The 144179-nt window shown below is 42.1% G+C and overlaps 2 protein-coding genes and 1 pseudogene across 4 annotated transcripts; all 3 read right to left on the reverse strand.

Moving 5' to 3' along the window:
- Positions 1–17487: 17487 nt before the first annotated feature.
- COG3 (component of oligomeric golgi complex 3) lies at positions 17488–86032 on the reverse strand (the record flags this gene model as incomplete). 2 transcript variants are annotated; one of them, XM_080688979.1, is made up of 23 exons in its annotated part: positions 17488–17517; positions 18729–18827; positions 19600–19727; positions 25175–25250; positions 31724–31858; positions 31967–32055; positions 35640–35760; positions 39128–39217; positions 41588–41709; positions 46373–46478; positions 49002–49162; positions 52043–52182; positions 53874–53965; positions 55246–55372; positions 58771–58814; positions 61862–61942; positions 64002–64127; positions 65385–65477; positions 67909–67983; positions 68836–69001; positions 69961–70022; positions 71635–71781; positions 85859–86032. In XM_080688979.1, 23 exons carry the CDS (start codon positions 86030–86032, stop codon positions 17488–17490), a joined length of 2484 nt encoding a protein of 827 aa, XP_080545105.1. The 2 variants fall into 2 exon arrangements, with proteins under 2 accessions (XP_080545105.1, XP_080545106.1); XM_080688980.1 differs by lacking the exon at positions 65385–65477.
- On the reverse strand, positions 56545–58495 carry LOC308258359 (RNA-binding protein EWS-like; annotated as a pseudogene). Its single transcript has one exon. The product of its transcript is annotated as an RNA-binding protein EWS-like (transcript).
- Positions 86033–92781: 6749 nt separating the features above from the next.
- On the reverse strand, positions 92782–110780 carry SLC25A30 (solute carrier family 25 member 30; the record flags this gene model as incomplete). Its single annotated transcript, XM_080689520.1, has 9 exons — positions 92782–92823; positions 94096–94176; positions 94409–94547; positions 97774–97898; positions 98726–98821; positions 101081–101166; positions 105489–105583; positions 108130–108277; positions 110717–110780. The coding sequence occupies 9 exons, from the start codon at positions 110778–110780 to the stop codon at positions 92782–92784; spliced, it is 876 nt and encodes a 291-aa protein (XP_080545646.1).
- Positions 110781–144179: the final 33399 nt, after the last annotated feature.

The raw sequence follows: 144179 nt of genomic DNA on the forward strand, positions 1-144179 counted from the left end.
CAGAAAAAAATGGTCTAAGCCTTTGAGGTGCCAGTATAGCTCAGTTGCCTATTCTGAGAAGGGATAAAGGGCTTGATCATTCTGAAAGGGCATGCCTCAGTGTGGCTTTCAGGTTTAGTCATCCTGAGTGAGCCTACTCAAAGGTTTCCTGATAAATACAAAGTGATTTCAAATGGCTCTGCCCAGTTCACAGCCAATGCCATTTTTCTTTTTTTAATTTTTAATTTTTTTGTGTGTGTGGTACTGGAGATGGAACCCAGGGGCATTCTATCTGAGTGACATCCCCGGCCCTATTTTTTATTCTTTATTTAGAAACAAAGTCTCACTGAGTTGCAAATGGCCTCACTAAGTAGCTGAGGCTGTCTGTGAATCATGATCCTCCTGTGTCAGCCTCCCAAATGCTGGGATTACAAGTGTGCGCCACCACGTCCAGCTGGCAATGCCATTATTCTAAGCCACATCCAGATGTATGCCTTCCTGGGATCTGGACAAGCCACGGAAAATCGAGGTGCATGAGCTTAACTCATGGAGTTACACTTGCCCTTGGGCCTCCCTTCCTGTCCCTTACCCCCAAGGTGATAGCCACTAAATTTGCTTTGAAGGATCTGGGGGTCAGACCACGTACCCAGGCTGCAGATCAGTTAGTGACCGGCAGAAGTACCTGAGCAATGTCACATGCCATCTCTCTATTCCTGAGCACTCAATGGAAAAAAAGGCTGGGTCAGTAAACAGAGCCATGGCCCAACTTTCCCCGTGTGAAAAGCTGCACAGGCTCTGGCCTGGCCAGCACTGTGCAGTATGACATGTAAGCATAGCTTTGGTTTGGGCTTTTAAAGATGATTCCCATTTCTTTTAGGTTTAAGTCAAATTTTGAAACTTTCAAAGAGACTATGCTCTGGATTATGAAGAAGCATGAAAGTAAGTATGGCTCTGTGGTTTCCACTCATGTCTGGTCTCCCGTCTGTATCTAGATGCCAGGTTCTGTAAAAGAGGCAGAAAGGCTTATTCACTGGAGTTCCTGCTGGGATAGTGAAGTCTTAGCTGTGAGGGACAGAATATCAAGCAAGACAGACACAGTCCAGAACCTCAGTGGACTTCGCCATTGGTAGGACAGGACAGACAAAAAAAGGGGGGATTACACATAGAATTTTGTAATTCTTTCTGGGCACATTCTTGTAATCCTAATACTAAGCAGGCTGAGATGGGACGATCATAGGTTTGAGACCAAGGTACAATAACTTAGTGAAACCCAGTTTCAAAGGAGAAAAATAAAAAGGGCTCAGAGTATAACTCAGTGCTAGAGTGCCCCTAGGCTTTATCCCTAGTATTACAGACAGAGAGCCAGAATTTCAGCCCCTCTCTTCCTTGCTTCAAAGGGTTTGATGTCCCCGCAAGCTGGCCGACTTCTCTGATCCCCCCAAACCATCAAGTTCCCTTGGGTACCTCGAAAGAAAATTTCAGTTTTCTTTCTCTCTCTCTCACCAAAAGTATGCAGTCGACTCACTGGACTAAACGTAATATTGTCCAACCATTGAATGGCAGGTCTGAAGCTGACGGAGACTTTGACATTTCGTCCACTGTCTCAGCCGCCAGAAAAGAAGCAAGAGGCAGACGTCAAAAAAAGACACGTTCATCAAAAGAAGAAACTGGAACTAGATACAGAATGGATACAGAAGAAGATGAAGGTACCAATGGCCCTGTGTTGCTGCTCTCGCTTCGCACAGTTTTTATTTTTTTGGTGGGGGGGCTTAGGTGAGGCCCACGTGCCATCAGCTAGCAGGAGTACCGACACACAACAAGAACACAAACAAAGCCCGGCGTGGTGGCGCACGCCTGTGATCCCAGCATTCGGGAGGCTGAGGCCAGAGGATGGCGGATTGCGGACAGCCTCAGCTACTTAGTGAGGCCCTCTGCAACTCAGTGAGACCCTGTTTCAAAATAAAGAATATAAAATAGGGCAGAGGGTGTAGCTCGGAGGTCGAATGCCCCTGGGTTCCATCCCCAGACCCGCAAAAAAAAAAGAAAAAGAAAAAGAAAAAAGAACACAAACAAGAAAAATGTCCCAATATATGGAGGTACACCACAGCATGGGGGTATGGGCAAAGTGAGTAGGGCTTTTGCTAGGATTTAATGAGATTCTTCTGCCTGCAGGACTTGTAATGGGCAATTGGATGTAGGGGAGTGTAACAAAGGACATATATATTGTAATATAGGTCCCTCCCCTAATATATTAGAGTCCATATAAAAGTCATTCCACAAATTGGACAAATAAACTGTAGTATGTCCAAGAAATGGAACACTACTCATCACTGAAAAGCAAAGCGCTCTCAAGCTATGAAAAACATGGAGGAAACTTAAATGCGTATGACTAAGTGATAGAAGCCAATCTGAGCAGGCCGCACACTCTATGATCCCAACTATAGGACATTCGGGAAAAGGCAAAAATCTATGAAGATGATCAGAAAGTCAGTAGTTGCTCTGGGGTGAGATGGAAGAAGTGAGGAGCAGGCAGAACGGAGGGGATTTTTAGGATGATGAAACTATTTTGAATGAGACCACAGTGGTGGATACATATCATTATAGGTTTTCAAAATGCACAGAAGGTACAAGGTAAAACACAAGAGCACAGCCTGATGCCAGCTATGGGCCTGGGTGACTATCAACGAAGGCTTATCAAGTGTAACAAATGTACCCCTCTGGAGGGGTGTTAACAGTGGGGAAAGCTGGGGGTGGGCAGTGGGGACATACGGGAATATCCGTATTTCCACTCAGTTTTGCTATCACCTGCTCAAAACTTGAAGTTTGTTTTTAAAAAAATCAAAGCTGGTCATGATGGCACACGCTTGTAATCCCAGTACTTGCGAGACTAAACCAGGAGGATCTGGATTTGAGGCCAGCCTCAGCTACTTAGTGAGACTCTCCACAACTTAGTGAGACCCTGTTTCAAAATAAAGAATAAAAAAAAAAAATCTATCTGGGGGTGTAGCTTAGAGGTAGAATGCCCCTAGGTTCAATCCCTAACACCACACACACAAAAAAATCAATCACCTGGTGTATTTCTATAAAGTAAAAACTAGTGTCAAAATGTTAGAATCAAGCTGGGCGTGGTAGCGCACGATTGTAATCCCAGGTTCGTGGACAGCCTCAGCTACTTAGTGAGGCCCTTTGCAACTCAGTGAGACCCTTTTTCAGATAAAGAATAAAAAAATAGGGCTGGGGATGTAGTTCCGAGGTAAAATGCCCCTGGGTTCCATCCCCAGTACCGGAAAAAAAAAAAATGTTAGAATCACTGAGTATGAGCTAATAATTACATCTGAAACTCAAAAGGGAGGCATTAGAGTGGGAATTCAAAAGGTGTGATAGCCTTTATGCCTTCAATAAACATGTGCTGAGAACATACTAGGTGCTGGAGATACAACAAAGCCCCTGCTCCCAAAAGCTTATATTCTAGTCAAAGAGAAAGCCAGGAAACAAAAAACGAATGGGAAGAGAATTTGTGGAAGAGAATAGGAAAATTGCACTGGTTACTAAGGAGTGAACTCTTTAAACCTTTGAATAAAGAGTGTGACGCTCAGTATCCCTTCATCCCGTGGGCCTGCACGCAGAAGGAAAGTCCATGGAACCAGTGTAAATTCTATGGGCAGAGGACAGGTGCTCTCCAGGATGAGGTGAACCATGGTAAGGATGGAGGAACCTTCACATAAAGTCTTCCGCTTCCTTATCCCACTGGTCTCATTTTCAAAGAGTCAAAACAAGAACAAAATCCTTAACTTGACTTCTTACACCAATTAGCCTGACTAACTCCATGTTCTTCCCACACTCTGGTGGGGACCTCACACACAAGGCCACAAAACAAGCCTCAGCAAACACAAGGAGTCGAGATCACATAGGCTGTGTCCTCATGGCCCAGTGCACTTTAATTAGTGAGGATAAGACCAGAACCAAAGGCACTGAATACATTGGCAATGGTAATAACACTTGTAAATAACTGTGTATCAAAGAACAAGTTGCATCCGGAATGTGAAAATATGAAGAATGGAATAAAAATGAAAGGTAAATATCTTTACTCCTGGAAAATTCTTACAACAGTATTTCGAGAGAAACCTTATAGTTTCACCTGCTTATATAGAGGAGGAGAAGGAAGATTATGAAGAAGAAAAGGAATAGAAATCAATGAGCTCAGCATCCAATTTAAGAAATTAGAAAAATAAAACAAAACATAAAAGACCCACAGAAAGCAGAATGATATCATTTGTACTAGTATGAGCAGAAATTGACATGATAGAACACAAAGACATAATAGAACAAATGAGCCATGAACTGGTTCTTTGAAAAGACTAGTTAGTAAAATGGGCAAAGTTCCTGGCAAGGTTGATTTAGAAAAAGTGTAAAAAATTTGCCGGGCGTGGTGGCGCACGCTTGTAATCCCCGCGCTTGGGAGGCAGAAACAGGAGGATCGCGCAGGTTCAAAGCCAGCCGCGCGCGCTGGCTTAGGAGACCCTGTTTCCAAATAAAAATATAAAAATAGGTCTGGGAGTGTAGCCCGGAGGTAGAAGGGCTTCCAGGAACCCCAGTACCACCAAAAAAAAAAAAAAAAGTGTAAAAAATTTAAAGAATGAAGACAAGGTTATAACTACAGAAGCAGCTGGGATATTTTTAAAATAGAGTATGACAAAATTTGTATGACAATAAATCTGAAACAAAAAGAAAAATTTTCTAGAAAAATATAATTTACTAAGACTAACCTAAGAAGAAAAGTTAAAAACCCGAGTGCATCAATACTGTGGATTGAGTTGTATTTCCATCCCCAAAAATGTATATTGCAGCCATAACCCCCAGTGCCTCAGACTATTGCCCTTATCTGGAAGTAGAATCTTTGCAGATATAATCGATTAAGATGACGTCATACTGGAGTAGGGACGCAGCCTACTCCAGGGAAGCGTCCCTACTCAAATACAGTTGGCATGCTCTCGAGAAGACAGGCCCACATGAAGATGGAGGCAGAAACTGGGACCATCACAGATCAGCCAAGAAACATCAAGGATCCAGTCTGTCGCCATGAGCTGGGAAGGACGGGGAACAGGGGCTTCCTCACAGACTCCAGGAGGACCCAGCCCTGCACAAGTTTCAATTCCACACTTCTGGCCTCCACTATGGCGAAAAAAAGTATTTCTGTGGTAATAAGTGGCTGGCTTGCTGTACTTTGTTATCACAATGCAGGAAATTAAAATAGGCAATAAGCATTGGGGTATGGAAATGATAGGTTTAAAACCTATGCATGGCTGGGTGTGGTGGTGCACGCTTGTAATCCCCGCGCTTGGGAGGCTGAGTTCGAAGCCAGCCTCAGCTACTTAGTGAGGCTCTCAGCAATTTAGTGAGACCCTGTTTCTAAATAAAATATAAAATAGGTCTGGGAGTACAGCCTGGAGGTAGAAAGCCTCTGGGTTCTACCCCTAGTACCACGAAAAATAAATAAATAAATAAAAATAAAACCTATGCATGTCCCCATATGTGAGTGTTGGGACACCACACACACACACACACACACACACACACACACACACACACACACACCCCACAGGTTCACTTGGCCTTCTCATCAGAGCGAGAAGTAACTTGAGGCCCCCAGAGTTCCCCAGCAAGCTGGTGGGTACCACAGCAGGGCAGCACGTGTGCACTCCAAGTGTCCAAGCACTAGTGACCACGCCATGCTCAGAAGTAGAAAGACTGGTACCTGTGTACTTCTCACAGGTGTGTTTGTTCTTCCCCAGGTGCCTCAAGGTGATGCAGAATTAACTCTCTATCCCAACAAGAACATCTTCCAAATTCTCTTTTCCAATGGGACAGGCCAGATATAGTATCCACTGGAGCAGAGAAGGGTTCTCCTACAGACACACACTGACCCCTCATGTGCCCATGGTTCAGGCTGGGGTGTGGGGCTTGACTGAGGACTGTCCTCTGCAGGACCATCCCTTTTCCAGGGGGTCCCAAGGGACGGCTTGTGCCTTAACTATCTCCCAGCTATCCGTCAGGAAGGCTGGCTATGCTCATCTCCTGCACAGAGGGTGCAAAGTTCACGTACATCATTCTGGAAGACCATGCACAGCCGGAGGTCCGGGCGCTCATCAACAACTATGGTCATGCAACCTTCTATGCTGAAAACAGAGATGTCTGGTAAGCTGAGTTCTGAGTTCTCCACACCCGCCTGTGGGGAAGCAGTGAGGCCAAACTGATTTCCAGTCTACACCTCTCTCCTCCCTCCCTGTCTCTGGACTCACATGTGTTGGGAACAGGAGAAAGAGTGCCATGAGGGACCAGGATGGCAGGCCTGCCCACAGAGAAGGCGTAAGGTCCCCTGGCACCATGGCTGCCCCTGGCGTAAAAGATCAATGGTAGACTCACTCCTCTGTCTTCCTCTCCTGAGCACATCTTAAAGAGTCAAACCTTAAGCTGGGTGTGGTGGTGCATGTTTGTAATCCTAGTACCTGGGAAGTTGAGACCAGAGAATTGCAGGTTTGCGATAAGCTTCGGGAATTCAGCAAGGCCTTCAGCAGCTTAGTAAGACCCTGTTCCAAAAAAAAAAAAATAGGACTGAGGGTGTACTCAGGGGTAGAACAACCCTGGGTTCCGTCTCCAGTACCACACACAAAACAGAGTCAAACCTTGTGAGAATTACCTCTAACACCAGATTTCTCTGTTCCAAGCACCTCAGGGGAGTACCAGTGAGGCTTTGGGAGACACATTCATTGTGTACAGAATCCACAGTCAGAAAGGCAACTTTTAGCAAGAGCAATGGTACACACTTATAATCTCAGTACTTGGGAAGTTGAGACAGGAGGATCATGGGTTCAAGGAAAGCCTCAGAAAATTAGCAAGGCCTGTTTCAAAATAAAAATAACTTAAAAGTAGGGCTAGGGGTCTAGCTGAGAGATAGAATGTCCCTGGGTTCAATCCCTAGTACAAAAAATAAAAGCAACGTCTAAGGATTTCATTATAACTGAACTAGTTCTGGGAATGGTGAAAAACCTCATCCTCCCACTTCAAGGTCACAGGGTCCCTCCAAACTGTCTCTCCACCTCCCTGAGGGAAGCAGCACGTCTCCATCAAGACTCCTCCTTCCCTTTCTGTCCTAAAGGGGTCGTGGTATGGAGTCATATATTATCTTGGATCAACTTACATCTTCTTCTTGATAGTCAAAGTCAAGCTTTTCTCCTTTTCTTATTCTAAAAGTGTATTTTCACCCTCCAACCCTTGGTTTTTAAGTGCATATTCTCTGTATGGTTTGCAAGAGTTCCACAGACACGCGAGATCGGCCATGCAGGCGGCATAAGTCTTTATTAGATCAGCCCATTAGTCCCAGGCAGCTCCCTCCCCCACCCCCGTGTCGCGGGTGCGGGGTGGGGGTGAGGGGGGATGTGTGGAAGAGAGCCTTCCACGAGTGCAGAAATCTCTCTGTCCCACACGCTTCTTCATCGAGCTCGCTGCGTTCCCCTTTTTATCAAAGGGGAGTGGCTTTCCGTGGGAACATCCTGGGTCTCGCAGGATAGGCGGGTCAGCCCCGCCCCTGTCCAATATGGGGAGGGTCCAGAACCTAACATTCTCCACGGTGAGTCTTTTAAACACCATTTCCTGATGACTCTGTTCTGGGACACATCGGCCCTCCTCTGAGGGCTGTTTGTATACAGCATGCTCCTTGAAAAGCCAGGTGCTGGGTCCACGAAGCCCAGGGGAACGGGGCAAGAAACCCAGTTATTCTTCTCAAGTCCTACCTGGCAAGGTACAGTAGATCCTCTTCTGTCTGGTAACACTCATTTTTAGGACAAGAAGAAAATTTGGAGAAATCTAGGAACTACTTTAATTGTATGGAGGAAGAAACTTGGGTTCAGAGAATGATAAACCATTTACTTATCCCAAGGCACACACAAAACTGTAGGCAGTTAGTTCTGTGGCTTAGCCTTGGTGGGACCCTCTCCCACGGGCAGGGTCCTGCCTGGCCTTCCGCAGTTGCACTGCCCAACACACCTTCTCGTCTAGGTTGAGCCTGAGCAGCAACCTGGGCTACTACTTCCCCAAGGGCAAGCCCCAGAAGGCCTGGAACTGGTGGAATCCACACATCCACGTCCACATGCCCCCTTTCCAGCCCATCTCCTTGAAAATCAACCGGTACATCCACGTCGAAATAAGAAGCCAGGACAAGATCATCTTCTACTTCACTCACAAACAGAAGCGGGCTTGTTTAAATCTGGGTACCAGGTACAAGGTGAGGTCTCCACGGCCTGCCCTCTGCTGGGTGAGATGTCCCCCTGCACACACAGCTTGAGGCGTGGCCATGCCATAGGCTTCGGGCCATGCTCTGTATCAACACATCGACCCATAGAAAGACAAGACCCCCTGCAATGACCTGATGCTTAGCCGTACAGATGTGCATCCCTATTACCTCCCAGCACCTCTAGAAGGCCGGGCACGAGAGCTGGTTCCTCTCTGGTTTGAGATCAGACTCGAATGTGGTTTTAGCCCACATCACCATAGTCCACACGGCCACAGGCACAGGCCGAGTGGGAGTGTTTGGGGACACTCAGGAGGGCCTCGGGTGGCGATGCTGGGAGATGATCTGCCCTCAAGGGTGGAGGGTCGAGCGGAGGCCCATCGTGGCCACGGGGGCCCCATCCCGCGGCAGGGGTGAAGCTCCTGCAGTGTTGCTTCTCACCGGCTTTTTATGACCCCACAGTTCATAAACTCAGAGATGCTGGGTGAAATGAAGATGAGAAAACTCCTGGAGGTGGAGCCCAGCACCACGGCCCGCAAGATCCAGACCCTCCTGGGAAAGATGAGTCGGCTCCTGAAAATCCTGACCATCCCCGAATTGGAAAACTTCACAGACATCATCCAGATGTCACTAGTGGAAAACATACATCCAGTGAAGTCTCAAATCTTTTTTTAGGGTAGTCACCAAATTGCCCCACTCGATGTCTTGGGAAGAGGGAGCCCACGGGACCTTCAGGGGAAACCCTAGACCTGTTTATAGACATCTTTCGAGCGTAGGTTTGTCATTTGGGACCTGTCACAGCTCTTTGGGTGAAAGGGGGGAAGAAGAAAGGTTTTCCAAGTCAGATGGGATATGTGGCTGGCACAGAGAAGGCCTCGTGATCAGCCCTGAGCTCCTAGCCCTGGAAGCACGTTGTCATTTCTGTAATACATGTCCACCCTGTCCTGCCAGCTCTTGTGGTCACTGAGATGCAGGGGATCTTTTGTGGCTGTCAGTACTTGTCTAGACTCAGGAGACAGACTCCAGCTCTGCCCCTTGTTGCCTGGGGGCGGTCGGCCAAGCAGCTCTATGCCTCAGTCTCTGCATCTATAAAATGGGCCTAAAAATCATTCCTATTACCAGAGTGGGGAGTACTGAATGAGTTGATACATGCAGCAGCTTGAAAGCTGTCTGGCCACTAGCAACCACTCAGTGAGTTACTCCGACGACTATTACTTGTCCCATCCCTGCACACCTGGGCAGCTCCAGGAGGTGTTGTCAACTGTGCACCTCCTAGGTAAGGCTGGGGTCTCCATCTCCCCTGGCCTACAGAGATAGCTCCCCTCGACTTGCTCAGGCTTCCCTCACAAGGATCCCCACTATGTTGACTAAGCGCCTACCATGGACTGGGAGGGCCCAGCACTGAGCACCACGCAGGCACAAATCCTTCCTCACACAGCTCTGTGACACAGTGCTTTCTGGATGACCCTGGGGCTTGGACACTTACCCAGGTTCATGCACTGGTAGGTGGCAGTGAAGACTGGTATTCTAATCCACCTGGCTACAAAGAGACATCACACAGGTGACAACGTGGGTTTCTTCAAGACTATCCCCACCCAGGTCACTTCAGAGGCCCCAGACCACTCCCAACACAAGTGCCCCTATTCTATTTCATTGTAAGGCCCCCGCCTGTGCCGCCACCCCAGGGGGCTCTGGAGGCCTATCCTGGCCACCATGCTGCCGCTGCCTCTGCCCAAGTCACACAGCAGCCTCCCGACTTTGGAGCATCCAGCGCCTGGACCAAGCTGAGTGTGTGGTGGGTAGACGCAGCTCAACTTCTGGGTCTCCCGTGCTTCCACTTACTCCAGAGGCTCTTGCTGATCTGACCTCATCACAGACACCCCCTTGTCCACGCACCCATGACAGCAAAGGGGAAACAAACACCAGCTCCTGGTGCCCCCAAAGTAGGAGCAACACACAGCCCAAGAGGACCCACACACCAACTCATTCCAATAGCAGAGACCCTTGTGGCCACTGGTAACAGCCATCAGATCAGTAGCTAAAGCAAAGTGAAAACTGTGTGACTGGCTAGGAGAACACTGGTCCAAAGAGAAGAAGTGATGGACCTCAGGAAGGGCTGGAGACCAGGAGGCCACAAGGGCCTTCTGACCTGTGACACCCAGCTTGTCCGGAGATGGGTTTACTGTCATCTCAGTTCACACACCTTTGACTGCTAATCACCCCCCAAAGTCTCTAGTGGTCTCTGGTTAATCCCACTCAAATCAAGGCACCCAGATCCAGTCAAGTATAGTAAGGAGCCAGGCATGGTGGCACATACCTGTAATCCCAGTACTTGTGAGGCCGAGACAGGAAGACCACAGGTTCAAAGCCAGCCTCAGCAACATAGTGAGGCTCTCAGCAAATTAATGAATGAGACCCTGTTTCCAAATAAAGGGGGGGGGGGCCTAGGAGTATAGCTCTGAGGTAGAATGTCCCTGGGTTCAATCCCTAGTACTGCAACAAAAAACAAAAGTACGGTGAGGAAAAGCAGGATTCTGTCTTGTAAACAAGCTCCAGCTGACATCTGGGTAGATGGTGCAGTAATTTCCAGAAAATGGGACTAGAGTGGGGCAACCCTCACAGGGCACCTTTTATACATCCCCAGGGTGCTTCCCAGGATGACCTGAGCCCCAGCCTTAACCAATACTATATAAGAAACCCCTCCTTCCCAGCACAGTCTGGCAATTAGCCGTTCCCTGATGTGAGCGGTGACGTCCCAGTGCCATCTTCACGGCTTCATTAAGGGGCACCCGCCACCTACCACTGACTGTCCAAATGTCACCACCCCAAACCATTCCCTGAGCAGCTGAGGTGGGGCTGGCGCAGGTCGGCTGGCGGAGTTGCCACACGGTCACTTCCACTGTGGGACTGCCATGCTTTCTTGGTGAATGGTGCCACCGGCTAAAACATACTTTGTTGCAAGGTAACAAATGGTAAACAGCATCTGTGACTACTGTGGCCATGTCCCTTTCCACACCAGCATCACTGCCGGGTTGGTTCTGCACCTACACTGCATGTGCACAGAACCCCTTTCCCTCGCTGTGATGGTTTGAATCTTGCATGTGGCCCTGATGCTACATGCTGAGGGCCTGGTCCCCGCCTGTGGAGCTCTCCGGGGTGGGGCCTAGTGGGCGGAAGTTAGGTCACTGGGAGCACCCTTAAAGGAGATACTGGGACCCCAGCCCTTCCTTTCTCTTTTCTTCCTAGCCACCATGAGGTGAGCAGTTTTGCTCCATCACACCCTCCCAGCCATGACGTTCCCCGTTGCTGCATGTCCAAAGACTGAGCCCAACTGACCACAGACTGAAACCCCTGCAACCATGAGCCCAAACGAACCTTTCTGCCTTGTGAAGTTGATTATATCGTGTTTTGTCACAGTGACAAAAAGCTGATACTTATGATGCTTCAAAGACAGAAGCTCCTCAGTGGGTCTCAGCAAGTCATCCCAACCCTGCAGCCATCTCCCAGACCCAGCCCTGATGGTCTCCACCAGCCTCCCCTCTGCCCTTGGCCACAAAGCCATGGAGTCAAAGGCATGTGTGCCCTGGAATCAAACAACCCTGGGTTTGGGTCTCGCCACTACCAAGGTTGTCAGCTCTCTATGACTCGGTTTTTTTCATCTGTAATATGAGAACAGTCTTAGGACAAACTAAGATTGCACAGGAGTGCAACCAGAAACAAGAAGAGGCTGTGTGTGGTGGTGCACGCTTGTAATCCTTGTACTTGGGAGGCTGCAACAGGAGGATCACAAATTCACAGCCAGCCTCAGGTACTTGTCCCTCATCAACTTAATGAGACCGTTTCAAAATAAATAAGCGCCCGGCGTGGTGGCGCACGCTTGTAATCCCCACGCTTGGGAGGTGGAGACAGGAGTATCATGCAGGTTCAAAGCCAGCCGTGCTGGCTTAAGAGACCCTGTTTCCAAATAAAAATATTAAAAAATAGGTCTGGGAGTATAGCCTGAAGGTAGAAGGGTTTCCAGGAACTCCAGTACCACAGACAGACAGACAGACAGACAGACAGAAAGGAGGGAGGGAGGGAGGGAGGGAGGGAGGGAGGGAGGGAGGGAGGGAGGAAAGGGAAGGGGAGGGAGGGAGGGAGGGAGGAAAGGAAGGAAGGAAGGAAGGAAGGAATAAATAGGGGTGGGGTGTAGCTTCAAGGTAGAAATGTCCCTGGGTTCAATACCTGGTACAGCAAAAGAAAACACACACACACACACACACACACACACACACACACACACACACAGGATAAGCCGGGCATGGTGGTACATGCTTATAATCCCAGTACTTGGGAGGCTAAGGCAGGAAGACTGCAGGTTCCAGAAGCCTCAGCAAGTAGTGAGACTGTCATCAACCTAATGAGACCGTTTCAAAAGAATGGAAGGATAGGAGAGGAAGAAGGCTGAGGTTGATCAATGGAGGAACTACATCCGAGCATGTGTAAAAGTATGAATGTAGCATGGCTAACCTGGACACTCATTGTTGGGAGGGGGGGGAGGAGAAGTGGGGGAAAGAGGGCACCAAGCACAGTCTAAATGTATGCCATTTTCAATATGTCCCACATAAAAATAAAAATTAAAAAAATTTAAAATGTCTTTAAAAAAGAATGTTTTGTTTTCTGATTGTATACTCAGTTCAAATACAAGCTGAATGAGAAAAGGGTCCATCTTTTGTAAAAAAAAAAATAAATAAACAAACAGGATAAGCATTCAGAATGGTGCTTAATAAGCACCAGGCACTGTATTATCAGCCAATTCCTCCTCCTGACATTTCTCATTCGCTAATACTTTTTTTTTTTTTTTTTTTTTTTTTAGTGCTATGGATTGGGCACATTATTTTGAAACAGGTTTTGAATTGTTGAGACTGGCCTTAAACTTGGGATCTTCTGGTCTCAGCCTTCCAAGTACCTGGAATTATAGATTTGTATCCCCGTGCCGTTTTCCCAATACCTCTAGAAAACATCACTATCAATGCAGAGGATGTAAGCAAGTGGCCTTGCAGAGGCATTTTTTTGGTCAGCACCCAGTTTTAAGCTATTTTGTCCCCAGTATTTAGAAGGCAGAGGTTTCACAAGAAATAGATTTCTAGCAACTGTGCGTGAAGGGAGGGGTAGGGGATGCTGGGGATTTAACCCAGGGGCATTCTGCTTCTGATCTGCACCTCAAACCCCTCTTCCCCTTTTCCAAGCAGGGTTTAAGTTGCTGAGGGCTTTGCTAAATTTGCTGAGGCTGGCCTTGAACCAGCAATCCTCCTGTCTCAGCTTCCTAAATACTGGGATTACAGACGTGTGCCACCATGCCTGGTTCTAATTCTTGCTTTGAAACAAAACGTCATTTCTGATTCTTCCTGCTGCCATTCCTCTGGTTCTCTGGCCTCTGTCCCCCAAGGGACAATAAAGTCCTTTCCATCCCCCCATATAAAGTCCTTCCCTGCTCAAGCTAGACAGTGACATCTTCTGTTGCTTACACCCCAGGACCGATATAGAATAAATGGAAGGAGATGGGGCTGACTGAGTCAATGTGCCGTGAAGGCTTCAAGGCTTTATGGCCCAGGAGCACCGGGGACAGGAGGTGTTGAAGGGCTGGGCTCTTCTAGTAAAGGCATTTCAATATTCTCAGCAAGAAATACTGAGAATAGAGGAAGGACAGAATTGGCTGCTGGAGACGAAGACTGTATAGAACATGGTAGTAACGAGCTGGGTAAAGAAGGCTGTGTGTTCTGGGCAAAAGTCATTCAACAAAAGCTAACTGAGGTCCTAATGAGCAGGCACTGTTCCACAATCTCTCATCAACATCCTCCGGGTCCTTTAACCTAAGGCTGGCTATTCTTACTTATCAGATAGCAACAGAAGAGAATTAAAGGCATGGGGTTTGTTAAGGCAGGGGAAAATACAATTTGTTTTTATTGCTTTCATTTATTTTCGGTACTGGGGATAAAACCCAGGGGCATTCTACCTCCGAGCTATACCCCCAGCCCTATTTTTTATTCTTTATTTATTTATTCTTTATCAGGGTCTGAGTTGCAAAGGGCTTCACTAAGTAGCTGAGGCTGGCCACAAACCGTGACTCTCCTGTCTCAGTCTCCCAAATGCTGGGATTACAAGCGTGCACCACCACGCCCGGCTTTTACTGCTTTTAAAATACTATGAAATTTTGCTGGGCATAGTGGCACATGCTTGTAGTACTTGGGAGTCTGAGACAAGAAAATCTCAGGTTTGAGGCTAGCCTCAGCTACTTAGTGAGGCCCTCTGCAACTTAGACACTGTTTTGAAATAAAATTTAAAAAAATAGGGCTGGGGGTGTAGCTAAGAGGCAGAATGAACCTGGATTCAATTCTGAGTACTGCAAATGAATGAATGATTTTAAAAACTACTAAATTTCAATATAATTATCTGTGCTGACAGTGCTCAGGAAATTGGCGTTTTGCAAAGAAAACAAAATTGTCTTTTCCTAAAGTTTGGATCTTGGTAACCAGCCCACAGTGCTACTGGGAGGTGGCAGGACCTTTCAGAGGTGGGCCCTCCTGAAGTCCTATGGTAACTGCAGTGTGTCCTTGAAGGGGATAGTGGGACCAGCCTCTTCCTCTTCCTTTCCTTTTTTTTTTTTTTTTTTTGCTTTCCAGCCATAAAGTGAGCAGCTTTGTTCTGCTATGTGCTCTGTTATGATGTGCAGCCTCCACACAGCCCCAAGATCAATGAGGCCAACTGATCAGGGGCTAGAGTCTCCAAAACTGTGAGCCAAAATAAACCTTGCCTCTTTCCAAGTTGATTTATCACAGGTATGTGTTATAATAATTAATGAAGCATTAAGATGCTTCACATATATCTTTTCAAAATAATTATCTTGCCAAAGGAATTCACAAAAGTAACACTGGGAAAATCTGAGCTGGGCATTGTGGCATACACCTGTAATCCCAGTATTTGGGAGGCTGAGGCAGAAGAAGCACAAGTTCATAGGCAGCCTCGGCAACCTAGTGAGACCCTGTTCCAAATAAAAAATGAAATAAGGCTGGTGGTATAGCTTGAAGGTAAAATTCCCCTGAGTTCAATCCCCAGCACCATACACAAAAAATATCTGAGTAAGATAGGCAGAGTGTATTAATGTCAATATACTATACTTCAGTTTGCAAGATATTACCACTGGGGAAGACCAAATGAAGGGTACATGGGTCTCTCCGTATCGTTTCTTATAACTGCTTATGAAGCTATAAGGTATCTCAATAAAAACTTCAAACAAAAAATTTCAAACAAAAAATTTTAAAGAATCCACATATTTCAGACACAAAGTAGAAAGCAAAAAATCTTTATTTTTTAGAAATTTCATTTATTAAAAACAGCAATTTCTAGCCAAATAATATAAAGCATTTTAAATTAATTATTTGAAAGTATGTACACTCTTTATATAAGTAAACCCTTGAAACTGTACAGATCTAAACAAATATTCATTTAGCTATCACCAACTCAGCACTCTGTAAGATGGTTGAGTGTTTTGGAACAAGAGATCAAAACACAAGTGCCGTTCAATACTCTCATCCTGAAGAACACACTCAGCTCTGTACATCACACCGTATCAGTAACAGCACTGTACAATAATCATGTCCTCATTTCTTTGGAAAGGCTATTTAAAAACCAAATGTACATATCATACACAAAACTGAGTATTTTACAGATTATTTCATTAAACACATATTTAAAAGAGTAAATGGAAGTAAATACAATCTTCCTAATTCATTCAGTTTATGGCAAAGAAAGAATATGGACCTCTTATCTTCTACCTTCCCACACAGAGTAATGAGCTCTGACAAGCAATGTCCACCACCAATTTAAACAGGGTTGAAACAAGTGGCCTGTTACAAATGACAGGTATCAGGACAGGCGACCCCCCCACATACGGGCAGGGGCCTGTGCTGAGCACACGAGGTGCCGCTACACTCGCACCCCCGGTCCCTGACCCACCCCAGAGCCCTTGGCAGTGTCCTAGCTCCAGACCAGGGTGTGAACAACTCTGGATTCTTTCTGAACCAAGACGCAGGCTACATTTACTATAATATCAGAAGCAAAACAATTTCAAATTCAAAGAGGAATCTGTTGGAAAATTCACAGATGTGTTTAAGATGTGATCCCTGACGTGGTGTGGTGTGGTGTGGTGTGGTGTGGTGTGGTGGGTTAGGTGTGGGCAGTGTTGGTCATCCTGTGTGTATTGGTGAAACAAATTCTGCTGTAGCAGGACTAGGGATTCACAAGGCCAGGGCTCCAGCACAGGCAGCCAGACAGACACAGAGGAAAGTGTTTGCTTTTGGAAGAACAACTGAAACCCAGCGCAGCGAGCAGAAGGTGGGTAGCCCTCAGCTTCATTCATGAGACACGCTATTCCTCAGATTTTCTTCTTGCCTTTATGTGCCACATGTAAGGCACTTGAACTGGCCATTTCCACTCACACACACTGACTACCGTTCCATGAAGATGGGCATTAAAGCCAGCACGCCTCTCTACGTGAGGAGCTGTGGACCGCGCTTCGTAGTGCTCCTCACCTGAGCAATTCAAGGAGCACCGATGCTGGGGCCTTATTCCAGGTCCCTGCACCTTTCAACTACCTGACCCCCAACAAATGCACTCTGCATTCCCAAGAAAGCAAGACGCACCCTAAGAAGCAACCAATCTACTCCCAACAGCTAAACCTCAAAATGATAGGAGAAATATTGCATTTAGAGCACAGAAATAAGATTTCTGAAGTAAAAAAAAAAAAAATTATCGCTGTGGAATGCTCAGTGGTTAAAAGTGCCGCAGTGTTTCACCGTTGGCAAACCTGGCCCTCAGCAGCTTCCTCATCAGCTGATTTCTATAAAGTTCGTCTTGCACTACTTACTGTACCCTACTTGTATTGCACAGCTTTTGTTAAGAAACATTCCTCTGCGACCCCCCGCAAGGCTACCTCTTAAAAACTAACATTTCTTGTGGCCATCTAATGAGGCAGTTATTACTGCTCATCTATTCATCTTTGGCATTTTGATGTTTTTAAAGGGAAACACCGATCTTTTAACACTTTGCTTATGCTTGCGCTGCAGTCAGCACTGAGCAGCCGGCAGCTGGTTCTTGGGGATGTCCCCACGTAGGATCCCTCGGCGTCCTAGCAGGCTGTGAGCCTTCTCGGCGTCCCACCAGACAGACCACTGACATGCTGCTTACTTAGAAACGGACAGCAGGAGGTTCAGCTGAAAAGTAAGATGCAGGGCTATGATAGTTCTGTTGTGCAACACCACCCTCAAGAGATGCTCGTACAGAGCCTCAAAAACAAAGTGAGAGGAAGATCAACCAAAATTTTACAGCTAGTGGGCACAAAGAAGCCTAAGGGAGCTACCCTCCAACACCAAATCCAGGCTCGCAAGTCACGGTAGAAGTAATGTGACAATGATGGAAACAGCAGTACGTAAACACTGACAAATGACAGAAACAGACCTACATAATCACAGGCACCTTTTCCTAGGCCCTCCAGCTTCCTCCCCCCATTACAGTAAAGCTCAAAAGGTCCATCTGGACTTACTGTCCCAAGTCCCCATCTCCAGCCTCTACTCACTTCAGTCAGGCTCTTCCCAGCTGTACCTCTCTACCTAAAGTGCTCGGGTTCTCAGCACTGACACTTCTCTAACACTTAAGACCAGAAATAAAATATTCTCCAAAGCACCAGGCTACTCCTCATACATAATAGAAGAAACTCAGTAAAAATTTGCTGACTAAATTAAATAAATGAATGAGAGATCACTAACACAAACTGAGTTCTATGTTGTTTTTCTGATTTAGGAAGAAGAGGAAAATCAGAAACATCTGTATCTTCTATTTTATTATTTTTATTTATTTATTATTATTATTTTTTTTGGGGGGGGGGTGGTACTGGGGTTCCTGGAAGCCCTTCTACCTCCGGGCTACACTCCCAGACCTATTTTATATTTTTGAAACAGGGTCTCTTACGCCAGCGCGGCTGGCTTCGAACCTGCGCGATCCTCCTGTCTCCACCTCCCAAGCGCAGGGATTACAAGCGTGCGCCACCACACCCGGCAAGTATCTTCTATTTTAATCCCTAAAATAACTTCCTTTTTTAACTTGAAATTTGTACATTATTATTGATACTTCAAACAAAATGATTCAGCAAGCTAAATGCCAGCAACTGAGCATTCACAAACAGGTCATTTGTCTTAAACACAATAATTTTCACCCTCAGAAAGGACTAAATGCAACTGAAAACTCTAAAACTGCCCACAAAAGTTAGAAAGAGCAATTCAAAATCTGAATTATTGCTCATCAGAATAAAATAACATACAGTTTTTAAATGAAAATGAATAATAAGTTTGCTCAAATATATAACTTACTCAAGTAAAATAACCACAGGGGCATAAAAAGTACCAAGACTCTTCAGGCTATGGATTACCTGCTCCATGGACGGACAAGCAATGATCTGGATGTCTTCTGGGCTGAACTCTTCCTTTAACAGAGCATGGAACTTCTGGAAGACCTGCTGAATGTTATTCTTAGAAAGAAGAGGAGATCATTATCAAACATACAGCTTACACACAAAGCACTAAGTATACTAAATCCTCAGGATGTTTGCCAAAACAAGTGGAAGAAATGTATCCATCTTTCATGTGATTTACCAAAGACATATAAATTTGCCCTTAATATTTTACATGCCAGCACAACCTGATAAAGACTTATCAGATAATATTTCCTGGAAAAACTAAATTCTGGCAACCCCTATTCCCCCCCCAGAGTATAATAAAAGTCATCAGCAATTTCTTACACAAAAGATAATAAAGTTCTAAGACACACAAAATGTACTTTAAAAATTAATCAATGCCTTCGGCAAAGATGGGAGCTCAACACAGAACTGGAAGTTATGAGCTTTAAATTTGCTCTGACACATAATCCCTTGGTGGCTGCCGAAAACATTTATCTCCACTACTCCAAGCAAAATGGGCATAGTTCCTGAAATGTTGCTCCCCGAGTGCTGGGCCACATGCAGTGTGAGGGGCTGATATTTTTGTTTACTTGCTAATTTCTACTTTTTTACATAAAAAAAACTTAAGACACAGTGAGAGTGAGAAGATGTATAATTAGACAGATGCAGACTCAGAAAGCCTTTCAAAAATCACAGTGATTATTCATCAACTCAGTAGAACTGTATACCAACATTTTTAAATGTGTGCAGGAAAGAAAGAATGGCAGATTAAAAAAAAAAAAAAAGAAAGAAAGAACGCTTGAAGTCACTGGCCAATGTTCAAATAAGGGATCGTGCTACTCACCCTAACAGGTTTAAACAAGATGAACTCGGTATCTTTATTGGACAGGTATAAAGACATGCTCCTCGAGGTCAGAGGCAGCTTTGCTTTTATTGTTTTATAGGCAGTTGCCACAAGGTCATTGACCTTTGCTGCAAAGAAATTAGCCTTGTTAGGGTCACAAAGAAAAAGAGACGCAACATTTCCATGTTTAATTCAGAAGGGAATAAAGAGAAAACAGAAAAAGAACACTCTTATTTCCCCAAGGAATTTACTTCATTTTTTTATTTATCAAGTTTAATTACAATTACCTACTATATACAAAACTCTAATCCCAAGGGCTATGAGCTACAGCAACAAAGAACTCTCCCATGCATGCTTCAGGACATCGCAGGGGAATTTGGAGGTAAGAGATAAGGTTTAAAACAAAAACATTTTCAGATATTTCTAAGAATTGCTCCTTAATAAATAAGTATAAGCTTAATAAATAAGCATGAGCGTATCCATTTGCAGAACTGACTTGTGGTCAGAGGTACTCAGTTGTCTCGCTCAGGTCAGAAGATATGCACACATATTTAAGGGGCACTACGTACCATCTGTTACATTTGTGTACTGCATTATCAGAGAAGGAATAAAATTCCAATTTTTTGTCTAAAATCACTATGTAACTCAGATATATTTGAAGGAGCCATGTGGAAAAGAGTAGACATCTGTGAGAAAACTATCTAGATAGCTACACAGAAAAAAATGATTAATAATTTCAAAGATGTTTAACATCATTCAAAAGTAAAGAAATGCAAATTAACACTGTGAGGTATTTATAGATTGAAAAAATGGCAAAAAGATTGTGGTTATCCATGTTTGACAAAGGTGTGAGGAAACAGGTAGTTAGCGGATACTCCTAGGTGCAGATTCTACATGCATGGAATTCAACCAAAAATAGAAAAGCCAGGCATGGTGGCACATGCCTGTAGTCCACACGCTTGGGAGGCGGAGACAGGATTGTGCAGGTTCCAAGCCAGTCTCGCTGGCTTAGGAGACCGTTTCCAAGTAAAAATATAAAATAGGTCTGGGAGTGTAGCCCGGAGGTAGAAGGATTTCAAGGAACCCCAGTACCATCAAAAAAAAAAAAAAAAGTCAGAAAAAATTGCTGCAGAAAATATTCAGAAAATAAAAGTACATCTGTACTAAATACGTACAGATTTTTCATTATAAGCTAAACAATACAGTATTAATAACTTTTTTTGGTTTTGGTGGTGGTACTGGGGTTCCTGGAAACCCTGCTACCTCCGGACTACACTCCCAGATCTGTTTTATATATATTTTTTTATTTGGAAACAGGGTCTCCTAAGCCAGCGAGGCTGGCTTGGATCCTGTGCAATCCTCCTGTCTCCGCCTCTCAACCGCGGGGATTACAAGCGTGCGCCACCACGCCCGGCCAAGTATTAATAACTATTTACATAACATTTATATTGTATTAGGTGTTATAAGTGATCTAGAGATGACTTACAAGAATACAGGAGAATGTCCATAGGTTTTTTGCAAACATGCCATTTTTATACATACTGAAGCAGAATTTAATAAGTAATCTGTTTTCTTACTCTCTAACAGAATAATTTTGTAGAGAAATTACCTTTTGGTTTTCCCTTTAAAAGCTACTTATGAATTATTTAATTCCTTTAGTAGTTAAATTATAATTCCAGACCAAATTACTTCTCAAATTATTGCCTATTATTTTACACTCAAAACAAAGCCCCTGCAAAACATCTTAATTTTCTACTTCTCTTGGTTTTAATATTTATTATATTTAAACATTCATAGCTTCAGGGTATCATATGGTAGCAAATACTACATATAATTGAAAATTAAGGTATTTTAAATCATTGATAAATTTGTAAGTTACTAAGCAGAACGTTACTTAACACAGTGGATTTTATATAAATAAGCAAAGCCATTCTTACAGATTTATTTTGGAGGGAAAATGCACCTCATACATATGCAAAACTCTTTCAATTAAATTACGATGTCTACCAAAATAAAGAAAAAACACTGGCTTTTCCGTATCTCTGGTACTGTGACATTTTGAATCCCAGGAACAGCTTAAAGTTTTGCTCTGGGTTTGCTTAGTCACTGTTTAAGTTGTATAGGATAGTATCTACTGCCTTCAAAGCTTAGTTCTATATCTTTATAGTGAAGAAACACCATATTTAAACAGCCCCTAAATCAATAATTATTTTCTCTTTGTCTATATACACTATCTTGCTTCTTCATCCATACTCCTCAATCTGTTCTGTTTCAGTTACCATAATTTGCAAATACACCATTTTATATAAGTCTGGGGCACCATACATTTCGGTATCTGTGGGGAGAAGGATCCTAGAACCAATCACCAACAGATCCTGAGGGACAACTGTATCTTCACTAGCTGCTGAAGGGAGGAGAAAATGGACCAATTTCTGTGATGGGCTATTAGGCAATATTTAGCAAAACACATACTCTTTCACTTAGCATTTCTACTACTAAAAGTTTGTCCTATTTATAAGGTATATACAGTTATATTTATATTATATATGTACTTATCCTATTTATAAGATACCATGACATGTGTGTACTAAGATATTTGTTAAATAGTGTATGATCCCAGCACTTAGGAGGCTGATATAGGAAGCTCGCAAGTTCCCAGGCTTAGAAATTTAGCAAGACTCTCAGCAACCTAGTACAGCCCTGTTTCAAAAGGGGGGAGAGGATCAAGGTGTAGCTCAGAGGTAGAACACCCCTGGGTTCAATCCTCTGTGTGTGTGTGTGTGTGTGTGTGTGTGTGTGTGTGTGTGTGTAGAGGTAGAACACCCCTGGGTTCAATCCTCTGTGTGTGTGTGTGTGTGTGTGTGTGTGTGTGTGTGTGTGTGTAGAGGTAGAACACCCCTGGGTTCAATCCTCTGTGTGTGTGTGTGTGTGTGTGTGTGTGCGTGTGTGTGTAGAGGTAGAACACCCCTGGGTTCAATCCTCTGTGTGTGTGTGTGTGTGTGTGTGTCACACACACACACACACAAGCACACAAAGAAATATATGGAGAAATAACTAAAAATAACTCAAAATATTAGTAGAATTACTAAAGAAATCATCTATGTGATGCAGTCTATGCAGCCTTTAAACATAATGAACAGAGCTCAATCTGCTGACACAGAAAGGGCTGCAAGATACACAGTAAATGGAAAGCAAAAGGTATGGCAAGAGGTATGAGTAACATTTTAAACTTCATGTATACTGCCATATGTATTTTGAGAAAGAAATATAATAGTGGTTACCTTTGAAAGAAAAGCTAGTTTGCAGATGGAGAATAATTTTGGGGGGAGGGTGGTACTGGGGATTAAACCCAGGGGCATTCTACCTCTGAGCTACATCTCCAGCCTTACCTATTTATTTATTTTTGTTTTGTTTTGTTTTGTTTGCAGTATCTGGGATAGAACCTAGGGTCATTGTAGCTCCAAGCAACACACCCAGCACTAGCTTTTGTTTTTTTGAGTTTTATTAGTCTTATTTATTTATTTATTTATTTATTTATTTATTTATTTATTTTGGTGGTACTGGGGTTCCTGGAAACCCTTCTACTTCCATGCTACACTCCCAGACCTACTTTTTATATTTTATTTGGAAACAGGGTCTCCTAAGCCAGCGCGGCTGGCTTCGAACCTGTGTGATCCTCCTGTCTCTGCCTCCCAAGCGCGGGGATTACAAGCGTGCGCCACCACACCTGGCTAGTCTTTTTATTTTTGAAACAGGGTCTTACTGAATTGTGAAGTGCCTCACTAAGTCTGCTTGAAGAGTCTGTCCTCAAACTGCGATCCTCTGGTCTCTGCCTCCCAAATGCTGGTATTACAAGTGTGCACCACCACACCCAGCTATTGGCCAGGAGCCTGCAATCCTCCTGTCTCAGTCTCCCAAGTATGAGGACTACAAGCATGTACTACCTACCACACCCAGCTTAATTTTTTTTTTATTTTAATTGTTGAAACAAGATAAGAAAGTGCACTGGTTCTCAGGAATTTCTTTCTTTTTTTTTTTTTTGGTGGTACTGGGGTTCCTGGAAGCCCTTCTTCCTCTGGGCTACACTCCCAGACCTATTTTTACATTTTTATTTGGAAACAGGGTCTCCTAAGCCAGCACGCGCGGCTGGCTTCGAACCTGCGCGATCCTCCTGTCTCTGCCTCCCAAGCGCGGGGATTACAAGCGTGCGCCACCACGCCCGGCTCTCAAGAATTTCAAAAATGCTTAGTTTTCATAAAATAAATGAAAGCTCCTTCAAGACACTCATCCCACAAACTCTGGTTCTATCATACTAATACAATTCAAGGATCACTAAATCCTAGAAATATCTAGTCCCATGAGTAAATTGACAAACTGGCATTCTTTTTTTTTTTGGGGGGGTGGGGGTGGTACTGGGGATGGAATCCAGGGACTTTATACCTCCACGCTACACTCCCAGACCTATTTTATATTTTATTTGGAAACAAGGTCTCACTAAGTTGCTGACAACCTAAGTAGCTGAGGCTAAGGCTGGCTTTGAACCTGCGTGATCCTCTTGTCTCAGGCTCCCAAGTGCAGGGATTACCAAGCGTGTGCCATAATGCCTGGCTTCACACAATGTAATTCTATTCAACAATAAAGAACAAAATGCCAGAAAATGTACCCAAAAAATCCACAAAATGGCCAGTGGTAAAGAATCCTCTCACCAGAATGAGGGTGTAGCTCAGTAGTAGAGCATTTGGCTAGCATTCACAATGGCCTGGGTTCAATCCCCAGCACCTCAAAAAAAAAAAAAAAAAAAAAAAAAACAGAGAGGGAACAGGGAGGGAACAGACTAGTGTGGGGAAAAAGAGAGAGAGTCATAGGGAGGGTGAATATGATCAAAGCATGATATATATTTCTAAGTGAAACCCATTAATTTTACAATTAATATGAGTTAGTAATTATAAAAAAAAAATGAAAACAACCCACTGCCCCCAAAACCCTCTAGCACAAAAAGAAAATTCACTCAAAAAAGAAAATTTACATTTAGTAAACGCAAGATTAGAAACATCTCAAATATGTCTTCAAATCAAGCAATGGTATTGTCTGCCGATTCCCAGCTGACACTTCAGTTTTTACTTTTTTTCCCCAAACACTAAAACATCAACACAGGATTTATATTGGAGAAAATGTGGAACAAAATAGTGGCCCAGTTTTTCTAATACTTGAAGATATGCGTCCTCTCTCCATAATTTCATTCTGTCAAATATAGTATTTTCATCAAAGCTCTAACTAAGCCACTGAATGACAGGTATACAGAAATCAGCAGACTCACAGTGTTTCCATCTATACCACATTTTTCTTTGAACTATGTAAATTTATTTCTAATTCCTCGTTCCTTGAAATGCTTGTAGAGATGCAAGTATTGCTGGCCAATTAAGGCCTGTCAGCTCCAAATTGAATCTTGCATTAACTCAGATGTAGTACCCTAGAGCAGGTAGGAAACCAACTCTGAGCTGTCATGACAAGGACTATATATATGCAAATTAATAATACCCTAAAAAAGAATTCCAAAACAGTAAAATCTGATTACCTGGTTGTGCCCATGGCTGCTGTGAGAGGGTATACTTGGGGCCTCCCTGATTGGCCATTGTTTTTAATGCTGAAACCTAGCAGAGGAGACAAAAAGAAAAGCTTCATTTCACTGATGACAAATTAAACTGGTACTGCTCTCAAAAGATATACATCATCATCTCAGCCTATTAAAGCATCCAGATGATAATCAAATGTGCAACTCTAACAAAAAAACATCATGTCTCCTATTCCTTCACAGCTAATCAAATGTTTCAGGAAAACTTCTTTTGTGATTTCAAAGCATATGTTATCTTGCAAAATATATATATACATATATATTTATACATATACATATATACGAAAGTCCTAGATGGCATTTCGCCTAGGTCCTTTCAGGATAAAAACAAACTGAAGACCTAGAAAAATGCCAACACAAAACTGGTCTAAGTGGAATGTTACGGTAATATTAAGTTATTGTCATATGAGGTGGTATTAGAAAAATATCATCCAGCTGGAAAAAAATCTCTTTTACATACCAAGAGGATCTTTTTTTCTTATATCATAGGTAGAGAAGATGTCATTAAAACAAATAGTACTTCTTTGGGTTTTCTTGCAGTAGTGGGGATTGAACCCAGGTGCATTCAATCTTTAAGCTACAGCCTCAGTCCTATTTTTTATTCTCAATTTTGAAACAGGGTCTCACTGAGTTGCAGAGGGCCTAAGTACCTCTCAAGTACTGAAATTACAAGTGTACGCCACCACATCTATCTCAAATAGTACTTTCAAATATCATCAAAAGGCACACTTGACCAGAAAGAACTAAAAATACAAACTTGAAAGTCCATCTTCTATGTCTTTTCATTTCATAAGGCAGCAAGGGAACTGAACACAAAATGTGTTTAGCTGCTTGGACATGACAGTTGCTGAAATGGTACACTGAGGTGGAAAAGGAGGTGGCAGAGGAGGGGAGAGAGACAGAAGCTGCAGACAACATACTTCACATGGACCATCACAAGCTGCCACAGGCCCAGGCCATGGTGTTGTCCCCACTGGAAAGTCACAAGGAAAAATCCAAGTTCCAATCCTAGCGTTCTCATGAAAAGGACCAAATATTCATACGGAGGCTGGGTAGAGACAGGTACAATGCTCACTCAGATCTCTCCAGCTTCCCTTACCCTAGTCCTTCATTTCTAGCCTGCTGGGCTTTGCTCATGCTGCCCACCTGCATAAACCACCCCATTCCTCTCCTCACCATTTCTCTCCATGTCTGTATTTGTCACTGTGAGATGGAGTGTTTAAAAACAAATTACACAAGGACTATATATTAGACAATGCTAAAAAACATTCACGCTTCAGCATATACTATCCCAAATATTTCCCAGTGTAAAAATATAAGCCGGGCGTGGTGGCACATGCTTGTAATCCCAGCACTCAGGAGGCTGAGAGAGGCAGAAAGCCTCAGCTACTGAGTGAGGCCCTCTACAACTTAGTGAGCCCCTGTATCAAAATAAAGAATACAGAATAAGGCAGGGGGTGTAGCTCGGATGTCGAATGCCCGTGGGTTCCATTCCCAGTACCACAAAATAAATAAATAAAAATAAACATACTTATATGTATACATTTATAAAAATGGGAACACTGGTTCTACAAACTTTTTTCTCATGTAAATCTGTATTTTGGACATTTTTCTGGGTATAATACTTTTGTTTTAATGATAATGACTACCTACTAGCCTACTGATTGCTCCAGAATTTAACCAATTTCATAATAACGTATCTTAGGCAGATATTTTCCTGTCTTGATTTCCCATTAGGTTATAACTCCTTTAGAGCAGGAATTAAATTTATAGGTCAAATTCTATTACATGGCCTACCTCAAGAAAAATTTATAGTATTACTGTGGAAATTAGTAACACTTCATAGGGAATATTGAGAGTAAACTTGCAGTACATTATCAAACTGCTTGAAAGGAAAATGAGTATTTTCCACATATAATTCTAAGCTTTTGGCATAAACTGGTCCCACCAGAAATACTTTTAGCTTAGCTACAAACCTAAAATTAAACTTCCTTTAAAATGCCTTTAGACTTTTTGCCAAAAGCAAAATCTTCACCTCAAATGTGCTTGTTTTACTATAGAATAACATATTTGCAGCACTTTACAATTGCAAAGTGCTTTACACACACACTCTTATTTGGTCTTCATAGTAACCTTAGGTAGGGAGGACAGGTGACGCCATTTCAAATCCTGCTTAGAAGTTTCAACCAATATCCACTACAAAAGAATTCTAAAACAGTAAAAATGCATCAACATAGCAACAGTTTTTGAAGTATGAAAGAGCGGACTCAAATGCTTATTATGTATCTCTACCCCAGTATTCAGAACAGTGTTACATTCCCGGAGGCCATTCAAATGCTTAGTGAAAAGCTATTTATCCAGCATTTATTTTCTTCTTGTACTTTTTCTCAGGAAAAGCTACTGGTTATACCAAAAGTCAGAAAGGAACCAGATAAAAAATATGTAGACAGTTTCTCACAAATACTTCATTCTGCAAAACTTTAGTTAATCTATGAAAATAAAGATGCTCCTCGACTCCATGTGCCAGGGATGTGGAAAGAATTAAAAGAAAAAAGCATGGTGGCACACGCTTGTAATCCCAGCGCTTAGGAGGCTGAGACAGGAGGATGGCGCAGGTTCAAAGCCAGCCTCAGCTGGCTTAAGAGACCCTGTTTCCAAATAAAATATAAAATAGGTCTGGGAGTGTAGCCCAGAGGTAGAAGGCCCCTGGGTGCCATCCCCAGTACCACCAAAAAAAAAAAAAAAGAGCTGTCTAAACAATAAGCTAATTTACAGCTGGTATGGGGAAGTCAGAATCACACTTGTGATTCTGACTTCCCCATACCAGCTGTAAATCTCAAAATACAATCTTGTGACAATCTAGAAATGTTCTTTATGCACAAATATGGTTTACTTTGTTGTACCAATCCATATACATATCTTTAAAAATCAGTCCCAACTTAGAAACAAGCTGAGGACATACTATTAGTGAGGCTTACATCCAAATGCTAAGTACTGAGATCTACATCTAAATGAAAGAAGAAATCCTGTCTCCTTTCTGTACCTATGGACACTGGAACCACTTATCAAGGTACAAGCTCCAGTTCTGCATTTGCAGAGCACGATGCTGAGGTATGTCTTTAGAGAAAGCCTTTCTGAAGTGTTAAAATCTTGTTCTCTATTCAAAATGCTAGTAATGGTCACCTGTTGAAAAGTGAAAAATGTTTGACCAAGAATTCCTAAGGTGCAGTTCTTAAGTGATCACATATATCTGTGAGAACCTAGTACTTGGCGCGCGCGTGTGTGTGTGTACGCACATGCACAAGCATCTGTCTCTGACTCACTTTCCACCAACAGGATAGGAAGCACCCTGATTTGAAATGAGACAACGTAAAAGAGATGCTCAGTCCTCTGGGCTGCAGTAGCCACTAAACACTGTGACTAGAAACTCGTGAGCAGCAGCAGGGAGGAGACTGGAAGAGGAAAAGCGAGGTGACTGCTGTGATGTGAGCAAGGGTGCCAGACTGATCAGGTGGGCCTCTCTGTGACGGGAGGAGGTGAGGCCACTCCCCCCTTCCCAAGAGTGAAGGAGGACTAAGAGGTGGCCCAGGAGCCAGGCACAGTGGTGCACACCTGCAATCCCAGGAACTGGGAGCCTGAGGCAGTTGGAATACAGACTTTCAGCCAGCCTTAGCAACTTAGTGAGACCCTCAGCAACTAAGGCAGACTCTGTTTTAAAATTTAAAAGATAATCATAAAAAGGGCTGGGTTGTAGTGTGGAGGTAGAATGCCCCTGGGTTCAATTTAGTTTCAAACTACAAGCTGTCCATGAACAGCTGTCCAGGGATCCCCACTACACACAAGTAGCATGGCCATTGTCAATCATTATATATTCAGACTTGGAAATTCATTTTCTACATGAACTTCTATTTCTGTGTGTGTGTGTGTGTGTGTGTGTGTGTGTGTGTGTGTGTGTGTGTGTGTACGTACGTACTACTTGGGATTGAACACAGGAACTTTGTACCTTTGAGCTACACCCTCAGCTTTACTTCTTTTTTTTTACTTTGACATGTGGTCTTACCAAGTTGCTAAGGACCTAAAAGTTGGTGAGGCTCACCTCAAGCCTGTGATCTTCCAGTCTCAGCCTCCCAAGTACTGGAATTAGAGGCATGTACCACCACACCCAGCTCTCTATTTCCTTTTCAAATGTTCTTAGGTGAGAGTCTTCAAAATGCACAATTATTAGTCAAGAGTCTTCAAAATGCAAAATGAATATCACACTCATACTAAGATCACCTTGAACAACTATCAATGAATTGATTCTTGATTTCTTGAAAAACTGTGCTGTTCTAGAACCCTTTAACTAAATTTCCATGTAATCAACTTGCTGATTTAATTGCTGCTGTTATTATATAATATTTGTCTATAATATTTCCAAGCAGTATTAATGTGGATGATCTCCCAGAAACTTACAATACAATTTACAAGTTGGTTTTCCATGAGGATAATTTCAGTAACAATGATAACTTATCTGTAAATTACAAATGGTCAATACATGAACCTTTTTAAAAATTCTGATACAAAACATTTCTACCACCCTCCTTTTGAGCCAGGAATGGTGGTGCAAGCCAGTAACATGGGAGGCTAAGACAGGAAAATGGGAGCTTCAAGGACAGCCTCAGCAATTTAGCAAGACCCTCAGCAACTTAGTAAGAACCTGTTTCAAGATAAAAAAGTAAAAGCCAGGAATGGTGGCGCACGCTTGTAATCCCAGCATTTGGGAGGCTGAGACCAGAGGATCGCGGTTCACAGACAGCCCTAGCTACTTAGTGAGGCCCTCCGCAACTTAGTGAGACCCTGTTTAAAAATAAATAAAAATAAATTAAAAAAAAACAGGGCAGGGGGTATAGCTCGGAGGTCTAATGCCCCTGGGTTCCATCCCCAGACCCACCAAAAAAAAAAAAAAAAAACGTAAAAATGGGCTAGGGACATGGCTTGGAGGTAGATGTCCCTGGGTTCAATCCTGGCACAAAATAATAATAATAATAACAACAACAACAACAATAATGAATAATAGTCAAATAAGTAAATAAATTTGTGGTAGGAAAAAACATATATACATACACACAATCCAAACACCTGGTATTAGTGGACTAAAATCTATTAACACATTAAGCTAATACACACCAGTGATAAAGAAAGTAGTAGTAGTTTGTTTTAACATTTCTATATTTGCTTTCTGGTCTTATTATTTTTAACTAATATCTTCTGTCTTTATCATGGGCTTCTGGCATGTTAATGATGAAGAAGCCAGCAACATGTTACTAAACTACAATTTGCATAGGTGTTGCTTAGTCATTTTAAATATATTTTGTCTGGCCAGTTAAGACTAAACAAACAAGAGAAAAGGCCACAGTATTCTTATTCTTTGTGTGTATGTGTGTGGTACTGGGGGTGGAACCCAGAGGCTTTCTACCTCTAGGCTACACTCCCAACCTATTTTATATTTTACTTGGAAACAGGGTCTCACTAAGTTGCTGAGAGCCTCACTAAGTAGCTGAGGCTGGCTTCGAACCTGTGTGATCCTCCAGTCTTAGCCTCCCAAGCACTGGGATTACAAGCATGTGCCACCATGCCCAGCTATTTTTATTCTTTTTATAAAATCCTTCAACACAAGTCAGGAGTAAATGCTAGACACTTAATGAATGAAAGTTAAATTTCAAAACTTACATCTTTAAGGTCTTAGTAATGACACTTATTTTTTAAAATAATAAGGTTGAAACAAGGATGACAAAATGACCATGATCTGCTTTTCTCTGTACTGACATTTGCCAGTTGGTGAGTTTTAGCTTAGGAGACAGATTGTCACATCCACTTACAGTAAATTCACCTACCAGGGTGTATTCATTTCGAGTCACCCCCCCATGCCATGCCATTTTGGCATGGGGCTGTATTTCTATTTTCTGTATTTCTATCTTTCTAATAAACTTCTTTAAATCTTAAAAAAAAAAAAATCACCTACCTGGTAGTTAACAATGAAATGCTAGTAATTTTTCAATTCTTAATTATAAATGCAAAATGAAAGGGACAAACGGCATGTAAAATAACAAGAAAAATAAGAACTTCATTTTAAATAACAGAAAATCCTAAAACACAGACTGTTTGCTGCCATGCAGGTCCAGGAGGAAGGAAGAGTCCAGGAGAGAGGGAGTGTCCCGGAACACAGGCAGATCCCTCACAACACGGCTAACAGACCCCAGGTGACCAGGCTCAGCTATAACCAGCTTTGTAATATTTGTACTCTTCAAAACCAAAACCTCTGCAAGAATAGCTGAAAGTCAGCAAAACAAACGCTTCCTTAATAGTATATACAATGACTTCCTAGATAGAATCATTATAAGTTGGACTTACTATCACCTCCCATCAGAGTTTTCACAAAACGGTAATGTAAAAGAAAAGCCAAGGAAGAATGCAAAATGACTCTGCCACGTGAGGCACCATGGTCTAATATACCTTTGTCATGAACTCCTCCAGTGGTTCTACAAACAGCTTGGTCTGCTGCTGAATGAACTGCTCACAAGCCGATTTCAAATGCTGATCTACATCTTTTTTAGAGTCGAGATAATGCTCTCTTATCTCAGGAGTACCCTTAAAAAGAAAATGACAAGTTCCTCCTGTTTTTATGTGTCTAAAATCACCAGACTTATAAAAAATGTCATTAATCTCCCACCACACATGAAACAGATTCCTTCTCACCTCCAACAAGAACTCTATCAAGGCATTGTTGCTATTCAGCCTAAAAAATCTTGGAACAGTCATAGGGTTCAGGATTTTAAATGCTGCATCTGTGAAACAAAATTACTCATCCAGTGAACACGTACAGTTTCAACAGAGAAGCCCTGTGTGACAAACACTACTGCCACAAAGCCACGAGGCACTGATCGTGACCAGCTTGCCTCCCTGAATGGCTGTGGGCAAGATGCACACCAGTGAAAGCTACAGTACCCACACAGTCACTTTCCAGAAGTTAGAATTGAGATAACTAATAATTTCAATTGTCTATTTACAAGAGAAAATAAAAATGATAAATAATACTTGACACAAAAAAATTTTACTGCTTTACTTTTTAGGATATTAAATAGATCTTTTAAAAATATGCACATACTTACCATATTTTGTTAGTTCCTGGCTGGCACAGAAATTTATTCATGTGAAGCAGAGTGAATAAACTAATGTGTCAGCCAGAAGAAAACACCAAGAGGACATATTTACACCTTAACCTCCAGACGAACTAGAATCTATGTGAAGTACTGAGGTCTCATTGATGTTCAAATGCAATAAGAAAAAATATTAGTGATGAAAGAGTAAAAGCTTAGAAGTGAAGATAGCAAGTATTATTAAGTGATAGTTAAGAAAAATGCCATTTCTTTGCTTTGCTTTGTCAGATCAGAGAAAGCAAAGAGTGAAATGCTTCCAACCTTGGTTTCCAAACACACACCACAATAATACTTACTGCCTTGACCCTGATCTTAATGAAAAAGAACCTCAGTATTCAGAATAAAGCTTTAGTAAATGGCTTTGTGCCTGCTGGCTTTTTCTATAGGATACCTGAAAGATTCTGGCTGCAATAAATAGAATCAAATCACCATCTGAGAGAATGACATAAGCTTTATAAACATGCTTTAAATTCTGCCAAAATCTTAGGACATTTCATTTTCTTATACCTCAATGAATCTATACTAGAACCAAATGGCAAATAAATTATGAATTAGAAAAAAATTAAAGTAAATCAACTCTGCTCTATCCCACCACTTAAACGACTATCAGCAGTAGAAATTCTTAAAAGCAAGAGAACTATTCCCATACCCTATACCTAAAGCAAAGAAGGAAATCAATCAGAGAATTGGTAGATGGACACCTCTAATGACAATATGCTTTTTAAAAATGCATTCAGCAAGGAGTGGTGGAGCATGCCTGTAATCCCAGTACTTAGGAGGCTGAGACAAGAGGAGTACAAGTTCGAGACCAGTCTCAGCAACTTAGTGAGACTCTTAGCAACCCAAGTAAGACACTTTAAAAAAAATTAAATAAAATAGCCGGGCGTGGTGGCGCACGCTTGTAATCCCAGCATTCGGGAGGCTAAGAATGGAGGATCGCAGTTCACGGACAGCCTCAGCTATACAGTGAGGCCTTCTGTAACTTAGTGAGACCCTGTTTCAAAATAAACAATAAAAAACAGGGCAGGGAGTGTAGCTCCGAGGTCGAATGCCCCTGGGTTCCATCCTCAGACTCACAGAAAGAAAGAAAGAAAGAAAGAAAGAAAGAAAGAAAGAAAGAAAGAAAGAAAGAAAGAAAGAAAGAGAGAAAAGAATAAAGAAAGGAAAGCCGGGTGTGGTGGCGCACGCTTGTAATCCCAGCATTCGGGAGGCTGAGACCAGAGGATTGCAGTTCGCGGACAACCTCAGCTACTTAGTGAGGCCCTCTGCAACTCAGTGAGACCCGGTTTCAAAATAAAAATAGGGCAGAGGGTGTAGCTCAGAGGTAGAATGCCCCTGGGTTCCATCCCCAGACCCACAAAGAAATAAAAAAATAAAAAATAAAGAAAGGGGGCCGGGCATGGTGGCACAAACTTTATCAAACTTGTAATCCCTGCACTTGGGAGGTGGAGACAGGAGGATCGCGCAAGTTCAAAGCCAGCCTTGCTGGCTTAAGAAACCCTGTTTCCAAATAAAAATATAAAATAGGTCTGGGAGTGTAGCCCGGAGGTAGGAGGGTTTCCAGGAACCCCAGTACCGAAGGAACGAAGGAACGAAGGAACGAAGGAAGGAAGGAAGGAAGGAAGGAAGGAAGGAAGGAAGGGTTGGTTAGGGGTATATCTTGGAGGCAGAAAAACCGTGGGTTCGATTTCCAGTACTATATTCACACACACACACACAAAATGCATTCAGTAAAGGAAAAAGCCAGGAAATCTGGCTCCAATTTTTACAAAGTGACAAAGTATCTGAATGACACACACACACAAGCTTAATAGAACCAAAAATGTATTCTCTGATGAACAGAAGACAGCATTAGGGAGAAAAAGAAGCAAACTGTTTTAATATGACTCATCAGGAGCCACAGTGGACCTCAGCTAAATTTAATCAAGCCCACTCTTATATATAAGTACAGTAACAAGGGAACTAAAAACCTACTATCTTTGACATTTCTGTATTTGAGGTTGCGCTGAATCACAGAACACAGAAATCATTTAAAGATTATTTTCTTATGCCCCAATACTACGAAAGAAATTTATTCATTACATAAACAGAAGGCTTATGGCATAGGAGTGTCTGTCTCTTGGAAATGATTTAGAAAAGATAAACTTTACAAAACTTTTAAGTAATTAAGGAAAATGAGTGATAATTATGTTACACCCTTAAATAAAGCTTAAGATCAATAGCTTAGCAAGTAATTACTTTGATCTTTTTAAACCCATCTCTTGTTAATTCAGAGACAAATCATTAGGATGGATAAATTATCTTTCCCAAAAGGAGCTAATATTTGTTACCAATTCCAAGACCCTAGCTACATGATTACTTCTCAGCCATCTGGTTTCACTGTAACACCGCTCCTAAACTATACAAGCACATTAACATGCATTTTCATTCTTAGTGATCTTGCTAACCAGAGAAAGCATCATGGGGCCCATCACACTTGTTTTACACAGAGGAAAGTCGGTAGGAAGCTAAACACCAATCCAGTATCACAGAAGAGCCGGGACTGACAGAGCAGAAACAAAGCCCAGCTCTCAAATGCTTCAGAAGTATCCTTCCCATTTGCACTCTGCCTTCCTAAATTTTCATAAACTGACAAACTCAACTTAATATTTAAAATCATACTAACTAGCTGACTTGTACTTCTTACTAAGTAGCTATTATACTGATTTTTCATTTTCTTTTTTGGCCGGTCTGGGGATGGAACTCAGAGGCATTCAAGCCCCAAGCTACACTCCCTGCCCTATTTTTTATTCTTTATTTTGAAATAGCGTCTCACTAAGTTACGGAGGGCCTCACTAAGTAGCTAAGGCTGTCTGCGAACCACGATCCTCTGGTCTCAGCCTCCCAAATGCTGGGATTACAAGCCTGCACCACTACGCCCGGCCCTGATTTTTCCTCTTCTAGCTGGTTATGGTAATATGTAGCAGAGTGTAAGAGAGGTAAAAGAATATCACAAATTGAAATCCTAAGAGATAGTCCCCTTCATAAAGAAAACACAGCAAGTTAGAGGTAATTAGGACATTCACAGCTCAGTTTAGTATGAATAAGAAACATAATTAGCAAGCAAAGCATGCAAAAAATTGCAGATGAACATAAAATAAACCTAGAACCTGTGCTGACACATCTGGGTAGGTGAAACACACCCAAATGTGCCAGCCAGGACAACAAAGTACCTCTAGTTTTCTTGAGGTCCAGGGAAATTTCCTTAATGGTGAATTCAGTGTGAAATGGAGCAATTTGTTCACGAAGAATCAAAAGGTGCTTAATTAAAAAAAGCTGTCCATCAATTTGAGTCTAAATTATAAAACAGAAAAATGAATATTATCAGATTAAATCAAAATAGAAGCATATAAAACATACATGTTATTAATAAACATTTACCTACTAAATGTATAGACTTATAGTGCCAATACTCCTTTGCTATCAATGAACTATCCCCATATTACCTACATTAGAATTGTCTATAAAAATCTTGCCTCAACTATTAATTATCAATGCTCTACTTAGGAAACTCAAGAAAGTAAATTAGACAAAAGGCTGTGAAGCACCACATCTTGAAAGAGAAGTCAAACCTAGTTTAACCTGGGGCAAAGATAAAAAAAAGATGCTGTAATCTAACATGAGCTCTGAACAGTTCAACATATGAACCCAACTCTGCCCTCTTGTGGCCTTCTAGTTTCTCTTCAGGAAGACAGCTATCATTTGGTCAGGATGATTTCTATATCTGGAGCATCATAAATTTATAAAAAAGTAAAGTAGGACCCTTCAAATGTAAAACTGTTTTGGGTCATCGTTGGATCATCCTGTCACCAATGAGAACTGAGAACCAATACCTTCTCAAAGGTTTTTTTGTGTTATTTTTTGTGTGTGTGGTTCTGGGGTTCCTGGAATCCCTTACCTCCGGGCTACACTCCCAGACCTATTTTTATATTTTTATTTGGAAACAGGGTCTCTTAAGCCAGCATGGCTGTCTTCAAACCAGCGTGATCCTCCTGTCTCTGCCTCCCAAGTGCAGGGATTACAAGCGTGTACCACCATCCCCGGCCTTCTCAAAGTTTTGACCCAATCCCCAAATAATAAATAATCATAGCTCTCATTTCAGAAGTCTATGTATTAAATAAAAGCAAGGGGATATTTGCTTCTTCTTGATGCTACTCAAGATAGAGTATTATTTTTAAAATATTTCTAATAAAATATTTTATATTACATTAGGAAAAATAAAACTATCCTTCGTTAAGCATCATAAACTTTAAAGGGATAATTAGAGTGACACCTTCCTAGTCTCTCTACTTCCAATAAACATAATCAATGTAAGTATGACTTACACAATAAAAACTCTGTACACTCTGAATCACAGAGCATCAGGTAAGTGCGAAATACTACGAGTCTTTAAATATTTGCTGTATTTTTCAAAAGATGAAACAACTTTGTTGGTAAAAAAATAGTATCATAGTGATTTCATATTTTACTAAAGATGCTATAACCCAGCAAATCATATCATGTTAATTTATGATTAGGTGCTCAACTTAAGTATGTAAGAATAACTTCATGCCTTAAAAAGCTATGAAAACTCTCTAAAACAGTAAGACATTTTTACTGGTCACTTTTAAAAAGAGCTTAAAGGCAAAAGTGCACAAAGTCAGCCATGAAAATAAACAAGCTAACACTTACTAACCTGAGGGTTTATTAACATATACTTTTATCCCTTATAATGTAGGAAACAGAATTAGGGAAAAAAGGATGGCCTACAGATAAAGAGAACAGAAGACTGAATACTCAAAAGACCAAAAGAAACCAGACATAATGGCACAGGCCTGGAATCCCAGTACTTGGGAGGATAAGGCAGGAGAATCCCAAGTTCAAGACCAGCCTCAGCAACTTAGTGAGACCTCATTTCAAAATAAAAAGGGCTGGGAGTGTGCTCTGAGACAGAATGCCCTTGGGTTCAATCCCCAGCACCAAAGGAGCAGGGGGGAAGAAGCTAAGAGGACTGACGATGATATAAGGGAACAAAAGCATATGAACTTTTTCTAAAGTCATTCTTTTCCTCCTGATGATCTAAGAGAACTATGCTCACTAAAGAAAGTCTGGAGGAAATGGATAGAAAATGACTTATATTCACCCCAGAGTTTTCACTGTCTCCTATATGCTTCAATGCAGTTTTGATTCAAGGTTACAGTCAGCATCTATATACCTGACTTGTATCCTTTTTGCCTTAACATAGTTAAGCAAATTTTTAACTTAATAGCTGCATGATAGTCCACCATAGGAAATATGCCTCAATTACTCAACTATTTCCCTAATGTTAGACATGTTCCCTAAATTCACCTATTACAAGAAAATATAAGAGGTCAGGCTTATAAGTGCTATTTAAAACTTAAATCTGCCTGGGCATGTTGGTGCATGACTATAATTCCAGTACTTGGGAGGCTGAGACAGGAGGATAATAGGTTCAAGGAAAACCTCAGCAAGTAATGAGACTCTCATCAAACTATCAAGACCCTGTGTTTCCAAATAAGAAATAAAATTGTGGGATGTAGCTCAAAAGTAGAATGTCTCGGGTTCAATCCCCTGTACCACTAAATAAATAAATAAATAAATAAATAATAAAACTTAAGTCTCCCTGTCTGTAACTTTATTTTCCAACCTTTCTAGATTCTATTGAAATTTCATTCCAACTCTCCACTCCATGAGTAAGAAAACACAGTGGTTACAAATAAAGATAAAGCTCTTCTAGCAACAAGATGCCAAATTCTTTCATGGGAGACTTCTTTTTTTTAATCTAAAGCCTTGAAATTCAAAATCGAGTTTGTAAATTGGAAATCACAGATTTTGAACACTCCAAGCATCACTCAAATTTTAGCTAGAAATAGTCCCTAGAGCCCCCTCCAGTAGGTGATAGGTATTTTAAGTGGAGAGTTAAGCACAGCAATACTGCTAACCATACTCTACTTCTTCAAAAAAAAAAAAAAAATTCTAGGGGCCATGAAAGCGCATGCCAGCAGCTTCCAGCTCCAGATCCCCTCTTGATTAAAAACCGTAAGCCAAGTAGTCATAAAACTCAAGGGCTACCTAGCCTCAAAAATGACTGGGAGATTTTCTCCAGGCAAGCAATGCAGTCATTTAAAACACTGTAGGGCCGGGCCTGGTGACGCACGCTTGTAATCCCCACACTTGGGAGCCGAAGACAGGAAGATCACATAGGTTCGAAGCCAGCTGCGCTGGCTTAAGAAACCCTGTTTCCAAATAAAAAAGTATAAAAATAGGTCTGGGAGTGTATCCTGGAGGTAGAAGGGTTTCCAGGAACCCCAGTACCACCAAAAAAAGGAAAAACAAAAACACTGTAGGGATGATTGTTATATTTCTTGAAAATGTGTTCTGGTATTCCAAGGGAAACAGCAGTACCATTTTTTTAGCATTTAAAGTAATCACAAAAAGCCTTTACCCTATAGAATTAATAAACTAAGTACTATTTTTGGTATTTTGGCAAGGCTGGGCTTTCTTAGTGCATACTAGCTTCTCTCAGAGAGACTCAACATTCAATCCTATTAAACAAATATATCTTACTACCATAATGGATTTAAATTTCTGTGCCTATAAATAAATGTTGTTACATAATAATATTATAAGTAATAAAATTTCACCTAACACTTTATCAAACCTTGTTTTTGCTGATAGACTCAGATGCTGCCAGTAAGGACTGAATGCACGCAGACAATGCTTCCTGTGATAATCCCTGGAACACCGCTCTCTGGTGGAATAAAAGGGCACATCAGCCTGTGGCACTTGACAAAACAGACAAAAAAGAAAATGGCAAGCCCTGGCTGCAACAGTGCTTACCTGCCTTCATCACTTGATTAATTTATAACTGGCCAATCCTCCTCAAATTTTCTATCCTCATGTAACCTTTCTAGATCCACACACAGTTTTGTAGCACTCACTTCTGTGCTCTTCCAAAGTGTACCATCACCTACTGCCTGCTGGGTACTGCACAGATGCTGAAGCACAGTGGTCAATAGGCAGGCAGGACTCTGGCCCATGGAGCCTTTCAACAAGAGTGCATGTTGTGGGGCTGTTTTTAAAACTCTACAACTAACTGCAAAGCAAACCCTCAGTATATTCCCTTTAAAACAGTATCACATGTAATTATATTCAGTATTGTATTTTAAGATTCATACAAATGGCTCATTACAATATTATTTAAAATAGCATAAATGTTGAACATTATGGAAATGTTCAAGGACAGAAGGTTGATATACAAATACTAGGAAATTATTGTGTATAAATACAAAGAAAGCAAAAGGAAGTTGTGAAATTCTTGTAAAATATAATAAAATGGGGGAAAGTAGATTACAAAATGGTATATGAAGTATGAATCTTAATTTAAAGCTACCATCTCTGTATCTTCCCAGGCTTAGGCATATTGGTCAGGTGGGGACTCCAATCAGTCCCCTTGCTTCCCTCCCTGCCTCCATTCCTACCCGGGATGAAGTAATATGGATGGATATGTGTAAGACACTTACTATTAGGCCACAGTCTTGGCCTGGGTGTCCTGCGTGATCTTATCCTCTTTTTGTGTTGCTTCTCCCAATGGAGGATTAGAGCTGCCTCCTGCTGGGACACTGTCCCTGCCTAGGAACCTAAAGATGGGCAGCTTAGACCAATAACCTCTCCTTCCCCTAAGCCTCAATGTGATTTTATTGGATTTGCCTTTTCTCACCTTTGGTAAGAAAAACTAAGGTTAAGACTTGAGTGTAAGGCAGGTGAAAAAGAATAGGTAAACCTCAGGCATAAAACAAGAGAAAGAATGACTTCCTTTTAGGCCTACCTATTATTTGGCAAAAGTCCCTGCTCAGCATGTTCAGAGGCTTCGTTCATTAGGTCTATGATAACAACGAGTTCTATGTGGAATTTACCTCTTCCATATTTCCCTTGGGATCCTGTCTCCACTGTAAGAAGTTTCTGAATCTTATTCTAATGGGGATTACCTATTGAGGAAACTGGGAAAGAAGAGATAGAGGCCAAATCTCCAAACCTCCCTCTGTGGAACAGACCTCACAAACTATGCAATGTGATTAGGTACAGAGTAGTGTGGACTCAAATGACCCCAAGAAGCAATTCTGTGAGCTTATTCAGTTCTAGGACTCTGCAGTACAGAATACCTCTGGCATGGAGAACATACACATACTCCTAAACCATATCCTAAAGGAACAGTGTGTCACACAGTTATTATATCTCTCCATAAGCAGTTAAAGGAAGATACAGCAATCAAATTAAGAGATTAAAAAGTGAATCAAAGCCATCAAATTTTATAAACTATTTGGTTTACAAGTCACTGATAGCAAATCTGTGGTGGCAGGGAATGATAATCATATCGTCAAACCAGAGTGTTTAAAATAACCATTTCCTGAAATCAATGCACAGTCTAAACTGGTACTTAAAAAGAAAAAAAAAATGCTGCTAACTTCAGCAAATAACTAAACTCAGTCTAGGGCTAGAAACACATGCAATCTTAACACTGTTTGTTAAAGATGCTGATTCAAACTAAGTGCACAACTAAATTACAGCAGTTGTGCTTAATGCCAAATGTATATTATACTTATGTGGTATTAGTTATATGCTTTCCATACCTTTTTTTCTTCATCTATAAACAAAGGCTGACAAATTAAGTAGTTTAAACTTATTGATGGTTATGGATATTTTTGAGAATTAATAAAGGCTAAAGCTCTCCTCCTCAGAAAGGCAAAATATAAACATACATACAAAATTTATCCACAATTTCAAGGTGTTCATAGATTCTCGAAATCCAATTAGTAGATTCTAAGAGTCTATAGAATCCTCAGGTTAGGAATTCCTAATTAGACTGAACTTCAATTAATCTACACATCTAGAAGTCATAATTCTAAGAATATCAAGTCTTAAAATGAAAACATTAAGTCTCGAATCCAGGTGGTAGGTAGGGTGTTTGTTGTTCATTTTCTCTGTTTCCATATAATTTGAAATGTTTTCAATGACAAAAAATAAGTGTTTCTATGATATCCTAGTAAAAAGTTAGAGTAAATATATTTCATGTGAAAGAGTAAGCAAATTCACAGAAAAATGCAAGAATTTACACACATACATCTATGCATCTGTATAATTTGGAGAGACAGACAAGAGTTCTTCGAACTGTAGGATACCACATTCCATGAAGATCTGCTGGAGAAATTGTAGGTGGTCTAGGATTGAGGGAATCCGTTGAACCTAAAACCCAAATGGGGGGGAAAAAGTCATGCCCCTGGATGTTTGTTGTATAACAATTTACATGGCGACTATAAACTACTTGTTCTTGTTAACTTTCAATAGCTGGAGGACATCAAATTTTTCTAGCTTCATCTTTAATTAAGAGTGCCATAAGAAATTTAAACCAGTGAAAGATGAGACAACATAGTAAGAATACATGAGTACACACATATAATCCAGCTGCATATATGTTCACCCAAACTGCTTCTCTCAAATGTGATCAGTAATCTTTATGGAATAAGTGAAGAGCATACTATACTATAGCCATTAAAAAGGAGGCAAATCTATAGTCATATGGAATCAAGTAGAAGGCAAAAGAAGTGGGAAAGTGACAAGAAAACAAAGCAATTCAAAGAGACCACTCAAGCTGGTTTGCCTGGCAGTCTGCTTCAATGCCCAGTGGTATCACTCTTAGGCCTAGTTAGTATTTTCCATTACCAAGTGGCCAGAGCTAGCTGGACATATTAGAAAGGCAGCCTCCACCAAGTGTGTAGAGGAACAGATGGAGTGCGTCTGAGCAGAGGTATCTCTGTAAGGGGAGCACAATCACTTCAGCATCCAGGCTAGATTTTAAGTAAGCCACAAAAGCAAAGTGGATATAAATTTTGGGGACAAGAAGTGATACTAAAATATGGACTGGGGCCCAGCACAGTAGTGTACCCGTACTCCCAGCTAGGGACTGAAGTAGGAGGATCACTTGAGCTCAGGAGCTCTCAGACATCCTGGTTAACATAGTGGGAACTTGTCTCAAAAAACAAAAAAACAAAAAAAAAAAAAAAAAAGGAAAGGAAGAAGGGTATTCAAGGATACTAAACTTTATTAAATTTTTAGTCCAATACAGTTTGCTATGTAAGATACAGTTTGTTATGTAATACAGTTTGTTATGTAAGATAGCCTTATTTTTTGAAAAGAGGCTAAACTATTCAGAAGTGCCAATGATATCTGTAGTTTACTCTAAATTTACAAAAAATATGTCTTTGTATATATACATATACATATATATCATATATAATAAGATAAAACATTAAGTCTTGAATCCAGGTGGTAGGTAGGGTGTTTGTTATTCATTTTCTCTTTCTTTTCAACTTTCCATATATTTTGAAATGTTTTCAATGATAAAAATAAGTATTTCTATGTTATCCTAGTAATAAGTTAGAGTAAACCTAATTCCTTTTTTAAAAAATCTAGATCTGGTTGGATGTGGTGGCGCACGCTTATAATCCCCGCGCTTGAGAGGGGGAGACAGGAGGATTGCGCAGGTTCAAAGCCAGCCGCGCTGGTTTAAGAGACCCTGTTTCCAAATAAAAATATTTTAAAAAATTAAAATAGGTCTGGGAGTATAGCCTGGAGGTAGAAGGGCTTCCAGGAACCCCAGTACCACCACCACAAAAAAAAAAAAAAAAAAAAATCTAGATCTGTATATGCTTAAAAAAGAACCTTGATATTCACATGGCACAGATTTGAGGGGAGAGAAATGAGGGACATATTGAGAGTGCTTTCATTTTATGGTTCTCAGCCTCCCAACTACTGGGATTATAAGCGTGGGCCACCACACCCAGCTGGATTTTTTTTTCAAAAGCAATCAATACTTGTATAATTTTTAAATCTCTTCCATAAAGCCCCACTTTGAGGGGGGTAACTAGGGATTAAAGTCAAGGGCATTCCATCTCTGACCTACACCCCCAGCCCATTTTATTTATTTTGTTCTGAAATAGAGTCTCGCTAGGCTGTTGAGAGTCTATGTTGCTGAGGCTGGTCTTGAATCTGCAATTGTTTCAGCCTCACAAGTACTGGGATTACAGGCATGTACCATCACATCCGGCTCCTATAAGGTATCACTTTAACCTGAGGTCTAATTATATAAAGCCTCTTAAGGAAGAAGAGTCCAAAAACAAGTTATATCAGAAAAATTTTAAGAGATTAAGTATTTATGGTTTTGCTAAGGATTTTTCTGTCTATAGGACTCTTACTTCAAAATTAAGAACCAAAAAAGTATCCCCAAGTAAAGGTTTCATGAAACAAAGTCAACTTATTCATTTTTTCACTATCTTGTTGTATTAATTATAAAGAGGGTGGGAATGGGGATTGGTTTACTTCTATAGCAAGTCATCAAAAGCCAAGTGTCTCCTGGTTGCCTCTTCTGAAGAGCCAAGCCAACCCAGCAGCAGGGTTCCTCCATCCATCCTCCGGCTAGCAGGACCTCTTCCATCACTCTCAGTGCCCCCCCCCCCAACTTCTCTGTGTAGAGAAGAAAGTCCATGATTTTTCAAGGAACAATAACTGGTCTCTTCACAGATTAGTCCTGTGCTATGACACCTCATTCTACCCCGTGAACTCCTACCACTTAAAGCCCCCACTTAAAGCCCTCCTTTTGGAGCAGTCTCATTTTCTCTCTCTGACATACCTGTGTACCAGAAAAAATAATTAAAATAATTATACTCTTCTGAAGTTTACACATGGTTACAGGATCTTGACTGTGTGTGTGTGTGTGTGTGTGTGTGTGTGTGTGTGTGTGTGTGTGTGTGTGTTTGTGTGTGTGTTAATGGGAATGGAACCCAGGGAAATTCTAACTCCTGAGAGAGTGACACTCTCAGCTCTACTTTTTATCCTTTATTTTGAAACAGTGTCTCACTGAGTTGCAAAGGGCCTCACTAAGTAGCTGAGGCTATCCATAAACCGCAATCCTCCTGTCTCAGCCTCTCAAATGCTGGGATTACAAGCATGGGCCACCAAGCCCAGCTGATCTTGACCTTCTTAATTCCAAAGATTTTTACTTCCATTACACTTCCTACCCCAGAGACAAATTTTCTTACCACTTTTTTGAGAATAACATTCTTAATATTTCTATAGACTTCTTCCTCCAAATTATTCTAACTACGATGTCTGTAGGATTTCCTCTTTCTCATCTGTTTTGCCAATTCCTCCCCTGGCTTCAATCACACCCTCGTACTTGCTGGTTTCTGACCAATGGCTGATCCTTCTCAGTCAGCTCAGTTCACTCATTCAAACTTCTAGCCATATTCCTCATCTATGTACTTCTCTATCTATCAATACCCTAATTCAAATCACCTGCATCTTTCACATGAAAAAACACAACTTCCTTGCTGGGAAAGAGAAACTGCACATGGCCAGGGTTGGCAAAACAGGGATATACTCTACCCTTTCCCATAATTCTTATTAAAGAGGTTTACTGGGACCAAGGTATATTGGATTTTGAGGTGAACTGGAACATGTCTTGGGTTCTACTTAGAGGAAAAATTCCAGCCCCCCATAAGTCTCCCCTTCAATAGAGCAAGTGGAAAAAAATGTCTTGGTCAGATAAGAAATACCCAGCCTGCTTGGCAGCCTACATTTGGGGTACCAACTACTTACAGAGCTGAGCCAAAATACCTGATGTGCTCTAAAACTAGGGGTCTTGGGAGCTGGGGCTCTTTAAAGCCCATGGAGTTATAGTTCCTATTCTCCCAACCACTCCTGCTGTGAGCTGAATTTTAGTGTTGCACTTACAGCTAGAGAGGGGGCTGCCTTACTTCCCATGTAGTGTGTTACCTAGTTCAGTCAAAAGTGATCCTTCAATAATTTTACTTCATGCACAGCACACACCCTAACCCCAAGCTATCCCATATATCTGATGACATTTTATCCCAGTCCCAGACATTCAATGTTTATGACATGCAAATCTGATGGTGTGATTACTCTGACATGCTATACTAATAGCTAGAAATGTAAAGGCCATGAGACTTTCACAGCACTGACCACAATCTGGACTGCCTTACCTGCTCCTTCCCTACACGCAGCCTGTGCCCAAACACTGTAGTCACTGGGCTTTTCCAAAGCAGCCATGGTCTCCCATTCCAACATTCCTTCCAACATGCTGTTCTATCTAAATGACTTCACCTGACTCACTCCTGCTTTCAGACATCACACCTCACACCAACTCTAGCTTCCTGCACTCAGAGCACATTCCCTTCTTAATCTCCATGGCCCAAAGATGCTCCATGGCCCAAGAGCACCCTGTGCATACTGTCAGCATCTCATTCATGACTGAATTACATCTGAAGTTTATCAACCTCCCTCCATAAAGTGTGGCCTCAACAAAGGTACAAGCTATGCTTCATGCCTGGAATGTGACAAGTCTTCAACAAAGGTTTCTGAACCAAATGAACATGGGTGTGGGGAACCATTAAGGTCTTCCCATTATCTTTACTAAAAGAATACTTCTGACTGTCCTTCCGCCCAGAGTCAACAAGGTTTGGGGTCATGGAGGTTTCAAAGTAATGAAGACTCTCTCAGAACTAATGATGCTATTGTTCTGTTTGAACTAAGATTAGGTTTGTGTTGTTTGTGTTGCACCAGGGTATTGTTTGACCTGCCCCGTGTTATATGTACTTTGGACTTGTCTTTCTTGTATTCCTGGGTAACCTGAAGCTAGAAACTGTATAAATAACCACAAGAGAATAAACCCGGTCATCGGCCAGTAGAGATATCAGCCCAATAGACTGGTGACCCTTCCATGATTGAATTAAATTCTTTGAATTGAATTCTTTCACTCCTCTCTTCAGAACCTGTACTTTTGCCAGCTGGATCCGGCACAAGGGGCAGAAGTTAAAAGGTCATAACATACTAGATTTTTTAAGACTGTTAGACTCTGCTTCTTCTAGCCGAACATCTGAAAATGAAGCTTCCGAAGGTACCTTCTTCTGTTCATCTTTTAAACTCTGCGCAATTTGCTGCATAGAGAAATCAGAAAGAACATTATAGTTTTTAGGAGTGTTTGGCAGTACTAACCGGCTAAAAAGATATTGGAAACTCACATAAAATCAAAGCATCACCCAAGTGCTTTTTAATTATAAAGAGAGACAAACACTTTTATAATCACCATCGTAACCAATAGTGGAACAGCCTGCCATTACATGCCTTTGATAATAATGACGAAATACATCAGCTATCTGACATTTTTAATCCCCCACGCATACACCAAAAAAAGAAAAAAACTTAATCTGATGTGGCACATTCTATAATAAGGTTAACCTGGCCTCTTCAAAAATGTCAAAACTATAAAAACAAACTAAAAAAGAAAAAAGAAAAAAGAGGGGGCTGAGAGAGGGAAGGAGTCTTAATTTAATTGAGAGAGATTAAACAGATATAAAACCAAATGCAACACAGTAACCTTGACTGAATATCATTTTAAAAATTATTTTGGTTCTAAGACATTTGAAAGAAAAAAGAAGAAACTTGAATACAAAGTCTACATAAGTGATGTTGTTTTAATTTCCTTAAGTATAAAAACGGTATTGTGTTTTTCTTCTTCTTTTTTTTTTTTTTTTTGTGGTACTGGGGTTCCTGGAAACCCCTATATCTCCAGGTTACACTCCCAGACCTATTTTATATTTAATTTGGAAACAGGGTCTCTTAAGCCAGCAAGGCTGGCTTTGAACCTCCGCGATCCTCCTGTCTCCGCCTCCCAAGCACAGGGATTACAAGCGTGCACCACCACACCCGGCTTGTGTTTTTATTCTTAAAAAATAAAACTAAAGTATTTAGGAATGAAGTACAAAATGTCAACTTATTTCCAAATGATTCAACAACAAAGCATACACAGCTGGGCATGTGGCACATGCTTGTAATCCCAGTACTTGGGAGGCTGAGAAAGGAGGACTACAGGTTCAAGGACAGCCTCATCAAGTAATGACATTTTAGCCGGGCGTGGTGGCACATGCTTGTAATCCCCGCGCTTGGGAGGCTGAGACAAGAGGAAGCCAGCCTCAGCTACTTAGTGAGGCTCTCAGCAACTTAGTGAGACCCTGTTTCAAAAAAAAAAAAAAAAATAGGTCTGGGAGTATAGCCCAGAGGTAGAAAGCCTCTGGGTTCCACCTCCAGTACTACCAAAAAAAAAAAAAAAAAAAAAGAGTAAGAAATAGGGCTGGAGGTGCCTCTTGGAGGTAGAATGCTCCTTGGTTGCATCCACAGGACTACAAAAAAAAAAAAAAAAAAGTAATGACATTTTCATCAACATAGAGAGAACCTGTTTCAAAGTAAAAATCAAATAGGGTTGGGGTGTATCTCAGAGGGAGAATGTTCCTAGGTTCCTTCCCAGTACCACAAAAAATAAAAATAAATATATAGGTGTGATAATGATATTATGGTTGTGTTTAAAAGTGCCTTTTAGAGTTATCTATCAAAGTATTTACTTAATGAAATGTCTGAAATTTGCTCTAAAATGATTGAGAGCAGGAGGTCTAAGTAATAAACTAAATTAGCCATGTTGAGGCCACGGCAATGGTATGTAAAAGTTCACTGTGTATTGTCTATACTTTTGCTTATATTTAAAATTTTCCATTAAAAGCCGGGTGTGGTGGTGCACACTTGTAATCCCAGTACTTGGGAGACTGAGACAGGAGGATCGCAAAGATTCGAAGCTTGCCTCAGCTACTTAATGAGGCTCTCTAGTGAAAGGCAATCTAGTGAAACCCTGTTTCCAAATAAAACATAAAAATAGGTCTGAGAGTGAAGCCTGGAGGTAGAAAGCCCCTGGGTTCCATCCCCAGTACCACAAAGAAAAAAAAAAAATCCATAAAAAATTCTAGATTCGAATTCTGTTTGAACACTCATATCCTATCCATTCTCTCTCTGTGTGTGTGTGTGTGTGTGTGTGTGTGTGTGTGTGTGTGTGTGTGTGTGTTACTGGGAATGGAACCCTTCTACCTCCGGGCTATACTCCCAGACCTATTTCTATATTTTTTATTTGGAAACAGGGTCTCTTAAGCCAGTGCGCTGGCTTCGAACCTGCGCAATCCTCTTGTCTCCACCTCCCAAGCGCAGGGATTACAAGCGTGCATCATCACACCCGGCCCTATGCATTCTTTAAACTCCATCCAAAACTCAAAGAAAATGAAGGTACAATATAGAACTGAAAGCTCAGAAAGACAAGCCTAAGCCTTCAAACCATAAATTAGACACTGGTTCTGTATAATTTTGAGATGTCCTCCAGGGTTTGTTTGTTTTTCGATTTAAAGATTAAAACTTTATTTCCTGGCAAAGAGAAGAACACTAAACAGAATGTTTATAAAATCTGACTTATAAACAACAAATCTTTCCTCTAAGAGTTTTTTTAAAGTTTTATCTCCTCTGGTTTTTACAGCAAGTTTACCCTGATCCTACATTCTCAGTGAAAAAAATAATCCTATCTTAATTAGTGTAAAACATTCAAAAGCTGTGTAGGTGCAGCAAAGAGATAGAGTAAGAGATCCTACCTCCATCATGACTAACTTATCGGGATATGCCAGGTCTCCAGGAGCTGGTTTATAGCCCATAATGTCCGTTTTAATGTAGATATGGGTTCTGTACACAAGCCGCTCTTGTACATCTTCCAACATCTGCTTTACTCCTGCTGCAAATGCCCCCAGTTGTTCAGCTAATTTAAAAAAAAAAAAAAATCCATCCCTTTAGATTCTGGAAACTAAACAAGCAAAGATATTAATGAGTTGATCAGAAAGACTACAAAACACTTTTGCTTCAGAGACTGGTTACATTCTCAAGTAAAACTCAATGACATTAGAAAAGTTTAATAAATGCCTTTCAATTTCCTCAATTTTAAAACTGGAAGATAAATTGGCCCTTATAGCTCCTTCCTGAACCTCTATGAAATTATTTCAATTACTAATATGAATAATGAGTCTAAATTTTAGGTGTTATGTGTTCTTTAAAATTTACTTCATTGTAATCCCAGCATTTGGGAGGCTGAGACAGGAGGATCGCGGTTCATGGACAGCCTCAGCTACTACTTAGTGAGGCCCTTTGCAACTCAGTGAGACATTTCCAAATAAAGAATAAAAAATAGGGCTCAGGGTATAGCTCTAAGGTAGAATGTCCCTGGGTTCCATCCCCACTACTGCAAAAAGAAAAACATTTACTTCAGCCAGGTGTGGTGGCACGCTTATAGTCCCAGCATTCAGGAGGCAGAGACCAGAGGATCTTGGTTCACAGACAGCCTCAGCTACTTAGCAAGGCCCTCTGCAACTCAGTAAGATCCTGTTTCAAAAAATAAAAAGACTAAAAAAAAAAAAAAAATGACTGGGAGTGTAGCTTGGAGGTACAATGCCCCTGGGTTCTATCCCCAGTACCAAAAAAAAAAAAAAAAAAAATTACTTCATAGAGCCTCAGACCAATCTTAAGAGATAGTTAAGGCAGGCTATTAATTGGGTTATCATCATCCCATTTTACAGATATTAAATGACAACATTTCCACAAAGATAAAAAATAAAATGAAATACAAGATTATATAGTATTTCATTGCTAAGATGTCATTTTGTTAATAAACACTATTCAGTAACATCGTTCCAAAGGAGTGGGGGTTAGAAATATATAATTTCATAAAACATTCATAATCAAAATTTTGTTAAACTCAGAGCATTAATATGGTAGCAAATGTACTTCTCAGAATGAACTAAACATACAGAAAAATTCTGGAAGACTAATACACCCATGGTATCTACTAATGAAAGCCAAAGTGAAGACAATAAATTCTGCCAGTAAACTGATTACTCAAAGGGCATTTTTTACTTAAAGGTGCCTACTTATATCATTAGAAACATCATGTTCTAGGCCAAGCGTAGTGGTACTCACTTGTAATCCCAGCATTTGGGAAGCAGAGACCAGGGGATCATGGTTTGCAGACAGCTTTAGCTACTTAGGGAGACCCTTCACTACTCAGTGAGACCCTGTTTCAAAAAATAAAAAGATTAAAAAACAGGACTGGGAGTGTAGCTCAGAGGTAGAATGTCCCTGGGTTCCATTCCCAGTACCGCAAAAAAAAAAAAAGAGAGCATCATATTCTCATAACAATCAAAATATCAAAGAACTGATCATAGAGATACAGCAGAGTTGCTCTAGAAGTATTTTCTTTATAATTTCAAAAATCACTATTATAAGCCGGGTGTAGTGACCCACAATTGTAATCCCAACATTTGGGAGGCTGAGACAGGATAGCCTCAGCTACTTAGTGAGGCCCTGTTTCAAAATAAATTAAAAATAGGCCTGGGGGTATAGCTTGAAGGTAGAATGTCCCTGGGTTCCATTCTCAGTACCGCAAAAAAAAACAAACAAAAAAAAAAACAGTATTATATATGCTAAAACAATTCCTGATGTTTAATCAAAAGTATGTAACATAGGTGGATGTGGCTGCATACGCCTGTTAATCCAGTCTTTAGGAGCCTAATCCAAGAGGACTAAAGGTTCAAGGCCAACCTCAGCAACATAGTGAGACTGTTTTAAATTAAAAAATAAACTGGGCGTGGCGGCTCATGCTTGTAATCCCAGCATTTGGGAGGCTGAGACAGGAGGATCACGATTCACAGACAGCTTCAGCTACTACTTAGGCCCTTTGTAACTCAGTGAGACCCTGTTTCAAAATAGAGAATAAAAAATAGAACTGGGGGTGTAGCTCGGATGTAGAATGCCCCTGGGTTCCTTGCCCAGTACCACAAAAAAAAAAAAAAGAATTAATTAAATTAAATTAAAAATAAAATAAAAATACAGCTGAGGTGCATGCAGCTCAGAGGTAGGACACTTCTGGGTCCAATCACCAGTACTACACACACAAAGATATGTGGAATATAGTCAACTGCTTTATATACTGTTAACACTGTACTAGAAATGCCTAAGCCAAAACTAATGGTCAGTTCTCTTTAGATTCCAGCTGCTAGAATGAAAATGACTAATTGCTTTGGGAATGTAGCTCAGTGGTAGAGCGCTTGCCTAGCATACAAAAGCCCTGGATGCAATCCCTAGTGTTCCTTCCGCCCCTCCAAAAAAGGAAGCATTTATTATTATTTCAGCCTAGCTTTTACAACTCTTTCCCTACTTAATCCATACTTTTAGTCACAAAAAATAAGGTGCATCTTGATTCAAAAAGGGGAAAAGCTATTATCCAAGTTTCAAAAATATTAAACTTTTATTTAAAATTTTTTAAATTTAAAAATAAAGCCAGGTGTGGTGGCTCACACCTAAAATCCCAGTACTTTGGAGGCTGAGACAGAAAGATCACAAGTTCAGGGACTCTCATCAGCCTAGGAGATCTTGTTTCAAAATAAATAAATAAAATAGGGCTGGGAGTGTAGTTCAGAGGTAGGATGTCTCTGGGTTCAATCCCCAGTACTACCAAAATTTTTTTTAATACATAAATTAAAAATTTACATATTAGAGGTGTAGGAGGACAAATACCTCATTTTTTTCAAATTCACTGAGCTGCAGATGTAATTAAAGACCTTTCAAATGATCACTTCTACTTATTTACCATTGTTCTGTACATGATCTTCAAGTACTTCATTTTTAAGAATCCCACAAAGTTCTGATAGGGTCTCTAAATGAATAACATGAATTATCAGTGGCCTGAAGACATCATACAGTGACACACACAGTTTCTCCAAAAGCTCACTAAAATGAAAAAGTAAAATATGGTTATTAGTAGTAATCTTTTCAGGATTTCTAATACTTTAAAAATAACAAATATTTATGGAAAAATAGTATCTAGGACATTATAGAACGGAAAATGAAGGAAGAAATTAATTCTACAAACTGTTGTTGATTTAAAAAATCAGAATCAATACATAACCCAGAGTAGTTAATTCAAATTAGTTGTGTACAATTCAAAGTTAACCTATTAAAACTGTTAATTTCAGCAACAGTTTTTATGTGTCCATTCAGAAACAAAATTATTTCAGTGGACTTGATTACCTTTTATATTGCACTTCACTATTAATCAAATGGTATGTTTTCCCCCAGAAGAGAGAGATTCAAAATTCCTGAGTGTGTGTGTGTGTGTGTGTGTATGTGTGTGTGTATACACATAAACAATATTCAAAGTAATTTGGACAAATACCCAGTATTTTGAGAAATTTAAAACATTTTTTTAAAAAAGTAGGTTGTCAGCTGGGCGTGGTGGCACACGCTTGTAATCCCCGCACTTGGGAGGCTGAGACAGGAGGATCGCGCAGGTTCAAAGCCAGCCTCAGCTACTTAGTGAGGCTCTCAGCAACTTAGTGAGACCCTGTTTCCAAATAAAATATAAAATGAGTCTGGGAGTATAGCTCAGAAGTAGAAAGCCTCTGGGTTCCACACCCAGTACCACCAAAAATAAAAAATTAAAAAATTAAAATAAAAAGTAGGTTGTCTATAATCTTCATACTGCCAACAATACTTCTACGTATAACATCTCATCAAAAGTGATCACTCAGTCAGGAGTGGTGGCACACGCTTGTAATCTCAGTACTCCGGAGACTGAGACAGGAGGATCTGGGGTTCACGATCAACCTCAGCTACTTAGTGAGGCCCTCTGCAACTTAGTAAGACACCATTTCAAAAATACAAAGAATGGAAGCTGGGTGTGGTGGGACACGCTTGTAATCCCAGCATTGGGAGATGGAGACAAGAGGACTGCAGTTCTTGGACACCCTCAGCCATTAGCGAGGCCCTTCGCAACTCAGTGCGACCCTGTTTCAAAAAATAAAAAAGAGCCAGGCATGGTGGCACACACTTGTAATCCCCGCGCTTGGGAGGTAGCTCAGAGGTAGAATGCCCCTGGGTTCTATTCGCAGTACCACACAAAAAAAGTGATCACTCCAACTAAAACTATAAAATACATTTTTTTCTCTTCCTTATTTACAAGAGTCACGAACTAAGAATCTTTTTAAGAGTCAAAATAGTCAACATGAAGAAACCAAATGGAACTAATAGTGAATCAGAAAAACGTTTTTAAGAAAATGCAAAGGTTATTAAATAGTGTCTGTATATTTAAGTATCTTACATTAATTAAAACTGTAAAATATCTGAACTAGAAAGAATTATTATACTAAGTAAAGGTAGGGAATCCGTGTATGGAATTCTTACTGCCATACCAAAATGTTTCCACAACTATATGCTATAAACAATATGAAAATATATTAGTCTTTAAACTGCACATTTTAATAAAGTAACTCCTGTCCCTCCCAACAATACTCTGTTCACATACACAAAAAAGTTAAAACACAGCAGTTAATTGTAGAGTACTCCCATAATATACTACTCCACTATGCAAAATTAAGAAAACTAAGTTATCAACATGAGTTAAAATTCTATGTATCACCTACTCTAATTTTGATGTTGGTTTTGTGAAAAATTCATTGTAGAGTTGGTGCTCATCCTGGCAAATGTGAACCATAAAGGCACAGCCACTTCGAACCTGCAATAAACAAACACACCAGCAGTTAGAGGGGCACATCTCCAGCACTTAGGAAATAACTCCTGAGCTTCACTGCAAAGAAGCTATGTATACATACTTATTAAAAAATGAGAGCCAGGCGTGGTGGCTCACGCTTGTAATCCCAGCATTTGGGAGGCTGAAACTGGAGGATCGCAGTTCACGGCCAGCCTCAGCTACTTAGTGAGGCCCTCCACAACTCAGTAAGACCCTGTTTCAAATAAAGAGTAAAAAAAAAAAAAAAAAATAGGGCAGGGGGTGTAGCTCGGAGGTAGAATGCCTCTGGGTTCCATCCTCAGAACCACCAAAAAAAAAAAAAAAAAAAAAAAAAAATTGAATCAAAGAACAGAAAATGATAGCTTTCCATGGATTAATGTCTAATCGCATTACAAATAATTTTCATTTTGTCCTTTATACCTTATGTTCTCAACTTTTCATAATGAACATAAATTAAGTTCTAGTTAAAGGGGGAGGTTTTTTTTTAAAAAAAAAACAAGAATCTTCATATGCCTTTCTATATTATCAATTAAAATCACAACTAAAGTGGGGCATGATAGGGTACACCTGTAATCCCAGTAGGAGGCTAAGACAGGAGGATCACAGGTTTGAAGCCACTCAGCAATTTAGCAAGACCTTGTTTCAAAATAAAAAAGAATAAAAAGCTAGGGGTATAGTTCAGAGATAGAATGCCCCTGGGTTCAATCCCCAGTATAAATAAATAAATAATAAATCGTGTGCGCGCTCACACACACACACACACACACACACACACACACTTCTTCAACAAAAGAAAAGCTAACATTAAACTGTCAACATAAGTTGGGCTGGTGGCATAGGCCTATAATCCCAGGACTTGGGAGGCTAAGACAGAAGAATCACAGGTTCAAGGCCAGTCTCAGCACTTTAGTGAGACTCTCAGCAATACAGTAAGACCTTGTTTCAAAAAAAACCCCTAGTACCATGAAAATTTTAAGAAATTGTTTAAGACATTTGCCACATAAATCCACTAACTTTAAAGCTTCATCTTTCAATGAACAATACTTATTTGTCAATATTCACACTGCAAGCAGTAAATAAAAATGACAATATTTTGCAAAACTGAATAAAGCTAATAAACAAACTAGACTTGTGAAAACCAGGAAAAAAAAATTATTTTAGTTTGCTGGTTTGGAAACTAAAACTTTCTTACCCAAGTAAATAGAAAGAATATCAAAATGCTCAGAGGAAGGATTAAGAGTAAGCCAAAAGAAGCACACGCTTACCAAGGCACAGTGGTCTCTGTTATTCTGGCTGGTTAACTCTGTGACAGTACAGGCAATACTGGGGCCCAGGAGGAGCTCCCGCTGATCAAGATAACACTGGTGGATATCACTTAGCAGCTGCTGGTATCTGGTGGAAAGCAAGTAAGATCTATAAATGAACTTTTGATTTCGGATATATAAACTGTATCTTGTCTTAAAAACCAGAATAAGCCGGACATGGTGACGCAGCTTGTACTCCCAGCATTTGGGAGGCTGAGAATAGATGACAGCAGTTTGCAGATAGCCTCAGCTACTTAGTGAGGCCTTCTGCAACTTAGTGAGACCCTGTTTCAAAATAAAGAATAAAATATAGGACTGGGGTGTAGCTTGGGGGTAGAATGTCCCTGGGTTCCATCTCCAGTACAAAAAAAAAATTTCCAAAATAGATGCCAACCTCTAAAGCTATAATGGTCACCTCTCATGTTCCCACATTAAATGCTTAGAAATTTAAAACAAAAACCATAATGAGGTGTTGTCATAGAAGATGGAACAGAGAGGTATTCTACTTCTAAGCCACACCCACATCTCTATTATATTTTGACAAGAATTTCACCAAATTGCTGCGCACCTCATAAGGTTGCTAAGGCCAACTTTGACCTTGATCCTCTGGTCTCAGCCTCCCCAGTACTTGGATTACAGGCACAGGGCACCACACACGGCTAAGCTTTATCTTTCTTTCTTTTTTATCTTTTTATAAATATTTGGAATTTTATTTTAAAAAAAAAAACCATCACGACCATGAACACTGTTACAGTTAGAGGCCCTCTTGGTGCTCCACAATGACACTGAGCGTGCTCACAGAGAGTTCCCATTGTTAAGTCTTAAACAACCATCTTTTTTTTTACTTTTTTATTGGTGCACTGTATTCATACATCATAGTGGGATACAAACTTTTGTAGACATACATACACACATAGCCCAGTCAGCCCCCACCCGAACCCCACCACATTCCCTCCCCATCCCTCCTTCCCATGCTTGGCTTAGTGGTTGACATCTAGTATTATAGCAATTTATCCAAAATTAAAAATGATAATCTCACATAACAGATTAAACAACCATCTTTAAAAGGAAAAAAAACTCGGCACACTACCATTAAATTTGTTTTGTTTCTTCACAAATGGTGAAAAATACTAAAGTACAGACAAGGAATAATCATAATGTTGTGGCCAACATTATAAATATGAAATTATAAATTTAAAACATTTTCTGGTTTAAAAAATAAATCTGGTAGTCAACGCAGCTCTGCGGGGGTCTCAGTGTCTAGCAGGGCCAGTCTTTGGCGTTCCTGACGGTGCTCTCCTTTATCCATCTTTCCGGGTCCTCCACGTCCACCTCTTCTTCTTCCCATCTATTCCATCAAAGGCCCAGGGGGCCCTCCCAGACCACCTCGTCTTCCTCCGCCAAAGCCGCCTCAATCCATGCCACAGCCACCATGGAAGCCACCTGTCTCCACCAAGACCACCTCTGAACATTCCACTGGGTACACCACAGTCCATGAGGCCACCTCTTCCCGCATGCCACCAGGGCCACCTCTGCCATAGTCACCAACCGGGGGTGAGAAGGGCGGTGGGAGGAAGCCCTCGGGCTTCAGGGCCTTGTACTGGTTACGTTCCATTCTCCAGGCGAAGTTCTGGTTTCCACAACCCGGATTGGGACACTGCCAGTCTCCAGCTCAGTGCTGGACGTTTCCTCCTCCAGAGGGGTTCCCTAGGGAACCTCGGGGTCCTCTTGGGGAAAGCCACCTCTGTCTCCTCCACAACCTCCCATACAGCCCATGGGTCCCCCAGGACCTCCTGGGCAACCTGGACCTCCACAGAGCGGCGGCAGCATCCCTCTGCCCTCCTGCAGTGGCATGCCACCGTGCATGCTATTCATTGGGGGCTTCTTCCAAGCCAGAGAGCCTTTCAGTTTGCTCCCTTGAAATCTTTTCCATCAAACCACTCCACAGCAGCCTTTGCAGTTGGTGGGTCTTCACAGGACACGGTGGCATCACCTTTGGGTTTTCCTGTTTCCTTGTCCAGGAAGATGTGGATCATGGGCTGCCCAGTTCTCTTGTTCATCTTAACAACCCCCTACTGCTTAAAGAAGTCTGCCAGATCATCAAGAGTCACATTGTCATTTAATCCTTGCACACAAACTGCACTGTTGTCAGGATCTACAGGAGGGCCTAGATCAAGATCTGGTCCTTCGTCCATGGGTCCATCAGGCTTATTGAAGCCACCTCGCTCTATAGAGCCCATTCCACTGCCTCCTCCTCCCTGCCCACCTCTGCTCATGCCTCCACGATCAAATCCCCCACTTCCCCTGCCCTGGTTATCAGGGCCACTCATGCTCCGGTTCTCTCCTGGTCCAGAAAATCCTCCAGACTCCTGCCCATAAACACCCATGCTACTGGGGTGGTCCTGTCGGAATGAACTCTGCTGCCGGTAGCTGCTGCTCTGTTGGCTATATTGACTTGGAGACTGGCTGTAGGATCCAGTTGGGGGGGGAGGGGTAAATAGTGGGAGGCTGTTGCCCATAGCTGCTTTGTTGACCATAGCTACTCTGCTGTCCATAGCTGCTCGGCTGCCCATAGGTGTTATGCTGAGAATAACTGCTCTGATCATAACTAGTTGGCTGTGTAGAAGAATAGCTGGTAGAAGGATAGGATGGAGGCACGGTGACTGGCTGCATGGGGCAGCTCCCAGGAACCTGGAGATGACTGTATTTACTCTATCCATATCCTAGGCTGGGCTGGTTATAACCCCCTGTGCTAGATTGAGGTTGACTAGTCTCAGCATTCTTGTTACCATCCTGTGGTCTCGCGGGTGCAGTGGCTGCTGGCTGCTGCCCATAGGCTGGGTAAGCAGGATGTGTGCCATACGCAGACTGGGCTGCGTAGGCCTGGGTGGCAGTGACCGTAGCGGTGGTGGTGTCATAAGCACCAGTGCCATACCCCTAACACAGGCTGGCTGTATGCCTGTGGGGCTGCTGGAGTAGTATAGCCAGTGGGAGGCTGTCCATAGAAGGCTGCATACGCGGTCTGCCCATAGGTGGCAGTGCTCTGAGCCTGGGTATAGCTGACATCAGTCAGCTGTCCATAGGTTCCATAGCTTTGTTGCCCATATTCCTGGGTGGCCTGTGCATATCCTTGAGTTGGCTGGGTGGTGTAAGCACCGTAGCCCTGCTGGGCTGCAGCTTGGCTGTAGGTACTGTAATCCGTGGACGCCATTTTCTCTCCTTCCTCCTCCTAAGCTTTATCTTTCAAAGGATTCTCTTCCAAGAAGAGAAACCTCGTTTCTTCCCAAAGGAGCAGGAAACCCTACTGTGGAAAAACTGCTGCCACACAAACTTGCCAAGTCAGGTCCTAAACCTCATTCCCCAAATAAGCTGTGCACTACATGAACAAGCCTGGAGGCAATTGCCCAGAAGATAATAGGGACATAGATTGGGAAAAACAGTACCTTAGAGGAAGACAACCCAGAAGTCAAAGAACTGAGTACTCACTCGGGTATTTTTTCGGATCGTTGTTCTACTTGTTCAATAAGAGTCTACAAAATAAAGTACATTAAAATCTATCACTGTTAATTGTACTTTTCATTACTTCTTGACTATATTATCATATACTCACTTAAAAACTGTAAACATGCCGGGCGTGATGGCACATGCTTGTAATCCCAGCATTCGGGAGGCTGAGACAAGAGGATCGCAGTTTGGAGACAGCCTCAGCTCCTTAGTGAGGCCCTCTGCAACTCAGTGAGACCTGGTTTCAAAATAAAGAATAAAAAACAGGGCAGGGGTATAGCTTGGAGGTCAAATGCCCCTGGGTTCCATCCCCAGACGTGCAAAAAACAAAAACAAAAACAAAAAAACTGTAAACATAAAAAAGTTGAAACTCATAAAAATCACCTATAAATAGCAGAAAGCAATCACAAAATTTCAGTATTTTCTTTTAATTTTTTGTTACCAAATTACATTTTTCTTTTTAAACAAAACTGAAATTATATTACATATGTAGCTTTATAATCTGTTTTTAATTAACATTATTCCATAAATTTTTGCCTTAGCACAGTAGCTGGTACCCTTAGTAAAAACTCAATGAATCATCATTATAAATATCTTCTTTTTTTTTTTTGGTACTGAGACTGAACCCAGGGCTGTTCTACCTACAGCCCTTTTTATTTTTTTATTTTGAAACAGGGCTTCTCTAAGAGGCTAAGGGTCTCCCTAAATTGCTGAGGCTGGCCTTGGCCTCAGACCTTTGATCCTCGGGTCTCAGCCTCCCAAATACTGAGATTATAAACTTGCAGCACCACACCCAGTTTATAAATAGCATTTAAAAAAGCAGGGCGTGGTGGCCACAGTCAGAAACCCTTGTACTTGGGAGGCTAAGACAAGGAGGAATGGAGGTCTGCAGGTTAGAGGATGGCCCTTTAGCAAATAGTGAGACTCTCATCAACCTAGAGAGACCCTGTCTCAAAATAAAAATAAAATAGAGCTGGGATGTAGCTTGGAGGTAGAGTGCCCTTGGTTCAATCCCCAGTAACCACAAAAAAAAAAAAAAAAAAGTGAAGTGGCTATAATAATTTCCTATACCATCCTATTGGGTAAATATACAATAAATCAACCATTCTACTGTTAAGACATTTAAGTTGTTTCCAAAGAATCACAGCCCCCTGGTTAAAAGCCTGAAGTCTGAATGTCTGCACAGCTATTTAAGCCCAAGCAAAGCTGATTGACTTCTCTGAGAATCCACTTCCTACCAAATAAAACTGATAAATAAGAGAATCTACCTCTTAAGGTGGAATTAGTTGGAATCTACTCTTAGCAATAATTCCAATGGGATTTTTTCAGCTTTATAATCTGTGTGTGTGTGTGTGTGTGTGGTTTTTTTTTTTTTTTTTGGTGGTGGTATTGGGGTTCCTGGAAGCCCTTCTACCTCCAGACTACACTCCCAGACCTATTTTTATATTTTTATTTGGAAACAGGGTCTCTTAAGCCAGCATGGCTGGCTTCAAACAATCATGATCCTCCTGTATCCGCCTCCCAAGTGCAGGTACAAGCATGCGCCACCACGCCTGGCTATAATCTGTTTTTAATTAACAGTATTTCATAAATATTTTTCTATCATTAAATAACCAAATGGATGAAAACGTACAAAAGCCTTAGCAAAGTACTGCTATCTAGTAAACATTAAAATCCATCATTATACATTAAATATTCCCTGCACACTGGGTCAAAAAAGAGATATACTTTTAGGCTTTTGATCTATTCTGCTAACATGTTTTTTTTAGAAAGAAACCTATTTATATCCCTACCAACAGTATTACTTGACTCACTAAATCCTCAAAAGAACTACTGTAACTTAATTTGCCACTTTTTTTGGGGGGAGTGGTACTGGGGTTCCTGGAAGCCCTTCTACCTCTGGGCTACACTCCCAGGCCTATTTTATACTTTTTTATTTTTGGAAACAGGGTCTCTTAAGCCAGCATGGCTGGCTTCAAACCTGAGCAATCCTCCTGTCTATATCTCATGCCATCAATTAACCACTGGTTATCTTCTATAAACAAAACTAAGTCAAAAAAAAAATCCTTTCAACTGGCTGACTTCAAGAGGAAACAAGGAAGAGAGTGAAGTCTGAGTCAGCAAAAGTAAATTATTCTTTCTAATAACTTCACAATGAATAGAAAGAATATACATTTACCAGCTCCAATTAACTATCTCAGATATGTTATAAAACATATATATAGCCGGACATGGTGGTGCACACTTGTAAGAGACCCTGTTTCCAAATAAAAAGTATAAAAAAGTAGATCTGGGAGTGTAGCCTGGAGGTAGAAGGGTTTCCAGGAACCCCAGTACCACCAAAAAATAAAATAAAAATAAAAAATAAAAACATATACATAATTACATAGATTATTTTGCTATTTCCATTTCCAAACATTTTATCATGATAAAAAGATAAATATTTTGTTCATTCCTTTACATACACGACATTGCTATGGAAAGTAAAGGAAGACACATATCCAACCTCATGAACACATTGTCAATGCCTTCGACTCCTATTTCTCATAAGAAATCCTCCTTATTAATCAGGCCTCCCTAATGCAGATCTCTTGTCCATAATCAATTTTTATACTGCACCCTCCATCTTTGAAAATGACAAATCTGACCAAATCACTGTTTAAGGTATCATTTGTTCTCCATTTTTCATAAATTAGCCTGACATGTAATATCCCTTATTAGATGGTCTTTATCATCTTTCCTGTCTTCCCATTATACCTCACTAATGTCCTGTGTTACAATCATAATAATTATTCCTCCCCAAATGCAAATCTTTTATGTCTCTAACAACCATCGCCATTATCCAGAACCTTCCCTGTGCATCACAGGAAAAACTAGACGTGTCCTGCTCTGCAGACTTCCAGCATGCAGGATATATCTCTAAGACACAGTACTGAAATGTGGAAAAACGAGATCCATCTTTCATTCACATTCATTTCCCTGAAATAAGCAAAGGGCCTAACATACCATAGGGCTTCCCAAGGGCAGGCTAAATAAATTTCACATCAGTACCATGATATGACAATAGACTTACTCTGACTTTGGGGGCAGCAGCTCGAAATTTCACATAAAATAGTGTGAAGGCATTGTCTGCATTAGGTACAGATGAAGGATCCTAAAGAAACATGGGAAGGACAAGGAAGGAAGATAATTAGCAAACAAATAATTATTCAGAAAATGTAACACTAACCATTTCATATGACTACTGCTAGTTTTGATATCAATCAAAAGCTTAGCGAGAAAAATCTCAAAGAGAAATTATTTATTATTTTTACATATGAGAAATAATTAAGTAAAACTGTCATCTCTTTCCTCTTATTACAGTTAAATTTTACCTGAATCACTTGAATTCTGGCAAAAAACAGACCTAAATTCAGATTCATATTGTTTCTTATTGGGTGTAAGACAATGGTCAAATTACTTTTCTGTGATTCAATGCATCCATAAAATTACCACAATGCACAGAGGTTTTGTGCAACGTGGTAGGAAAGCACTAGCAGAGTAAGTGCCAGTATTTATTAGCTTCCTAAACTTTCAGAAAATTCTTTTTTTTTTTTAAATTTGGAAACAGGGTCTCACTAAGTTCCTGAAAGCCTCACTAAGTAGCTGAGGCTGGCTTTGAACCCATGCAATCCTCCTGTATCAGCCTCCCAAGCGTGGGGATTACAAGCGTGCGCCACCACGCCCAGCTAACTTTCTGAAAATTCTGCAAAATAAAAAAGTACATAGTCTGGCTGTTATGTCATCTAAGAGCGATGTAAACAGTAAAATGCAACCTCAAATCACTGGCTTAAGAAGATACTTTACATTCTTTAGAAAGAAATTTAAAAAATAAAACATAAGGCTGAGACAGGAGGATCACAGGTTTGAGATCTGCCTCAGTAATTCAGCAGCACTCTAAGCAACCTTGTGAAACCTTGTTTCAAAACAAAAAATAAAGCCAGGCATGGTGGCATACACTTGTAATCCCAGTATTTGGGAGGCTGAGACAGGACGATCTTGGTTCATGGGCAGACTCAGCTACTTAGTGAGGTCCTTTGCAACTCAGTTAGATCCTGTTTCAAAATAAAAGAATAAAAAATAGGGCTGGGGGTGTAGTTTGGAGGTAGAATGCCCCTGAGCTCCATCCTCAGTAATGCAAATAAATAAATAAATTAATTAATTAAATAAAATGGGTTAGAGGTATAGCTCAGAGGTAGAATGGCTCTGGATTCAGCCTCTAGTGACAGAAAAAAATAAAATGAATAAAAAATAAAGCATAACATTTCTGGTTTTATTTTCTTGGGAATATCCATTCTGCTACTTTATTTATTTATTTATTTATTTATTTATTTATTTATTTATTTATTTTGTACTAGAAATTGAACCCAGAGGCATTCTACCTCTCAGCCCTATTTTTTATCTTTATTTTAAAATAGGGTCTCTCCAGGTTGATAAAAGTCTCAATATTTGTTCAGGCTATCCTCAAAACTGTGATTCTCCTCTCTCAGCCTCCCAAGTACTGGGATTATAAGCAGTCATCATACCTGACTACTCTTATTTTGCAAAATAACACCCTATTAATTCTCCACTTAGTATCTACTAAAATCTGCAATTTGTTTCCTTCTTTACTAATTATTACTCATGATATAAGCTGCATAATGGCAGAGACCTCACTCTAGCTTCCTTTTGATACCATTATAGTTCCTTATACAATACTAAGAATTACGAGATGCCCAATAAAAATATGTATGCTTAAATATAGGAAAGTATAAAAAGTATAAAAAAAATGTAGGTCTGAGAATATAGTTTAGTGGTAGAGCACTTGCCTAGTATGTATGAGATGGTCTAATCCTCAGCACCACAAAAAAGACCAAAAAATTTCAATTACCCATACTATGACTAAACCACTTTCATTATCTTCCTTCCAATATTTTCATGAGAAAAAAATGTTTTAATAGTCTATATCTCATTTTATTATTTACCACATAATACTGGATACTTCTCACACTGTTAAGTATTATTTAAAAATAAGACTGTAATGGACATTTATAATATGACCACTATAAATAAATTGCAGTACATATTCTTATTTAATAAAAGGCAATTTTTTTAGAATTACAAGGTACTAATTTCAAACAAGATGTATGAAAGATAAGTGAATTAAAAATAAGAACTGAGATCAGTAAACTCACCCTTTTTAGTAACTGATTTGTGAGGGTCTGTAGTGTATTCACAGTATATGTCTTTATGAGGTGCAAAGCTTTAGAAAGACATTGTTTAAACTTCAGTAAATATACAGGGTAATCTTTAAAATTAGGCTGTAAAAGAAAGAAAGATTTACAAAGAGAAGACAAACATTGACAAAAAGCAAGGTTTTGTTTTGTTTTGTTTGCTTGCTTGTTTGTTTGGTGGTACTAAGGGTAGAATCCAGGGGCTTTTCTACCTCCAGGTTATACTCTCAGACCTATTTTATACTTTATTTGAAAACAGGGTCTTACTAAGGTGCTGAGAGCCTCACTAAGTAGCTGAGGCTGGCTTTGAACCTGTGTGATCCTCCTGTCTCAGCCTCTCAAGTGCTGGGATTACAAGCGTGCGCCACCACACTCAGCTATAAGCAAGGTTTTAAAGAAATCCAAGATGTCCCTTATGTAAAGCAATATATTAAGTTAAAAAAAAAAACTTCTACTTAGATATAAGCTCCATAAAAACAATCTCCATGACTGGCTTGGTCACAGCCAAATCCCCTGCCTCTGACACAAAGCAGCTCAATTGATATTTGTAGTTAAGAACAAAGTATATTTTTAGTACTCCACAGACTTTGAGGCTGATATATAAGCTCCAGCTAGAAAAATAGTCAGAGTTCAGAAAAATAAATGCAGCCACAAAACCTGAGTGATAGAGCAGGTGCTTAAATCAAAGGGCTGGTTCCTTTATCCTCATCCCCCCATACATGTATCAAGTAACACTTTGTTTCCATAAAAATATCCAGCACATTAAGATATCATTTACTTAAAAAACGGCTCATGCTTTATGCAGGATAAAGCTGAGTCAGCCAGGACCCTTTCCACTCCAGGGTTTACCTCAGGAGCTGAAAGTAATTTTAATATCACTATTGGCAATAATTTATTAGTTTTTCTTCAACATACTACAAATGCATGTTATTATTCTTTATATCCAAGGAGGACTGGTTTTAGGACCACCAAAACATCAAACTCCATGGATGCTTACATAAAATGGTATAGAATTTGTACATATCCTGGGCACATCCTCCTGTATAAATCATCTCTAGATTACTTAAATACATAATATTCTAATACAATTTGTATTATGTAAGTAATTGTTACATTGTATTAAAGTTTGTATATCCTCAACACAGACACAATTATTTTTTTCTGAGTTTTTCCCATTCATTCGGTTGAATCCATAGATGCAGAGCTCATGGATAGGATCCATGGGCTAAATATATCTTTCCCTTCAGAAGAAATAATTATTTTATGGCACAAAAAGTAATGTAATAGTAATGTTAAGATTTCTTTTTAACAGTAATGCTAAGATACAAAAATAGCATCACTTACATGAGATGAGATATACGTTATACAATCATCCAACTTGGCCAGCATAGGTATAAATCCTTCACTATTCACAGACAATGTAGGAGAATTCAATTTCTTCAGAGGGAAAAAAAAGTCAGTTGACAAAATAAGATATAGGCAAAAGTTGAAAATTACAAAACAAAATTAAATATTTCAACTTAAGATATGATCCAGTATACTATTATCTTTACAAGGACATTTTATTTATTTATTTTAATTTTGTGTGTGTGTGGTACTGGAGATGGAACCCAGGGGCATCATACCTCCAAGCTATACCCCCAGCCCTATTTTTTTTTTTTTTTGCAGATCTGGGGATGGAACCCAGGGGCATTCAACTACATCCCCTGATCTATTTTTTTATTCTTTATTTTGAAACAGTGTCTCACTAAGTTGCAGACGGCCTCACTAAGTAGCTGAGGCTGTCCACAAACCGCGATCCTCCAGTCGGCTGGGATTACAAGCGTGCGCCACCACGCCCAGCTCTATTTTTTATTCTTTATTTTTGAAACAGGGTCTCACTGAGGTGCAGTGGGCCTCACTAAATAGCTGAGGCTGGCCACAAACCACGATCCTCCTATCTCAGCCTCCCAAATGCTGGGATTACAAGCCACCACACCTGGCTTTTACAAGACATTTTAAAAGTCATCAAAATATCCTCAAATATTTCCAAATATAACTATAAAGTGGAAACAAATAGAAAAAAACATTAATTTAGTTCAATTTATTCCTAATAAGCTTTAATGGGGCTCTATATGAATTACACATATTTTTATTATGCCACTGCACAATGTTACACTGAAGTGATACATCAAACCTAGATTTCCAATTTTCTAGCATTTTACAAAATATATAATATTTCTACTTTTTTTTTTTTTGGTGGCACTGGGGTTCCTGGAAGCCCTTCTACCTCCGGGCTACACTCCCAGACCTATTTTTACATTTTTTATTTGGAAACAGGGTCTCCTAAGCCAGCGCGCGCGGCTGGCTTTGAACCTGCCCGATCCTCCTGTCTCTGCCTCTCAAGTGCGGGGATTATATGCGTGCACCACCACACCCGGCATAATATTTCTACTTTTAAACACTGATAATTTTTATGGTCAATACTGTATTTAAGAATCATATTATTAAAATATTACCAGCCAATTATTTCTTGACTTGATACACAAATATCTTGGCAACAAACTATCTTCCACTGTATTTTATGACTTATTGGCTATTAGTTTTGTTTTTGTTTTGTTTTGTTTTAACTAGCTATTAGTTTTTGTTTTGTTTTGTTTTTGTTTTTGTTTTTGGTGGTACTGGGGTTCCTGGAAGCCCTTCTACCTACAGGCTACACTCCCAGACCTACTTTTTTATACTTTTTATTTGGAAACAGGGTCTCTTAAGCCAGCACGGCTGGCTTCGAACCTGCGTGATCCTCCTGTCTCCGCCTCCCAAGCGCGGGGATTACAAGCGTGTGCTACCACGCCAGGCTTAACTAGCTATTAGTTTTACTTCAGTGTTTTTATTAAGCTATAATACTTATGGTAATATTAATAGTTACAGTGTGATTATACATAACTACTGATTTATGATTAAGAAATATAGAAGCATAACTTATGCAGCAGCCTTAATGGCACTATTATTTGGAATACATGCACACATGAGGATTATATATTTCTTCAAACTAAATATGAAAATTAGTTGAAAAAAGGTTTTGAGTAGTATTATAGTAACATAGCAGGACTTAAAATTGATTATTTGTTCTTAGAACCTACATAGCTTATAGGTAAGATACTATAAGTGGTAATTAACAAAGAGATCTCAATAAAAATAACACAATTTAAGAAATATAAGAAATTTAAGAAATATATATATGTATATATATATATATATATATATATATTTTTTTTTTTTTTTTTTTTTTTAAGTGGTACTGGAGCTGGAACCCAGGGGCCTTCTACCTCCTGGCTACACTCCCAGACCTATTTTATATTTTTATTTAGAAACAGGGTCTCTTAGCTGGGCGTGGTGGCGCACGCTTGTAATCCCCGCGCTTGGGAGGCGGAGACAGGAGGATCGCACAGGTTCGAAGCCAGCCGCGCGCACTGGCTTAGGAGACCCTGTTTCCAAAATGAAAATGTAAAAATAGGTATGGGAGTGTAGCCCGGAGGTAGAAGGGCTTCCAGGAACCCCAGTACCACAAAAAAAAAAAAAAAAAAAAAAAAAAACAGGGTCTCTTAAACCAGCTGAGGCTGGCTTAGAACCTGCACAATCCTGTCTCGGCCTCCCAAGCACAGGGATTACAAGTGTGCGTCACCACGCCCGGCATAAGAAATATTACTTAAATCACATTTGAAAAATTCTGAACTGGTATAGATTTTACCTACTGGCTACAAAAAAAAGTATCAGTAAGCAAACTCTAAAGTTAAAGTATCACTCAAGCCAATTTATAATTTTAATGATTATACTAAGGAAAACACAAACTAAAAATCACTAACTTTAAGAAAATGTAAACAATACTTACTGTGTTGATAGTTTCCAATTCATTAAAATAAGAAAGCTTCTGTTGAATGTTTTCAGCCAGATTGACAAGTTCTGACTTGCATTTTTAAAACAGAAAAATTAATTATTGTAAGAATATGACAATACTCTAGACTCAAATACTTTCAACAGATTTATATTAGACATTTAGGTTTATATGATATAAAATTTCAAAGTAATGCTCAAATATTTCCACAATCATGAACTGAAAGATGAAACAATTACTATAAATTGCATGATTGCCTTTTAAAAGCACTCAAAAATATACAGAGAAAAACCTAAGATTTATGTAATAACTTCAATGTTCTATCTCTAAATTATAAGTTCAAATGCAACCTTAATTAGTTGGATCTTTTCAAAAACCCCACCAATACAATACAATCATTCTGTTTAACAATGTCAATACTAAATAAATAGAGGACAGCTCAAACTGGTAAATCTATTACACTTTGAAACTGTACTGAGACCTAACACCTCAAAACTGGGAAAATCTGCCTCTGCCCCTGTTCACATAACCATATCTGGAATAAAAGCAGACTATTCTTAAAACACCCTGAAAGCTTATCATGAGGGCTCATACAGAGCAGTCTTCAATCTCTTCTTAGAAATTTTAAGAAAATTAAAATAAACTATATTCCTTTATTTAAAAATAAAATAATAGATGGGCATGGTGGCACACGCACGTAATCCCAGTATTTGGGAGGCTGAGACAGGAGGATCACAGGTTTGAGGACAGTCTCAGCAAACAGTGAGACTCCCATCAATTTAGTGAGATCCTGTTTCAAAATAAAAATAAAAAATAGGGCTGGGAGGGTAGAGGTAGAGCTCTCAAGCTCAATCCCCAGTACTCAAATAAAATAAAATAAAATATTAAATATAATCACTAACCCTCTCTCCTATTCCAAATTACCTGTTCTTTTAGGAGCTGTTCACAGGCTTCATGTAGGGTTCCTGTCTTATTGGACACAAAAAGATACTGTTTCTGCAATGACTCCAGATGTTGAAGAGCATTGTTTACATCATTCAATATAGCATCACACTGCTCCTGAAACCCAGACAAGTAATCCCTCATCTGTCTAGAAAACAGAACCAAAAGGGGATTGGCAATAATATTTTCCCCCAATAAGCATAGTCAATAAACAACAGTCTCATTTTCCCAAAACACTTGAACTTTAGGAGGAAAGTCTGACCTGCCTACTCACAAGAGTTGATTATATTAAGAAATGTAACATAGGCTATGTCATAAGCCATTTCAATACTTAACAAGGCAAATCACTGACACTACACGCAACAAGAAGAATGAGTCTTGAAGCTATAACCTGCTTTTCACAAGAAGGGCAATGAGTCACTGGCTCAACTTTCAAAGACTGGGATACCAAGCCATCCCCAGGCGGCAAGCAAGATGCTGAAAACACTGCCGCCTCTCAGGAGTGGCACGATGCTGCGGAAAGAACTCTGAATTCGCAACTAGAAGACCTGGGCCAAAGTCTAAGTTCACATGACACTGTGCAAATTACTTAATACTCCCCAGCCTCAGTTTATCAAATGGGCAAATATTTCCTCACATAGCAGCTTTTAAATATGATAGTAGGATCATATGTCAAAGAGCCAAAGTCACTGCCTAGCAATAATAGCCAACAGTAAATGTTAGCTAAATGCTTAACCCACGGTCCTAAATCAGCTAAAAAATGTACACTGTCATTTTTCCCCCATGCTAGCAGTATACAAAAACAGAACTACATAGTTATACTCAATCTAGGCAGCCATCCTTAAAGTCTACTATAGACAAAAAGGCAATAAAAACTTGCAGAATTCCTGTAAAACTCTTATTGTTCTTTCTGGAGTTTTCTTTTCTTTCTTTCTTTAATCAACAATTTCTAATGCCAATTATAAAGATACAAATACTCTGATTATTCTTAAAGAAAATGTGGTGGTTGTAGTTTTCTGTGTACCTTAATTTGTTTAAAGATACAGAATATGAAATGACTCAGCTCTAAAAATCAGGATATCCAACAAGTAAAATGGTTATACATACCTATATTTAGTTCCTTCATCCTGATCCATCTGTGTTTGCAGCCTTGCAAACCATGAAAAAAACTGGAAAAATAAAGAGTATTGTATCATGAATCAAGATAAAAGAGATAAATTGTTGAGCTTGACATGATGGTACACTCCTGTAATACTAGTACTTGGAAGGATGAGACAGGAGGATCACAGGTTTGCGATCAGCCTCAGCAACTTCATGAGACGGTTTCAAAATAAAAACTAAAACAGGGGCTGGGGGTGTAGCTCAGAGGAAGAATGACCATGGACTCAATATCTAGTACCTCGATGGGAGTGGTGGCGCACACTTGTAATCCCAGCACTTGGGAGGCTGAGAAAGGAGGATCACACAAGTTTGAAGCCAGCCTCAACTACTTAGTGAGGCTCTCAGCAACTCAGTGAGACCCTGTTTCCAAATAAAGTATAAAATAGGTCTGGAAGTCTAGCCTGGAGGTAGAAAAGCCTCTGGGTTCCACCATCAGTACCACAAAATATAGATAGATAGATAGATAGATAGATAGATAGATAGATGATAGATAGATATTACTTAGTGATGTGTGTGTACACACACACACACACACACACACACACACACACACACATACATCACTAAGTAGCTGAGGATGGCTTCGAACCTGTGCAATCCTCCTGTCTCAACCACCCAAGTACTGAGGTTACAAGCATGCGCCACCATGCCCAGCTTGATTTTTTAAACTTTTAAAGAGGCATATGCAGATACAAATTTACCCAGAGGATTTTGTTTTCAAACAGTCCAAAGAAGTTCACAGACATGGTGCAAGACTACTTTCTACCTTGTATCTTGACTTACCACAACTCTGGCTACCACTTACTGAATATTTACTATGTGCTTGCCACAAGTCCATCTGCATACATTGTCCTCTTTACTTCTTACAGCACTCTTGTTTTACAGATTAGAAAACTGACGACCCAAGAAGGTGAGTAATTTACCTCAGCTCACAAAGATGGTATGTGATGGAGATGACTTTCAGATGCAGGTTGAGTCTGGCTCAAAAGCTGGAGCTCTCAATCGTTTTTCAGCACTATCGCTAACTCTCTCACAACTTACTACACAATTCAGTACATTAGCATTGTGTTTTGCTTGGAAAATGCCTCAGCCTTAACTCTTAATGGGACAGAGATAGAAGGCAAGGGTTTGTACATCACAATGAGCAAAAAACCAAGAAATGATTTACATTTAGGTTTGGAATTAGCAACAAACAAAACAACTATAAAGCTTCATCTAAAGAGAATATTTAACAGTTTAAAAAAGGATTACCTAGCAGCAAGCAGAGAGGAGTATATGTGTGTGTGTGTTTGTGTGTGTACAAATTCGAGGACAGGTTAACACAGACATATATTAGGGGATGTCAAAAGTTCATAAAATACTAAAACCTTAATAAATGTGTAATCTATCAACATATAAACTTAGAAAATCCTACACTTATTGTCAACATAATTGAGCAATATATTCATTTAAGACACTTAAAAATAGCCACAACTAAAAGAAAATCAAGAATGTTCTAGAAGATTTGCTGTTAATTCCAGTGTCAAATGTTCACATCTTTTAATTAGAACATTTTATTAGCCTATCCTGAGACATCTAAAACAATAAAAAAAAATCCTTAGAAAAGATAATGCCATTCACCTGCTGTGCAGTCTCAATTCTTTCTTCTTCCATTCCTAAAGAGGAGAAGCCCTTGAAGAGAATGTCTTCTGTAGATTCAGGCACTACTGAAGTCAGATCAACAGGCAGGAACTGGGATGTTAAGCTGCACAAGTCTTCAATGGGGAGCTTGAAAGAAAGCCATGAGATATGTAAGTGACTTGAAAATTCTCTCAATATAAAGTTTGGGTTTCCATCTCAGTTGTTTTGAAATAGAAAGAAATATTTTCATTAATTGTAAGAGGTTGCCAGGCATGGTAGCACACATTTGTAATCTCTGTATTTGAGAGGCTGAGACAGGAGGACTACAGATTCAGAGCCTCAGCAATTTAGGCTCTCAACAACTTAGTGAGACCCTGTTTCAAAATAAAAAAGAAAATAGGGCTAGGGGTGTAACTCAGAGGTTTAACGCTCATAGGCTAAGCAAGGTGTGGTGGCTCACGCTTGTAATCCCCGTGCTTGGGAGGATGAGACAGGATTATCTCACAGGTTCGAAGCCAGCCTCAGTTACTGAGTGAAGCTCTCAGCAACTTAGTGAGACCCTATTTCCAAATAAAGTATAAAATAGGTCTGAGAGTATAGCCCAGAGGTAGAAAAACCCCTGGGTTCTACCCCCAGTACCCCCCACACACACACACACACAAATCATATGTTAATAAATGTCACACGGCTGGGCGTGGTGGCGCACACTTGTAATCCCCATACTTGGGAGGCAGAGACAGGAGGATCACGCTGGTTCGAAGTCAGTCTTGCTGGCTTAAGAGACCCTGTTTCCAAATAAAAATATAAAATATGTGGGAATGAAGCCTGGAGGTAGAAGGTTTTCAGGAACCCCAGTACCACAAAAAAAAAAAAAAAAAAAAAGCTACACAATACTAACACTTTTAACTAGGCTCTCTTATGTAAAATGATACTTTCAAAATGTATATATGAAAAGCCTGGGCATGGTGGCACAGGCTTGTAATCCCAGCATCCGGGAGGCTAAGACAAGATGATCACGGTTCACTTAGTGAGGCCCTTTGCAACTCAGTGAAACCCTGTTTCAAAATAAAGAATAAAAAACAGGGGCAGGGGTGTAGCTCAGAGGTAGAATACCTCTGGGTTCCATTCCCAGTACCGGAAAAAAAAAAAAAATGTACATATGACACTAATAGTAAAATATATGTTCTGATTTAGTTTTCTAACAATTGTCATGAATCTTTGCTAATCCTTTCACTTGAACTTCTCATGAACCCCACAAAAGTGAAAAATCTGTGTGCTATTGAAAGTAGCTTGCTCTCCAGGCTCTAACAGAAACTCCAGATCAACCAACAGAATAAACAAACCACACCCAAGAATCCATCAACAAACTACCTCCTCTTATCACTTCCATTCTCCTGTGCACCTCACCCACACTCTCTTGATGACAAATTTTGAAATTACAATGGAATAGGAAGATATTCTGAATTTCCTATCAGCTTCAGAAGAGCCCCATGGACAAAGCCCCACTTTGACGCCATTAGACCTATAGTACTTCCTTTTTCTCCCCAACTAAAAATAGTCTGGATATTAAGTTACCTATAGTCATACACAGAAACTGTTTTTAGAACTGAAAGAAAGGGGAAGCAGATGCAAGGGAAGCAAAAGGGCCAACTGTTTAGGTTCAATGCCAGTTTATAGCCCTTAGTTCATGGCATTTAGGGTTCACAAATATAAGACATGATACAAGGTGTTAGGAAATTGCTTCATCTATTTTTTGAAAAAGATATTTCACCTGAAGACATTATTATCTCTTCAAAACGAAAATAAGCTACATGCAAAATATGTCACCACTAGTTTAGAAACACAATCCTTTAATATGGAGGTTTTGGATATGAGTTCATATAGGGCTATATTTATGACATGGTAAAGTACACTATAGTTCAGTCTAGTTTGAAATCTGCGCTTGCTCACTTACAAGCTGTGTGACACTGGACAAATTATTTAACCCTTCTAGCCCTCCTGAGAGATTTCTTCTTCTCTCACCTGATTAGATACACTATTTCCACCATAAGGCTACTGTAAAGAGCAAAGAAGAGAGCCTGGGCTGGGAAACTGGCTTCTTGGGGTAATAGGAAGCTTCAGACAGAAAGTGATTGGAAAGATCATTTATCCACTTCTTCCCACATATAAGTCTGACTCAAGAACTAGAAGGGTCATAGGTGTACATAATTATGTCTTATTAGGACATCATTTGTTCATGTTAATTCTTCCTGAATGGTAACATAATCCCCAAGTATAAAAGGACTGTGGATCAACAGGATTAAGTTTCTCAAATCCTGTGAGAATCAATCTTGACTCTAAAGTGTCTAACAGAGCACACAAGTGTGGTGGTGCACGCTCGTAATCCCAGCATTCGGGAGGCTGAGACAGGAGGATCACGGTTCACCGACAGCCTCAGCTACTTAGTGAGGACCTCTGGAGCAATTTAGAGACCCTGTTTCAAAATAGAGAATAAAAATAGGGCAGGGGGTGTAGCTGAGAGGTCGAATGCCCCTGGGTTCCATTTCTAGACCCGCAAAAAAATGAAATGAAATAAAGTGTCTAACAGTGTACTGCCAGTAGAGGTTCTGAAGGACAGAAAGCTGTGCTAAGACCAGCAACACCTACAGCTGCCCTGTGTAACATCCCAATTGCCAACAAGGAGCTGTCTCCTTGGATAGGGGACCTAATCCACCAAAGGCAATGCTGCCAGGTAAGCAGTTAGCATAAGATTGCCACTTAGTGAATACTCAATAAATTTGGGCTGCTTTTATGAGGAGTACCTTTCATTATACCTTTCTATTAACAGCAACAAAGTAAAAGTTATCAAATCTAAATCAATACTGCTTCTTGGGAACAAAATAGTTACTAAGCTACTTTTACAATGTTGTGTTGGTAAAATTTAGTTCCCTATGAACAGATAACAAAATTCAATCACACATTTTATTGGCACAGCATCTAAAGAGTGAGGGGAAATCATGGACTAGGCTCAGGTTTGAAAAAGATAACAGAAAATACATAAAGCCTAGACTATAATGGACAAAGCTGAGAAGAATGTTGCCTACACATTAACAATAAGAAAAAGCCAAAGCCAGGTGTGGTGGCACACACCTGTAGTCTCAGTATTTAGAAGGCTGAAAAAGAAGGATTGCAGGTTTTGAGGCAGCCTCAGCAACTTAGCAAGACCCTGTTTCAAAATTTATAAAAATAGGCCTGAAGGTAGCTCAAAGGTATAACACCCTTGCATTCAATTCCCACTACATAAAAAGAAAAGAAAAAGAAAAGGCCAAATAGTTACAGAATTGTAACCATTCTTAAACCCATGGAGCTGAGAGTACAGAAGAACAATGGGAGAAACAGGTGTTTCCAGAAGAGCAGAGGCAGGGGAAAAGGGATAACCAAACAGTGGGTAAACAGAACTCAACTAAAGTTTCTCATCAACTGCTAAGGGCTGGACATGAAGCAGAAAGTACCTGGAAGCCACTGACAAGGAGAGCTCATCCCTGCTCACATGGTCTCCTCCACTGTACACTCCAGAGTGAGAAATTGTGATGGTGCAGGCCTGGAAGAGGACTCCGAGTGGACAAAGGCCTTAGGCCACTGTGAGAGGGCAGCAAATTCTGACAACCCAAGAACACAAAAGACACTGACTACAGATAGAAAATACAGGGAGAACAACTTCTCCCCTAGGGGATGAGCCATTAGCTAGAGGTGGAGGACTGAGTCAGTGAGATAAGCAGTGATGAAGGGCCTAGACTAAGACTAGACCTGGTTCACAGAAAATTCCCGTCGGCCACTACCAGGCTACAAAGCACCAACAGGGTCCTAAAATGGAGGGAAAAAAAGCAGATAACAGGTACACAGAGCACCAAAAGCTGCAGGTGGGGAAAACAGGACAGGACCGTGCAACAACCATTTTCCACCCTAGGCAGAGGGTTAGGTAAGAAATCTGAAGCTAGTGATAAACAAAGATAACCACAGCAACAGCAAAACCTAAAGTCAGCTCCATTCCTGACCTGACTGACACAACCTTCCACACTAACAACCTAAGCAAAATATGCCATGCCAGACATTAATGCCATGGCCCTCCTTCTCTATGGTTCTGCACACAATATCCAGGATCTAATAAACAAGAAAAAAACAATCCACTGCCAAAGACAAAGCAATGAGGAAAGTTGAGCTCAAATGACCTGGATATTGGAGCTATTCAGACAAATATTTAAAATAACTGGGATTACTATGTTAAGGGTTATGGTATAACATACAAAAAAGATGAATGAACAGATAAAAAATTTCAGCAGAAAAATGAAGTATCAAAAGTAAATGCTAGTTTTTTAGGACTTCCAGGAAGGTGGGAACCAAAAAAAGCAGTGTTTACAAGTCCTGCTAACACTCAATCTCTATTGCCACAAAATCAACGCTTTTCATAGCCAGAAAACACTATCAGCAGAGAAATAAAAAATGTAAACACAAGGAACAGAGAAAAAGAAGACTAAAAGAACAACCAGAGACCAGAAAAACAGCACCAGGCTCCAAAGAGGAAAGGTAAACAAAGGAGCTGAAGTGAGCAGCTGCGGATCATTCAGGTGTAATTCAGCAGTTCTTTCAATGCAAAAAAGGCCTAAAATTCCCAGTGGCCAAGCTCAGAACGCCTTCCAGGGACTCAGAATGGAACTCAAAGCCAGAAAAGAAATACTCCAGCCTCACAGCTGAGGGCATGGCAGTGGCGCCATATTGCCAGCAGCGGAGGCAAGTTCACCAGGCCCTCGACGGCTCCAGATCAGCACGCACAATAACTGTAAGTGAAATTGCAACCCCCTACAGGAGAAATCCCAGCAATGCACCCCCAGGGACTTGCAAAGCTTTGATAATCTCCCTGGGTCTGAGATTTTGTAGTCCAACCCAGTGAAGGAGTAGTGGTGGCAAAGATACCACACCCTAGTCACAGCTCCCCGTGGGAAAACGCCCAGCCCGGAACCCCCCACGGTCTCATGCAGCCTCAATTAACTCCCTGGGTATGTGACTTTATGATACAACCCAGTAAAGGAGTAGTGGCAGCTGAGATTACAACAAACTCGAGATCCAGAGCACCCTAGGTGAAGTCGTGGTGACCCGGGGAAGAACCCAGAGAAGGCACAAACTTCTGAAATCATGGGAAAGATGAACAACTTTAGAGCAATGAGTGCCCACAACCCCATAATATCAGAACCTGATAACAGAGAAATTCAGAGATCTCCAGAAGATCAAATCAGGAATATAACTGTAGAAATAATACAGGACTTTCCAAAAGAATTTAGAGAGAGTCTAAAAGAAATAAAGGATGCAATCACTGAAGTAAAGGCAAAAATTCAAACTATAAACAATCGATTAGACCACATGGAGAATAGAATCCCACTCCTAGAAGAGGATCACTCCAAAAACAAATGCATAATTTATAACTTAGAAAAAAAATCAGACAGCAGGAATCTGACAGTGAAGAACCATAAGCCCATTTTAAGAGAGCTAACCTAAGAATAATCAGAATAGAGAAGGGAAAAGGTGAAACCAAAGGGAGCAATAATATCTTCAAAGAAATAACAGCAGAAAAATTTCCAAACATAGAGCAAGAGGTCGATACACAGGTCCAGGAAACTTATAGAACTCCCTTTAGACAGGATCAGAGAAAAGGTTCCCCATGCCACATTAATTGTCAAAATGACCAATGTAGAAGCCAAGCAGAGAATCTTAAAGACAACAAAAACAAAAGGCCAAGTGACATTCAGAGGCAAACCAATTAGAATCACTCCAGACCTCCCAAACCAAGTCATGAAAGCCAGAAGGGTGTGAAATAACATATTCCAAACTCTGAAAGAAAACAACTTCCAGCCAAAAATTTCCTACCCAGCAAAACTATCTATCAAATTAGATGGGGAAATAAGAAGCTTCCATGACTAACAGAAACTGAAAGAATTTACGTCTTCAAAACCAGCGCTGGAGAAAATACTCAAAGAGATTAACTACAAAGAAGAAATAGGTAATACACACCAAGATTTTACACACACACACACAAAAAGGTAATACACAAACAAGATTTTCCATCCAGCAGACAACTAAGCAAAGAAAAATAAACAGTATTTCAAACAGAAATAAAATCTGAACATGTTAGGAATTAAAAGTTATCTCTCAATAATCACACTGAATGTAAATCGCCTCAATTCCCCAATAAAAAGACATAAAGTGGCAAAATGGATTAAAAACCAGAATCCATCCATCTGCTGCTTACAAGAAACACAATTTATAAGTAAAGATAGTAACAAACTCAAGGTAAAGGGCTGGAGCAAGGTAAGTCATGTTAAGTAGCCATTCTAACAAATGTGAAGTAGTATTTCACTATAGTTTTTATTTGTATTTCCTTAATGATTAGTTATATTATGATAATGATGAATGATATTCATGTGTTTATTGGTCATATAAAAATCATTGGAGATTCATTATCTATTTTAGTCTTTTACCTATTTCTAAATTGTATTGTTTGCTTTTATTGTTACTAATTTTTAGGATTTCTATTTGGAATATTAACATATCTTCAGATATAGCATTTGGAAATATTTTAACCCATTCTATCAGTAACTTTTAATTCTGTTTACATTGTCTTTGGATATACAATATTTTCTATTTTTTATGAAGTTTGTTTGTTTATTCTTTTGTTGCCTGTGCCTTTGAGATTATATCCAAGAAATCACTGCCAATTTCAATGTTGTGAAGTTTTATGACCCTGGTTTTCTTCTAAAAGTTTATAGTCTTAAGATTTACATTTAGGTCATTATCTATTTTGAGTTAATATTTGTATATGGTGTTAGGTATGGGCCCAATTTTATTCTTTTTCATGTACTTATTATTTTCAACAATATTTAGTGAAAAGACTATTATTGCCTTCACCAAATGTTCTTGGAAACATTGTCAAAAATAACTTGACTATGTATGGAAGAAAAAAAACAAACATATCAAAGTTAATCAGGAAACCAAGCATGGGAAGGAGGGGGGGGAGGGAAGGGTTAGGGATTGAGTAGGGGCTGATTGGGTGATGTGTGCGTGTATATCTCCACAAGTTTTTTTATCCCATTAAGATGTATGACTACAATGCACCAATAAAAATTTATTCAACAACAACAACAAAAAAGTAAATACTAGGGCCGGGTGTGGTGGCGCATGCATTCAGGAGGCAGAGACCAGAGTATCGCGTTCTCAGACAGCCTCAGCTACTTAGCGAGGCCCTTCGCAACTCAGTGAGACCTGTTTCAAAAGATAAAGAAGACTAAATAATAGGACCCAGGATATAGATCGGAGGTAGAATGCCCCTGGGTTCCATCCCCAGTACCATCAAAAGAAAGAAAGAGAGAGAGAGAGAAGGAGGGAGGAAGGAAGGGAAAGAAAAGGCTAACCTGAGCATGGTGGCATGTACCTGTAATCGCTATACTTGGGAGGCTGAGACAAGAGGTTCACAGGTTCAAAACCAGCCTCAGCAGCTTAGCAAAAAAACCCAGCAACCTAGCAAGACCCTGTTTCAAAAATAAAATAAAATAAAAAGGGCTGGGGGTATAGCTCATAGAATACAGCTGCATTCAATCCCTAGAGGCACTTAAAAAAAGAAAAAAGGAAATGCTAGAAATAAAAATCATGGTAACAAGATAAAGAATACCTGGAATAAGCTCATGTGTACACTCAACACAGAAAAAGGGAGAATGAGTAAACTTGAAGTTAAGCCAATAATGATCAACCAAAATGTAACAAAGAGTAAACAGAATACAGCATTTGTGTCCAGTGGTACTGAAAGGTCAGATACATGGGTAACTGTAATGCCAAAGAAAAGCCAGATCAAGAGAGATAAGGTAGAAGAAATGAGTTGAGTTTTCCAAAAATAGTGAAAGACATTAAATCACAGTTCTAAGAAGCTCACAGAATCTCAACCAAAACACACACACACACACACACACACACACACACACACACACACTTCGAGATACATTATATTAAAACTCCTGAAAAGATAAAATTTTGAAGATGGTCAAAGGGACAGAGACACTATATAGAGGAACAAAGATAAAGATAACAGCAGGCTTCTCATCAGAAATTATGCAAGCTAAACTGGGCATGGTGGCACATGCTTGTAATCCCAGCATTCAGGAGGCTGAGACCTGAGGATCACAGTTCGCGGACAGCCTCAGCTACTTAGTGAGGCCCTCTGCAACTCAGTGAGACCCGGTTTCAAAAAATAAAAAGGATAAAAAATAAATTAAAAATAAAATAAAATAAAAAATAAAGAATAAAAAAAATAGGGCAGGGAGTGTAGCTCGGAGGTCAAATGCTCCTGGGTTCCATCCCTAGAAGAAAAGAGAGTGACATCATCAAAGTGCAAAAAAAAAAAAACCCATCAACCCAAACAACCCAGATTTCCACACCCAGTAAGAGTATTTTTAGCCAGGCATGGTTGGTAAAAGCATGTACTTCCAGTACTTCAGAGACTGAGACAGGAGGATCACAGGTTTGAGGCCAGCGTTGGCAACGTAGCAAGATCATGTTAGAAAATAAAAAACAAAGAGCACTGGGGGTGTATTGCTCAGAGATAGAATGCCTCTGGGTTCAATCACCAGTACAAAAAAAAAAAGAATATCTTTATTAATTGAAGGAGAAATAAGGAGTGGTTATGCAAACATAAGCTGAGAAAACTCATCACCAGCAGAGCTATATGATACGTCGGGTCCCTCCCTTTCCCCACAGAACCCCACAGTGGGGACGAAAGGTAGAACCCCAGAAGCCAGAAGCACAGACGTGGCAAGACTCCAGACATCGCCAGACTCCAGCACTTGGGAGGCTGAAACATGAGAATCCAGGTTCGCAGCCAGCCTCAGCTACTTAGTGAGGCCCTCTGAAACTTAGTGAGACCCTGTTTCAAAATAAAGAACAAGAAAAACTTGGCTGGGGGTATAGCTTGGAGGTAGAATACCCCTGGGTTCAATCCCCAGAGCCACAAAAAAAGTTATCATTGAAAGCAGCTGAATGTTATGTACAGAGTATCTCCTTACATCTTTAATTGCTTCATTTTTTCAATTAAAAAAGTAATGTAATAATCATTTTCTCCTATTAGAGTTTAAAAAGCCTTACACCACATGATTTTGGCTCTATATCTCAAAATATTTAACAAAATCCAGACAAAAAGTAAGCCCAGTGTGGTGCCACACACTTGTAATCCCAGTACTTGAGAGGCTGAGACAGGAGGATTGCAGGTTTGAGGATAGCCTCAACAAGTAAAAAGACTTTCATCAAACAAATGAGACCTTGTTTCAAAATAAAAATAAAAGCTGGGCATGGTGGCACACACTTGTAAGCCAGTACTTAGAAAGCTGAGACAGGAGGACTATAGGTTCGAAGACAGCCTCAGCAAGTAATGAGACTCTCATTAACCTAGCGAAACCTTATTTCAAAAATAAAAATGAGGCTGGGCATGGTGGCACATGCTTGTAATCCCAGTACTTGGGAGGCTGAGACAGGAGGATCTATGTTCGCAGCCAGCCTTAGCTACTTAGTGAGGCCCTCTGCAACTTAGTGAGACCCTGTTACAAAATAAAGAATAAAACGAATCGGGCTGGGGTTATAGCTCAGAGGTAGAATGCCCCGGGGTTCCATCCCCAGCACCACAAAATTAAAAGTAAGATTTTTCTTGTTCCAGAATCATTTGTAATATAGAGAACAGTTAAGATGTATTTGGATATGTAATAACTACTTCACAGAAATAATTTTTAAAGTAGCAAAGCAAGGGTTTTTGTAAACAGATTAAGAGAAAATGCCACCATAGGTCCATTTACTCAGCTTTTCTTTCCCCCCTCAAAAAACTGGAAGAGTGTGACAGGTTATGAAGGGCTGTTTTGGTGTGCAAACTTGCCTGTTCTGACCTCTCCTTCAGATCTGAGAAGGAGGAGCTCGCTGCCTCCCTCACTCACACTGCCATGGCTTCCAGATGGAGCAGACAGACACCAGCAGAGAGCAGAGCACAGATCCCGGCAGTAAGAGAAAGCTATTGTATAACTTATGCAAACAGAGACACTGACATAATAATAACTATAATAAACTATCAAGCACTGCCTGACCAGCTCAGCAGGTACAGGACAAATAAAAAACACACCTTCCTCGGCAAAGCTTTATTTCTTGCAGAACTGTGGGGTTGGAGAAAAATCACCTTTATAATAAATCTGACCAACTGGTCCTCTAAATGAAACCTGATACTACTTTTTCTGTTTGGAGCAAATCATTAAAAAGGTACAGATGGAATCTCAGACCATTCCTCAAGGCACCTAACTTCTTCTTTTCCTACCTTTGATATGAGTGGCACCTGTAACACCTCAATCTCAGGCTTCTAATGTATTTTTTAAGTCATTAATTATTTAAAAGAGAAAGCACATGCATAATATAATACTAGCAAGTAACCTGCCATGTGTACTTTACACACGCTATATTTCATTCTCACAACCCTCCATGAGGTAAGTCTCCATTTTATAAAGAAGAAAACAGAGGCTTGGAGAAGTTAAATATCATGTCTAGGCCACACAGCCTACAACAGCTATAAGTGGGGTATGGTGACATACACCTATATCCCCAGTATTTGAGATGCTGTAACAAGAGGACTAAAGGTTCAAGGCCAGTCTCAGCAACTTAGCAAGATTCATGGGAACTTAGGGAGACCTTGTTTAAAAAAAAAATAAAAATAAAAACGGCCGGGCATCGTGGCGCTCACTTGTAATCCCCGCGTTTGGGAGGTGGAGACAGGAGGATCAGCAGGTTCAAAGCCAACCTCAGCTGACTTAAGAGACATTGTTTCCAAATAAAATATAAAATAGGTCTGGGAGTGTAGCCCAGAGGTAGAAGGCCTCTAGTTCCATCCCCAGTGCCACCGATAAAAAATAAAAAATAAAATAAAATAAAAAGGGCTGAGGGTATAGCCTGGAGGTAGGTTCAATGCCCAATACAGGACAAGAGAAGGGAAAAAGGGAAATAACAGTAAATGACAGGTAAATTATTTTAGTTCAGCAGAAAGAAAAAGGTCCTCACTAACATTAAAAAAAAAAAATGCCCTGCCTGCAAGAAACCAGTCTACAGAAATTTTTATCTAACTAATGCAAAAAGGTATAACTCCTTAAAAAAAAATAAGGCAAAAGAAGGAGAATTTTTCATAACCCAAAGAAAAAGCTATGATCTAAAGAAGTTCATAGCTTTATGATATTTACTGAGAGTTAGTTTGGACTCTTTACTATTCTACTAACCCCAGCTCCTATTACTCAGGAAGTAATTTATCTTGTGAAAATTGTGAAACACTACAGCTGGCCATGGTGGCGCACGCTTGTAATCCCAGTGCTTGGTAAGCTGAGACAGGAGGATTGCGCAGGTTCAAAGCCAGCCTCAGATACTTAGTGAGGCTCTCAGAAACTTAGTGAGACCCTATTTCCAAATAAAATATTAAATAGGTCTGGGAGTGTAGCCCAGAGGTAGAAGACCCCAAGGTTCCATCCTTAGCACTAAAAAAAAAAAAAAAAAAAAAAAAAAAAAAATCTGAAACACTACAGAAAATACCTTAGGGATAATACACTGGTTGGAAAAAAGAAAAATTGTGACACTCTTTTTCAATACTAGTGTTGAAAGGGTGGTAACAGGAATAAAAAATTAATTTCAAAGTCTTCCCATAAGACATCAACACTTTACTAAAGGAAATGAGGGCTGCAGGGAACCAAAAGCAATAAGAATGTTGCCCTTGAAGATTCCAGGATGGATATATAACAGGCTATCTCCTTTTCACAGGAATCTAATACCAAGGCTATATGTACCAGAGAACTCTTGAACTTGTAAAGCACATCCCCTACCTGTGACCTGACACTACTTTTTCATCCAATTAGAATGTTACTTTTTATTCTTTCCAAGATTGGCTTCCTTATTTCCATCATTAGTTCTCATCTTGGGCTGCCACTTTCCCCAAATGGCCTATCCTCATTGCCTAAAAGGGCATCCCTTATCCTTTCCATCATACCATCCTATTTTATTTTTCTTATATCATCAATCACTGAACTTACTTCCTTGTTTTTTTTTTTATTGCATGCATGTGATCTCCATTGTTATGTCAGCTGAATGAGGCTTGCGAGGCTAGGGATCTTGTCTTTCCTATTTATCCTTCTATCCCCAATTCCTAGCTCAGGGTAGGCATGCAATATTTGTTAAATGATTACATGTACCTAATGGTAGGTTATCTTTGCATGATATGGAAGAATGGGGTGAAAATGACAAGATTGTTTCACTCCAAACTCTCTCCCTATTCAATGAGTTAAAACTTTAAGTAGTACACAACCCATTACAATAAAAACAAAAATTTTCTTGTAGGATATGCCCTCCATCCCCCTCTGGTGCTATGAAATCCAAGCCCTTCCTGGGGGAAGAGTTGGGTGTGGCAAGGTTTCAGCCCATGGATGTCCCCACAGCCCTCCCTGGACAGCAGCAGGTGCTTGGCAGAATGACATCAGGGGGTCAAGACAAGCCTCTACCACCAGCTTAGGAGGAATATCAGATCAAATCAATTATAAATAAGGTGAAAAATGTATAGAATGTTTAGAGCAAAAACTTCCTTTTTTGGTACTGGGAACTGAATAGAGGGGCATTCTACCAGTGAGTTATACCCCCAGGCCTTTTTTATTTTTAAAAGAGGGTTTCAGAGGAACATGGTGATGTACACTTGTAATCCCAGTACTTGGGAGGCTGAGACGAGAGGCTCTTGGGTTCTAGGTAAGCCTCAGCAACTTAGACCCTGTGTCCAAATAAAAAATAAAATAGGGATGGAGGTATATCTCAAAGGTGGAATCCCCCTGGGCTCAATCTTCGGTACCACAAAAATAAAACAAGGTCTCGCTGCTGAGGATCTGCCTAAATTAACGAGGCTGCCAGAACCTACAATCATCCTGTCTCAGGCTCCCAAACACTGGGATTATAGGCATGTACCTCCACACCCAGCTAAACAACTATTATCCAGAACATAACTTTGATAACCAAGTCACAGAAATTTCCACCTGCTTCTTCAAATATTTTAGACCCATTTCCTGCACCACATCCTAGAGGCAGACAGAAAAACCAAAGAACACCTATTTTATGGCAGATCATGCAACAGAAACAATGAAGAGGTTCCATGTGTGTGCGTGTGTGTGTGTGTGTTTGTGTGTTACTGGGGATGGAACCCAGGGGTATTGTACCTCCGAGCTATACCCCCAGCCCTAGTTTTTAGTCTTTTTATTTTTGAAACAGGGTCTCACTGAATTGTGAAGGGCCTAAGTAGCTGAGGTTGTCAGCGAACCACTGCATCCTCCGGTCTCGGCCTCCCTGCCACCCTGCCTGGCCTGGTGAAAAGTTGGGGAGGGGAAGTTGAAGACACTAAACTCAATCTGTATTTGCACTCAATTACAAATCATGTAAAACAAATGCTTCCAACATCAAAAGTAACTATCACTTCTTATAAAACAATCCTATACCTGACCCTAAAAACTAAAAACTAGTCCTAAAAACTAGAAAAAGTTTGTTAAATCTGACAATCTATAACATGTCCTTCTTACCATTATACCTAACTGGCCACAATGCGCATAGTACCCCAATGGTAACTGGATTAAAAATGTCGACACTAACACTGAAAACCAGCATTATTTAGCAAGATACTAATTCGACTGTCAAAAGAAAATTCATTTTTACTACTTTGCTAGGGGTCAAATAACTCGGATCTCCCATAATCTGCCCTTGATCGAGAGCCCCCTCAATGTGCAATGAATGAAAGTGTCATTGGGATCAAGTTTTCGAGTATCCTCAAGTCCTCCCAGGAAAAAAGGCTCGATTATGCATCAGAGTGGTAAAGGAACACCAACTGGAGGGCCGTCCTGCAGCGACGCACCTCGGGTTTGGTGCTTCCTGGCCAGGCTGGCCAAGGCACACCTGGAGCGAGATGCCGGCCGGCTGCGGCCGTCGGGCCTCGCCTCCGGGGAGGGCTCGGCCGGGGCGGGCGCGGGCCGACCGTGGGGATGAGGCCCCGCACCGCGGGTCCGCCACGGCGGCCGGAGCAGCGGGCGGCCTCCCGGCTCAGGGGGTGGCGAGGCTGGGCCGCGGCGGCGCCCGAGGAGCCCGGCCGCCCAGCACGGTCCCGCCATCGCCTCACCTCGGACGGCACCGGCAGGTTCTCCGCCGCCTCCTTCAACTCCAGCACCGAGTCCGTCTGCCTGTCGGTCAGTGGCGCCGTCGTGTCCGGTCTCCGGTCCCAGAGAGCCAGCTTCTCCCGAGCGTCGCGCTCGGCCGCCGCCTCCGGCAGCAGCAGCAGCGCGGCCTCCGCCATGGCCGCCGCCCCCGCGGGCCTCCGCGCGGCGGGGTGAGGGGACCCCGAGAGGGAGGCCGGGCAACTTCCGGGAGAGCCGGGGTTCCAGCGCCCCGGCAGCGGCGGGGCGGGCCGGGCCGAATGCCCTGACCCCGGAAGTGCTTCCGCAGCGTGTGGGCGGGGTCAAGACCAGGACCGACGTGGCTTTCCACCCGGTACTAATATTTCCGGCTTGGATCTGGAAGAGCGTAGGAGGGAAAGGCGCTGACGGAAACAGAAATGCCCCTACCGGAAGTCTCTTCCTCAACATCTATAACTTTATTGTCACGTGTTGTCCAGGTTGACAAAAACACTAAGTCTCCCGGTGGCAGGAGCCAGCGTGAATTCTTGGATCTAAAGGCTCTCTCTGCTTGTAGATGGATAACTGGGTGCAGTGTATGATCTTCATATTGACAGTTTCCGCTGCTTAGATAAAAACTAAGTGCAGAGCCAGGCGTGGTGGCGTAAATTTCTAATCCCAGCATTCGGGAGGCTGAGACAGGAGGATCGCGGTTGGAGGACAGCCTCAGCTACTCAGTGAGGCCCTCTGCAACTCAATGAGACCCTGTTTGAAATGAAAAATTTAAAATGGGGCCGGGCGTGGTGGCTCACGCTTTAATCCCCACGCTTGGGAGGCAGAGACAGGAGGATTACGCAGGTTCGAAGTCAGCCACGCTGGCTTAAGAGACCCTGTTTCAAAAAAAAAAAAAAAAAACATAAAATAGGTCTGGGAGTGTAGCCCGGAGGTAGACTGCCCCTGGGTTCCATCCTCAGTACCACACACACAAAAAAGAGTTGGAGCCAGGTATAGTTGCGCACACCTGTAACTCCAATACTTGGGAGGCCAAATCAGGAGGATCACAGATTCCAGGCCAACTTCAGAACTTTAGCGTGGCCCTCAACAACTTAGTGAGACCTTGTTTCAAAATAAGAAATAAAATAGGGCTGGATATGTAACTCAGAGGTAGAATGCCCCAGGGTTCACACACGCGCATGTGCAAATTTGAAAGTTGCCCAATAGCCCATCATGAGATACTTTTTCTAACATACATCTCCACAGGTAGAAATAATATCAAGAGTACAGATCCTAGCAAATTAGAAATTGGTAAACTTTAAACATTTATTACCTTTGTCTTTAGTATAATGTATTTAGCTATAAGTTATAACATTTTAAGTTTTGTTTTGTTGTGGTACTGGGGATGGAACCCAGGGACATTCTACCTCCGAGCTACACCTCCAGCCCTTTTATTTTTTATTTTGAAACAGGGTCTCACTGACTTTCAAAGGGCCTCAGTAAGTAGTATCTGAGGCTGTCCTTGAACAGTTCTCCTGTCTCAGCCTCCCAAATACTGGGATTACAAACGTGTGCCACCACACACAGCTTCTTCCTTCCTTCCTTCCTTCCTTCCTTCCTTCCTTTCTTTCTTTCCTTCTTTCTTGCTTTCGTGTGTGTGTGTGTGTGTGTGTGTGTGTGTGTGTGTGTGTTTTGCTAGGGATTGAACCCAGGGGCATTCTACCTCTGAGCTACACTCCCTTATTTTTTTAATTTTTATTTTGAAACAGGGTCTCACTAATTTGATGAGAGTCTCACTACTTGCTGAGACGGTCCTTGAACTCGAAATTCTCCTGTCACAGCCTTCCAAGTACTGGAATTACAAGCCTGCACCATCGCACCTGGTTTGTCTTTTTTATATACATAGGCGTGTTTAGGACCTGTAGGGAGAGCTAATAGCAGTGACTAATTACTCTCTTTGGCTTTATTCCTTACCAAAGGATAAAAAAAAAAAAAGCCCAGGGAATAAGCTGGTTAGATGAAAAACATTTGCTTGGCAAAAGGAAGTATCTCTTTCTAGATTAGGAAATTGTGAGAACCTCAAGTATGAAAAATTCTAAGTATTCAGATGCAAAATTATCTTCCAGCTTGGGTCTGTAAGGGTCACAAGGATGGGTCCTGCTAAATGAATTTAGGATCAATATCTTCTTAAAAGCATTCATCTCAAAAAAGTTCTGGAGATGGGCGGTAGTGACAGTTGCATAACAATGTGAATGTACTTAATACCACTGAACTGAAAAATGATTACAACTGTGTGTGTATGTGAGTGTGTGTGTGTGTGTGTGTGTGTGTGTGTGTATGTGTGTGATTAAACCCAGGGTATTCTACCTCTGAGCTATATACCTCCAGCTCTACTTTTATTTTTTTTTATTTTGAAACAGGTTATCACTAAATTGCAGATGGCCTCATTAAGTTGCTGAGGCTGGCTGCAAACCTGTGATCCTCTTTCTTGTCTCTTATAATCCCAAGTATTATAAGTGTACAACACTATATCTGGTTTACAATGATAAATTTTAAAAAATTTTCTAAGATTAGAAAAAAAAAAAATCCAAGCTACTCTATGTTGTATAGAAAAGCAGTGCCTAGCCCTAAAGTACTCCATTTTTAAAGCAGTGGCTTACCAAAAACTACTCCATTTTTAGTACAAGCGCTAAAGCAGAATGACTGGGTAATTCATCTGGGCAGAGATTAACCACTGAATTGAGAATGGGGGGCCAGGAGGTAAATGGGAATTTCTGTACCTTTCACTCAATTTTGCTGTGAACCTAAAACTACTCTAAAAAAAATAAAGTCTACTAGCAAACTAAGTTTCCCCTTTTCCTAATTCCAATTTTCTAATAGACCATATTTAATTCAAATGTTAGGAAGATAGGTGCCTAGAAAATACTTTTAAGTTAAAAAGTGGTTGAGCATGGTGGTGCATACTTGTGATCCCAGTACTTGGGAGGCTGAGACAGGAGGATCACAGGTTCTCAGCCTCAGCAACTTAGTGATGCCGTCTGCAATTTAGTGAGATCCAAATTCAAAATAAAAAAATAAAAATAGGGATGGGGGTGTAGCTCAGAGGTAGATGCCCCTGTGTTCAATCCGCAGTACTACAAACATAAGTAAATGAGTTAAAAAGTGGATGTTAGGCCATATTCATATTAGGTCATTGATTATTTTATCCCAACCAGGTGTCCCTGCCTGGCCCATAGTTGACCAAGGGTCTCCATTCTGCTTCGAGCACCACCCAATGCTGGAAGAAGGACTGAAGGATCGTTACGGTCCCCAACACTGAGAGCATCATATTGGTGCTATCAATGTCCAGGCTGCCTCACCAAAATGGCCTCAGAATCAAGTTCACTGGCTTCTACCGAGCCACAGGTATTTCATGTAATAACAAGCGTGAGGGGCCGGGGAGGTATTCACACAGGTACCAGGTGATGAGAAGATCCCATCAACTTCTCTGCGCATGGTGTCCTCAGAAACTTTCACAAACTGTTTCTGTCTCAGCCTTCTGGACTCTTTGGACTTTACCCCTATTTAAATATTTTTATTTATTTAAAATAACCACAATTCATTTCATTATTATATGTTACTCCAATTTATTAAATAAATGAAACAAGATTTATGCCACATATCACAGCAGCGTTTAAATACAGAGCCTGAAATACAGGTGCTTATGAAAGGTGCATATACTCTTTGTATAATGTATATTCTTTCTATCTATCACATGGATGAATATGGAGAACAGGAGCTGTTTTTATGTCACATATCAACAACATTTAGCATCAGTAATTACACAAGTCCATATGCAAACAAACCAAAACATTTCTTCAACTTGGTTATAAAAATTAGAAATCCTATCGCCGCATGTAATAAATATCCAAAGTGGAAGACTGATAGCCATACCCCTGAAAAGAAGAGGACCAAGTCTTCTAATCCCTAAGTTGTTTCTTGGCTAGAAAAGCTTCAACAATTAAATTAACTCCTTAGTTAATTAAGTTAAGAAAAAGCAGATCAAGATCCTGTCCAATAAGGCACTTAATAAACCTGTACTATATGTCCTAAAATACTGTATTTTTGTCTTAAAAAAAAGCTGAAGTTTTACAGTGAGATTTGAATCTTTCCAGCCTGGTATGGAATTATACATAATTTTAACAAACTTATAATAATGAATACTGTCTAACATTCACTCTTCATATGGTCTTCACAATAAACTTGCTTCAAAGAAATTACACATATACTTTAAAAAATAAAATGGTTTCTATACTTTAAAAAAAATGGTTCAATAAAAGCAATCCTTTCAGCTCAAAGAATTCAAATGTGAAAGCCTCTACAGAAAGTCTATGATCTTAATGGAATGTTCTGCTAAGAAATAACAAAAATCCTGCATGGTGGCAAAAGCAAGATCTTTGAGTTCAGAGGTCCTCTACTGCCATCTAGTGCCAGCCAAGGAGATGTGGACTTCCATCTTAAGTCTTTAGACAATACCTACAAGCCACCAATGACCATTCTCTTTTTAATGACTTTTGTCTTGGCTCTTACTTTAGGAAATAAATTGTTTCACAAATCTTTCTAAATGAAATATTAATAAAGAAGACTAGGTGTGAGCTGGACGTGGTGGCATGTGCTTGTAATCCCAGCACTTGGGAGGCTGAGACAGGAGGATCGCAGTTTGCAGACAGCCTCAGCTACTGGGGATGTAGCTCAGAGGTAGAAAGCCATCCCCAGTACTACAAGAAGAAGAAGGAGAAGGAGAAGGAGAAGGAGAAGGAGAAGAAGAAGGAAAGGAGAAGGAGAAGGAGAAGGAGAAGGAGAAGGAGAAGGAGAAGAAGAAGAAGAAGAAGAAGAAGAAGAAGAAGAAGAAGAAGAAGAAGGAGGAGGAGGAGGAGGAGGAGGAGGAGAAGGAAGAGGAAGAGGAGGAAGAGAAAGGAAGAGGAAGGAGGAGGAGGAGGAGGAGGAGGAGGAGGAGGAGGAGGAGGAGGAGGAGAGGAGGAGGAGGAGGGCAGACTAGTTAAACATGGCTAGAAGAAAAATTGCCTGATCCTCAAGGAAAAACTGCATTCCTTCCATTGCATGGGAAGGACGACAGAGCCCTGGGGCTGGACAAACTGGATTCTGCCTGGCACATACTGTAGAAACGGCCTGCCCTGAAGTCCTAGTTAGAATGTTTGGAGTTCTAAAAAGACCAGAAGGGTCCCAAGTAAATATATATCCTCTTTCTTTGGCTATCTTCTTAAAGTAGAAAGTTCTTGGGGTTCTCAGGAATACATTTTTTGTTTGTCTGGTTGGTTGGTTGGTTGTTTTTTTTATGTGTGTGTGGGTCTAGAGATGGAACCCAGGGGCATTCAACCTCTGAGTTACACCCCCTGCCCTATTTTTTTTTATTCTATATTTTGAAACAGGGTCTCACTGAGTTGCAGAGGGCCTCACTAAGTAGCTGAGGCTGTCCATGAACTGAGATCCTCCTGTCTCAGCCTCCCAAATGCTGGGATTACAAGCGTGCGCCACCACGCCCGGCTAATACATTTTGTTTTGAAAAAGAGTATGTCGAAGACAAGATGGAAGGAGAATGATTTACTATGTTATTTAAAAAAAAAAGAAAAAGGTACATATTACATACCTTTTATTGGAAACTAGATAAACAGATGCACCAAAGAAATTGTTCTGGGCTCAGTGGTAGAGCACTTGCCTAGCATGCATAAGGCCCCAGGTTCAATCCCCAATACAAAAAAAGACAGAGAGAAATAAATAAATAAAAATCAGGTTTTAAATTTTAAACAAGTATTTTCCACCCAAATTAACTAGGAAATCCAAGACAAGAAACAATTTTAACATCTTAATAGGATAAAAGCTAGACATTTGGAAAAATCAATTCTTTGATTCACTAGCAACATTTGGCTAGGAAAAATATGTTAAACTTTCATTTATACAATGTTCTTTCTTTAACATGCCCTAATACAAAAGATATCACTCATAATTATTGTGATATTTTCTTTTACATACAGACTGTTCATTGAGGGATTAATACTGTAAACATTATATAAATATACTTAGCCTTCAAGTCACACCTGCTATTTTTTCTTTTGACCCCTGCATCTAGAGATGTTATTATCCCCACTGGGTAATAACATCTGATTGGGAAATAATAAATTCTGTTAAAAATCATAGAGCAAATTACTAACATCACCTAAGACAGAAGCCAAGCTTCTAGAAAAACACTTCCCAACAGACTTTATAACCTTCCATGTTACCACATCACACCATGTTTTAAGTTTTAGTATACTGTAACAATTCCTCACAAAGGTCAAGTCTTCAAAAGCTTAAAAATCACTTATTATAAGTGAAAGATCCTGCCCAAGTAGAAAATTATAAATCGGTGAGATATTCCAAAGACCTGCTTCCTGCACTGTCTATACCTGGGTTAACAAGCGCAGGTCTCCATGTGTGACCTTCAGTTGACAAGAAGCTAAAGCTCCCAGCACTTCCGGGACAAGAATGCCCTCATGGAGGCTCCACGGCACGGTTCCCATGAGCTTTTTATGAGAATCTGATATTCACAGATGTAAGCTGAAAGGCATCAGGAGCTACTTTCTCTGAACAAGATAGGAGATAGTTCCTGATTTTCTGCCAATTTGCTTACGCGAGAAATATGCATTCATATATTATCTTTGATGTCAAAGGGCACTTCAATGGTAAGCACTGGTATGGGGATGTCACAATTGAGGCCACTGAACTCTGATGAGGAGCGCCTGATGCCAGCGCACAGCAATCCGGGCTAATCCAGTCTTCACCTGTGGCTCCCATGCCAGGATCTGGTGAGCCAAGCAGTGAGAAGCAGAGTGAAAGACAGCGGGCTCTACTGTTGCAGAAGGTAGCTTTTTCAGAAGGCTGTCTCATGCAGTGCCACTTGTCACAAGTCCAATTTCTTCAGCTGCTCGTATGTCACAAAGAACTGTAGATATGGGTTAAGGATGCCAACAAAAAAAGGTAGCCATCTTCCCAACGCTGATACATAAAAACAGCCTTACAACTCACACATGTACTAACAAGTATGGACAGGTAATTAGTATTTAATATTTAAATGTGTGTCATGAGCACGCTTGTAATCTCCGCGCTTGGGAGGCAGAGACAGGAGGATCCTGCAGGTTCGTTGCCAGCCGCGCTGGTTTAAGAGACCCTGTTTCAAAAATATAAAATAGGTCTGGGAGTGTAGCCCGGAGGTAGAAGGGCTTCCAGGAACCCCAGTACCACCAAAAATTTAAAAAATTTAAAAAAATGTGTGTCATGGATGCAATTAAATATCAGACACTCCACCGTCCAGAACCACCCATAGTCTTCCCATAGGCCTCCCAAGGTCAGCTTGGAACAGAAAGATGCCTGTTGAGATCTGCAAATCTCCTCGCCTCAGCCTCTCTGGGCTGACACAATGATTGGCACTTGTGGTTTTGCTAAGGTACAAAAACGTATTGAAATAGTGTGCTTCTGTGTGAAAGAGAGAGGTGGTTAGCAAGCCCAGGGGAGCTCTCCTCCAGGACTGTCACTGGGCTGCCTTCCTTGGCAGGGAAGAGCAGATAAAGAGAAATAGGAGGATGGTGAAAACCAACATTCCTGCTTCTTAATTCCTTCTTTTCACCTCTACTGAATGGTCACTCCTTTGCCATCTCCTACTTTGGCACACAGGAGTAAAGCAGATCAGCTAAACATTCCAGAGCTAATTCCTGTTTATCTGCAGGATACACGTTCTTGCCAGCCATATCCTTCCCCAGGACAGCTGGAGATACACCCTCTATCCTCGTCTCTCTCTGAAATCATAAATGTCCTTAGCTTCTACAGCAGAAGTTGGTGAGAATTTTTTTAATGATATCATCACCTTTCAATAACACCATCATTAAACTAAGATCCCAGAGGCTTTCTACCTCCGGGATATACTCCCAGACCCATTTCATATTTTATTTGGAAACAGGTTCTCACTAAGTTGCTGAGAGCCTCACTAAGTAGACGAGGCTGGCTTCAAGCCTGTGCCATCCTCCTGTCTCAGCCTCCCAAGCGCGGGGATTACAGGCGTGTGCCACCACACCCAGCTGAGTAGTCAATTTTAGAATCAGAGGAACTCAAAGGATGAGAACCTACTTCTAAATTATTACTAATAACATGGTAGTTTATACCAGCAATATATTATTTAGTTATATATACCTTTCATATCTACTGCAATAGAAAAGGATACAATAATATTCCAAGGACCAAGCCTCAACCAATTTGGCCAAAACCCTTTATATAAAGCAAAAAATCCTTCATTCTTCCATGTCTGTTAAAAAAAGAAGAGGGGAAAGAAGAGTCAACTTCCAACTTTGCAATTATTATGTCAAATGCATTAATAGTAGCCATACTGATATATTTTTCTTAAAATGTACTGGGTTCAATCCCCAGTACAAGGAAGGGAAGAAGGGAGGAAGGAAGGAAGAAAGGGAGGAAAGGAGAAAGGAAGGAAGGAAGGAGGGGCAGTTTATGACCCTGCATATATATTCATTCGTTCTCACCTGCAATAAGCAATCCAGAGTCCCCGTGTAGCCAGAGCATCTGCCATCTCGAAAGGCTTTCTGATTCATCATACGGGTTCTTACAACATCGACAGGGTTTGAAGCCAGGGCTCCTACCAGTCCACAGGTGAAGCTTGAGCTATGAAGAAATTAGCATTTAAAAAAAAACCATAAGCTAGCAGGGCATGGTGGCACATGTTTGTAATCCCAGTACTTGGGAGGCTGAGACAGGAGGATCAAAGGTTGGAAGCCAGCCTCAGATACTTAGTTAGGCTCTCAGCAACTTAGTGAAACCTTGTTTCCAAATAAAATATAAAATAGGTCTGGGAGGTAGAAAGCTCCTGTGTTTCATCCCCAGTACCACAAAAATAAATAAATAAATAAAAAGCTAACCACCACTGTGCCACAGCAAGTGCCAAAGGGAAGAAACAACCTCCTCCCAAAACTATGTTAAAGTAATGTGTAAAAACATGAAATAAGATCTAAATCTAGAGAGCAAAAAATCGTCCTAATTACACTGGCTTATAAATTCCAGCCACGGCTAAGAATACCTTTTGAAAAGGAACATCCTCCAAAAATGGTATGTTCCACCTATTTACCTATAAAGTAATTCTAGCCATATCATATTCATATTGTTCCAAAAGATTTTTTTAAAAGTATCCCCTCACTGTAACGTCCATCAGGAGTCTTAAGTTCTACGACACTTTTTGTCTTACAAGACTACCATAGACTGCACTACGTATTATTAAACTGAATTAGATTTAGCCTGAAGCTTAACTAACTTAACCTGTATCAACCTGCAATCTATGTGAGAATATATTCTTGTAACAAGTGCCAGATCTCAGCCAAACATTTAGCCAATCACAGGCATAAAGCTGCCTAAGTATGTCCAAATAATTCAAAATGCAGAACTACAGTCAATCAGACAATTTCTGTACAGATATTCCTTGATTTATGATGTGGTTGGACCCAATAAATGCATTTTAAGCCCCTAACCACTGGACATCTAGCTTAGGCTAGCCTACCTTAAATATGTTCAGAACACTTACATTAACCTACAGTTGGGCAAAACCACCTAATTCGAAGCCTATTTTATAATAAGAGTATTGAATGTCTTATATAATTTCTCAAATACTGTACTGAAAGTGGGTTGTATGGGTACACTTTTGCACTACCATAAAGTTTAAAATTGTGAAGTTGAAGACGGGTGTGGTGGCGCACACTTGTAATCCCAGCATTTGAGAGGCTGAGACGGAGGATCCAGGTTTGCAGAAAGCCTCAGCTACTATTTAGTGAGGCCCTTGGCAACTCAGTGAGACCCTGTTCCAAAATAAAGAATAAAAAATAGGGCTGGAGGTGTAGCTCAGAGGTAGAATGCCCCTGGATTCCATCCCTAGTCCCACAAAAAAATAAATAAATAGAAAGCTGTGAAGTTGAACCATCATAAAACCACCTGTACATCATTTCCTTTTCTCTGGCTCTAGATATTGCCTGCACAGGTTGTAGAACAGAGCTCTCTGAACCACAGTTAGTCATGAGTGCTATCTGGTTCATGAACCTTTTTCTGCTCAAGTAAACTCCATTAGATTTAACTTGCCTGAGGTTTCTCTTTTAACAGTATCAACTAGCTCAGAGAAGGTTTTTCACCCTCAGCGCTCCTCACGTTCTAGACCAGATCATTCTCTGTTGTGGAGGCTGTGCTGTACACAGACATTTGGCCGCACTCTATGCACTAGATGCCAGTCGTCCTCCCCCTGGTGGTCACATTCATAACAGCATCCACCCTCGGCCAAACAGCCCTCACAGGATAAAATTGCCCCTGCTACTATGCATTAAGTAATCTATGATATGTTTATGCATTATGAAAATCTTCAGCTATTAAAAATAAATGAAGTCTGTAAGTACTGACATAGAAAGATATTTGGAATATATTGTTACATTTTAACAAGCAAATAGAGCCAGACCGTGGTGGTGCATGCTTGTAATCCCTGCGCTTGGGAGGCAGAGACAGGAGGATCGCGCAGGTTCGAAGCCAGCCGCGCACGCTGGCTTAGGAGACCCTGTTTCCAAATAAAAATATAAAAGTAAGTATGGGAGTGTAGACCGGAGGTAGAAGGGCTTCCAAGAACCCCAATACCACAAAAATAAATAAATAAATAAATAAATAAATAAAGCAAATAAGAGGGGCTGCAGGCACAGCTCAGTGGTGAAGGCTTACCTAGCCCTGGGTTCAATCCCCAGTACCATACAAACAAAATGCAAATAAAAGAAATACAAAGTATAATCTTTTTTGTTGTTGCTGTTGTTTTGGTTTTGGGGATTGAACACAAGGCTTTTTACCTCCAAATTATACCTCCAGCCCCAAGTACTAGAATTACAGGAGTGTATGCCATGCCAGATCAAAAGCATAATCTTATTTGTGTAATAAAACACATAATATACTCTGGTAGATATATTTGAATACATATAGATTCATAGCAAACCGTTAACAATAGCTACATATGTATAGACATACTTGTCCTAGTTTTGTTCTTGTGTGTGTGTGGTACTGGGAATTGAACTCAGTGGCTTTCTACCTCCAGACTACACAGCACCCTATTTTATTATTTTGAAACAGGGTCTTACTAAGAGAACCTCACTAAGTTGCTGGTACTAGCTTTGAACCTGCAACCCTTCTGTCTCAGCCTCCCATGTACTGGGATTACAGACGTGTGCCACCATGCCTGGCTCTGGTTCACTTTTGTACTGTAATTTTTCAAATATAAAAATATTCTTTTAAGCTGGGCATGGTGGTGCATGCTTGCAATCCCAGCATTTGGGAGGCTGAGACAGGAGGATCATGGTTTACGGACAGCCTCAGCTATTTATTGAGCCCCTTTGCAACTCAGTGAGACCCTGTTTCAAAATAAAAAATAAAAATATAGGGCTGGAGGTATAGCTCTAAAGTAGAATGCCCTTCGGTTCCATCTCCAATACTGCAAAAATATATATATTTATATAATCTTTGATAATAAGCTTTAAAATAAAAGTGTTTTATGATATAATACTTTTATAATAAATGCATACCAAATTTCCACTCTAAGTTCAGTCATATCTAAAATGTTAATGTTTTAAAAATGCATAAACAAGCTAGGCGTGGTGGCGCATGCTTGTAATCCCCGCGCTTGGGAGGCTGAGACAGGAGGATCACACGGGTTCAAAGCCAGCCTCAGCTACTTAGTGAGGCTCTCAGCAACTTAGTGAAACCCTGTTTCCAAGTAAAATATAAAAAAGGTCTGGAAGTATAGCCCGGAGGTAGAAAGCCTCTGGGTTCCACCCCCAGTACCACCAAAAAAAAAAAAAAAAAAAAAAATGCATAAACATACAGGAAGTGGGTATATACAGTGTCTCCCATGAGGCCTGAGAGAATCAGATGCTTCTTGGTGATGTCGTAGACCGGCAGCTCCACACCAACAACAATAGCAGCCCTCTGAGCCGTGAGGGAAACACCCTGGGTGAAAACAGTAGTGATACAGTGATTCAGACATCGCTCCACAGAATGCAGATGTGCAAGGTTCTGCTCCACAAACTACGATCGATTCTCATGTGTTCCTGCCGGGCAGTAGAAATGCAGAGTCAGCACAGCGAAGACCACAGGGTGAGAACTCAAAAGCTGCCAAGTCTAATTCTGACCCTGGCACCAGCCGAATGACCCTGGGCCAGAACAAGTCACGCTCAGAACCTCCTGTTTCCTTCTCACGATGAGGGATCACACTAGATGAGATTTAGGGTCTGTTCTATGAACTGGCGAGTCATCAGATACGAGGAAAGAGTGCTTCACACCAGCACTCGCCTACCAACACGGAACTCATGTGAGAGCCTTGAAGCCGTACTGATCAGCACCCCCGTGGAATGAGGACCTAGAAATCTTCCCCACTGGATTTAAACAGCAACAAAAAGCAAACATCAGGGGCTGGGCTGCAGCTCAATGGCCAAGCGCCTGCCTTGCAGGTGCAGCGCTCTGGGTTTGACCCGAGTTCCAAAAAGACCCTCAAAAAGAATCAAACATCAAACAAACCAAAAGTACTCAACTTTCCTGAAACTTGTTATGCATGAATTACTCAAAAAGTACCTTGAGATCATAACATGCCCCTTATATTCCCATTTTACAGGTAGGGAAATTAAGGACAAAGATATCTTCAAGGGCAGAAGATGCCACTCTTCCCTTGCTCCAGTAAGTCACTGGGATTAATATGAAATGGTGGAAATAGGAGAAGTAAATTTTAAAAAGAAAAAAGGTAAGAACTAAGTAGGTCAGTTCAAAGTGTTCAAGCTTACCTTCCACAGTCCCCTGGTCCCTTCCTGCTGGTAAATGTTAATGAAGTTGCCAATCATGCCTCCTTGAGTAGTGCCACTTTGTGCCTGCATTCGTATCTAGAGATTATTTTAAAGACCAACATGAGATGGAAACTAGCACATTCCCCACCAGCTCCACTGTATACCTCTAAAAATAAGTCAATATACTGCTTAACAATCCTTAGAAAAAAACTGTAACATAAATATCACTGTGACGCTACTTTAAAATGTCCTACCTAGACTAAAAATATATAAGAATTGGTTCTTGGGAGCTCAGGAATTTCCAAAAGGTACCCGGTACAGTCTAGAGAATCTGACATATAGCATTTCATTAAGTCTCAAAGATTATTTTTTCAAAACCGTTTGGGAAGGATTGAAAATAAGAGAGAAACGATTGCAATTCTAAAATTCTAATGTAATTAATAAGCGCTACCCTGCACAGTTAGCTGCGTGAAGCATGTGTGAGCAGAGGTCTTAGATTGCTCCAAGCTGCTGAACCAAAAGGTCTGCAGGCGAGCTGGCCAGTGACAGCCTCGGGATGCCATGCCACTGAGTTCCACCTGAAATGACTAACAAGCTTCACAGTGGCCATCAGATCCACACGGCCAAGAATCCACCATAAAGGTAACCTCTGACGTAGCCCTTTGCCTTCTAAAGAATGAAAAGGGATTTCTTTTTTTAAAAAAATGGTACCTGTAATCCCCGCACTTGGGAGGCTGAGACAGGAGGATCACACAGGTTCAAAGCCAGCCTCAGCTACTTAGGCTCTCAGCAACTTAGTGAGACCCTGTTTCCAAATAAAATATAAAAAAGGTGTGGGAGTATAGCCTGGAGGTAGAAAGCCTCTGGGTTCCACCCCTAGTACCACCAAAAATAAATAAAAAAAAAATGGTACCTTATATTTGTTTAAGGAGCAAACATGTTACCACTAACTTCTACAGGGAGCCATTATTACCATACTAATATGGGAAAATAAACCCAAATACATACCTGCCTTCTCATAAGCCCTGACGTATGTTTAAGAAATCAATAGGAGTATGGACATGCTTTTCTATGCTTTTCTTTTCTTGCCCCAAAAGAAGGTAAACTTACGGCAAAAGTGCCTTTAGTTTCTTCTTTACCTGTGCCATACACTCACTAGAGCACCTTATAACTACGATGTACGTAACATGTTGCATACAGCTTGGGTGTGTCTTAGAATCTCCTGTTAAGACTGAATGCTCTTGGAGGGTAGGAACCTCTTCTTACTCATTTTGTTTGTACTTAAATAGAATACTAGTTAAATAATGGGGTGGGGAAGGGAATATCCTGAGATGGTTCAGATACTAAGCCATGCCTAATTTTTATTTAATTTAATTATAAAGTTCTTTTAGGGTTTTTTTGTTTGTTTTGGTGGTACTGGGTTCCTGGAAACCCTTCTACCTCCAGACTACTCTCCCAGACACCTATTTTTTATTTTTTTATTTGAAAACAGGGTCTCTTAAGCCAGCGAGACTGGCTTCAGACCTGTGCAATCCTCCTGTCTCCACCTCCTAAGCTCAGGGATTATAAGCGTGTGCCACCACGCCCAGCTTTATTCTTTATTTTCAAACGGAGTCTCACTAAATTACAAGGGGCCTTACTAAGTAGCTTAGTGAGGATTACAAGCATGCACCACCACACCTGGCTCAATCACCAAGATTTTTGTCCCCAAAATGAGCTCTACAAAAGCTTTTTCACCTGTATCAGTGGGAAATTTACTTAGTGGATATTTAAAAATTAGAGTCTTAGGCCGGGCGTGGTGGCGCACGCTTGTAATCCCTGCGCTTGGGAGGCGGAAACAGGAGGATTGGGCAGGTTTGAAGCCAACCTCGCTGGCTTAAGAGACCCTGTTTCCAAATAAAAACATAAAAACTAGGTGTCTGGGAGTGTAGCCCAGAGGTAGAAGGGTTTCCAGGAACCCCAGTACCACCAAAATAAAAAACAAAAAAATAAATAATAATTAGAGTCTTAGCCAGGCATGGTAGCATATACCTGTAATCCCAGTAGTTGGGAGGCTGAGATAGGAGCATTGCAGGTCCGAGGCCAGCCTCAACAACTTAGCAAGACTCCTCAGCAACTTAGTGATACCCTGTTTCAAAATAAAAAATTTTAAAAAGGGTTGGGGTATAGCTTGGAAGTAGAATGCCTTTGAACTCAATCTTTAGTGCCAAAAAAAGGACTCATCATGACACATTATAAATAGATTTGCCTATATATATGTTATATTCAAAGATATTCATTCTCCAAGTGCGGTTCTGCTGTTCCCAGTAAGAAAATATAGAATGTGCCTCTAAGATGTAGCTAAGCACAGCTTACTTTCAAAACATCAGTGGGATTAGCAATGGCTGACGATACGACTCCAGAGAGAATTCCACATATGACATTGACCAGCAGGGTTTCATCTATAAACAAAAACACAGCATTTAGCTCCATCCATGCAGAGTTCTTCCTGTGAGCAACCCAAGTATCAATCTAGCTTATCTACATGCTGCTCCTTCACCTTAAAAAAGGAAATGTATGCTGTATGAACTAAGCAATTTTAAAAGGAGTCTACCAGCTACTTCTTAGCATCTAAAAGTAAGTTTGAATCATCACACAAAGTGAATAGCCACCTACTCATTCAGTTCTGTGTGTAAATTCAGGCCAATAATTAAGATCAGGTAAATTTAGGAAAATAAAAGATACATTCTGAGAAGCCGGGCATGGTGGTGCATGCCTGTAATCCCCGCGCTTGGGAGGCTGAGACAGGAGGATCGCACAAGTTCGAAGCCAGCCTCAGCTACTGAGTGAGGCTCTCAGCAACTCAGTGAGACCCTGTTTCCAAATAAAGTATAAAATAGGGCTGGGAGTATAGAAACCCTCTGGGTTCCACCCCCAGTACCACCAAAATACATACATACATACATACATACATACATACATACCAGATACATTCCTAAGAGGTTAACATGAAGATTTATATGATATGCAGTCTTTAAACCACATTGTATGTTTTTGTTTGTCTGTCCATTTGTTCGTTTGTTTTGTGGTACTGGAGATTGAACTATACCCCCAATCCTATTTTATTTTTTATTTTGAAACAGGGTCTCGGGACTTCCGGGAAGATGGCGACTGAGAAAAGCGGGGCTTAAGAGCCCCGCTAACAACCAATCTCCATTACCACAAAATCAGCGCCTTTCATAGCCAGAAAACACCATCACCAGAGAAACAAAAAAATCACCAGGCTCCAGAGAGAAAGCGGACTGAGAACAGAGCTCAGGGCCACAGAGGAGATACACCGGCCTCACGCCCGAGGACGCAGCAGCAGCGCCATACTGCCGGCAGCAGCGGCGAGTTCACTGGACGGCTACAGCAAGCCGAGGTGAGCCGCTGCGGAACAGCCAGGTGGGATTTTTCCGCGCAGGGAACATCTAAAGCCCCCAGTGGCTGAGCTCAGCACACGCTGCAGGGATTCAGAGTGGAACTCAAAACCAAGAAGAAATAAGCCAGCCTCATGGCCGAGGGCATAGCAGCGGCGCCATATTGCCACCGGCGGCAGCAGCAGCGAATTCAACGAGTCCAGTACAGCTACATCTGCGAACTCAAGAACAGTGAGTCAAATTGCGGGCCACAGAGGAAAAATCCCAGTACCGTACTTCCTGGGACTTGACCCAGTGGGGGAGTGGCGGTGGCAGAGATATCACACCATAAGAGAACGTGCAACCTGGTACCCCCCATAGTTTAAAGCAGCCTCTATCGACAACCTGGGTCGGAGACTCTGTGATACACCCAGTAAAGGAGTAGTGGGGTCTAAGATACTACAGACTCGAGATCCAGAACACCTTAAGTGAAGTCATAGTGAACCAAGGGAAGAACCTAGAGAAGGCACAAACTTCCAAAATCATGGGAAAGAGGAATAACACTGGAGCAATGAATGCCCACAACCCCACAACATCAGAACCCGATAAAACAGAAAATCAGAGATTTCTAGAAGAGCAAATCAGGAAAATAACTGTAGAAATAATAGAGGTGCTTCAAAAAGAACTCAGAGAGAGCCAAAAAGAGATAAAGGATGCAATTAATGAAGTAAAGGCCTCAATTCAAAGCACAAACAACCGATTAGACCACATGGAGAACAGAATCTCGCTCTTAGAAGATGATCATTCCAAAAATGAACGCATAGTTTCTAATCTAGAAAAAAATATCCAACAGCAGGAATCTGACATTGAAGAAATATGGGCCCATTTTAAGAGAGCTAGCCTAAGAATAATTGGAATAGAGGAGGGAAAAGAAAGTGATACCAAAGGGATCAACAATCTCGTCAAGGAAGTTAATAGCAGAAAATTTTCCAAACATAGAGCAAGAGGTTGATACACAGGTCCAGGAAACTTATAGAACTCCCTTTAGACAGGATCGGAGAAGAGGATCTCCACGCCACATAATTGTCAAAATGACCAATGTGGAAGTCAAGCAGAGAATCTTAAAGGCAACAATAACAAAGGGCCAAGTGACATTCAGAGGCAAACCAATTAGAATCACTCCAGACTTCCCAAACCAAGTCATGAGAGCCAGAAGGGCTTGGGGTAACATATTCCAAACTCTGAAAGAAAACAACTTCCAGCCAAAAATTTTCTACCCAGCAAAACTTTCTATCAAATTAGATGGAAAAATAAGAAGCTTCCATGACAGAAACTGAAGGAATTTATGTCTTCAAAACCAGCGCTAGAGAAAATACTCAAAGAGATTAACTACAAAGAAGAAATAGGTAACACACACCAGAACCAGAGAAACAAGATTAGCTGTCCAACAGACAACTAAGATTGGTTATCTGTGGAGATTCATTATTTATGTTAGTCTTTTACCTATCTCTAAGTTGTATTGTTTGCCTTTATTGTTGTTAATTTTTAGGATTTCTAGTTGGAATATTAATATACCTTCAGATATAGCATTTGGAAATATTTTATCCCATTCTATTAGTAACTTTTAACTCTGTTTACATTGTCTTTAGATATACAATATTTTTTTTATTTTTTAGGGAGTTTGTATACTCTTCTGTTGCCTGTGCCATTGAAATCATATCCAAGAAATCACTGCCAATTTCAATGTTGTGAGGTTTTATGACCCAGATTTTCTTCTAAAAGTTTATAGTCTTAAGATTTATATTTAGGTCTTTTATCTATTTTGAGTTAATTCTTATATATGGGATTAGGTAAGGGTCTAATTTTATTCTTTTCCATGTAATTATTATTTTTCAACAATATTTAGTTAAAAGATTATTATTTCCACCACCAAATGTTTGTGGAAACCTTGTCAAAAATAACTTGACAATATAGGGAAGAATTTAGCTCTAGGCTTGTACTTAACTCCAATGATTTATATATCTGCCTTTAGAATAGTACTACACTGTTTCAATTATTGTAGCTTTATATGGTTTGAAATCAGAAAATATATATCTTCTAGCTTTGTTCTTTTTCAAGATCGTTTTGGGTATCTAGAATCCATAATCCATATTAGGATAATTTTTTTTCTGAAAAATAAATATATAAGTATATGATAGTTTCACCTAAAAAAATAGAAAAAAAATATTCTCTGGTAAGAAAGAAAGCAAAAAGAAATATTGAAATGTTATCTTTAAGTCATCAAAAGCTTGGTATCAGACAAATGAAACTGTTATGTGAGATTATCATTTTTAATTTTGGATAAATTGCTATAATACTAGATGTCAACCACTAAGCCAAGCATGAGAAGGAGGAATGGGGAGGGAATGGGGTGGGGATCGGGTAGGGGCTGACTGGGCAATGTGTGCATGTATGTCTTCAAAAGTTTGTATCCCACTATGATGTATGAATACAGTGCACCAATAAAAAAAATAAATAAATAAAATAAATAATAAAAAAAAGAAAGAAACAGGGTCTCACTAAGCTGCAGGGGGCCTTCCTAATTTGCTGAGGCTGAACGTGAACCTGTGATCCTCCTGTCTCAGCCTCCCGAGTACTGGGATGACAAGCATGTGCCAACACGCCTCACTATGTCATACGTGTTTAATTTTAAACATCCCAAAGTTCTTTCAAAGCATCTTTCAAAGCTCTTGCTCATCACTCTCATATGACAGTGACTGGCGCTCATCCCACTGGAAAAAACCAAGTAAGACAATCCCACGAGCTAAAGGTTACAGAGGCAACTAGTCACGGAGCATCTAAACTTTTAATACTAAGAACTATACTCGATGCTTGCCTGATTTTATAAAATTCTAAGTTGCTTGAATAATAACAAGACACCCTCTGGCTGAAGCATTTTGGAGATGAGGATAACTAACTAGAATGTTTACAGAAGCCGGGCATGGTGACGCACGCCTGCAATCCCAGCACTTGAGAAGCTGACACAGGAAGATCACAGGTTCGAGGCCAGCCTGGCTCAGTAAGCAGAGGGACTATCAGCCAACTAGCAGAATCCTGTTTCAGAACAAAAAGTAAAATGGTCTCGGGCGTGTAGTTCAGAGGTAAAAGGCCTCTGGGTTCGATTTCCAGTACCACAAAGTAAGTAAGTAAGCAAACAGATAAATAAAATTAAAAGGTTATCGAGATGGCTCCTTGTGTTGCTCCTCTCAATTCAGTCAACACCTGACTTGCTCTAAATACAATTCATTTAGAACCGACACTCAAGACTCGTCCTCAGTCACAGGACACTTGAATACAGAGGCCAACCACACACCTGCCCAGCCCAGGTGGGAACCTTCCCCACTTACCTTCCGGGCGTTCAACGAACAGCTGCTTCAAGCTCTGGTACGTGCCTATCTTGATGGTGCCATAGGAAGCCTGGCGCAGCACCGCAGGGGCGATCCTATCAGACCACGTGCAAGGGACAAAATCAACCCAAATGTCACTAGACATCCTCAAGAAGACCCCCATGCAGGGACACAATCAAACCACACTTAAGATTTTCTTAAAATTCAAAATCCAATGAAAAATGGAAGTAGGTTCGGTGAGCTCTGCCAGTTACTAGTTCACTGAGTGAATGCTTGCCCTCTCTTGTTTATCCTCAATGAAAATGTAAGTGAACGTGGAGTCCTTTTGCCCAACCTGCTGTAACACCACCCTCTTTTACTTCTTTTCTTTTCCCTCCAACATCCTACGTGTGCCCTGGGGGTTGGGGGCAGAATCCTACCTTACCTTCTCTACACACTCCCTACGCAAGCTCATCTGCTCCCATGGTTGCAACAACCCCCCCTCAAGAGTGACGACTCCTAATTTTCCGTTTCCAACACTGATCCAAAGAGACATTTTCAACTGCTTCCTACATCCTCAATATAGAAGTCCTATATAGATCCTCAAATCAAATGTCACATGCTGAACTCCTTATCTTCTAAACAATTAGCTCTCCTCCAGCTTCCTGGACCAGAGAATGGAATCTCTAACGACACACTGGCCAACGCCAGATGGCGAGGCGCAGTCTGGTTTACTCCTTCCTCACTAACCCTCTCCTACATGAGGGGACCTCATACATGAGGCGGCATACGCTCTCCATCCTTAACCTGAAGTATTTTTATAACCTGCCTTCTTCTCCTCCATACCCAAGACTAACAATAGCTCAGCTCAGGCCTCCTCTCTTTGCATCCTAAACCACGGCTCTGCTTCGAGGGTTACCCATCTCTGAATTTGTCTTCCCCATGACAGCCAAGCAACTTTTACAATGGACACCTATATCATGTCAGTCCTCCTACTTAAAACCCTTCAGTGGCTCCTGTCTACCACAGGTGCAGCAAATTCAAATGTCCTCAGGTACCAGGCCGGCGCCACAAGTAACAAGAGAGGGTCAGAAGTTTCATGAACCAGAGAAACATCGTTAATTCCAGGTAATACTGCCTTAAGTGAATAAAGGTTTTCTTGGTCCTAATTTTTTCAAGATATAGAATCCCAGATTTGTGTGTGTGTGTGTGTGTGTGTGTGTGTGTGTGCGCGCGCGCGCGCGTGTGTGTGTGTGTGTGTGTGTGTGTGTGTGTAACTGGGTATTAAACCCAGGGGCATTCTGCCTCTGAGCCCCACCCCAACCCTATTTTTTATTCTTTATTTTGAAACAAAGTCTAAGTTACGGAGGGCCTCACTAAGTAGCTGAGGCTTTGAGGCTCAGTCGTGAACCTGTGATCCTCCTGTCTCAGCCTCCCAAGCACTAGGATTACAAGTATGTGCCACTTCGCCCAGCTATTTCTCAGACTGCTACGTGCAATTTCTTATTTAAAAAAACACTGGCTAGGCTGCACGCTTGTAATCCCAGCATTTGGGAGGCTCAGACAGGAGCGTCGAGATTCGCAGATAGCCTCAGCTACTTTGTGAGGCCCTTTGCAACTCAGTGAGACCTTGTTTCAAAAATAAAGAATAAAAAACAGAGCTGGGGGTGGGGGTGTAGGTAGTTCAGAGGTAGAATGCTCCTGGGTTCCATCCCCAGTACTGCAAAAAAAAAGTAGAGGACTTGCTCCCTCCCTGTGTACAAGGATCCTCAACAACTACTGTCCTCTCCCTTAAGGCTCTCTCCCTCCCCGCTCTGGTAACACTGGCCCCACCTCTGCCCTCTGATGTTAGGGTTGGTAACAACTGCTCATTCTGCTAGTTTCCAGGTACCTCAATATCCTCCCTTCACGTGTTCTCTTAACCTTTAAATGTCCCTTCATTAAGACTTAGACCATCATGCCGGGCGTGGTGGCGCACACTTGTAATCCCCGCGCTTGGGAGGCAGAGACAGGAGGATCGCGCAGGTTCGAAGCCAGCCGCGCACGCTGGCTTAGGAGACCCTGTTTCCAAATAAAAATGTAAAACTAGGTCTGGGAGTGTAGCCCGGAGATAGAAGGGCTTCCAGGAACCCCAGTACCACCAAAAAAAAAAAAAAAAAAGACTTAGACCATCATTAAGATTTAAACCATCCAAGTGATTCTGTTACCTGCAGGGACCAGCAGATAAACACAGCGCTTTTTCTTATTTACTCTATTTACCCAGCTACAGATCGCTGCCCATTGAGCACTGACTGAGTGAAAAGTCCTTCAACGCAACTCTTTCCCATACTGTATCAGTTTCATTATATCAAAAACCTTGCTAATTCAGAATAGCTGAGAGGGAAAGGTCTATTCTTTCAAAAACTATGTAACAGAATGTTTTGAGCAAACACAATTTTTGTACGGTTGTCTGCACTAGAATAAAGACATAGTTTCACCAAAACATATGCTACATAAAATATTTATTTAGGAAATATAGTTGGAATTAAAAGTGAAAAAGCTACTGTGCTGATTGCTGTTTAAATGACTCAAACCTTTACTTTTTCTCTATGAAAGCTCAGTCTTCGGTCTAGAATTTTGAAAGGGTGAATAGTGAAACGTGAGTGCACAAAAATCTACTCACCCTGAATACAGCGCCTTCAGCCCCTCTTCTCTGCCTATCCTCACTAGCGCGTGCAGCATTCCTCGATACCGAATTTCTCGAAAGTTTGCGTCATTTTTCTGGCCTTGAATCTGGAGCCGTGTCTTGGTTAAATCTATTGGGAATGTGCCTTAAAATTTTAAAGAAAAAAATTTTGCAATTAGTGAAATGAAATTCCACTAAATAAAGTTTACACAAAGATATCTTACCAAGGAAGAATTCGGATTATAATGTAAAGTAAAAACATTAAGAAATGGCAGTGTGCAATCTTTATCCCATTTTTAAAAATTAAGGCACCAAAAGGTTAACAACCCCCAAAATACATCAATGTATTTTATCTTTATTCATATTTTTTATTTATACTTTAACTTGTTCCACAGAGGAGTTGAAGAGACTACACTGCAGTAGAAAGTAGATGAACAGTATCATTTACACAAACAAGAATTCCATTTAAAAATTAAAATTATAGCTGGGCATCATGGCACCCAGGTGTTACACACCTGTAATTCCAGTGTTTGGGAGGCTGAGATAAGAGGATAACAGGTTTGGGGCCAGCCTCAGCAACTTAGTGTGACCCTATTTCAAAATAAAAAAATAAGCCGGGCGTGGTGGTGCATGCTTGTAATCCCAGCATTCGGGAGGCGGAGACAGGAGATCATGGTTTTTGGCAACCACAGCTACTTAGTGGGGCCCATTGCAACTCAGTAAGACACTGTTTCAAAATAAAGAATAAAAAATAGGGCTGGGAATGTAGCTCAGAGGTAGAATGCGCCTGGGTTCCATCCCTAGTACAGCAAAAAAATAAAATAAGAGTTGGGCATGGTGGTGTGCTTGTAATTCCATGATTATTTAAAAAATAGGGCCAGGTGGGGAGCAGAGCTTGGAGATAGAATGCTGGGTTCAATCTCCAGGACCACAAAAAAAAAAAGTTACTCTTTTGTATGCATGTGGAAACCAAAGGAGGTACAATGTGACTGAAGAGAAGTAAAAAAAAGTTCATGTGTTTTTGTTTTGTTTTGTTTGTTTTTGTGGTAGTGGTGTTTGAACTCAGGGACAGTCTACCTCTGACCTACATCCCCAACCCTTGTTATTTTTTGTTTTGAAACAGGGCCTCTCTAAATTGCTAAGAGTCTTGCTACTTGCTGAGCTGTCCTTGAACCTCCTGTCTCAGCCTCCCAGGTACAGGGATTATACGTCTGGCTGAGGAAAGTTCATTTTCTAAAGGAGTTGCCCACTTAGGAAAGAATGTTTTACAGTCTAAAATTAAGTCTGATAATGCAGGTAAAGACCTTTCATATAGTACGTAAGAGTTGTTTCAAATACATAAAACCTACCCTCAAGCAGTAACTTTGATTCATTGAGTCAAGATGAATTTATTCAATGAAACAAACTCTTCATTGAAATTCTTCATTCATCACAGTCTAGAGCCCCTCAGCCAGCACATGTGTGCTTAAGGCAACTGAGCAAATGAAGTATCCAGCCCTGCACCAAGTGCTCAAAAGAAGGTGCTCAATTACTAGGAGTTGAATGAATGATTCCAAAGGAAAAACACAGGAACTAACAGAATCAGGTATGGAACGCAGCTGGTGATGAAGTCTTATTGATAGACCATAAACCAATGTACAAATTCCTAATTCTGATGGAATAAATAGTGGGCGTGGTGGCACACAACCTTGTAAGCATTCGGGAGGCTAAGACAGAAGGATCGCGGTTCAAGGACAGCCTCAGCTACTTAGTGAGGGCCCTTTGCAACTCAGTGAGACCCGGTTTCAAAATAAAGGATAAAAAATAGGACTGGGGGGTATAGCTCAATGTACGATGCCCCTGGTTCCATCCCCAGTACTACAAAAAAAAAAAAAGTAGTGGGCGTGATGGCACACACTTGTAATCTCAGTACTCAGGAGGCTGAGACAGTAAGATCGAAGGTTTGGGGCCAGCCTCAGCAACTCAGTGAGGCCCTCAGCAACTCAGCAAAACCCCACTTGAAAATAAAATATAAAATAGGGCTGGGGGCATAGCTCAGTGATAAAATGCCCCTGAGTTCATTCCTTAATGCTCAAAAAAAGAGGGAAAGTGGTTGAATAAGTACAGTCAATTTAATCTGCTCAGGAAAGACACTTGAGTTTCCCAAACATCTTTGCAGCCAAGTGGACTAATAGTGGCAAAGTAGGGGAGAGGACAAGGAAACCAGGGCCAGATGCAATGCAAACAGGATTCATAAAACTATTGTTTGGTCAACAGGCTGTACCTTTTCCCCATTAAACTTTGAACACTAAATTGCTAATAAGTAGCCAAATGACTATTCTGTCTTCAAAACATACCAAAAATGCTGGGGATATAGCTTAGTGTTAGAGTGTCAAGGCCCTAGGTTCCATCCTCAGCACCAAAAAAGTATACATATAATATACATATATATATACCAAAAGAAGGCATTTTTGAATTCTGAGTTCAACTTTTCTTAAGCTGACATTCCAACAACATTCAAATGGAACACCAAAATGGCAACCTTGAGTTTCAGACACCATCGCACGCAGCAGGCTAGGCGGCTTCAGCATCCCAGGCTCCTTACCGCATTCGGCTGTGATGGAGGCCAGCCCTCCGTAGACAAATGGCTTCCAGTTGAGGGCTGACATTCTCTCCTCTGAATTATATGAGCATCACCTTCAGCAAGGTTTGTCCTGGACACAAAAGGAAGACGGTTCGAGGCCATTTCTCACACAGGCGGCTTCTCCTCTAAACGCTCCCTAGGTTTTACTTGAAGAGTGATGTGAGGGGCTCTCACTGAATCTCCCAGCAATAGCTTCCAAGGTGAGCCTTAATAAAGCAAAGCAAGCCTAAGCCCCAAATCAGCAATTTCTGTCTTTCTTTCTTTCTTTCTTTCTTTCTTCTTTTTTCTTTTCTTTTGGTACTGGGGATTAAACCCAGGGGCATTCTATCTCTGAGTTACAACCCCATCCACTATACACACACACACACACACACACACACACACACACACACATACATATACTTTTTTTTTTTTTTTTTTTGCGGTACTGGGGATGGAACCCAGGGGCATTCTTCCTCGGAGCTACACCACAACCCTATTTTTTATTCTTTATTTTGAAACAGGGTCTCACTGAGTTGCAAAGGGCCTCACTAAGTAGCTAAGGCTGTCCAAAAACTGCAATCCTCCTGTCTCAGCCTCCCAAATGCTGGGATTACAAGCGTGCACCACCACACCCGGCTCCTATTTTATTTTTTATTTTGCAATAGGGTCTTACTATGTTACTGAGGGCCTCTCTGAGTTGCTGAGGCTGGTCTCAAATTCTCAGCCTCCCATGTACTAGGATTAGAAGTGTGTGCCACCACGCCCAGATTCAAATCAGCATTTTCTAATCTCACTTCATCAGTGGCCTCAATTTTCATTCAGGTCAGGCTTCCAGAAGTAATCCCCCAGGGTTGATACTTTACTGTATGCATACTGAGTACTACAGTGGAGGCTGGTCTCCAGCAAGAATACGTTATCTTAGGTCTGTCCCTTTCCTTGCAATAAATATGTGCTATTCAACTGCCACTGTCTTAGTGAGAACCTAAGGGGAGACATCACATCTCACAGGTGCCCCAGACCAGAAAAATGTTGCAAACTCACATCATACAGCAAAATGGTAATTATTTTAAATCACCACAATCTATTTCTAGTGTACATTCTGAAAAGGTCAGCTCACTTCTCTTCGCTATATTATGTTACTAGCTGGAGGGCAGCTCAGTTTGAAGCCAAGAGGGTGACCCAGGTCAGAGCCATGTAACTCCTATGTAGGGAAGTTTCTGTTAACCTCTGAGTCTAAGTATGTTCTTTTCATTGTTTTTTATTTTTAATTCATTTACTTATTTAACTTTTGGTGTGGTAGTGAGGATTGAACCCATGAGCATTCTACCTCCGAGCTACACCCCCAGCCCTTTTAATTTTGGAACAAAGTCTCAGTTGCTGAGGATGGTCTCAAATCTAGATCCTCCTGTCTCGGCCTCCCAAGTACTGGGATTACAGGTGTGTACCACCATGCCTAGCTGGCATTTCCTTCATCAGTAGCATCATCGTCACAGCAGCCAATGCAGACAATTAGGAGCAGGGCAGATATTTTTATTCACTAAGATAAAATGCGTAGCATTAGGCCTACAGTGGGGATTAAAGATCACGTATGTTAAAGACACTTAGCAGACGTCACCTTGCAACTTCCTTGGCCTCACAGGTCCCTGCTCCCTGTGGTCTCAGTTACTCACACACCACAGCCCGGCTCCTTCACGTTCAAATGTCCTGCAGCTGTGTGTGATCTGAGTTGGTGAATCTGGCCTCCTGCCCATTAACAGGACACACAAATTAACGCCCTTTTGTATTATAAACTGTCAACCACAACTGTCCAATTAATATAAAAATCCTAATTTATTAGGGTCATTATTGGCAAGCAATATGCTCAACGTTTTTTGCATGTGTTTGGGAATTTCCCAAAAGCCTACAATAAGTCACTGGAAGGTCAGTTCTCCACAAGACCAAGGAGCTTGCTCAAGCTAAGAAGAAACACAAGAGGACCCTATGTAAATCTAGTAAGTTATTTCTCCTTTGTGAGTATTAACCAAAATCAGTATAGTTACAAATGAACAGGGGAGAAAGCCCCCTAAGCATGGAATTTGAAGGTCATCCTATATGTTTGTGTATTTTAACATCAAAGAGCAGGCCCTGCCCCACAAAACTCTCATCTCCCTATTACCCCTTGTAAATAATACTTATCTCTCAGTCTTACCAAATTTACAACTAATATAATATTAAGACTGTAATCTATACACTGTCAGAACACATTAATACTAAATTTGATAATGCATTAACTGTCCTCACCTCTTGGGGTTTTGTTGATTGCCAAGTTAAAAAGCAAAACAATGATTATGTAACAGTGGTGTATAGAAGTCCTGCAACTAACAATGTCCCATCAAGATTACCTCAAGCCAGGCAGAATGGTGCATGCCTGTAAGGAGACTGAGACAGGAGGAGCACAGGTTCAAAGCCAGCCTCAGCAACTTAGCAAGACCTTCAGCAACTTAGCAAGACCCTGTTTCAAAATAAAAATTCTTTAAAAAAAGGACTGGGGTAGAATATCCCTAAATTAAATCCCCAGTACTAAAAAAGAGAAAAGATTTCAGTGGGTGTTTTCAAAAGCTTAGGATAGGAAAAAAACTACCATTCTCATAAAAAGACTATAAAACTCCATCATGCCAAGGTGCCTTGCCTAAGGCCACACAGCTGACAGGGCAGAACTGGCCTGACAACACCATGTTCTGACTCAGAAGCAGCTTCTTTTTGCTACATCCTGAGGCTAAACACTATCAGAAGAACATTTTAAAAGTAAAGAACCCAACCCAGTGGTGAAAGCTGGTAACTTCAATACCTGGGAGGCTGAGGCAGGAGGATCACAGGTTCAAGGCCTGCCTCAGAAACTTAGCAAGATCCTTGGCAACTTAGTGAGATCTTATTTCAAAATAAAAAATAAAAATAGTGCTTGTGGGTATAGCTCAAAGGAAGAACACCCTAGGGCTAAACCTCCAGTAAAACACACACACAAAAAAAACCTATATTGCTAAGTGATTATTTAGTAATAATCTCACTAATTAACTGCCATCTCACTAATTAACCTTCTAGTTTTCTGCCACCATTTTAGTCTGCTTTTTCCTCCATCTGTTTTGATATTAAGTGTTTGGTTAGTTAGATTATAGCCCCAAGCCCTGGGTGAATGCTCATGTGAATACTCAGCTCCAGCAACTGCCCTCAAATCACCTTTGCCTCCTGGAGTCACCTGGGACGGCCCACAGGCACATAAGCATTCAGCAGGACTGTTAAAATCAAGCTTGCCTTCCACAAACTAGCGTCCACATCCCTAGTTAAACTGTAAGAAAGTGCTTTCTATCCAGTTGCATTGTGTTTAAAAGTTAGCTAGTAAAAAGGTTAAAAACTACTTTTTTACTCTTCTCTTTTGCTTTCCAAACACCAAGATTAGATCCCTGAGCAGTCAAAAACTACTACAATGTTCCAAGTTAATGTTTACTAAGTGAAACCAGCCATGGTGGAGCACCCTTGCAATCCTAGAATTTGGGAAGCTGAGACAGGAGGATCCCAGTTCATGGCCAGCCTCTGCTACATAGTGAGGCTCTCAGCAACTGATCGAGACCCTGTTTAAAAATAGAGCTGAAAGTATGGCTTGAAGGTAGAATGCCTCTGGGATTAATCTGCATTACCAAAAAGGAAAGGGGAGAGAGAGAGAGAAAATTGTTGTTGTTGTTGTTGTTATTATTATTATTATTGTTAGGCTTACAGAAGAAGCAGAAAGCCTCATGAGGTGGCCAAACATGCAAACAAGAAGAGGTTCTACTTAAGGCTGAAACAGGTGAGCCTGTGTTCACTCAGCTGTGCTGGCCACAGCAAGCTGTGCCCAGGCTTCAATTACCTTAGGCTGCAATCTCTGTTCTGTAACCTAACCCATCTTTGTCTATGAGCTCTCTTTGGAGGTCACTGCCTCACACACATTCCTTAACTTCCAGTTTTGGAAAATTCCTAACTACAGAAATGCCAAGACTGAAGGCCAAAACAGTGGGAGATCAACATGTCCTTAGCAGTATCTCAGCCCAAGACCCAGGAGAGATTACAGCTTTGCAGGAATCCAGGGTCAGGCAGTGGTTGTAGATCAGCTCCCACTATGCCCTCCTCTTCTGCCCTTATTCTCTAAATCAGACTAAAACCCAGTGATAATTTCTCTTTGCTGCATTATAAGCTATCGTGATATTATTAACAGCTATCGTAACTGAATTGCTGATGGCAGGTATTGCTATACATTTCCACACAGACGATTTCATTTCATCTCACAACCCTATGAAACAGTAGGTATCATTATCCACATCTTAACAATTTAAGCAACACAGCCTCAGAAAAGTGGCTTTCCTCCATCACAGCTACAGGGCACTCAAACTAATGTCTCTCTGAAGAATAGTGTGATCTCTCCTCCATGTACTACTCTGCAGCCAAATACCATCTGCAAAAGGCTTTTTTTAAAAATGGGGCAGAGGTGTGTGGGTCAGTGGTAGAGCACTTACCCAGCATGTATGAGGCCCCAGGTCCATTCCCCAACAACACATACACACACACACACACACACACACACACACACACACACACACAATCTCCATCCCTATAACTATCTACCTATATTTTTGCATGGAAGATGCAAAACCTTTTACTTTTTAAAAAAGTGTGTGAGTGTATGTGTGTGTGTGTGTGTGTGTGTCTGTCTGTCTGTCTGTCTGTCTGTGTGAGTGTGTGTGTGTCTGTGTTACTGGGATAGAACCAGGAGTGTTCTGCCTCTGTGCTATATTCCCAAACCTATTTTATTTTTTTATTTTGAAACAAGGACTAAGTTGCAGATGCCGGCCTCGAATCTGTGATCCTCCTGTCTCAGCCCCCCCACACACAAGTACCAGGATTACAAGTGTGTGCCACCATGCCCTGTTAAAAAAAGCATTTTCTGAATGAAATATCCATACAAATTTTAAAATTTCAAAGATACAAGCCGGGCGTGGTGGCGCACACCTGTAATCCCCGCGCTTGGGAAGCAGAGACAGGAGTATCGTGCAGGTTCGAAGCCAGCCGCGCTGGCTTAGGAGACCCTGTTTCCAAATAAAAAATATAAAAATAGGTCTGGGAGTGTAGCCCGGAGGTAGAAGGGCTTCCAGGAACCCCAGTACCACCAAAAAAAAAAAAAAAAAATTCAAAGATACTCCCTACACTTAAAGATAGATACATGCTAAATTACCTACACATGCTAAGTTACTGTATTTTCTCTTATAAGGTTACCTAATATTTATTTTCATCCTACCTTATTTGTACAGCTGTAAGGAGAGGTGATTAAATGCAGTATCTGCTGCTGATACTCCTGAAAGCTTTCCAAACTTCTTATAATTCTTTTATGTATGGTACTAGGGATTGAATTAAGGAGCATTGAGCTACACCCCCAGCCCTATTTTTTTTAAGTATTTGGGATTGAACCAGGGGCATTCTGCCTCTGAGCTACACCCCTAGCCCTATTTTTAATACTTTATTTTGAAACAGGGTTTCAGTAAGTTGCAGAGAACCTCACTAAACAGCTGAGGCTAGCTGCAAACCTGCGATGGTCCTCTCAGCCTCTCAAGTACAGGAATTACAAGTGTGTGCCGCCACATCCGGCTCCCCAGCCCTATTTTGATTTTGATTTTGAAACAGGGTCTTGCTAGGTTGACGGGAGTCTCACTAGTTACTGGAGCAGTCCTTGAACCTGCAATCCTCCTGTCTCAACCTCCCAAGTAGGGAGAGTACATGCAAGTGTCACCCGGTTTATACAATTAATTCTTGATAAATTCAGTTTTACTTGATGATCCCTTGTCAGTTTGCAGTCTTAAATTGTACTTTGTTTTTAAACTTCTGGGCCCTCATAAGACTTTGTTTCCTGCTGGACTGCCCTTTCATGAACTTTTCTTTTTACTGTGTGTGTGTGTGTGTGTGTGTGTGTGTGTGTGTGTGTGTGTTATTGGAGGTTGAACCCAGGGACATTCTACCTCGGAGCTACACCTTTAGGCTGATTTTATTTTTTATTTTTGAAACAGGGTCTTGCAAAGTTGCTGAGGACATCAGTAAGTCTCCGTCTCCCAAGTACTGAGAATACAAGCGTACACCGCCATGCCTGGCTTTTCCTATTCTATTTGTAAAGTGCAGAACAAAAAATAAGCTCAGCACAGAGCACAGAGTTACCCAACGTGGGGGCTAAAAGGAACCTGAGAAGTCGAATCTCATGAATTAGCTGAGCCCGTGGTCACGAGGCTTGGCAGCGACAAAGCCAAAACCAAAATTCAAGTCTTTCAACCTTCTCACTGCACCAGTAGGAGGAACGCAGAATCTGCGGGGCAGACCCAACCGTGCTTTGCTATTCTCGCGCAGAACAATAATACTGCAGACCACTGCGACTGCTTTACCCGAAAATAGCACCTAGAAAGACCTCGGAGCCCTGGGCTACCTTAACTGTCCGATCAAATTCATTCGACCGGTCCTCGCGTCTGCGAGCCAACCTGGCTGGTCCCAGGAGCACGTGAGAGAGCATCCCGGCCTTCGCAGCGCACGCCGCGCGTCTGAATGAGCCGGGAGCCGCCGGGGCGAGCGCCGGGAGGCGGAACCGGAGTCACCGCGGCCACCGACAGCGCCCCCTGCAGACCCCGGCCGCCAGCCCCCAGGCGCGGCCCACCACGCCGCGGCCGCCGGGAAGAGAGCGGGCCGGCACTTACCGCGGCGGCGGCACTCCCCTCCAGCCCAGGTTCTGCAGCGGACAGACAGACTGGTGGACAGGTGGACAGGCAGGCGGGCGCCGCGCAGGGAAAGGTGGCGGAGCTGCCCGGGCGGCCCTGGAGCCCAAGCCCCGCCCACTCCCCGCCCACCAGCGCGACTTCCATTGGTCGCTGCGGCACCGGCCACGCCCCCGTCTGCGGGCGCGCCGGCAGCGGAAGGACCAGGGCTGGACCCGTTTCCCGGGGAATCTCCAGCTCCCGCTTTGGGGCTGGAAGCTGCCCCGGGCTCAACGAACCCCCCCCCCCCCATGGCCACTGATCTGCATTCCACAGGGAAGGAGACCCTGGGGAGGAGTCCCTGGGGAGGAGACCCTGGGGAAAGCACCAAGAGCCACGCAAGAGGCGCCTTCTCAGGGCGTGGTTTCCTATGTCCACGGGAGCCTCAACTGGCTGGAGGAAGTTTTTGTTTTGTTTGTACTAAGGGCTGATCCAGAGTCTACCTCAGAGCTACACCCCCATTCCTTTTTTATTTTTGGCTTTTGAAACAGGGTCTCACCAGGTTGCTGAGAGTCTTGCTAAATTGTTAAGGCTGGCCTCCAACCTGCGATCCTCCTTTCTCAGTCAATAGGGCATGTCCCGCCAACTCAGCTCAAAGGAAGTAAGTTTGTATTTATACCCCATCTTTTCAATCTGAACTATAAAAAGCATACCCTTTACCAAATTACAAAATACATCTAGCAATATTTGCATTCTCTTTTCCCACTGAACCATTGGAAAGTTGACATTATTACATATAAGAAATTGAATGCATTTCCAATCATATCCAATGTACCATTCATACTTTAATTTCATTTGCTACCCCAAAGATATCTATCTCTCTCTCTCTCTCTCTCTCTCTCTCTCTCTCTCTCTCACACACACACACACACACACACACACACACACACACACACGTTCAGTTTCTGAGGATTAACTTGATCATTTGATTTCATGTCTCTACAAATTTTTTAGTCTAGAACAGTACCCTTGATTTTTAAAATCCTTCATAGCTTTGACATATTTGTAGGCCATGCCAATTGTCTTGCAGCTTGTATCACATTCTGGGTTCTTGGAACTGTTTCCTGGTGACTAGATTCTGGTTAAACATTTCAGGAAGAAAAGTAGAAGTAATGGCATATGTTTCTGGTCGCTTTGCTTAGTGATGTCGTTATCCACCATGACAGGTTCAGCCACTTAGGGCTATTTCTGGCTTTTCTTTCTCAAGCACAGCTCCCTCTGCGATTGGCATTAGTGTCTATGAGGACTGGCTGAAACAGGGTGAATATTTTGCTCCTACTTTCCCCCACATTCTGATTTCAGGGGAGTGTTCTTTCTGCTACAACCTGAAACTGTGCAATGTCATATGGGAGTGAGACCATTGAATAATTCACAAGGAAGTTGTGATGAGTAAAGATATTCTATTTTAATTAAGGAAGAAATATTTCCAAACAGAATCGAAAAGTAACTATTGCTAGGATGCATCTTATAAACAATATAAATGTGCTTAATTTTAGAGAAGAATCAAAATATTCAGAAGGTGATCATTCTAAAGAGTAATGATTTTTTTCAACAAATACTATACAAGCTGGGAGTGGTGCAGGTCTGTAATCCCAGTATTTGTAATGTAAGTCATAATGAGATTCAAAGTGATACAAATATGCATGCATGCGTTATTGATGAACACAAGTCTTTAGAGGGCATTCCACATCTAAACGGTAGCAATGTACAATAACATACTTTGTAGCCGGGCGCTGTGTCTCATCTTTGTGATTCCAGTACTTGGGAAGCAGAAACAGAAGGATGGCAGGTTCAAAGATAACCTCATCACATAGTGAGACTCTCAGCAACCTGGTGAGACCCTGTTTCAAAAATAAAAATAGCCAGGCGTGGTGGCGCACACTTCACTTGTAATCCCAGCATTCAGGAGGCTAGGACCAGAGGATCGCGGTTCAGGGACAGCCTTAGCTACTTAGTGAGGCCTTCTGCAACTTAGTGAGACCCTGTTTCAAAAATAAAGAATAAAAAATAGGCCAAGGGGTATAGCTCGGAGGTCGAATGCCCCTGGGTTCCATTCCCAGACCTCCCCAAAATTTAAAAAAATAAAAAAAATAAAAAAGCCGGGCGTGGTGACGCACGCTTGTAATCCCCGCGCTTGGGAGGCTGAGACAGGAGGATCACACGGGTTCGAAGCCAGCCTCAGCTACTTAGTGAGGCTTTCAGCAACTCAGTGAGACCCTGTTTCCAAATAAAATATAAAAAAGGTCTGGGAGTATAGCCCGGAGGTAGAAAGCCTCTGGGTTCCACCCCCAGTACCACCAAAAAAAAAAAAAAAAAAGCTGGGCGTTGTGATGCACGCTTGGAATTCCAGCATTGGGAGTCTGAGACAAGACGATCTGGGTTTGCAGCCAGCTTCAGCTACTTACTGAGGCCCTTTGCAAGCCAGTGAGACCCTGTTTCAAAATAAAGAATAAAAAATAGGGCTGGGGGTGTAGCTTGGAGGTAGAATGCCCCTGGGTTCAATCCTCAGCAACACACACACACACACACACACACACACACACACACACCATACTTTGTTAAATGTAGTTGCTGTAGAAATAGCTTCCAAATGTATCTTACCAGTTAAATGTCACTTTCCAGCTAAAACTCTTTCCTTGGCCCCCAGTGTGCTCAGGATTAAAGGTGAGCCCCAAGCCAGGCTTGGTGGCGCATACTTGTAATATGAGTCCTGAGGACAGCCTCAGCAAGTAGCAAGACTCAGCAACCAAAGTAGATCCGGTTTTAAAACAAAAAGGGCTGGGGATGCAACTCGGAGGTAGACCGTCCCTGGGTTCAATCCTCTGTAACAACAACAAAACAGGGTAAGCCCTTAGGCCGACCTACAGCCCTCCTCTCCCAACCCCACCCTTTCTGTGGGTCTTAGAGTGTTTCAGGGACAGGAACCCAGTTTCCCACCACCCTCCCCCATTTCCTCCTCTCCACCCTGCATCCTGAAGTCAGGCCTCTCTCCAGCAGCTGGGCCTGTGGCCTTCTCTCCACCCAGGCTGTGTGTTAACACTGTCCGTGCCGCTGTTTGGCACAGCGAGGTCCACGCCAACACGGCCTGCACCGCACTCCACGGTGGATGGACGGCCGCCCTTGTGGAGAGCCAGGCAGCAGAACACTCCTCACCTACATCAGGATTTCCGTCCCTTGGCTGCATCTGCACGCTGGCAGTGTGGTGAGTAATAAATGCTTTGAAGTCAACTGGAACTTAGTAAATATGTGTCCTGCTACACTGGGCCACAGGAATGAAGCAGATACGTTTGAATAGGGCCCTACATGCTATGGAGAAAGAGTCTCCTGGGTTTTCCTGCATGTTTGGTGTAATGCAGAGTGAAAGGCTTTAATCAGAACACTTTTAGGGGTAGTCTTCAGTGGTTGAAAGGGGGGGGGGTTGCATCTGACTGAGACAGCTGGTCACATTTCCATTTGGCAAAGTAGAGCAGTAATTATCCATAGCTCCTCCTAACAAGAACACCTGGATAGGCAAGTGTTACCAACCAGGGTTCTGGAAGGGAGCCAGGAAAATTCTTTATCTTTTTTTTTTACTTTCAATGCTAGAGATTGAACCCAGGGACATTTTACCACTGAGCTACATCCCCATTACTATTTCATTTTTTAATTTTGAAATAGGGTCTCACTAAGTTGCTGAGGCTGGCCTTGAGCCTGTGACCTTCCTATCTCAGCCTTCTAAGAACTAAGGTTATAGCCCTGTGCCACCACACCCGGCTTATCATTGTTTTTATTTTATTTTATTTTATTATTATTTTTTTGTGTGTGCGGTACTGGGAGTTGAGCCCAGGGGCTTTTTACCTATGGACTACACACCCAGACCTATTTTGTATTTTATTTGAAAACAGGGTCTCACTAAGTTGCTGAGAGCCTCACTAAGTAGCCGAGGCTGGCTTCGAACCTGCGCAGTCCTCCTATCTCAGCCTCCCAAGCATGGGGATTACAAGTGTGCACCATCACACCCTGCATCGTCGTATTTTTTATCTCAACCAGGAGATTTTGCTCCTCAGGAGACATCTGGCAGTGTGTGGGGTTTCTTGGTTTTCACAGCTCTGTGTGTGTACTGACACCTAGTGGGTTGGGACCAGAGATGCTGCCACACATCCTAGGATGCCCAGAACAGGCTCCTACAACAAATTAGCAAAATCGTATGGAAGTATGAGAAATGTGGTTTCATAGGAATGTTCCTTTGAGTATGTTTTTCTTGTTTCGGGTGCTTTGTTTAAAAATGCACATTTACAGTACCTCAAAACCAAATAAAAACACACATATTTATCTGCATGTATCTATTGTCCCAGCATTCACTTAAGCCCAGGAGTTCAAGACAAGTCTGGGCACCATAGTGAGATCCCATCTCCAGGTAAAGTGAAATAAAATTTATCTTGAAAAAATAAAAATAAGCCAGGCGTGGTGGCGCACGCTTGTAATCTCCGCGCTTGGGAGGCTGAGACAGGAGGATCGCACAGGTTCGAAGCCAGCCTCAGCTACTTAGTGAGGCTTTCAGCAACTTAGTGAGACCCTGTTTCCAAATAAAATATTAAAAAAAAAAAGGTCTGTGAGTATAGCCCGGAGGTAGAAAGCCTCTGGGTTCCACCCCCAGTACCACCAAAAAAAATAAAATAAAATAAAATTTATCTGGAAACAAAAATGCTTATTTTACATGCATCAGTGAGTGGTATAAAATATTCACAGCCCTTCCAAACATGCCAATACTTCCTTTCAGCTCCGCAGCTTGGCACATACTGTATGCACCTGCTGCATTCTTTCTCCTGATAATCCCTTCTCGGTCTCCAGGCTCCGTTTGGACACTATCTCCTCCAGTGAAGTATGCGCCTCCTACGTGCCCCCAGGCACCTATCGCATTAGTCACTGCACTGCAGCGGAATGCACGATTTCCCCACCAGTCCTCCCACCAGACAGCAAGCTTCTTGGAGCAGGGATCCAGTCTAGCTCACCACTTTCTTCCTTGTGCTTGACACAGCACCTGGCGTGGTCTGCACCCAGTAAATACAAGCACATTGAAACATCTGAAAAATTTCATAGCCAGCAGGCAGAGGGCCAGGATGGAGGCGTTTTCAAATATCTATCCCATCTCCATTGATGTCATCGCTATAGGGAGCCCTGCTCACAGTGCACCCCTGTACATCTGCTTTCTTGTGTGAGAACACGTTAAGTAGTTCCAGTAGAGAAAATGTTAAGAACAACAGTGCTGGGAATCCCACGTGAAGTCTGGTGAACTGTACTTGGGAACCTAGTTTGTTTAATTTTACATTGCTGTCTGCATTTCTTTATTATTAACATCTATCTTGGAATGCAGACTGGGTGAAATATAATAAAAGGGAATTTATTCAGGCTTATGGTCCTGGAAGTATATGATCTAGGGGCCACATCTGTCCTTCTTGCTGGCAGAATCCTGAGACAACACAGGTCATCTCATGGCAAGAGAGAGGGGGCACTGCATATGTACACGCCTTCTGATCCCTCTCCATTTTATTTTTTCTGGTTTTTTATTTTATTTTTGCTACCAAGGCATTCTATGTCTGATCTATACCCCCAGACCTTTTTAAAAATTTTTTTAAACAATTGCCAAGAGTCTCACTAAGTTGCTTAGACTGGCCTCAAACCTGTCTCAGCCTCCCAGGTACTGGGATTACAGGTGTGTACTACCACGCCTGACTTTCATTTTCTTACAAAGCCATCAAGATTCAATCATGAGGGCTCTACCCTAATGACCTTATTTAATCCTCATCACCTCCCAAAGGTCCCTTTTTTTAAACATCATAATGAGATTAAGTTTCCACCCTCTTAATACTTCACAGTATGGATTACATTTCCACATGAGAAGGCTTGGGGAACCCTTGGAATCATAAAAACATCCTCTTAATTCTTATACCAGGGGTCAGCAAACTACAGTTCATAGGCAAAATCTATCTTGATGCCTATGTGTGTACAGCCCTAGAGCTAAAAATAGTGTTTACATTGTTTTAATGGTTGCATTTTAAGTGATTATGTAAATATCTATATACTATGGTGGATTTTGCCTCCTGGCCTACAAAGAGTAAAATCTTTACAATCTGTTCCTTTATAGAAAATATTTATAGATCTCCAACCTTACCCTTAGCAAAATTTGCCTTTGAGTGTTCCAGTCTTGTCTCCTGTGCTGTGCACTGGCTCCTGCTTTTGGGTGCACGTTTGGGGAAGGGTGAACAGCAGAGCCCTGTAACAGTCAGTGGTTGCAGAGTAACCATCATGAGACAGAGCCTCGGGAAGACCCCCTGACAGCCTGATAGAACAGACCTGCTCCTCTTTTTTTTTTTTTTTCCAGTGCTGGGGATTGAACTCAGAGGCATTCTACCTCCTAGCTTTGCCTCCAGCCCTATTTCATTTGGAAACAGGGTCTCTCTAGGTTGTTGAGGGTCTCACTAAATTACTGAGGCTGGCCTCCGGTCTAGGATCCTCCTGTCTCAGCATCTCAAGTACCAGGATTACAAGTGCATACCACCACACCTGGCTCAAACCTGCTCTTAATACGACTTCATAATATCATCAATTCAGTTTACTTACTTAGGCAAATACGCTTGCTCTTTCTATTTAAAATCTCAAGTAAAAAAAATCCACTGTAGAGCTGGGCATGGTGGGTGGCGCACGCTTGTAATCCCAGCTCTTGGGAGGCTGAGACAGGAGGATCTCACAGGTTCGAAGCCAGCCTCAGCTACTTAAGCTCTCAGCAACTTAGTGAGACCCTGTTTCCAAATAAAATATAAAATGGGTCTGGGAGGATAGTCTGGAGGTAGAAAAAGGCCCTGGTTCCACCCCCAGTACCACCAAATAAATAAATAAATAAATAATCAGCTGTACATTTCAATGGAAATCACAGGGTAACCTGTCTGTCAGATTGTCTCTGTCTTCGCTACTACATTTCACATAAATAATAAGCTTACGCAGATTGTCTTACACTGAACAGCCAGCACTAAAAATATTAGTACTGTGAGTTTAGTTTAGCTCATCATTTCTATATTTAATCCTAAACTTTTTGGAGTTATGTAATCACATAACCAACAGATTTTCCAGCTCAGATTAACTGAGTAAATGGATGATGGAGGGAAATCAGGACACAAATCAGACGGCTTATCTTGATGAGATGAGAGGCCTGGGCCCAGGACATGGGGACCACGCTGTTGTGGTTGCCTCCTAAAGAGTTCTGTCTGACACATCAGCAGGGACCTTGGGTCTAAGCCTTTCGTGGGGAGTTCAGTTTCTCTACCTTCATCCCTGGACACCCCCAGTTATAGACTTATACAGCTGGTGTGTGTCCTGCTTTAACCTTTATAATCTGATTTAGGAGGAGAGAGAGAAAAATAGATCACATTTAAAGGATTACAAATAACAGTAATTTAGCTGGGCGTGGTGGTGCACGCTTGTAATCACCGCGCTTCGGAGGCGGAGACAGGAGGATCACGCTGGTTCGAAGCCAGCCTGGCTGGCTTAAGAGACCCTGTTTCCAAATAAAATATAAAATAGGTCTGGGAGTGTAGCCCAGAGGTAGAAGGGTTCCATCCCCAGTACCACCAAAATAAAAACAACAACAACAACAAAAGGTAACTTCATCCTAGAGCACCAAATGCCAGTAATCCCAGTACTTGGGAGGCAGGTACAGGAGGGTTTCAAGTTTAAGGCCAAAGCAGTAATTTACCAAGACCCCGCCTCCTCTCCCTCTCTCTCCCCCAGCCCTATTATTATTCTTTGTTTTGAAATAGGGTCCCACTGAGTTACAAAGGGCCTCACTAAGTAGCTGAGGCTGTCCATGAAGCCGGATCCTCCTGTCTTAGCCTCCTGAATGCTAGGATTACAATTGAGTGCCACCACCAGGCTACCTGCTCCCTTTTTTTGAGACAAGATCTCACAAAGTTGCTCATCCTGGCCTCCAACTTGCAATGCTCCCACCTCACCTTCCCTAATCTCTGGGGTTATAGGTGTGTGCCACCATGTCCAGCTTTCATTTTTTGTTAAATGAAGATGATTACTAATTCTAAGAAAATTCAAAGGTTATATAAAAAGAAAGTATAACCATGGTAACGACATGGCTCAGCTATGAATAACATTTACAAAGTCAGAGCAATAGAGCCTGTTAAGTTGGGTCCTGCACTCATGTGACTTTGTGTCACATGACCTCTGCAGGGCAAGGGAGGGGCTGAAACCCCCGCAAGAATTGGGCATTCCCGCGAGTAAACCCTCATCTCGTGAGATGCATGCCTTTAAAAGGAGAGCCCGCGTCCTCAAGCTTCGGACAGGCGCGAGGGCCCCACGGTGCCTCGCCCTGATCCCCGGGAGAGCCGTGCCATTAAAACTTTACATGCCACGTGTACCGGACCTCTCTCGTGTTTTTCACACTCCGCCGTACGCACATTATTTTTATTTTACTCGCATTTAATTTTTTATTTTACTTATCATTTGGTGCCGAACCGGGAGAACTCTTGGGTCCCTCCCCATTTTTTCTTTTTTTTTTTGTTTTTTTCCTTTTTTCTCTTTTTATTTTTACTCTCTTTTTGAGCCCCGGACTCTCCGACCCGCCAGCAGCTCGACTGCGAGGTCCCACACCAGCGCTCCGCTTGCAGGCGTTGCTCCCACCACTGCCGCCGCTGCCGCCCCGTGCCTGCCCGGACCCATAAGCCTTCTTCCCCAGCCCCGCGCTCTCCGGGAGAGCCGGCGGCCTTCTTCCCGCCCCGGGCTCTGCTGAGAGTCCGCGGCCATCTTTCCAGCCCCGAGCTCTGCTGAGAGCTCATGGCCATCTTTCCAGCCCCGTGCTCTGCTGAGAGCTCACGGCCGTCTTTCCAGCCCCGCGCTCTCCGGGAGAGCCGGCGGCCTTCTTCCCATCTCGGGCTCTGCTGAGAGCTCGCGGCCATCTTTCCAGCCACGAGCTCTGCTGAGAGCTTGCGGCCATTTTTTCAGCCACGAGCTCTACTGAGAGCCGGTGGCCATCTTTCGGCCCCGAGCTCTGCTGAGAGCCGGTGGCCATCTTTCCAGCCCCGAGCTCTGCTGAGAGCCCGCGGCCATCTTTTCGGCCCCGCACTCTGCTGAGAGTCTGCGGCCATCATTCCAGCCCTGCGCTCTGCTGAGAGCCAGTGGCCATCTTTTCCTGCCCACGTGCTCTCTTCCGGAGCACCGGCGGCCATCTTCCGAGGCCACCACTGCCGGAGCGTGCAGGCTCCACCAGCCGCCAGGCTGCTAGTTCCACCCGCCCGGAGCCAGGCTCCTTGGGTGATGCTGGCACCTGTTCTACTTGCTGACCTCCTGCACGGGCCAGGACCTCTGCCTGCTGCTTGGACCTCCTAAAACCGCCATTCCCGCCTGCCCACGCCGCCCGCCGCTGGAATGGGACCGCGCCGCCCGCAGACTGCGCCACACTGCGCGCCTATGTCTTCTCCGCGCCTGGCGTTGCTTAGACCCGCCTGCCGGGGCCACCTGCCTCCTCCATCTAGGCGGCCGCCACTCTGCTAAACAGCCCCCAGCCCGCCAAGTCCAGCCCGCGCTCCAGCTGGTTCCTCCACTCGGACTTGCGCCCTGGCGCCCTTCACCCTGTGCCTGCCCACCCCTGCTGCCTGGGCCTGGCCATTCCGGTAAGCAGCCACATGGAATTACTGGGGGGGGGGGTCGCCAGCTTTGGCCCGCCATCTTGCACACGTGGAATCACTGGGGGGCCGCCATCTTGGCCCCACCATCTTTAACCCCTCCCACCTCATGGCCTCACTGGAGGCCTCACCATCCTTAACCCCTCCCACCTCATAGCCTCACTGGAGGCCTCGCCATCCTTAACCCCTCCCACCTCATGGCCTCACTGGAGGCCTCGCCATCCTTAACCCCTCCCACCTCATGGCCTCACTGGAGGCCTCGCCATCCTTAACCCCTCCCACCTCATGGCCTCACTGGAGGCCTCGCCATCCTTAACCCCTCCCACCTCATGGCCTCACTGGAGGCCTCGCCATCTTTAACCCCTCCCACCTCATGGCCTCACTGGAGGCCTCATAATCTTTAATCCCTCCCACTTTCCACTCCTAACCAATCCTAGGAGTCGGCGGCCATCTTTCTGGCCCGAGCCAGGTAGCTTGGCACTTGCTCTGCCTGCCAACCGCCTGCGCGGGCCAGGACCTCTGCCTGCCGCTTGTACCTCCTAAAGCACCGTTCCAGCTTGGTTCTCCGGTCACCGCCGGGACCTCTGGCCGGTTTGCCCCACCCGCCCCGAGCCAGGCTCACTGGCGGTGCTCCTCGGGGCCCAGCCTCAGTGTCTGGCGTGTGCCTGGAAGCCATTTTGTCTCCACGCCGCGGGCCCGGCAAGCCATGCCGCCTGCGCACCCCCACTGATCCCACCTGCGCCAGCCGCCAGTGCCGTCCACACCAGCCACCGGCATCCGCGCGCCCTGGCTCCACCGCGCCCCCAGCAGCTTCTCAGCGCTTCTGTCACAGCCAGCGCTGGCCGACATCACTATACTCCGGTAAACTGCCTCCTTCCCTTGGTTAGCGGGTTCCGGACTTGGGTCTTCTGGTCCACTGGGACCTAAAAATCCAAGCGCTTGGTGACCCATTGTCCCCCGGTCCACTGGGACCACGCTGCGGATGACCAGGTCATCCTCCGGTTTTGAGAAGGAATGAAGACGTTCTTCCCTATCTCTTAACCTCTGTTTCCGAACGATTGAGCAGGGAAATCGGGGACGCCCATTTCCTGTTCTTCGTTTCCGCCCGCGAACCAATTATGGGGAGTCGAACCTTTATACTAGCAGATGCCCTGAGAGCCTGTCTGCCTTGATACGAGTTGGGAAATAGGTTGCGGTGGCCCAGGAATAGTTAGGAACTTTTATAAGCGGTCTGGTATCCTTCCAAATGCTCTCCCCCATCAGCTTCCATTTATTTTCCCGCCAGCTGCCATTTTGTGATGGCGCGTAGTCACTGCCTGGTGATGTCACAGTCGCCATCTTGGCCCGCACCAGACTGCAATTTTGCTGGGCGGCCCGCGTGGGCGCGCCCTAGGTGCTGTGGGAAACGCCGGGGCTGGGGCGACACCCTCTGCCCGTGGGGAGTCTGCGTTGCCATTCTTGCCGGACACCAGCCCCGGGACGCGCTCTTTGTGAGTATAGGTCCATCACAGCTGACAGAACCTTAACATAGCATCTAAGTTTTAATTCCAGAAAGAAACAGGCGGAAATGGAGCATACACTCCGACTTTGCCAAAAAGCAGATCCCTGGTAGCTGCCCTTTGGCTGGCGGTGGCGGCTCAGCCCCCTGGAGCGCCACCTAGGTGTGGAGGACTGCAACAACAACTACCTCCAGGAGCCTGCCTCAAGTGGGGCAAAGCCACGCCTACCAATCAGACTGTGCCCGGCGTGTGGCCAGGAGGGCCACTGGAACAGTGCCCTTGGAAAAGGGTGAGCCCCAGGTGCCTCAACACAGGGGGAGCACCTTTCCAGACCAGGCCCCGCCGCTGGCCCTACTCAGCCTGGCTGAAGACTGATGGCTCCTGGATCCCTCAACCTCCATCCTCTTTGCCAGCTCAGGGTAGCTCTCCAGGTACTGAGTAAGCCAGTCTCCTTTTTGGTCGCCTGCTCAATCTCATGATTTGTTTTTTTCTTTAATAGCCCTTGCCTGTTCAAGCCTCCTCAAGCGCACATCACTAAGCTGTCCAGGGTAACCTCCAATTCGCACTGCAGCTATGCACCCACCTGCACCCCCTTCTGGGGGACTGGACTCCCGACTCCTCCCGGCCTGGGGCCCCTGACGACGCCCCTTGACAGCAGGAAGAAGCTAGAGGGTCCAACGTCATCCATTATCCCTACCATCAAAAGGCCGGAATGTTAAGTTGGGTCCTGCACTCATGTGACTTTGTGTCACATGACCTCTGCAGGGCAAGGGAGAGGCTGAAACCCCCGCGAGAATTGGGCATTCCCGCGAGTAAACCCTCATCTCGCGAGATGCATGCCTTTAAAAGGAGAGCCCGCGTCCTCAAGCTTCGGACAGGCGCGAGGGCCCCACGGTGCCTCGCCCTGATCCCCGGGAGAGCCGTGCCATTAAAACTTTACATGCCACGTGTACCGGACCTCTCTCGTGTTTTTCACACTCCGCCGTACGCACATTATTTTTATTTTACTCGCATTTAATTTTTTATTTTACTTATCAGAGCCACCATACAAATTTAACAGAGAATTATAGTACACAGATACTCCACAATTTAACTTTTTTTTTTTTTTTTTTGCGGTACTGGGGATGGAACCCAAGAGCATTCTACCTCCAAGCTACACCCCCAGCCCTATCTTTATTTTGAAACAGGATCTCACTGAGTTGCAAAGGGCCTCACTAAGGAGTAGCTGAGGCTGTCGGCGAACAACGATCCTCCTGCTTCAGCCTTTCAAATGCTGGGATTACAGGCATGAGCCACCACGCCCTGCAGATACTCCACAATTTTTTTGTGTGTGTGGTACTGGGATTCCTGGAAACCCTTCTACCTCCGGGCTACACTCCCAGACCTATTTTTATACTTTATTTATTTATTTATTTATTGGAAACAGGGCCTCTTAAGCCAGCGAGGCTGGCTTTGAACCTGCACAATCCTCCTGTCTCTGCCTCCCAAGCACGGGGATTACAAGCATGCACCACCACGCCCGGCGATACTCCATAATTTAAAATGAGGTCTCAGTAAACTCATCATAAGCTGAAAATATCACAAGCCGAAATATACTTAATACTACCGAACATCATAGTTTAGCCTCACTGACCTCAAACATGCTTAGAACACTACATTATCTTATGCATTTATTTCCTTCATAACGCTCATTAAAACTCCAAATTTGTGTATTTATTTGTCTGACTATCTGTGTATTAATCAGGATTAACTTACTACTGTAACAGATCATTCACAGGCATAACAGAGTGACATTCATTGCTCCCTTGCACACACAGCAGCCATAGTAGTGATGGGGCTCTGCTCCACAGTGCCAATCAGGGGCCCGGCCTCCTTCCTTCTTCATACGTGGCATTCAAGTTCCCCACAGGAACAGAAGAAAAACAGCTTGGAGCAGGCCCACTTGCTCTTTTTCCACCTCTGGTCACAATCCATTGGCAGTAACTACTTATAAAACTTCACTTGAGCCGGGCGTGGTGGCGCACACATGTAATCTCAGCATTCGGGAGGCTGAGAGCAGAGGATGGGGATTCGCGGACAGCCTCAGCTACTTAGCGAGGCCCTTCACAACTCAGTGAGACCCTGTTTCAAAACTAAAAAGACTAAAAAAATCAGGGCTGGGGTGTAGCTTGGAGGCAGAATGCCCCTGGGTTCCATCCTCAGTACTGCAAAAACAAACAAACAAACAAAAACAACAACAACAAAAAACTTCACTTGACTCCAGGACACTGGAGGACATGGTTCAACTGTGTGTTTAGTGAGTGGAAATGGATTTGGGTGAACACACAGTCGGTCCCTGTTTAACTCTGATGGAAAGGGGTACCACGAGGACAGGTATAGGATAGTAATCTTCACAACTCCAAAGAGCATAGTGAGCTGGACTGAACTTTCCTGCTGCTCAAGAGCCTTTAATAAAGTTCCATTCTACCTAAGACCTTAAGTCCTGAACTTGACTAGGAGGCCTGTCTCTTTCCTGCCCCTTCTTCACTGTGCCCCAGCCCTGGGCTTATTCTCAGTTCCAGATGTGTCACCTCATCTCCATTGCCTACATCCTGCACAGATCATTCCATTTGCTTGAAATCTGCCCAGCTCCCTCTTTTCACAACCTGGCCTTTACGCACCCCACTGCGGTGGGCAGAATAATGGCCCAGAGATGTCTATGTCCTACTCTCCAATTCTGTGACTCTATTAGGTGACATGGGAAAAGGAATTAAAGTCATAGGTAGGATTAAACTTGCCAACCAGCTGACCTTAAAGTAGGGGGATGATCCTGGACTGACTATATGTTGGCCCAGTGTAATTGTAAGGGTCCTTATTTGTGTAAGAGGGAGGGAGAAGGGTCAGAGGAGTGAATGTGACTCTGGAGTCAGATTAGTGTGATTACATGTTTAAAAGAACAGAACCTGCCATTGCTGGCTTTGAGGCTGGAGAGAGCCATGAGCCAGAGAATGTGGGCAGCCTCTATATGCTGGAAAGCCATGAAAACAGATTCCCTCTCGAGCCGCTAGGAAGGAACATAGTCCTGCTGGCTGGCCCCTGGGTGTGTGCCCACTGAGTCCTAATTCAGACCTCTAAAACTAAAAAAAAAAAAAAAAAAAAAAAAAACGCCTTTTTTTTTCAGTACTGGGGATTGAACCCAAAGTCATTCTACCTCTGAGCCATACCCCCAGCCCTATTTCTTATTCTTTATTTTGAAACAGAGTCTCATAGAGTTTCAAAGGGCCTCACTAAGTAGTAGCTGAGGCTGTCTGCGAACCACGATCCTCCGGTCTCAGCCTCCCAAATGCTGGGATTACAAGCGTGCACCACCACACTCGGCTCTTTATTCTTTATTTTGAAACAGGGTCTCACTAAGTTGCAGAGGGCCTCACTAAGTAGCTGAGGCTGGCCACAAACCCGGATCCTCTTGTCTCAGCCTCCCAAGTACTGGGATTACAAGCGTGCGCCACCACCCCCGACTTGATTCTTAGGTTCTTTGTAATTAGCATACTTTCTCAGAGGGATTTTATAATAGTTAAAGGAAATAAAATCATTAGCAGTGGCCAGGCATGGTGGTGCACGCTTGTAATCCCAGCATTTGGGAAGCTGAGACAGGAGGATTGCAGCTTGTGGACAGCCACAGCTACTTAGTGAGACCTCTATAACTTAGTGAGACCCTGTTTTAAAATGAAAAGAATATAAAATAGGGATGGGGGTGTAGCTTGGAGGTAGAATGCCCCAGGGTTCCATTCCTAATACCACAAAAAAAGAAAAAAATAATAATGATTAACAGTGCCCCGTATATAATCAGCTGATTTTTGCCATTATTGTCATCACTACCATCAGGGTCAACATCATTCCTAATGTCTCCTTCATGTTACACAGAAGAGATCTATGACATTTAGAAAAAAAATACTGAATAGTTAAATCTAAAATTACAATGGTTACTATTTCTCATTAGTTTATACTCAGTACTTTCAGTGAGTTTTTTTGAGTAAAATAATTTCAAAAAACAATCTTAATAGAAATCAAAATGGTGTCTTATTAGTTAGTACTTCCGAGCTACACCCTCAACCCCATTTTTTTATTATTTTTTGAAACAGAGTCTCACTGAGTTGCAAAGGGCCTCACTAAGTAGCTGACGCTGTCCGCGAACTGCAATCCTCCTGTCTCAGCCTCCCAAGTACTGGGATTATACGCATGTGCCACCATGCCTGGCTCAATTATTTTATTTTAAAATGGGGTCTTGCTAAATTTCTGAGGACCTCACTCACTAAGTTACTGAGGCTGACTGTAAACCTGTAATCCTCCTGTCTCAGCTTTCTCTACTAGGATTACAGGTGTACATCACTATGCCTGGCTTCTGCACTGATTTTTAGCTCATTATTTAGCTAAATATTTTATTCTCTAACTTTCTAGGTTCCCTCTATGAAGATACTGCCAAAGCAAACAATTGGACTTAAGTTCAACAAAAGCAAAACTTAAAAAGCAAATCATAATCCCCAACAGAGAAAATAAATGCCTTTTTCCACTTAAAAAAAAATTGGGGGAACTGTAAGTCATCTGAGATGCCCAATGCTGAGAAGCACAACCATAAAAGGCTCCCCTGGGTAATTTAGCCAGTGTGCACCTCAGGGGGCCTCATGGGAGTATAAGGGAGATCAGTATCTGGTCCATGGCTGCAAAAATCCTCTGAAATGTTCAAGTACGGTCACAGAGTCACCGAGGACAGCAAAGCCCACACAATGCTGTTTTAACAGATGGAAATTTTAGAGTTATACCACCCTGTGAAGACTGTGTTCTCGGTTCTTGGAATTTGCCCTAGGAACAGGCTATCATGCCCAGTTTTTCCTCTGATAAAGAGTGAACATGAGCTTACCACGAGGACTCTGGGCATACCCATAACGTTACCATCATGGTAACATCTGGAGGGCTGGGAACGTAGGCTGAGGCCCAAGGATGGCTATGAATGCCGGAGCCAGCCGGTGAGAGTAGGGGTTCTGAAGTGAGGCGTGAGGATGAAGAGTTTTTAACTTTAATGTGGGGGAGCCGCCAGCCTACTATCTCTACTGGTCGACCCTTGTTCGTGGGTCAATATTTCCTACGGGTCGACGACTATGCCTGGGTCAGTATTCTCTATCGCGCAGACACTCCTGACCAATGCAGCTTCTGGGTCAATATCATCTTTATTGTGCTGACACCAACTTTGTTTTTACAGAGGTATTTATACACAGCTACAAGTCAATCAACATTCTCGTGCTACCACCACCAGAATACAATAAAGACCAATACAAAACACATCATTACAGATAGGCCTATCAGTACCCTCATGTCATCACCACCTGATCCTCTCTCAGACCTCTTTGAACTTTCCATAACCCCAAACCTTGTTGACTCTGGGCGAAGGACAGTCAGCTGAGTCAGAGACACCAATCTAAGGGAAGGCCTTAATGGCTCCCAACAAATGAAGAAAAGTCTGAGCAGATCTCATGGGGCTCTTGTCATTTGCATCCATGGCTTTGAAACTGGTTAAACTATAACCCATGTTAAGAACATCATGAAGCCGGCCATGGTGGCGCACGCTTGTAATCCCAGCATTTGGGACGCTGAGACCTGGAGAATCATGGTTCACGGACAGCCTCAGCTACTTTAGTGAGGCTCTCCACACTCAGTGAGACCCTGTTTCAAAATAAAGAATAAAAAACAGGGCAGGGGGTGTAGCTCAGAGGTCAAATGCCCCTGGGTTCCATCCCCAGACCCTCAAAAAAAAAAAAGAAAAACATCATGACATCATGACCCACACTCACCCAGAATGAGGCTAACATTTCAGGAAGGATGCTTACTATGACTGTCATATGATCTGCTATTTATTATCCTATCTTATTTATTTTTTATTCATACTGTTTACAATCCACTAAGTTTAAAATCCACAAAATTTTAATATGTCCAGTTATAAAAGTCTAATCAAACCATATTCTTTCTGGGGCTGGAAGTGTAGCTCAGTAGTAGAGCGTGTGCTTAGCATCCATGAGGACCTGGGTTCAATCACCAATAAAGAATTCTTTCTTTCTAGTTTTGTTTCAGGGTGTGTGTCTGTGTGTCTGTGTGTCTGTGTGTGTGTGTGTGTGTGTGTGTGTGTGTGTTCATTGCTAGGTATTGAACCCATGGATATTGTACTTCTGCATTATATCCCCAGCCCTATTTTATTTTACTTTTTTTTATTTTGAAACAGAACCTTGCTCAGTTGCTTAGGGCCTCACCAAGTCTCTAAGGCTGACCTTGAAACTGTGATCCTCCTGTCTCAGGCTCTTAAGTACTGTGATTAGAGGTGAGTAGCACCAAACCCCACTAGAATTTTTTAAAGGCCATACTTTTTCTGAGCTATTCAGAAACAAAAATATTTTTCCAGCCAGACACCGTGCTACACACCCGTAATTCCGGTACTTAGGAGGCTGAGACAGGAGGATAGCAGGTTTGAGGCCAGCAAAGTAACTGAGAAAGACCCTGTTTCAAAAATAAAAAAATAAAATAGGGCTGGAGTTCACCTTAGAGGTAAACTGCCCTGTATCACAAAAATAATCTAAGTGCCTTCCTTTTTATCCCAGTATGCCAAGACATCCTGCTGCCTCGGCATCTATGTGTTGAAGACGCCACTCCACATAGTTATCGGCAGAAAGCCCCGAGAAAGAGGTATCGTCTCTGGCAAAAAATATCCCCCACTTTAGATATCCTTCATAACTATTATTCTCTTGGTATTCTTTTAACTCTCTACACGAATTGCTCTGATGATGTGAGATCAGAAATTGAGTCCGTGGAAATAAACGTCCTTGGCTCTGCTCAATAATAATAAAAACTGGCCAGAACTCAGATGCTGTGATAAGCATTCCAGCTGCAGCAATTACAAAGGGTCTCTGACCCTCACTATCACTAACTTAGGTTAAGCTATTAACTCAGGTAAGGTAGTTCAGTTTAAGGAAACTTTGTTTACCCTTGAGATCCTGCCTAGAGACAGAGAAGATAAAATTTTGTGTGTGACTTCGAAGCAATTTAGTTGATAAACAACTTAGTTGCCCAAATACAATAGACTCAAGGAGAAAGATTGGTGACTTTTACGCCCAGTGTAAATATTCCTGAAGACAGAGAGGCTGACCGCATGGTTAATGAATATGACTAAATAAAGGACAGACGTTCTAAATATATATGTATGAAGGAAAGGAAATACCGTAAGAGTAAGAAAAGCATTTTTGCATGAAGAAGAGCTTATCATAAGAAAGTCCCAACTGGGAAAGGAAGGAATTAGAAAGTTAGAAGCAGGTTGCAGAGGGTTTGTGACAGAGAAATGGGTTATTAAAGATGGTTAGACTTTTAATAGGCTTATTGTCTAAAGAAGAGTGTTCAGCAGTTAAGGTAATATATCTGACAATTATAACCAAGAACTTTGTGGTGTTGTTTGTGGTATTTTGTCTGCAAAACTGTGTTGTGAGTATGCTTAAGCTTTCAGATTTAGGAGATAAAATGCCAACACCTGGAGAAACTTTATCACATCCACCTGAATCACCACGTCTCCCCACACTTGCTATATGAACTGAGCCCAAAAGATGGAAAGTTCCAGGAAAGTTAAAGAAGATTCCCCGAAAAACCGCCAAGCCTTGGCCATGCTTGTTTATTTTGGGAAGTGGCCCCCTGGGACTGCTTATCTGCAAAGACCTTGGAAAAGAATCAGGAGTCAGAAGTCAATCTCTCTCGAAGATCAACAGCCAGCTGAAGGACTAGTTTTATTACCTTTGTTTACATGTCATTCATTATCATTTCACAGTGATTGCATTCACCCCCCTTTTCTCTTATTATTAACCTTACTGGTGAAGGGTATAAATTTCTTGGAGTTTTTGTAATAAAGTGTCATTGGTTCAAGAAGCCTTTGTCCACCTCAAATTCCTTCCCAAACGTCGTACCCAAAAACTTAGGGAATTCATAGAGGGGAAGGAATTGCTGCAGAGAGGTTTCTGCAGGACATCACCTGCCTTTTGCCCCATCTTTCTGAGGATTTGACCGGGAGCTGACAATAAGGACCCAACTGAGATTAGTCGGCAACACCAGTAGTTAGAGAAGGCGAGTCAGATAAAGAGAGGCAGCCGTTGTAGGACTGTGGGGGAGGCTTGCGGAGCCCACTTCCTTCATCTTACGCGATGGTGACACCGCCCGCCTCCCAGCGAGATTACCGTGAGGATGTGATGGGCGAATTTGGGATGGTGCCGGAAAGTTACTGTTCAGGTTGAATTCTGGCTGACTCTATTAGCTCGTGTGGAGGCCTTATACTGGAAAACTCCTCTCCCAATGGATGATTCACAGAAGAGCTTCTGTTTTCATAGGAGATGCAGCCGCTCAGCACCTTGACGCTAACTCACTCTGGTCCTCTATTGGGCTGCTTTCGCATGAATTGAGCTGCATCGAAGCTGCCATAATATGGCTGAATAGTAAATGCCCAGCAAACAAACTGTCTTACCCCAAGTTCTGCAGCTGAGGGGCAATTTGAAGATGGAGAGTAAGAGGTGTTTGAGGATGGGGAAGTGGACCTGTTACACTGCTCAGGAAGATATCCTTTCCTTGTGTCAAGTCTATAAAGAAGGTTAGTTCTAGTCAGGTGTGGTGGTGCATACCTGTAATTCCAGTACAGGAGGCCTGCAGGTTCCAGGCCAGCCTCAGCAACCCACTTTAAACAGAGAAACCCTGTTTAAAAAAGAAAAAACATAATTAAGTTTGGGGGTGTAGCTCAAAGGTAGAATGCCCCTGGGTTCAATCCTCACTACAAAAGAAGAAGCAGGAGGAGGGGGATAGTTCCATAAACTTACAGTCTGTGGGGTCAGTTGGCAGGCAGCATTGACTGAGTCTTTTTGGTACAGAGGACAAGATCATCCCCAACATTAAGACACACTTGTTCAAAAAGTTAGCTACAGGTGCTGGTTGCACCACAGTATAAACGGACTAAATGTGACCAAACTTGTACACTCTAAAGTGGCTAAATATTATCCTATGTGAATTCCACCCCAATTTTTAAAGGAAAAATAAGTATACCACCATAGCCCTAAAAAATGTACGTGTGTGGGGAGTTGTTTTATATATTTGTTCTGGCATTCTGGATACCAAAGAAGAAAGCTTTTGGCATTTTAACTTTAAACAAATAAATAGAGAATGATAAATATCTCTTTGTAAATAGTAAAACAGCTGTAGCAGCAGATGGCCTAGAACCAGGTGTCCAGGACTTGCTTCTGCTTCATTACCCGCCCTGGAAAGCTTCCGGAAGCGTAAGCTACCCACAGTCCTCTCTGAGAGTGACCAAGAGTGACTGGACATGATCCATCACACCAGTCATAAAAATAAACCAGAGGCCATCGATAATGGCCTGCAGAGGCCTTGAAAATTCTGTGCAAACTCTGCAATAGCTGTCCTACATTTGCTGTAAGACACAGGAGAGTCTTCTGCTAAAGGCAAGAGCAGTAAATTCAGAGCAAAATATGAGTCACCATCCTGGTGCAGCCACAGAGCGGGGATCCCGAGTTGCCCAATTTGGGCCTAACAGGAATTGTGGGTGGATTACCAGAGCTGATCCTGGAGAAATGGGACCACGGGTACATCTAAGACCACATCGTTTATGCCCTGACTGAGGCAGGAGCCTCAGATGGTGCCAAAACTATCTCCCTCTAGAATTCATTTCCTGCTGGGTGTGGTGACGCACACTTGTAATCCCAGTATTTGGGAGACTGAGACAGGAGAATTGCAGTCTCAGACAGCCTCAGCTACTTAGTGAGGCCCTCCACAACTTAGTGAGACCCTGTTTCAAAATAAAAAATAAAATATAGGTCTGGGGATATAGCTCAGAGGTAGAGTGCCCTTGGGTTCCATCCCCAGTAAAACACACACACACACACACACACACACACACACACACACACACACACACAGAATAAGTCAAGCAAAAGGACATAGGGAAACTTTTGGAGATGATGGATATGTTTGTTACCTTGCTTGTGGCAATGGTATCACAAGTATGTACATTATGTCCAAACTCATTGAGTTGTAAAAGAAAAGGGATGCCTGCAGGGTATAATATGGATATCATGTAAAAAAAAAAAAAAAAGAGGGAGGGGCAGGCGTGATGGCACACGCTTGAATTCGTAGTATTTGGGAGGCTGAGACAGAGGAGTTGCAGGTTCTCGGCCAGCCTCAGAAAATAGTGAGACTTTCACCAACCTAGTGAGACTCTGTTTCAAAACCAAAATAAGTACGGCTAGGGGTGTAGCTTGGAGGTAGAATTCCCCTGGGCTCAATTCCCAGTACCACAAAAAGAGAAGGAGAAAGGGAGGGAGGGAGGGAGAAAAGAAGAGAAGAGAGAGAGGAACAGAGAGACAGACAGACAGACAGACACATTATTATGGGATCCCTCAGAGAAATATATCACCACACACATATTCAGTAGCTGCCCCAAATGCTCAATGTATCCACGGCCTGAAGAGCTCCTTCTTATCTAGCTCCTGGGACAGGAGCGCTAAGTGCTGGCTCACTAGCCAATTCCTCTGCAGAAGGGGAGCTCGAGCAGCCGGCTCCCTCCGCATGTGCTTCTGTTGGCGCTGATGGCAGGTTGTGGGCATCTCCCTTCTTCGCGTCCTTCAGCTCGAGGTCAGCTTAATTGATGGCAGGCGTCACATGGACATGCATTCCTCTTGGAGAAGACAAGTGCCCAACTTGCTCTGTGAACGCCACAGAAGGAAATCTCTATGTGACCAGGAACCCCTGTCCTGAACTCAAATTTTTCCAATAGCCTAGGGAAAATTCTGCAACCAGAGCTGTAAGCACCCACATTGCCACTATACTTATTCACCTACTTACCTATAAAGGAATCATATGAGCTTGGCTGGAGCTTTTTAATCTAGCTCAAAGGATGCCCTGTATGTTTTGACATGGTATCTATTTCCCCAAATTTAAAAAATACATATGTTCTGCACAATCCATATGTGTCCTACATAAATAAACCAATGACCTTTTCTCCAAATAATTTTCCTTTAATCAGAGTCCGCCGTTAGATAAAAGCTAAGGAGGACACACATGTGCTTACTGTCTGTTGCTATGAGATGCCCCAGCCGCCTCCAGACTGCCTGCATGAAGGCCATCGCTAGTTACAGCCTGCTGGACCCTCAACCTCCAGAACATGAGCCAAAAGAAGCCCCTTTTCTTCATACAGTAAAACAAGCAAACAGAGAGGCTGAAGAGGATTCGACACAGGGTCTGTGTGTGGTATTCACTGTCCTCTTTCCATTTATGCTAATAAGAAAAAAATCTTGATGGGCTGATGGCTTTTGCAGTTGTGACTCTATCACATGATGTGAGGGCCTGATAAATGTTAGGGATGGGGGGCTGCAATGAGAGAATCACAGATTCAAGGCCAACCCCAGCAACTTAGTGAGATCTTGCTGCAAAGTACAAAATTAAAAGGCCTGGGGTGTATGTAGTGCAGAGGTAGAATGGCCCTGGGTTTAATCCCCAGTACCAAAAAGAAAAGAGAAATAAAGTTAGGCAAATGGCAATCAGCCAATCAGGAATTTGTAAGAGTCACCTGAGAAGTATTTTCTGTTTCTGGTTTTCTGTAAGAATACCACTGAGTCACCATCACCATCGAGACGTGTCCATGATGAAGGTCTCCAACTTTAGACTTTATTGCTTGCTCTCGCCCATCAGCGCTTCACCTTAAAATGAATCATAATAGCAAACTATCGACAGGAACAGGAAGGAAGGTAAATTGTCCAGCTGTGGTATTTCTATAGCCAGCCCCAGGAGGAGCACAGGTTCTCCCATCTAGGATAATGACATTTCTCATTGCTAATTTTGTCTGACTGGTTTACAAATTCAATTTCCACTGAGGATCGATATCTACCTAAATCTCTAGCTCAGGATACTAGAACTGAATTTCAAGCTATCGGCAACATATCGTGTGTGTGTGTGTGTGTGTGTGTGTGTGTGTGTGTGTGTGTGTGTGTGTTTTGCTGGGGATAAAATCCACAGCTGAGGAGGGAGTGGCCAACATATCATATATCAAAATGAATGAGTGGAGCGAATGTTTATCTCCTTCCCAAATTCATATGTTGAGCTGGGCATGGTGGTGCATATGTATAATCCCAGCACTTGGGAGGCTAAGACAAGAGGATCACAGGTTCAAAGCCAGCCTCAGCAACTTAGTGAGACACTGTTTCCAAACAAAAAATAAAAATATGGATGGGATGGGGATGTAGCTCAAAGGTAGAATGCCCCTGGGTTCAGTCTCCGGCACCACACACACACACACACACACACACACACACACACACACTGAAACCCTAATGACCAATGTGATGGTATTAGATAGAAGATTGAGCCTTTGGGGAAATGGTCATCATGAGCTCTCTGCTCTCTGGATGGGGCTGGTACTCAGACAATCGGGGTGGAAGGCTTTGCCCTAGTCCCTTTGCCTCTCCATCTCCTCTGTCAGGTCTGGGCATAGCATTGGTCCCCTCCAGCACATGCAGTATTAAGGCACCATCTTGGAAGCGGAAAGCAGCCCTCACCAGACATGGAATCTGCTGGTACCTTGATCTTGGACTTCCAGAACTATGAGAAATAAACTTCTGTTGTTTATAAGTTACCTGTTTTGTGTTGTTTTGTTTTAGCATCAGGAATGGACTATGACAGAAAGCAATTAGGTACTAAGGACGAACTCTTGCCATGGGATAGGGCCCTTATAAGAAGAAACTAGGAAGAGCTTGCTTCCTTTTTCTGTGCTTTCTGCCAGGTGAGAATCTGAGGGGGAGACAGCCATCTGTGAAGCAAAAGGAGGGCCGCAACAAGAAGCCAGCATGCTGGCACCTGACCTTGCACCTCCAGCCTCCAGAACCATGAGAAATAGTGTTTGTTTGCTGTTTAAGTCACCAGGTCTGTGGTAATTTGTTATAGTGTCCCAGACAAACTAACAGGACAGATAAATTCTGGGATGGATGATGTTACCTTTTCTTCTGAGAAAGAAATAAAGGGCAAAAGGAGAATAAAGGGATGGGTCAGAGAGGGGGACAAGGAAATGATAGCGTCAGGAACACATTGGAGATAAGGCTACAAGACAGCTCAGGCACACCCTAGGTCGGTAGTTGAACAACAAAACATTTTCATAAAAGATGGGGAAGCATGGCAGATATAAGGGCCAGCACTGTTACCGACAGGCTGGGCGATCCTGTGCAAGTATGCATCAAGGTGACCTCTAAGTTTCCTTCTTACTCTACGAGGTCAGAGTTCCTCAATACCATGCTGCTCCATCTTTCTCTCTGGTAGGCTCTCAAAGCCAAGACAAGTCCTATGGAGCCCCAGGAATCCTCCCAGGCTCGGTGGTGGTAGGGCTGGGTCTGTTCACACGGGTCTCCCTGAGCTCCTGACATCCTGATTGCAACAGGAAGACCCAGCACAGCTTGGCAGGGCCCGCCCAGAGTGCGTCCCCACTGGTGCAGGCCACGGGGTTGCCTCCAAACAGGTGCCTCAGTTCCCACAATGCTCTCGGCTTTCATAATGGGCCCTCAGGCTGTCCCAGACCTTTGCCATGCACATTGTGCTGGGTTCCCACACAACAGAAACCTTAACTGACCAGCAATTGGAAGCAACTGAGTTTATTGTGGAGCGCTCAGAGCTGACCTGTTAAAAATTAAGCTTCTTAACAATTTCTTTTTATTCTGGCTATAAAAAGGATCCAGATCTGGTGGATTCGTTTGGAAGAAATGATTAAATTATTTGCTCACAGTCCTGTAAGTATAGTGCCTCTGTTCCGTGTGTGTGTGTGTGTGTGTGTGTGTGTGTGTGTGTGTGTCCCCGCATGCACACAGGCACATGAGACTTGAACCCAGGGGTGTTCAGCCTCAACACTACACTCCCAGACCTTTTATTTATTTATTTTGGTGCTGGGGATTGAACCCATCCACATTCTACCCCCTAGCTATACCCTCAGCTCTATTTTGTTTTTGTATTTTGAAACAGGGTTTCACTAATTTGCAGAGGACCTCGCTAAGCTTCTGACGCTGGCTGTGAACCAGTGATCCTCCTATCTCAGTCTCCCAAGTACTAGGATTACCAATGTGTGTCACTGCTCCTGGCTTATTTTTCATTTTGAAAATAGGGTCTCCCTAAATTGCTGAGTCTGGCCTCAAACTGGCCTCAAGCTCCCAGGTACTGAGATTACAGGCAGACACCACTGGGCTCTGCTGCTCATTTCTCTTTTCTCCTATAATTGTCCCATCCTCTAGAAATTCTCACCAAATGGTTTGTTCACCAAGAGATCTAGGGTCCCAGGTGCCTAGGACCAACTATGCGATGGATTAATGAATTTGACTTTATACAGGTTTTGTTGATGCTATTAATTGTTAATACCAACAATCAACCTGTCTTGGCACATCTCCTATCCTACTTCACTTTATATAAGTGCGTATCTCATCACCTAGGTCTAGCAGTGTCTTTTTTCTTTTTTTAACCCAGTGGCATTCTACCTCTGAGATACTCTCCCAGCCCTATTTCTTTAGTCCTTTTTTTTGAAACAGGGTCTCACCAAGTAGCTGAGGCTGTACACGAACTGCGATCCTCCAGTTTCCACCTCCTGAATGCTGGGATTACCAGCGCCACCACGCCCAGCCTTGGTCATGTCTTTATGCTTCATTTGAGCACAATATTTGGTGCATAATAGAAGCTAGAGTGAGTGTGTGTGTGTGTGTGTGTGTGTGTGTGTGTTAATAGGGGTTGAACTCAAGGGCATTCTACCTCTGAGATACATCCTCAGCCCTATCTTATTTTTTACTTGAAATCAGGGTCTGGCTAAGTTTATGAGGCTGACTTTGAACCTGTGATTCTCCTGTCTCAGCCTCCCAAGTACAGGAATTACAAGCCTGTGCCACCATTCCTGGTGAGAATCTAGAATCTTGCCAAAGACTTTCCTTCCTCTCAACTCCCTCCAGATTCACCATCACGCTGCACCTGTTGCTCCTTTGCCCTTAAACCTTACTTACCCTCTAGTAAATCTTCCTAACTCTAGAAAAAACCACAACAGGCTGGAGAAAACAGCAAGACTCAGAAAGGGCAATCAAATGGAGTGAAGGTTCCCTGGATGACTGAAAAAAACAGGTTGAAAAGAATTCTTGTAAACCAAAAAGTCCTGAGGCCAAATAACTACTTTGTACTGTAAACTGAATCACGAGGCACTATTAATTGTGAGGTGACCTTGACATAAGTAGTTAGAGCTGACAGACACAGCAAATTGCAAACGCTGCAGTGGAATTCATCTCAAGAGAATGTTCTTTTCCGAGAACTTACCAGAAAGCAAGGTGAGATCACACAGTTTTAAAGCCTTGATACCATTCATCTGTTGATGGACATCTTGGCTGGTTCCACAGTTTGGCTATGGTGAATTGTACAG

This window comes from Muscardinus avellanarius, assembly GCF_963383645.1.
Source record: "Muscardinus avellanarius genome assembly, chromosome: 2".
Classification (NCBI taxonomy): Eukaryota; Metazoa; Chordata; class Mammalia; order Rodentia; family Gliridae; genus Muscardinus; species Muscardinus avellanarius.